Source organism: Tasmannia lanceolata, unplaced genomic scaffold (genome assembly GCF_043159265.1).
Source record: "Tasmannia lanceolata isolate RefF3 unplaced genomic scaffold, GAP_Taslan_0.1 ptg000015l, whole genome shotgun sequence".
NCBI classification, from domain to species: Eukaryota; Viridiplantae; Streptophyta; class Magnoliopsida; order Canellales; family Winteraceae; genus Tasmannia; species Tasmannia lanceolata.
Window position 1 is genome coordinate 1769841 of NW_027518692.1, and position 144179 is coordinate 1914019.

The 144179-nt window shown below is 42.6% G+C and overlaps 2 protein-coding genes and 1 pseudogene across 4 annotated transcripts; 1 reads left to right on the forward strand and 2 right to left on the reverse strand.

Annotated features, from left to right (window-relative positions):
- Nucleotides 1-19653: 19653 nt before the first annotated feature.
- LOC143846587 (protein TRANSPARENT TESTA 9 pseudogene) lies at nucleotides 19654-21744 on the reverse strand (annotated as a pseudogene).
- Nucleotides 21745-31839: 10095 nt separating this feature from the next.
- Nucleotides 31840-33774, forward strand: LOC143846603 (uncharacterized). The gene is made up of 2 exons (XM_077355081.1): nucleotides 31840-32164; nucleotides 33188-33774. Exons 1-2 carry the CDS (start codon nucleotides 31840-31842, stop codon nucleotides 33772-33774), a joined length of 912 nt encoding a protein of 303 aa, XP_077211196.1.
- Nucleotides 33775-34987: 1213 nt separating this feature from the next.
- LOC143846465 (uncharacterized) lies at nucleotides 34988-96090 on the reverse strand. Of its 3 annotated transcripts, XM_077354897.1 has the most exons (6): nucleotides 95935-96090; nucleotides 95720-95851; nucleotides 36724-36985; nucleotides 36506-36596; nucleotides 35436-35502; nucleotides 34988-35350 (listed from the first exon to the last, which is right to left on the reverse strand). In XM_077354897.1, exons 2-6 carry the CDS (start codon nucleotides 95792-95794, stop codon nucleotides 35297-35299), a joined length of 549 nt encoding a protein of 182 aa, XP_077211012.1. In that variant the 5' UTR covers nucleotides 95795-95851; nucleotides 95935-96090; the 3' UTR covers nucleotides 34988-35296. The 3 variants fall into 3 exon arrangements, with proteins under 3 accessions (XP_077211012.1, XP_077211013.1, XP_077211015.1); XM_077354898.1 differs by lacking the exon at nucleotides 95935-96090 and having other exon boundaries at nucleotides 36724-36980; nucleotides 95720-95856; XM_077354900.1 differs by lacking the exons at nucleotides 34988-35350; nucleotides 35436-35502; nucleotides 36506-36596; nucleotides 36724-36985; nucleotides 95935-96090 and adding exons at nucleotides 69130-69701; nucleotides 69787-69917; nucleotides 70083-70226 and having other exon boundaries at nucleotides 95720-95846.
- Between the last annotated feature and the right edge of the window lie 48089 nt (nucleotides 96091-144179).

Genomic DNA, 144179 nt, shown 5'->3' on the forward strand with positions numbered 1-144179 from the left:
GAGCAAGATTTTGGAGGAAACCTCCCCTTTCTTCTTTTTTTGTTGGGGGCCCGGGCCTGCGTGCCTTTTTGTTTTTGCTCACTTCTCTTTGTAGGCCCGTGGGCCAGAATAAAGTAGTTTATGAATGGTTCTTTTTTCGGTTTTTTACGACTTGCCTCTTATGTTTGCTTTCCCGCCCCATCCGAGCCCTTTCCGCGATGCTTGGCATTTTTTCGTCTGGCGGCATTGTGTGTCGGGCCCTAGTGACTTCCTCTGAGCCTTTCTTGGCCGTACGCGGTATTTCCCATCTTGCGGATTCGTATGCCGGCCTCTTGTGACGGGGTCTGAATCTTTTGCTATCGCATGTCGCCTTTTCCATCCCGTGGATTTGTATGTCGGGCCCTTGTCAAGGGTCCTGAGCCCTTTGCCATCGTACGTGGCCTTTTCCATCTGGTGGATTTGTATGCCGGCCCCTTGTGACGGGGTCTGAATCTTCTGCTATCGCACGTCGCCTTTTCCATCCCGTGCATTTGTATGCCGGGCCCTTGTGAAGGGTCCCGAGCCTTTTGCCATCGTACGTGGGGAGGATTTAGGGATGGCTTGCTGGGGAAGTCACTTAGCGGTAGGGGTAGCGACGTCTTTTCAGCATGGCGCTTCGACTTTTGGCGGTTCCCTTGAGTTTCCCAATCGGCGCCACGTGTGCGCGTCCCATCGGATTAGAAAGGAAGGGAGATCAATCGACGCGTGACGAAACCCTAGCCCTTTTTAAAGCCTTTTTGGGGATTTCATTCTTTGTCTTATTTCTTCGTCTTCCTCGGGTGAAACGGGTTTTCTTCCGCGGCAATTTTTCTGCGTATTGCTCTTCACCAACCTTCTTCCGGTGAGTTCTGTGTCTTTTATTTCATTCGACATTTGATAGTTTACGATGTTTGTCGCGACTGTTCCTCAGAGTCCCTCTTGTGAGTCGGTAGAAGTAGTGGAGAGGGCTCCTTCAAGAAAAAGGAGGCGGTTGTTTGTGGAGGGAGGGGGCAGCGACTCTCGAGACGTGCAGCAGCCTACGGAGTTGAAAGATAGCTCCGGGGCTTCTGGGTCATCGGTGGGGGCCGCTCCTTTGAAATCTCCTGCTCGAGTTTCTTCTGCTCGTGAGGCAGAGATTAGGGACATCCGGTCTGGTGCCGTTATTCGTCCCGGTCAAGTGACGTGTTTCAGGAACACCTTGGGAGAAGGGGTGGCGGAGAAGGTTAGGAGGGAGTTTCACATTCCCGATGGTTACGGGATTAGGGTTCCATCCTTTGTAGAGGGTGTGTGAAGGTACCACGGAGGAAGAGGTAGCTTTCTACGTGGAGGCTTTTCGGGCGGGGGTTAGGTTCCCGCTCTTGGGCGCTATAGTAGAGGCCCTTGAGTTTTACCGAGTGGCCCCCTCCCAACTGGCGCCTAATAGTTGGCGCACTCTCTTGGCCTTTGTGGCCAAGGCGGGTCTTTACAAGGTTCAGCCTACCCTTCCGCTGCTACGGGCCTGCGTTGCCCTTAGCCCGTTGGTGAAGAGGGAGGACAGCTGGTTATATCTGACCCAGCGCCCTCAGGTGAAAATTGCGGCGAACTTGCCTTCTTCCATCAAAAAGTGGAAGGAGGAGTATGTGTTCATCACTCCTCCATCGGACGTTGACTGGGACTTTCCTTGCTCTTGGAGGCGCTCCGTTGAGTGGCGAAGGAAGTCCCTCCCCGACGAGTCTGATTACAGCAAATTTGACTTGGGGAAGCTCGCCTCTAGGGAGGCTATTGATGTTTCCGAGTTTAGATGGGAAAGGGGCCTGAAGAGGCTCGGTTTGCTGAGAGCTGTGGAGAGGAGGGCCCGCTGTATGGGCGAGGGAACGGGGGAGAGTTCCGCCAGCTATCGCGGTGAGTCCCCCTTTTTTTTTCCTTTTTTTTGTTGTTGTTTCCCTTTGTTCTGAGCGGTTGTTGTTCTCCTGTTTTTGGCAGGAGGTATGTCTTCTTCCGGTGACGCTGGTAAGGGGAAGGGGGTTGCGGCAGCGACGAAGGGTCCGGCGAGCCGCAAGAAGATCCCTTCTGATTTTATGGCCGCGGCCAGGCTGGGCCGGTCGCAAGCGAGGCTTCCGGCATCCGTGCCTTCCAGCCCCTCTGGTCGAGCGGTCGGAGAAAAGAGGGGGCTAGGTCTTCTCCTCCGGAGTCGGAGCCTTCCGCCAAGAGGGTTGTCCCTTTAGGCGCTCGACATGGGGATGCTGGTGGTGCGGCGCATCCTCCTGCCTTCTCGGAGGACGTGCCAAGTCGGATGGAGGGGGCGGTTATGACCAAGCTTCTTCTGGAGCGTGTGGAGCTTCCGTCGCAGTGCTTCCAGGTGCGAGGAGAGCTGTTTAAACCTGACTGGAAGATTGGCGTTGAGGATAGCGTTCTCGTGAATCCCCAGGTTGGGGTGGAGCTAGGGGTGACAACCACTCTTCCTGGCGACGAGGCTGAGTTGGAGGGCTTCGATCGTAGGGCCCTGGGGGCTCACTACTTTCAATCAACATCTTGCGTAAGTACCGGGTGGCCGGTTTTTCTGATTGTACTTTTCTCTCTTTGTTTTTTTTTTTGAGATCGTACGTTGGAAATTTTCTGATGGCTTGCTTTTGCAGTCCCAAAGCTATGCCAGGAGGATGGTGCAGTGCCTGCTCGAGGATGAGGCTGAGATAGGTGCTTTTCGGGAGTAAACCGGCCTTTGATGATACTATTGCTCGGGCGGAGAAACCGGCCTTTGATGATACTATTGCTCGACTTCGGGAAGACCTTGGAAGGGAGAAGCCGTGCGGCGGACAAATTGGCGGTGGCTCGACGAACGCATGCCAGGGAACTGGCGAAGGCGCGGGAGGAATGGTACGACTCTGAGGAGTTTCTCAAGGCCGCGGCCGCGTTCAGCGTGGACATTGAGATAGACGCATTTGCTGAATTTCGGCGGCGTGTCCGCGAGGTCGATCCTTCCTTCCCCCTTGACAAGCTGATTAATGAGGCTGAGGGAGGCGCTCCGGAGGGTCTTTCTCCGGTACCGGTGGAAGTACCGGGGTCGGCCGAGGAGGAGGTGGGTGCCTTGGTAGATCCTGTAGTTGCCGAGACTTCTGAGGGGGCTCAGTAATGTTCGGATGCCTCGGGAAGTTTGCTCTCTCTTTTTTTTGGTCTTATTGACGTATTTGGTCTGTAATAACATTTGAACTATCTTTCTTTCCTTTATATATGATCTACGGCGAGCTCTTTGAGCTTTCGGTATTGCTCTTCGGGCTATTTGAGTTATGATCTTTGTTGGCGAGGGTACTCCTAGTGCACCCCGTAGGGCATCTTTTTTTTTATGGAAGGACTATCTTCCCCTCGAGTGATCAGTTCGTGGTTAATGGGTCCCGCCTGCCCTTAAATGGGAGGTATTTTTTTTCATGGGGAGCGTTTTAGGATATTCTCAGGGGGATCGGCCCCGATGCTACCTCTGTCTCACTCCCTGTCTTTTTTTTTTCATGGGGAGCGTTTTAGGGTATCTTTGGGGGGGGGGGGGGGGGGGGCGATGGTACCTCTGTCTCACTCCCTGTCTTCTTTCGGGTCCCTTATTTATCATGGGCCGGAAAGTGGAGATGCATATGGCTTAGGTAGAAACGCTATTCCATTGATTTGTTAAGGAGGAAAATACATCTTTGCTTCTAAAAACACAAAAGAGAAACAAACAAAACACTCATCATACTTTTAAAGGAAAACACGGAACTTACCCCATCTTTTTACTGATAAAACTCTCGCAGGTTGTCCATGCTCCGACTTCGAGGGACTGGGGTCCCGAGGCGTTCTAGTTGGTAGGCCCCGGGGCGGAGTGCCCGAACGACCTTGTATGGTCTTTCCCATTTAGGTGCGAGTTTTCCGGGGTTGCAGGGGTCCGATACCTCCGCCCGTCGTAGTACTAGGTCTCCGGGCTTTATCGAGCGCTTTTTTACTCGGGCGTTGTAGTACCGTGCCACTCTTTGCTGGTAGGAGGCGGTTCGGAGGAGGGCCTGCTCTCTTTTTTCGAGCACGAGATCGAGAGTGTTCCGGAGGAGTTCGGAATTTCCCTGTTCGTCATAATTCTCCGTGCGAAAGCTGGAGAGGCCGATTTCTAGCGGAATGACCACTTCGGCCCCGAAGGTTAAGCTAAAAGGGGATTCTCCAGTCGCGGTCCGCGGCGTCGTTCAATAGGCCCAGAGGACGCTAGGGAGCGCCTCTACCCAGTTTTTCCCGGCTTCTCCCAATCGCTTCTTGAGGCTCTGAAGCAAGATTTTGTTAGTTACCTCTACCTGCCCGTTGGCCTGCGGGTGTGCTACGGAGGCGAAACGGTGTTCGATGCTTAGGTTATCGCAGAATCTGCTGAATTCAGCACTTGCGAACTGGGGACCGTTGTCCGTCACAAGTGTCTTTGGAATGCCGAAATGGCAGACCACGTCGTGATAAAAGAACTTCTCCGTCGCTTTCGAATTGGGTTTTGCCACGGCTTTGACCTCGACCCATTTGGTGAAGTAGTCGATGGCGACGTACAACATTGTATGCCCCTCGGGGGCTTTTGGGAAGGGTCCGAGTAGATCCATGCCCCACATGGCGAAAGGCAGGGGCCCTGCCATCGCGGTGTATGGTGTGGCCGGTTGGCGGGGGGTGGTCGCGTACCTTTGGCATGGGCTGCATTTTTTGACGAACTCCTTGGCGTCCCTGAGGATCGTAGGCCAGAAGTAGCCGTGCCTCACGATTTTCTGAGCCAGAGTCCTGCCGCCTCCGTGGTCTCCGCAGATTCCTTCATGTACTTCTCGTAGCGCGTACTCTGATTCGGAGGGCACCAGGCATCGGAGATACGGCCATGTGTATGACCGTTTGTAGAGCCTGGGCCCGTGGACCACGTAGTGGGCGGCTCTTGCGGTTAGGCGCCGGGCTTCCAGCTTATCTGTGAGCAGTATCCCGTCTTTCAGGTATCACATGATGGGGTCCATCCAGTTTGGTCCAGGTGGAATCTCCAAAACTTGCACCTCGTCGATGCTGGGGTGGGGCAGTATTTCTGTGAGCACTGTGCCGAAGTCATGGGTCTCTTCGGCGGTCACTTTCGACAATGCATCCACTCGATTGTTCATGTCTCGCGGTACCTGGAGGATCTCTATCTCTCCCATTCCCTGCAGCGTTTCTTTTACCTTCTGGAGGTATCTCTTCATTCTGAAGCCCTTGGTTTCGTATATTCCGTTCACTTGGTTGACGACGAGCTGGGAGTCGCTATGGACTTTTAACTTTCCCGCGCTGAGCTCCGTGGCTAGACTTAGCCCTGCCAGTAAGGCTTCTATTTGGCCTCGTTGTTGGAGGCTTTGAAATCTAGCCGGAGGGCGTATTCCAGCATGAATCCTTCTGGGCCGCGGAGGACCACTCCCGCCCCGTGCCCTATTTTGCCTGCTGAGCCGTCAACGTGCAGGGTCCAGTGAATCTCGTCGCTCTGTTCCGCTGAGCTTGGCGCCATGTCTTCGCGAGCCGTCTGTTCGGTGGGGCGCTCGTTATTTTCCATTGTTGCTGCTTCTGCTGCCGGGGCCGTAGATTCCACTATAAAGTCAGCAAGGGCTTGGGATTTAATAGCCGGCCTCGATCGGACCTGTATGACGAATTCTCCCAACTCGACGGCCCAACTTACCATCCTGCCCGAGGTCTCTGGTTTTTGGAGAATTTTCCTCAGGGGTTGGTTGGTCGGTCAAAAGCACAATGGGGTGGGCCTGGAAGTAGGGGCGGAGCTTCCGGGCGGCGCTAACGACTGCAAGGGCGAATTTCTCTATGTTTAGGTACCGGACCTCCGCACCGTGGAGAGTCTTGCTCACGTAGTACACCGGGTGCTCCTTCTTGTCGCTTTGCTTGGCCAACACCGCACTCACTGCCGTGGGGCTGATGGCCAGATACAAAAATAGTTCTTCCCCCGGCTCGGGTTTGGCGAGTACAGGTGGTGTCTGAAGGTATTGCTTCAAGGTGTCGAAGGCTTCTTGGCAGGCCGGGGTCCATTCGAATTCTCGTATATTTTTTAGTTGTTTGAAGAAGGGCTGGCATTTTTCTGCCGACTTGGGCATGAATCGACCGAGGGCGGTGATTCGCCCTACGAGCCTCTGTACTTCTACCGCCGTCGTAGGGGGCTCCATGTCTAGGATGGCCTGGATCTTTTCGGGGTTGGCCTCGATCCCTCTCTGGCTAACCATCAACCCTAAGAACTTTCCGGAAGTTACTCCGAAGGCGCATTTGGCAGGGTTCTGCTTCATCCGGGCTCGCCACAGGGTGTTGAAAGTTTCCTGAAGGTCGGAGATGTGCTTGGAGGCTTCCAGACTTTTCACCAGCATGTCGTCTACATACACTTCTATATTCCTTCCGATTTGCGCCCGAAATAGCTTATTTACGAGCCGCTGGTAGGTGGCGCCCGCATTTTTTAACCCGAAGGGCATAACGGTGTAACAGTAGACGCCCTGATCGGTAATGAACGCTGTTTTTGGGATGTCTGGCTCGTGCATTTTCACCTGATTGTAACCCGAGAATACATCCAAGAAGGTGAGGGGTTCGTGTCCGGATGTGGCGTCGATGAGTTGGTCTATGCGCGGGAGGGGGTAGGGGTCCTTTGGGCAGGCCCGGTTTAGATCTGTGAAGTCTGTACAGGTCCGCCAGCCTCCACTAGCTTTTTTGACCATGACGACGTTAGACAGCCACTTGGGGTACCGGATTTCTCTGATGAACCCGGCTTGTAGCAGCTTCTCCGCTTCGGCCTTTATGTGAGTTTGACGTTCTACCGCGAAGTTCCTCTTTTTCTGTCGGACGGGTTTAAGGGCTGGGTTCACGTTTAACTTGTGAACGGCCAACTCCTTGGGTATCCCGGGCATGTCCTTGGCGGACCATGCGAACATGTCTTTGTTCTCTGAGGAATTTGATCATCTGGCTTCGCAGGGGGCCTTTCAGTAGGGAACTGATCCGGACTTGTCTCTCCGGCTGATCTTGGGCTATGGGGATGGAGTCTAGCTCCTCGGCGGGGTCTCCTCTGATTGTGCGGGCCCGCTGCCAGGGATCTTCACTACCGATCTTGAAGTATTCGGCCGGGGCGTGGGTCCCTCTCAGGCTTGCTGCGTAGCACTGGCGTGCTATCATTTGCTGTCCCCGGACCTCCCCTACTCCGGTCGGAGTGGGGAATTTCATCTTGAGGTGGGGGGTGGAGACTACTGCTCTCAAATTTCTTAGAGCGGGGCGCCCAATAATGGCGCTGTAAGTGAAAGGTATATCCAGGACCATGAAGGTGGTCAGGATGGTCTTTTGGAGGGGGTACGTCCCGAAAGTCACGGGTAAGTCGATTTTGCCATTGACCCGTACGGATGCCCCGGAGAACCCGTAGATGGAATACTCTGCGGGTCCCAGCCTCTCTTGGCCCAGTTTCATTTCTTCGAAGGTTCCGAGGTGCAATACGTTGACGGAGCTTCCCGTGTCGACCAGAATCTTTCCTATGTCGAAGTTGGCGACGACTAGCCTGACGACCAGTGCGTCGTCATGTGGGACCTGTAGCCCGTCGAGGTCTTCGTTGGAAAAAGTGATGATCTGGTCTTGTCGGGGTGGATCCGTTCGGGCCTTTTTGGAAGGCATATCTATGGAGAACACCCGCTCTGCGTATGCCCGCCGACCAGCTGTTGTCGGCCCTCCCGCTGCCGGTCCTCCCGCGATGATATTGATTTTTCCTATGATGGTAGGAGGCTATTCGCGGGCCTGCGGTTGTTCGGGGGGCTCGTCTTTTCGGGACCGCTGGTGGCGGTGTGCGTCGTGCCTGCTGCGGGATCGGTGCCGGCTATGCCAGGAGCGATGCCTGCTCGGGGATCGGTGCCGGCTAGTGGATCGGCGACGGCCACTGGACCGGCGCCTATCGGGTGACCGAGGCCTGCCTCTGGGCTCGTCGGGTGGATGCTGGACCTCGCGCGAACTTTTGCCAGGGCTCCTGAGATATTGATTTAAGTGTCCTTCTTCGGCCAGCTTTTCCAGCTGGAGGCGGAGGTGGAAGCAATGGTCAGTTTCGTGGCCGTGGTCCCCGTGGAATTCACAGAACTTTTTGGCGGACCGCTTCTTTGGGTCTGTGGCCATTCGCTTGGGGGGGTCAGGAGACCCTGATCTCTGATGGCTAGTAGGACATGGGAGAGGGGAACCTTTAGTGGGGCGCTTCCCAGTCTTTCGAAGACGGGGATGGGGTTCCGGCTCGCCTGTTTCTCCTCGGCCCTCGGCCTCAGGATCCTTCGGCCGTCGTTGTTTTTTCTTTCATCGGGGCCGGGCTGGTTCCGCTCTCGGGCGCAGGCTTCTTCTGCCCGTACGAACTTGTCAGCCTTGGATTCAAGTTCCTGTAGGTCCCGTGGCGGCTTGAGGGTGAGATGCAGCTTGAGATTCGGATCGGTGGTGGCATGCTTTAGTGTGGCGACCGCTATTTGGACGTCCATGTTAGAAAGTTGGGCCAATTCGGCGTTGAATTTTAACATGAAGTCTCTTAGGGTCTCGTTTCTTCCCTGCCGGAGGGCTAAGAGGGCGTCCGCTGGATCATGGCGGAGGCGGTTGTTGGTGAACCTTGCGCTGAACTTCCTCCCGAATTTGGGGAAGGATGCGATGGAGTCGGGCTCCAATCTCATGTACCAGTCGTTAGCAGTTTTTCTTAACAGGGAGGCAAAGGCTCTGCACATGAATCCGTCCGACGCGCCGCGGAGCGTCATTACCCTTTTGAAGGTTTGGAGGAACTCGAGGGGGTCCGTGCTTCCATCGTACAGACCGAAGCGGGAGAGGTCTATGCCTGCTTCTGCTGGGGTTTTTAAGACCTCCGAGGTGAATGGGGATGCCGTTTCCCTCTCCCATTCGTCGAGGATGCCGTGGGCGTAGGGCTTTTTCATTTCCAGTTTTACCTCTCAGATTTGCCTCTGCAGGTCGGCTATCGGATCCGTGCTGGGCGGTTGCGCTGAGGTTGCTACTTCTTCCGCCCGTGCCTGGGGCAGTTCCTGGAAATGGGCAGCCTGAACAGGGGGAGCGCGGCTTAGCGTAGCCTGCCTCCCGCTGTCTTGCTGGTGTCCCCTTGCTGCGGGGGGCAAGGGGCTATTCGCCGAGGGAGATGGCGTTCAGCGAGTCGGTGCTCGCTTTTGCCGGGGATGACGCTCCCCAGGCTTTTCCTCGTCGCCTTCGTCATAGGCTTCCGTCTGGTTCTGCGTTGTCAGGGGCCTCCCTGGAGCCGGAGGATTCGGCGGGGGCAAGCGTTGGAGTAGTTCTCGACGGAGTTTGTTGAACATTTCCATGGTGGGGACCATCTATGGTGTGCTGGAGGAGGGCTGGTGTCAGCCCGAGAGCGGTGAGTTGGGCTCCCGGGAGCTTGAGGTGTGGGTTTGTGCGCGTTGAGCCTGGCTCCTGGTCATTACCCTTATTTCTTGCTGTTGGGTGTGGTTTCTCATCGCCATAAGGCGTTCAGTACTCGACGAGTCCCACGGATGGCGCCAATATGATGGCGTCTGAATCCGGGTCTGCGATCGCGCGGTTGGTAGAGGGCCTCTGCGAGGTCTGCAATCACAAACAAAGGGGGTCAGGGGGTCCGGGGTGCGTCCCGGACGACCACTTCGACACCCAAGTCAGATCCTTCTACCAATCAATATAAAGGACAGTGAGAAGAGGAAGGGGTTTGATCAGGGTTACCAGGACCAAAACGCGGGTTCTTTTCGGGGTGGGAATGAGTGGGTCGGAGGGGACTAGCAGGGAGAGTAGGATCAAGTTCCTAATCTCCTTTGTTGTTGCCTCGCCTCTTTTTCCGGTTGTTTTTGTGGAGCTGAGAATGGGGGAAACCTTTTCCGAGAATGTGCGGATCCCTTCCTTCTTTCCGTCCCTCCTTTTTAAAGAGAGGCGGGCGGGCCTTTTTATCATTATGGAAAGAAAACCATCCTTTGCGAGATTGAGCCGTTCCCCTGCTTCGCCGGCGCGCGTGGCCTTGCCGGGTGTTTCCTTCCATAACTTGTGATGATGAGGCCTGGACGGCGGGGAAACGACACGTGTTGTGACCGTATGGTGTTGCCATTTTCCCACACCTTTCTTCATGATGATATGTGCTTTATTTGTGCATGGACGACACGTGGCGATATCTGGGGCGACGCTGTATTTGTGTCCCATCACAACCCAATTATCATCATAGCCCACTAAATGAACAGTTTAGATCATCCAAAAGGGGATAACCGAATCACCTTTCTACCCATCTTGACACAGTTTTAAGCTTCATGAAAATGACTTAAAGTACAACCCATTTACATTACCACCCAACAAGTGAACGATTCAGATTAGCCATTAGAAATCATATTTTTTTTATGCAACCTGTGGACCATCAAAATGGACGGTTTGGATTATCTTATGGTGTTGAGTTCAGCTTTTGGTAATAAAATGGCCTACCAACGGTTCCTGTTAGATAGAACGGGGGCAAATTAGGAATATATTTTTTTCCTTCTAAAAGCATGATGTCACGTATGATGTGGCTTTTGGGAAGCCAAACATGCCTATTCGGTCAAAAAGTGGGGGCTACCATAATATTTTTGGAAAGTAAACTTTATTTTTTAGAAAGGGAATTTGTCCATTGCTTGGCTGAAACAAGAAAGACCTATTAATATTTAGAAATTGCCATCCATGCAAAGTGAAAAAGAAAATCGTCCATCAATCTAAATATGGAGAGGTGTCTATTATTGTCAAAGAAGTGTGGAGTTTTGATAATTAAATGGAAGCATGGCTGCTATTATCAATTGGGTTCAAGTAGGTTGAAAAAGGTGGACGAACTCCCATAAGCAATAATTCTTTAGATGGCTAGAGTTGCTAATTTTCTGATGTCCAAAAAGATGTTCGGCTGAGATTTTGAAAGCAAACAGGCAGGTAAGGCTTGTTGTTACTTGCTATTCAATTTTTTTGGGGAAACACACGCAAGCAAGTCTTTCTATAATGGTTTCCAAGTTCTAAAGAAAGACAATTCGGTCATTGGAAAAAAGGGAAACTCGGTAAACCTCCCAGAGAATATAAACACAGCCATCATCCTCTTATGGGGAAACTGTTGGTGAGCTTAAGCGCAGCAAACTTATGGTGCGCTTAAGCTCCCCAATCACATGGGTCCCACATTTTCTGTGGTGATCCAAACCATTCATTTGCAAGGCCTTATGATAGATAGGGGGTGTACCAAAAATCAGCTCCATAGGATCATCCTAACCCCTCCATTTGTGGAGGACAAAAAATGGGCAGATTTGTGTCTGTCCATTTTTGTCCTTCACAAATGGAGGGGTTAGGATGATCCTATGGAGCTGATTTTTGGTCCACCCCCCATCTATGTAAGGGACTTTCAAATGAATGCTTTGGATCATCCTAACAAAGTGGGCCCCCATGTGATTGGGCGCTTAAGCTCACCATAAGTTTGGTGAGCTTAAGCGCACCAACAGTTTCCTCATATATATATATATATATATTTATTTATTTATTTATTTATTTATTTTTTTATTTTTTTATTTTATTTTATTATTATTTTTTATTTTAATTTTTTATTATTACTTGTCCTTTTTCCTTCTAAATTTTTCGCTCATTGCTCTCTTGCTCTCCCTTAATTTCACTCAATTCTATATTATTCGTGCTCTCTTTCAATTGGTGGAGATCTGATCCAACCGTCTAAAATTCAATATAAGGGTGACATCAAAGGTTGAAGGAGGATAAGGAATCAACCGTTGCTTGAGGAGAAGAAAAAAAGACTAAGTTTTTCTTAGTTTTGCTCTTTATTTCAATTCTAATTTGATGTACTTTTGTTTCACACTAGTTAAAGAAGAGTTATTTTTGTCTTCTTTTTCCCTTTTCTAAGTTCTTTAATGACAATTTTCTTCTCTATCTTCTCTATTTTTGCTTCTTTCCCCTTCTCTATGTGTAACTAAACCCAACCTACTTAGGGTTTAGATGAAACCATGGAGAGGAAGAAAGGTTTTTGATTAAATTCAATGGAGTAAAAAAATAACATATGTAAGGATTTGTAATTGTTGGATCTCAATCACTCATGCCATTGGCTTTCCTCTTTCGTATGAGTAATTGCCGATAAACAAATATAATTTCTTATATAATCTATAAAATTGGGTCGTATGTTTGATCAATCACTCATGGGCAATGACATCCATAGATCTTATTCCCCATTGACCGGATTTATCAAATACACTATCCAATACAAAAATTTGTTTAATTGATTATCCAATCCAAACCCATGGTGGATTCTAACCTTAAGTAATATTTTAATTTGAATTAAGGTTTCAATTAGAGTTCTAATTACTTTTGCAATCAATCTACAATTTAGTTTAGAGTAGTTTTTCAAATCCAATTTTCCAATTAATATAGGCTTTAGATTTTAGTTTTCTAATTAGGTTAGAAATTAATAGATTCCTTTATTGGTTCACCTTGCCTAAATATAAAGGTTAAATTGCTAATCGTTTCTTTATTGTTTTCGATCCTTGTCTATTTAGTTTATAAATTTAAATATATTGTTGGATCCGAGGTTGTAGTCCACGGAATTCCTGAGTCCATTCTAGGCAACAATATATCATAATTTTATTTTCTAAGTAGTATAAGGATAGAAATCACAATAAGCTCTTCCCTGAATTCGACCCCTACTTACACGATATGTGCACGTGCGGTTATTTAATATAACAATCAGCTTTGCACTAAACTCAAAATCTAGAAAAATTAGTGATCATGATAAGAAGATGTTGTCATTAAATTCAAAAGCTATGATTCCACTTTCTCGCTCTTTACCATATGACATGTTTGAAAACATTTCATCTTGCAAAAATGCCAAAGAAATCTAGACTACACTTGAAAAGAACTATAAAGAAAACATTTGTCTAATGGCATAGAAAATGATTTTGATGATGATTTACATGAATTCACTAATGATGAATTGTTAATTGCATGTGAAAAACTTCATAAAAAGTTGGATCTTCAAATATCAAAAAATAAAACCATGAAAAATTCTTTGCAATGCAAAATAAGAGACTTTAATATTTTAAAGAAATAATATGATTCACTTGCCTCCTCTAATGAAAGTATAATCTTGGAAAATAAATTTCTTAGTGATAAAGTAGAAAAACTTTTGTTGGAACATAAGAAATGTACACAAGAAGAAAAAGAAGAAATAATTAAAGTTTCATCATCTCTTGAATTAAATAACCTTAAAATGGAAATTAATGATTTACAAATCAAGAATGAGAAACTTATGTTAGAAAATCACAATCTACAAGAAAAGTCAAAACATACTTGTCATCATAAGCATTCTTGTAGATCATCATGTTCATCGGGTCCATCTACCTACGCATCTATATCTTGTAATTATTGTAGTAGATATGGACATTAAAAATCTAGATGTAGATTTAGATTTGTAAAAAGTAGTAAGCTTGTTTGCGTTAAAAATAACATAACATGTGTAACAAACTTGCTTGGACCAAGATGATTTGGGTTCCAAAACCCTCAACATGAGTATATCATGCTTATCTTAGATTTAGGGGTATGTGCTTTAATTTGAAAATCTTTTAAAAAATATAGTATAGATACGATGAGCTTATCTTTGATCGATTCCCATGTATCTATATGTATATGAGCTTAATTGATGAATATCTTTTTGAAATACCGAGAATGCCGAGGGACGAATCCCCCTACATCCTTTAGATCTCCACATGTGAAGGAGAACTCTACCAAGGAACTCTCGAAATGGTGCCCTCACAGCATGAGTGGCGATATATGAGATACCTCTTGATTCGGAGACAGAGCCTGGAATCAAGACGTACGTAAAAATACTAAAAAGTCGTCATCCTTGGATAGGCCATGGAACAAAAATCTACTATGTGCAATTGATAAATCCAGAGATAATTGGTTCTGTGCTTAGTTACGAGCAAGGAAGGTGTTAGGCACCCCCACTCGCCCAAGCGCACTCGGTCTCCTATGCCATTTTTAATAAATTTGAAGAATTTTGGGTACAAATCATATAAATGGGAACAAAATATCCCTGAGAAGACGTTTACCTAAGCATGCATTACCCAGGGATGGGCAAATAAAACAAACAAGTCCTAAGTCATCATATCTAATCCTAACTCATCACATCTAAGAAAACAGCAAACAACCACATGCAGACCTACAACTACGCAGATAATGACAGATAAGACGGATAAGTAAATGCTACAGCTAAGCATGTGAATAAGCAAGTGAAACTGCACAAGAGATGTATCTAAAGAGTAAACACTCATGATAAAGAAGTAAACACACTAACATGCACCTCACTACGTAGAAGATAATGCTAAGCAGTAAACAACCAAAGCAATAGAATAAACACACTAGCATGCGAGCCTATGCAAGAGATAATACTAAGAAAATAATAATCAATCACATACTAGAAAAGTAAGCAAGCTAAAAGTAACACAGAAGAAACCAAAGACAAACACGCAATGAGCTAAAAGATGTAAGAAAAGAAAAGAATCGAAAAATCAACGGTACGAGAGGACCAAAAATGCCAGGGAAAAGAAAATGGGACATACAATAGGCTCAGGGAGCGATTCTAAAGGAATCAAGCCTAATGATCCTGATCCGCTAAAGATCGGACAAGTCTCGTGGTCGTCATAGCCTATCGTTGGGCTCAGCGAGGACAATCCCTGTGAAGGGGCCACGCTACGTCGTCACTCATCCCAAAACGATATAAAACGTCGGAAAACCGATGAAAATCGGAAAACCACGATCAAAATTGAAAATGGAATGAAAAGAGGGCTCCGAGTGACCTGGCCATCACCATCCTTGCACATTTTTAGTTTTAGTAGTTTTTTAGTTTTTCGTTTTGAAAGGTTTAAAAAAAATTATTTAAAAGGTTTGGAAAAGATTATTGGAAAAAAAAAGTCTCCAAAGTTTTATCTGAAAGGTTTGAAAAAGGGTTTTTAAATGTTTGAAAGATTTTTTGATGTTTAAATGATTTTCGAAAGGGTTTAAATGATTTTATTGAAAAGTTTCACGAGACTTGGGATGAAGATCCCAAGCTGCCTACGTACCTCGTGAAAGAGGATTAAGCCAACGTAGTTTGAAAACAGCTTTCTCGAAAAATATTTTTAGTGTTTTTTTTAAGTTTTTCATTATTTTTATATTTTTGTCGTTTTGTATTTTTATGTTTTTTATCCCTTTTGATTGAAGAGGGGTTTTGGCTCAAGAGATCGCCGCTCGGTATTGGCTTAAACCCAAGGAAATGTCCCTATAATGGATAGAATCCTGAAGCTCTAATGAAGATCCCAGAAATAGGAGGAAGCCCTCGAAATAGGAAATGAAACCTAAGTATCGGCCTGAAACTCAAAGATGAGACAAAGAGAAAAGACAAGGAGGGCTCGAGTAGCTTCATATAGCCTTTGAATGCTACGAAGCATGAAATTAGAAAGATAACAAAGCATGAGATTTTTAAATTTTCTGACTCATGATGTAATGGAGAGAGATATAAAACTAAAGAGGCTATAGAAAAGCATGCATTGGGGCTAAAATGAAGCAACATCTGGAGATTACCAAGACCATGGAGAGTTAAAATGAAAACAGACCCAAGTTATGTGGAAATGAGAACAAAGGGATGAGAAATTTAGAGAGTAGCAATCCTACAAGTCCAAAATGAAACAGAGCAAGGGAAGCTAGCTGAATTTCTTGCTTACAACCCAATTGTACCATGACATTCCCAAGAAAATAAATGAAACAAAAGTGCTGGACCATTCTAGAACCTAATAAAGATCAATCCTTCCATTGGAACCCTATGTACCGAATATGAGATAATCAATGCAAACTAAACTTTGACATGTAATTGTTTCATTGAAGCATTAACAACCCAGACCTACCAATTCTCTATTCAAGTTATCATATCTGTTAGGCCTAAAATCGGTAACAAATACGGCAGTGACGTAAGAGTTGGGCTGGAGGACCCGAGGAGCTGAAGTGAAGGAGCTAAGCCCTGCACAAGGGCAAACAAGGTCAGAAGACCAACCCGGAGTCGTTGTTCCAGACGGGCCCTTCGACACTCAAGTCAGTACAAGCAGGAGTGCAGAGCCAAATTTTAAGAGTGGTAGCTTAGAAGTCATTACCCCTTGCTTTGAGCCTTGAGAGGCCTTTTATAGAGGGAGACCTGAGGTGGTTGGATTACCTACCCCAGGACAGGTGTCGGCCCTTTTGTGGGTTTAGGTTTACCTACTCTTAGGTAATTACCGGATTGCCCCTGGGCCGATGCTGGATTTGTGGTGGGCCCTTCTGGGGCCACGTGTCGACAGGTAATTAGTTGTTGTTTTTCATACCCCATCAGTTGCCCCCCAGTTCTCCAAGTCACGGTAGAACGAGCCGATGTTTGGGACGGCTCGATGAAATGAAGTAAGAGATCCGGCTGCGACTGACCAGGAATTGAGGTGTAAAATCTGCCCGGCCTGAGACGGGCAGAAATGAGGAGTGTAAAATCTGTTCGGCCTGGGACGGGCAGAAATGAGGAGTGTAAAATCTTTCAGGCCAAGCCGTCTGTCCGGCCTGAGATGGGCAGAAATTTGAAGTGAAATCTGTCCGGCTAAGCCTTCTGGGCGGCCTGGGATGGGCAGAAACTTGGAGTGAAATCTATCCGGCTAAGACGTCTGTCTGGCTAAGCCTTCTGTCCGGCCTGGGGAATCTGTCCGGAAAATCTGTCTGCAAAGTTTTATCTGAAAGATTTGAAAAAGGGTTTTTAAATGTTTGAAAGATTTTTTTATGTTTAAATGATTTTCGGAAGGGTTTAAATGATTTTATTGAAAAGTTTCACTAAACTTGGGATGAAGATCCCAAGCTGCCTACGTACCTCGTGAAAGAGGATTAAGCCAACGTAGTTTGAAAACAGCTTTCTCGAAAAATATTTTTAGTGTTTTTTTTTAAGTTTTTCATTATTTTTAGATTTTTGTTGTTTTGTATTTTTATATTTTTTATCCCTTTTGATTGAAGAGGGGTTTTGGCTCAAGAGATCGCCGCTCGCTATTGGCTTAAACCTAAGGAAATGTCCCTATAATGGATAGAATCCTGAAGCTCTAATGAAGATCCCAGAAATAGGAGGAAGCCCTCGAAATAGGAAATGAAACCTAAGTATCGGCCTGAAACTCGAAGATGAGACAGAGAAAAGACAAGGAGGGCTCGAGTAGCTTCATATAGCCTTTGAATGCTACGATGCATGAAATTAGAAAGATAACAAAGCATGAGATTGTGGACCCCGATCCGAGGATGATGAGGAAACGAGTCCCTACATCCTCTGGATCATCCACATGAAAGAGAGCTCTTCCAAGGAACTCTCAAAACGGATGCCACCCTCATAGCATAGCACGAATGGCGATATAAAAAGAAAGAGATATGTCTCGATCCGGAGCAAAGGCTCGAAACCAAGACATACCTAAAATAAACTCAGAGTCGTCATCCATGGATAAGCCATGGAACCCCAAAATCAAATCCTCTGTGCAATGGATAACCAGAAATATATATGGGTTCGTGCCTGATTACGAATGGAGAAGGTCTGAAGAGCACCCCCAATTCGTCCGAGTGCAAGCACTTGGTCTCTTATGCCATTTTCATTAACTCAAAAAAAGTTTGGGTAAAAATCATGTGAAATGGGAACAAATATCCCCGAGTGAACGTCTACCTAGTCATGCATGACTCGGGGATGAAATAATAAGCACACATAAAGTAAGATAAAAGATGTGTCACCTAATGACAACTAGGTTGTGAGTGACATGCCTAACTGGTGTCTAAGTTCTAGTGGACATACACATACAAGCTACAGCTAAAGGTATAGGATCAGTACAAGAAAGTAAGAAAACATAACAAAACACACAACGTAACAAATCCTAAGACTCTAAACGATTTAGCCCGAGTCCTCGGATGGTCTGATATTCATCCAAAGAAGCCTACGTATCCCCGCCTCCGCAAGAATCAGAAGAACGTAGTTCTTCGCGCCTATTCTAAGCTATGATGCCTAAGACACCTAGACCTCTATCCTAGACTCGATCTAAAAGATCGGACTAGTTATTAAAGTTTCTTGTACGATTATTTAAATTCCAGTGAATGGTGGATTTTAGGACACCCTATATGCCCTAACTAAATGCAGATTAGCCCTAAGCTAATGCAGGTGGTTCCTACAACCTATGTGTAACTAGGCTGTGTTTCCTAAGAAAAATAAAGGGTGGACTAACGTATCTTACTCTAGTCATCACTCGGCAATGTGAATCGCCGACTGACCGGACGGAGGCGCTCCTATAACTCTAGGACAGACCCCTAACTCTAGAACAAACACACAACAAACAAATAATCAAACAACCTATCAAAAAGAAACCCCTAATTCTAGAACTCTCTATCTAGGAAATGTTAAAACAAGGTTTTAAAGAAAAAGGGTTAAAGCATTTATTTACAAAGTTTGGCTGGACTTGGGATATAAATCCCAAGCTGCACTACGTACCTCGTGGAAGAGGATCAAGCCAACGTAGTTCGAAACGAACTCTCCTAACTGCCACTAAAAGCAAACACTCCAAATGATTTAATGGTTTTAATGTTTTTCAAATGTTTTTGATAATTTTAAAGTTTTCAAAGTTTTTGAGTTTCAAATTTCAAATTTTTGGGATTTTAAAGCTTTTCCAATACTCTGGACCTTTAAATGCTTTCAATCTTAAAGGGAATACGCAAGCACAACCACAAACTAGGGCAAAGCCCTAAAGCTAAAGGGGAAACCCCGAACAAGCAACTAGCGTCTCAAAGAGACAAACCACAACAAGAAAGTTAGTGTCCCAAGAACAGAGAAAACAATCTAAGATCCCAAGCAGGGAAGGCTCTATATGACTGAGTTAGTCTCTAACAAAGAAGAGCTACGACAACACTAAGGAGAAACTCTTAATTAATAACACTATCAAAAGCGAAGGTAAATGAGTCAAAGACTCTCTAATAATACCACCTGAAGGACGAGTGAGTCGACGACTCTCTAACAATGCCATCCAAAGGACGAGTGAGTCAACGACTCTCTAAAAAAAAAATCACTAAAGAAGACAAATGAGCCAAAGGCTCTCTAATACTACGACTTAAAGGAGGAATGAGTCAAAGACTCTCTAAAAGGAGCTGCTCTAATATAAGGCTGGGTAACCCTTCTAAAAATAGAAACCCTCTAAATGAGACAATGCTTGTCTCCAAATAGGGGCTCTATAAATGAGGCAAGGCATGCCTCCTATGGGTACACTATCTGTCAAAATCAAGGCAACCTCCCTGAGGGTAGGCTCTAAATGAGGCTTGTCTCCAAAGGAGCATGGCCCAATGAGACATAGCATGTCTCCTAGTAGGGGTCTGATTTCTATCGGTGTCTAAAAGACTAGTAAAGTCTACTATACAAAGGAGAGGAGCTCTACTTTGACTGAGCAAGTTTCATAAGGATGGGCTTGGGCTAACCCCTTCATCACCCTTGCATTACAATGACAAGGGAATCTAATGCCTAAAGGGAATATCTAAAAGACTTGGAAAGTCTCCTAAAGTGAAGAAAGAGAAGGGGACGTAGGACTTGAGCAAGTCCCCCTAAATATGGGCTTGGGTTGACACCTTCATCGCCTATGAAGTGACTATTATTTTACTGCTTGCCCGTTGGGCTTAGAAAGAATGCGTTGATGCTGTGGAAGAAAACTCCAAAAGTAAATGAGGAGAATGCACAGGTCGGTCGAGGTCGAGCAGAGGCTTTAGTATTCTCTCCACCTCATTACTTTGTAGATGCATCTCCTCGAGAATCATAGACTCCGCAGGCTTACAAGATTGCTTGTACCTGAAAGCAAGAGTCCATCTCCCATCAACCAGGGCTTTCGCCTTTACTCTTCTGAAGGTGTCAGACTTTGTAGGGTTCATGAAGGGTAAAGTTGATGGACGGATACGTTTATGTAACCGTCTTGAATGTTTATCATCTATTCTGGGATTGGAGCCAGCTAAGGGTGCCCAACACGAACAACTCCGAACTATTGCCGTAGGAGTAATTCTTCTGCAAGAAGAACCCACCCAGATGTTCCCCTTGAAATTGCTAAAAAAACAAAAATGTCGCTCTTTCCCTCTCTCAAATGCTATTCTTCAAGGCAAGGGAGATCTACTTTACTATCATGTGCATTCTTTCACCAGCAGCAAAAGATGATTCAACTTCTGAAGAGAAAGTTCTTGATGAAAAGAGTATGTCCTTTGGTTCTTTCTTAGGAGATGAAGCTTCTATTATTCTTTTGCAGTTCTTCCATTTATCTACAAGAACTGTTACAAGGAGATCAGACCAGCTTCCTCTTATTTCCTCAAGAAGGCCATTAGTACTGCTCCCGTACAAATCTCTTAGTTAAATTCTTCCTCACTATAGTGGATGCAGCTGGCAGAAAGCCAACTACCATCCCACAATGTCTCTGCAGATATATTTGACCTACAGAAAAGGCTGACCAATGCATCGAGCACCTAGTGTCTATGTATTTGAGGAATTGTCCTTGGTTCCCTCAAAGGACATAACAAGCCATATTGATCCTGTGCAGATATCTATCAAGTTCACTACTGATACCCTCTCTAGAGAAGCTATTTTCTGGTGAAAATAGCTGCTCTCCACCTGAGCCTTCTCCCACCAAAGCTGTCAGCAATAGCTTCTTATGTTGTTTTCTCTAGGGAAGAATTCCAAGTGCATTTAGCATTGAGTCATCCAGTTCTTTTGCTTGCAACAAAGTAGCCAGCACAGTAAAAGAACCCAAAACTCGTATGTCATCTCCACTAACAATATAGGACAACAACACATCCCTCAAAGCCAAATGAGCATCACAATGATTATGTTGCACGGAAAAATCATTTGATGTATGAATCAGAGAAGAAGAATTTGGTACTGCAACATTTAAACTTGTTGTGCCTGCCTGAGCACCAAGAGCATTGTGGTCCGGATGCTGGTGAAAAAGCTACTGGATGTTGATCTTGGAGTGATAGAAATGATATCAAATTGAAGTAAATAGGTTGAAATGGAACCCTAGAATGTAAGGGTATTACAAGAAGGTTTCATTATCTGTGATGCAACTAAAAAAGGCTACCGCAAAATGGTGAAGCTCCTGGAGCTGCAGAGGGTTCCGAAGAAGCTAACCAATTCTTTTCTTCCTTACTCTCTCTACTGACCTATTCCACATACAAGTTGTGTAAAATGAAAGTCCAACATTCATTGGATCCACATAGAAGATGAACAAGAATCATGTAGATGACAAAGCATGGTTGTACTGATACTTACCCCAAAAGAACTAAAGAAATGGGTTGCATACAAAGAGCAATCTTTCAACCAAAGAAATCAACATACAGTGGGTTCACATAATTTGATATTTCAATAAAGCAGATCCACATTATTGGACTCTCAAAACAACTGACTCACATCCCTAATGATCCGACAAATTAAATTCACATTGTTCGGTGATTAATAGACAAAAAGTTCACACCATTGGATACACACAGTCCTCTCAAATTGTTTGGTGAGTTAGCTACTCATTTGCTGAATTTCTAACTTTTTTTTTTCTCAAAATACAAAAAAAAAATATAGAATTCATTTTTATCCTCTCTTTAGAATAAAAAAAAAAATGCAAACCTTTTCCCACAAAACATAGTAGCTCAAAGAAAAAATTCATGATCTCTTGTAGACACATACCTCGAAACCATGAGACGAAATTTACTCAGATTGCTACTGATATCAAAATTCATGATTCTATATTTAAGTAACAACACAAATCGAACTCTATTACTCCAAATACATGCATATTCCAGGTGATTAAATCATAAAATCAAAGATAGTCAAAAGAAATGAAAATCCTCGAATAGAGTAGGAAGAAAATAAGCACTCACAAATGAGCCAAATGAGGGAAAATGGCGTGCCTTTCCTTCTTGCTATTTCTTTCAATTTTGAAGAAAGTTGCAGACAATCATTTGATCTCGATCAAATTGGAGCTTCAATGATTTAGACCTGAAGTTTCTCGGTCACGATTCGAACAAGTTATCAAGGCATTGACCGGCTGGAGTTCAAATCCACCAGAGAAGACAACTTGGCCGGAAGAATTGGCCTGAGAAGACAAGTATTTCGGCTGGCCGGAGCTCCGATGAGCCTGTCGGAGAAGAAGATGAGGAACAAGTTGTCTTCTCTGGTGGATTTGAACTCCAGCCGGTCAATGCCTTGATAACTTGTGGAGGCTAAGGGTAGAAGATGGGATGAGAGTGAAATCGAAGTAGGTTTAGGAGGCGAAAATGGTGAAGATGGCAATAGTTGGTTGTGGTGTTGAAGATCGTGGTGGAGCTGGACAGAGGAGGAGAAGGTGGCTAGCAATGGAGGGTTTTGGTGGCTGGATTGGTCGGTGGGAAGTGGGTGAAGGAATGAAGTGGGTTTGGTCAGAATTAATGGGGTTGGCCGGTGGCGAGGAGATGTGGGTGTTGACCGGAGTTGCAGAGAAATGGGAGGTGGGTTTGGGGGTAAAGATGAGGGTTGAAATGGTGGGGAAGAAAATGATGATGGGGGTTGCTGGTCTCGGAAAAAGGTGGCTGGCCGGATTTCCGGTTGGAGGTTGGCCGGCCGGAGTGGAGATGAAGATGGAGTAGATGGGCTTGATTTCTGCAAAGGGAGTGGAGATGAAGATGGAGTAGATGGTGATGGCTAGAGGTGGGTTTGGTAGAAGCAAAAGAAGGAGAAGAAGAAGAAGATGCTGTTGAGTGGTGGTGGGAGATGGGTCCGGCCGGAGTTGATGCCGGAGAAGAAGGCCGGCCAAAATCTCTCTCCCTCTCTCTCTCTGCTTCTCTGTTTTTCTCTCTTGCAAATGAGATTTTTTTTCTTACCTTTTTTTTTTTTTTCAGAAAACCCTATTTCGCTGGGATATAAAAGGGGAAACGAAATATCTAACCCCCCCTCCTTCCATGGACCGCCAACCTTAGTGCAATCCCTGATAACCTTTAACCTGTAGGGGGGCCCAAGCAAAAAACAGGGGAAAATATTTTTGAGAAAATATCTTCTCCTCCCTTTTGATCCTAGCCCTTCAAATCAGCTTTTTGTTTAAGGGCTGGGATCAAAGGAAGCCTAACCACCTAGGAAGCTTCCAAAGATTCTCCCCTAACTAATTTTGTTACACACTAATCCGTATACCCCCTATATTTCCCTGGACAACCCATTACGAAAAATTTGAATTGGTTTTTCAGGTTCCAGCGCACCCCTGTTTCTAGCTAAATCGCCACCCTTATTCCTACACTACGCTACACCACAAACGTCGTCCGTTTGCTAGGCAAACATCGACGGATTCGAACGAAATTTTAAGGGAACTTTAGTGGGACTCTATCCTACCTTAGGAACAATTGGGGGCGCTAAAACACTAGTTTGATAGGATTTCTATCCTAATGACTCTATTAGGGTTCGGTCAAAATGGGGTGTCTACAGAGATTTTTAAAATTTCTGACTCATGATGTAATGGAGAGACATATAAAACTAAAGAGGCTATAGAAAAGCATGCATTGGGGCTGAAATGAAGCAACATTTGGAGATTACCAAGACCATGGAGAGTTAAAATGAAAACAGACCCAAGTTATGTGGAAATGAGAACAAAGGGATGAGAAATTTAGAGAGTAGCAATCCTACAAGTCCAAAATGAAACAGAGCAAGGGAAGCTAGCTGAATTTCTTGCTTACAACCCAATTGTACCATGACATTCCCAAGAAAATAAATGAAACAAAAATGCTGGACCATTCTAGAACCTAATAAAGATCAATCCTTCCATTGGAACCCTATGTACCGAATATGAGATAACCAATGCAAACTAAACTTTGACATGTAATTGTTTCATTGAAGCATTAATAACCCAGACCTACCAATTCTCTATTCAAGTTATCATATCTGTTAGGCCTAAAATCGGTAATAGATACGGCAGTGACGTAAGAGCTGGGCTGGAGGACCCGAGGAGCTGAAGTGAAGGAGCTAAGCCCTGCACAAGGGCAAACGAGGTCAGAAGACCAACCCAGAGTCGTTGTTCCAGACGGGCCCTTCGACACTCAAGTCAGTACGAGCAGAGCCAAATTTTAAGAGTGGTAGCTTAGAAGTCATTACCCCTTGCTTTGAGCCTTGAGAGGCCTTTTATAGAGGGAGACCTGGGGTGGTTGAATTACCTACCCCAGAACAGGTGTCGGCCCTTTTGTGGGTTTAGGTTTACCTACTCTTAGGTAATTACCGGATTGCCCCTGGGCCGATGCTGGATTTGTGGTGGGCCCTTATGGGGCCACGTGTCGACAGGTAATTAGTTGTTGTTTTTCATACCCCATCAGTTGCCCCCCAGTTCTCCAAGTCACGGTAGAACGAGCCGATGTTCGGGACGGCTCGATGAAATGAAGTAAGAGATCCGGCTGGGACTGACCAGGATTTGAGGTGTAAAATCTGTCTGGCCTGAGACGGGCAGAATTGAGGAGTGTAAAATCTGTCCGGCCTGGGATGGGCAGAAATGAGGAGTGTAAAATCTGTTCGGCCAAGCCGTCTGTCTGGCCTGAGATGGGCAGCAATTTGAAGTGAAATTTGTCCGGCTAAGCCTTCTGGGCGGCCTGGGATGGGCAGAAACTTGGAGTGAAATCTGTCCGGCTAAGACGTTTGTATGGCTAAGCCTTCTGTCCGGCCTGGGGAATCTGTCCTGAAAATTTGTCCGGCTAAGCCGTCTGTCCAGCCTGAGGAATCTGTCCGGAAAATCTGTTCGGCTAAGCCGTCTGTCCAGCCTGGGAAATCTGTCCGGCTAAGCCGTCTGTCCGGCCTGGGGAATCTGTCCGAAAAATCTGTCCGGCTACGCCGTCTATCCGGAAAATCTGTCCAGCTAAGCCATCTGTCCGGCCTGGGAAATCTGTTCGGCTAAGCCGTCTGTCCGACCTGGGGAATCTGTCCGGAAAATCTGTCTGGCCAAGTCCTGTCCGGCTTGGGCCGGACTGATTTTTGTCGTCTAGCGGACGTGTCATATTCTGTCTGGTTAAGCCTTTTAGGCGGCTTGGGACGGGCAAAAACTTGGAGTGAAATCTGTCCGGCCAAGCCTTCTGGGCAGCCTGGGATGGGCAGAAACATGGAGTGAAATCTGTCCGGCCAAGCCTTCTGTCAGGCCTGGGGAATCTGTCTGGAAAATCTATCTGGCTAAGCATTCTGTCCGGCCTGGGAAATCTGTTCGGCTAAGCCGTCTGTCCGGCCAAGTCCTGTCCGGCTTGGGCCAGACTGTCCGGCTTGGGCCGGACTGATTTTTGTCGTCTTGCGGACGCGTCATATCCTATCCGGCTTGGACCGGACTGATTTTTGTCGTCTTGCGGAAGCGTCATATCCTGTCTGGCTTGAGCCGGACTGATTTTTGTCGTCTTGCGGACGCGTCATATCCTGTCCGGCTTGGGCCGGTCTGATTTTTGTCGTCTTGCGGACGCGCCATATCCTGTCTGGCTTGGGCCGGACTGATTTTTGCCGTCTTGCGGACGCATCATATCCTGTCCGGCTTGGGCCGGACTGATTTTTGGGACGGGCACAGTCACTTGGAGATTTTCCGCAACCGCATTTATTAGCGTCGTTGCTTCGGAGTGTGTGCCCTTCATTAATGAGGGACACGTGGCACCATCCGGTTCACGGATGCGGACCGCCTTCAGTCTTAAGGCTATAAAATGAGGTTTCACCTTTCATTTTTTCACTTTTACTTTCACTTTTCGCTCTGCCTTCTCTGCCTGTTCGGCTCTACTAGCCCGTGGTCGCTGTCGTCCGCAAGCTTAAGAGCTATCCTCCTCAGGCCGGTAATCTTCTTTTCAGATCGTACATATTTGATTTCTCTTTCAGTGTCATCGATGTCCAGTAGTGCTTCGAGTTCTGAGTCCGGTTCCAGGTCCTCTTCAGGAGAGTCCACATCTTCTAGTAGTTCATAGTCTAGTTCGTCGGAGAGGACCCAAGTTAATCTGACCAGGACTCCCGACCCCTATATGGCGAGTCCTGATGTTAGTGTAGAGGTCGTAGATAGTGGGGACGAGGTAATTTTGGATCTGAATAACACCCCGCCCCCAACGAATAGTTACTTCCGGGCAGAAATGAGTGCGGGTAGTGACGCCGCCGAGGTGTCCACCACATTCCTACCGGGCCGAGCCGTCAAGGTTACTGCCAGGGCTCGGATGGATGCCGATCCCAAATATAACACCCAGGCTCTTTATGAGGAGAGTATCCTTGATGAGTCCAGACTAGGGGACATTAGGGATAGATATTGTGTTTCCCAAAGGTTCAGGCTGAGGGCTGCGATGGAGGGAGATAGGGCTTGCAACGACAGCACCGACATCTGTATATATGACGAGTCGCTAAGACCCAGACTCAGGTTCCCTTTGCACCCTTTTTTCATCGCGGTCCTTCGATACTACGGCCTGGCCCCGGCCCAAGTTGTGCCGAACTCGTGGAGGACGTTATTGGTTTCATATACCTCGTCCAGGGCCGGCTCCAAAGGAACTTGTCCGTACCGCTGTTTCGGATGTGTGCGCACCTGAAGAGGCATAAGGACGGAGGTTGGATTTACATCAGCCAACGCCCTGAGGTGAAAATGATTACCAGCATTCCCTCCTCCATACATCTATGGAAGAACCGGTTCTTCTACGTCGAGGACGGCGAGCCCACTGAGCCCTGGCCGGTTCCTTTAAAGTGGGACACCCCAGATACACTTGCGTTGAGCCGCAAGCCGCTCTTGGAGGGCGAGGATGTGAGAACGTTCACCCTAGTCTATGAGGAGTTACGCCGGGAGGGCCACATTCACTGTGCGGACTTCTCTAAGGAGGAGGTTTCGGTCGAGCTCGGCATCAGTACAGCGACCCCAGCACGTATGTGGCTAGTCTTGCTTTTGAGTCTTCTTTTTTCTTCCTTTTTGGCAGTTCACTGTATTCATTTTGTAATGGCCCTTGGAGGCCCTACCTTTTGTAATGGCCGGCGGAGGCCCTACTCTTTTTTTATGAATATAAGTTGCATTTCGCCGTCCACTGTTTCCGCTCATGTCTGCCTTTGGCTAAATATTGATTAACTCAACCCTGTGGGCCAGTAATACTTGTAAAACAATTCGTTTCCGACCAGAACGGTACTTCGAGCAGGCATCCAAGTTTTTGTTGACCCCGGTCTTTGTAGAGACAAACCGGGGTGAACCAAGCAGTGAGTACCCACATTCTGGTGAACTGGGTTTCCGAGCAGGTTTGGTTTTTCTGCGCGGGCCCGTTCCCGACCAGGAGTGCGCTCCCGGTCTTTGTGGAGACGAGCCGGGGCGAACCAAGCAGCGAGTACCCAAGTTTTAGTGAACTGGGTTTCTGAGATGGTTTGGTTTTTCTGCGCGGGTTCGTTCCTGACCAGGAGTGCGCTCCCGGTCTTTGTGGAGACGAGCCAGGGCGAACCAAGCAGCGAGTACCCAAGTTTTAGTGAATTGGGTTTCCGAGCAAGGTTGGTTTTTCTGCGCGGGCCCGTTCCCGACCAGGAGTGCGCTCTCGGTCTTTGTGGAGACGAGCCGGGGCGAACCAAGCAGCGAGTACCCAAGTTTTAGTGAACTGGGTTTCCGAGCAAGTTTGGTTTTTCTTCGCAGGCCCATTCCCGACCAGGAGTGCGCTCACGGTCTTTGTGGAGACGAGCCGGGGCGAACCAAGCAGCGAGTACCCAAGTTTTAGTGAATTGGGTTTCTGAGATGGTTTGGTTTTTGTGCGCGGGCCCGTTTCCGACCAGGAGTGCGCTCCCAGTCTTTGTGGAGATGAGCCGGGGCAAACCAAGCAGCGGCATGATCTGAGGAACTCGGAACTTTGGAAAGAAGCAGTAGCCTTTTTTCATTATCCACACAAGCGTAACTACAATGGCATCCGCTTTTGTGTCGGGCGGCAGGCGATTGATAGTATTTTCTGAGGTCTTCGGCGGGTTCAGTCACCTGGGCTTCGTCTCTCAGATCAAGTAGCTCAATCGGCAACGATTCCGATGCATTTTTGCCTTTGAGTGCCATGGCATAGCACTCCCTGGACTGTGGTTGATCTCCTCTAACGTCACCCACGCCGTTTGGTGTTATAAACTTCATCTTCTGGTGATATGCTGAGGCTACGGCGCGGATGAGGTTCTGGCCGGGTCGTCCCAAGATAGCGTTGTAGACCGAGGTGGCCCTCACTACCAAGAAGTTGACCATCGCGAAGGCTTGACAGGGCGGCTCCCCGACGATGACTGAGAGTTCAATCTGCCCTTCTACTTTCACGATCTCTCCCGAGAAACCGAACAGGTCGGAGTTTGCTGGCCTCAACCGGTCGTCTCCTATCATCATTTGCTTAAAAGCATGATAGTATAGGATATCGGCTGAACTTCCGTTGTCGACAAGGATTTTCTTCAGCTCCCAGTTTGCGACGAGCATGGTTATGACCAGTGCGTCGTCGTGAGGTAGTATCAAGTTGTCGAGATCTGCATCTAAAAAGGCAATTTCGTTCTCCGTCTTCATCTTTTTGCCGCACGTGTGCACGGCATTGACTCGGCGTGCGTAGGCTTTTCGAGCGGCAGATGATGTGCCCCCAGTGGCTGGTCGTGGACTGGATGGCGGGGGAGATTGATCCCGCGCAGGGGACGGCTGTGACCGTCGAGGGCTCTGGCCCTGGAGACTCTTCTCCGTGCGCTCTCTTCTGTGGCCGTCATCTTTGACATACTTTTTCAAATATCTCCGACTAATCAGCAGCTCAATTTCTTCCTTGAGCTGCCAGCACTCGTCTGTGTCGTGCCCGTGGTCCCTGTGGAACCGACAATACTTCGACTTGTCTCTCTTATTTCCCTTGGAGATCATTCTGGTCGGCCACCTTACGAATTCTTCTCCTCTGATTGCGGCCAGTATGTGTCTACGGGAGGTGTTGAGAGGGGTAAAGTTTTCTTCCCTCCTCTGGGGGGACCTCTCTCTTTTGGGGGCCTTATCATCCCTACGCTGCTTGGTAGGGTTCTTTTCTTCGGAGGTTCTCCTCCGGTTTGAGTCTAAGGCCGCTAGAGTCTCCTCCACGGATATATATTCCTCGGCCCCTGCCATCAGATCCGCCAGTGAGTGCGGGTTCTGGCGAGCAACTGATCGGCGAAAATCGTTGGATTTGGCGCCTGTGAGGAGCGCATTCATGGCTGCTGATGGATCCAAATTCGGTACTTGGAGAGCCTCTCTGTTGAAGCGGCTGACGAATGTTTTCAGAGGTTCGTTATCCTCCTGCTGCAAGGCCATCAGGGATGTTGTTTTCCTTGGCCTTCGGCTGCTCATGAAATGGCAGACCAGATCGTCCCCAAAGTTTTCAAAGTTGCTGATGGAGTTTGCTTGATCCTTGTGTACACTACCCGGGCCGCGCCCGTCAGTGTGGTCGAGAATGCTCTGCAGAGGAATCCGTCAGAGGTGCCGTGGAGGAGCATCATAGTCCTGAACGTCTCCAGGTGGTCCACAGGATCGGTGGTTCCGTCATATTGCGGAACCGTCGGCATTTTGAACCCTCTGGGTGCTGGTGCGTTCATAACATTATCGGTGAACGGAGGTTTACTTGAGTACGTCTTCACAGTGGGGCAGCCTTGATCATTTCCCAGCTCTTCTATACGGTGGTCTATCTCTTCTATCCTCCGTAACATTGGGTCAGCCCTCCGGTCTGCTCGGCCCAACGACTTATTTTTCTCTACTGAGGGGCTCGCGGCGGAGCCAGAGTGACTTTCCGGACTCCTTCGATGATGCCGGGATTTTCCCCGCGGTGCTCGGTCTTCCTTGGCTAGGTGCTTCTGCGCGGAGCTAGATTGTGACCTCTGGCGATTCGCGGCGCTCGGTCCCCCAACAACATAAATGGATAGTTCAAATCGAGCTGGTAAGCTTTTTAAAGAGGACCGCCGATTCGCGGTAGACTGTGTAGGTCAACAGCGCTGTAAGCCAGAAGGCTATCGATCACCAATGTTTTGATTGTAACCAACCCCATATTGATTGATTATGCCGATGTTGTTTACCTATAAGATGAACAGGGTTAATACATTGAAGGCAAGCAAGACGACGTGGACATTACAAGAGACCTTTGGAACCTTGATGCACACAATTTGAAGGTCGATTGAAGCCAACAAGAAGATTGAAGACTCAAGAAGCCCAGAAGAGAAGATGTTTCTCATGAAGTTCAGATTGTAAAGTCTCTCTTGGATGTTTGAGTGTATTTGGCACTTAGGGAGGTTTAAAATGAACTTAGACATCTCAAGGAATCACACTCCCTATAATAGACCTAAAGCCCGTAGTAAATTTCCTCAAGAAATTTAATTTTAAGTATCCAGAGGAATTATGGACATCCGGGGTTCTGGCGGACGTCCGTCTGCAACTCGAAGAGTTAAAACTAGATAACTGAGGAAATTACGGACGTCCGGAAAATTTGCGGACGTCCGTCTGAAACTTGAGATTTCAAAAAAAAATAACTGAGGAAATTGCGGTCGTCCGGGAAATTTGGGAACGTCCGTCTGAAACCTGAAAGGTTCGATAAAAACAATTGACAATATGGCGGTCGTCCGGGATATTGCAGACGTCCGTGATCGATCGTTGGGGCGCGCTTTGAATTTCAAATGGCTATTTTTACCGGTCGTCCGGACTTCGTCCGTGACACGTTTAAAAGCCAAAAATTAGGGTTTTGCTTCTCTTGCTATATAAGCTACACTTTGAGAACCTTAAAATGACTCTCTTGTGTTCTAAGAAACCCTAGCCACCATTTTCATGCCATAACTCTCACCTACTATTTTCATTGCCATTACATGTGAGAATAACCTCCATTAATCTCCTCTTTGTGCCATTACATTCATTCTCTCAAGAGAGACTTCTTAAGGTATATTTTTGGGTGAGACAAGAGTCATTATTGAGCTATTACCTTTGTATTTGCCTGTTGAAGAGGCTTGTGAGCAATTTACTTTCTTTCTATCATTGTAAAAGAAGGGTTGTGACCCTTGGAGAGTTTAAAGACTCGAAGAGTTTAAAGACTCGATGCTTGGAAGGAGCCCTTGGACCTGGGCATGGTGTGGTGTCCAAATAGTAGAGAATCCCAATGACAACAAACTTGGAAGAGTGGAGTAGGTCTTTTGAGAAGACCGAACCACTATAAATCTTGGTGTTCTTGTGGTGTGCCTTCTACTCTCTCTCTCTCTCTCTCTCTCTCTCTCTCTCATCTTCTGACTCCATTGGTAATATCTCAACCTTTTTACTTTACAAGTACTTGCTAGATAATTTCAAGGTATTTAGAAGAGACATTTAAAATGAGGGTTTCAAAATAATAAATTTTTATAATAACTAATTCACCCCCCCCCCCCCCTTTACGTTGCCTAGTCTATTTTCACTTGGTATCAAAGCTTGGACTCTTAACACAGGATTTGATCTCTCAAAATCTTACAAGAGTAAAAGATCATGGCAACCTCCAACGGAAATGTCGAAGAACAACCCGTAACTAGACCACCTTATTTCAATGGTTCAAACTATGGTTATTTGAAAACTAGACTGACTTTCTTTCTTCAACACATGACTATGAGATGTGGGAACTAATTGAAGATGGATATATCCATCCCACAACCGATAGAAGTGAGTGGTCGGCCGCTTAAAAGAAGAGAGACGCCTTAAACGCCAAAGGAGTAAACACAATTTTTTGTGCATTATCTCCCGAGGAGTTCAATCGAGTCTCTACTTGCAAAACGGCCAAAGAAATTTAGACCACCTTCGAAACTACTCACGAGGAACCACTCAATTGAAAAAGACCAAGATAAATCTTCTTGTTAGTGATTTCGAAGCTTTCAAAATGAAAAATGATGAATCTATTTCCAAAATGTATACCTGCCTCACTAACATTGTCAATGAGTTGGAAGGATTAGGTAATGTCTACACAAATGAAGAGATCGTGAACAAGCTGCTTCGATCAATTCCCGCTTCTTGGGATCCGAATATCACTGCTATTGAAGAAGCAAAGAATCTCGGCACCATCCTACTAGAAGAACTTGTCGGGTCTCTCATCACCCACGAGATGAAGATGAAAAAGAGAGCGGATCAACAAGGTCAAAAGGACGACACAAAGAAGAAAGGTGTCGACTTCAAAGCCAAAGTGGATAGTGAAAGCGAGAGCGAAGGAGAGAAATTTCAAAACCTAGGAGAAGGTCTTGCTCTCCTCACAAAGAAATTCTACCACTTTTCAAGAACAAAGAAAGGAGGATTCAAGAAGGACAAGCCATCATGAAAAGAGAAAGACAGAAAAGAAGATGATCCTCCAAGTTGCTATAAATGCAAGAAAGTCGAACACATCCGACCTAATTGCCCTCTAAACAAACAAGAGGACAATGCAAGAAGAAAGAAGGAAAAGAACAAGAGTTTCGGCGCAACTTGATTGCTTATCCGCAAGTGAGTCAAGCGAAGAAGAAGATCCCAATGTGTGCTTTATGGCGCTTGAATCCCATGAGGAAGAGGTATATATCGAACCCCCTAACTCCGAAAGTGAATTAATTGAAAATGAAAATGATATTGACAAACCCTTTACATATAATGAATTCTTTGATGCTTGTGAAAAGTTTCAAGAAGGCCTCCTTCTTGAAGTTTCAAGGACCAAGAACCTAAAGAGTTCACTCGAGAAAATCACAAAAGAGTTTGGAATTGTAACAAGGGAACGAGATCTTCTCGCCTATAAAAACAATTCTTTGAATCAAAGAATTGATAACCTTGTTTTGAAAAATAAAGAATTGAAAGAAGAAAATGAAAAGATATATGAAGATATTGAAAAACTTCATCTTAAAAATAAAGAATTGAAACAACATAATGATAAGCTCCGACTAAAGTTTTCATGTGAAAAATCTAAACTTGATGAAATTCTTGAGAAGAACTTTTCTAATGAAATGACCGGTTTGGGATACCAAAAATTCCAAGAGGAAAAGTCTCACAAGAACAAGTCCATACAACCACATAGACAAAGGAAGACTCCAAAGTCATATACAAAATTCGTTCATTCTTGTCATTATTGTGGAAAAAGTGGACACTACAAGTATGCTTGTAGAATGAGAAGAGAAACAAATGTAAAGTATATATGGGTAAGAAAAGATAAATTGTATAATACTAACATTGAAGGACCCAAGAGAACTTGGGTATCTAAATCTAGAACATGAAATTTGCCTTGTAGACTTGTTTGACAGGGAACGTCAACACCGACAAATGGTACTTGGATAGCGGGTGCTCGAGACACATGACCGGAGACCCCTCCAAGTTCTCATCAATCACTATGGGAAATCAAGGTAAGGTCACCTTCGGCGACGACAAGAAAGAAAAGATCATCGGTGAAGGTACAATTACTTTTAAAGATATTACTATATCCAATGTTTTGCTTGTTGATGATTTGGCTATGAATTTGTTTAGTATAAGTCAACTTTGTGATGTTGGTAATGAGGTCACATTTAGGAATGATAAATGCATTGTTAAAGGCACACACAGTAACACAATCAGTTTCACTGCCACTAGAAATGATAATGTTTACACTCTTGCATTAGAAGAACTCACAACTCAAAATGTCAAATGTCTTTCTTCTATTGATAATAACTCATGGACTTGGCATAGAAGATTAGGACATGCACATATGAAACTTTTGTCTAAGCTTTGCAATAAAGAAAGTGTCACTGGTTTGCCTAAGCTCAAATACTCTAATGATCATGTTTTTAGAGCTTGTCAAAAAGGAAAACAAGCCAAAGACTCTTTTAAACCCAAAACCATTGTGTCTTACTACTAGACCTCTACAACTTCTTCATATGGATCTCTTTGGTTCTATAAAAACTTGTAGCGCCGGTGGGAAGAAATATGCGTATGTTGTTGTTGATGATTTCTCTTAGATATACATGGGTGATTTTTTGAGTAGTAAAGATGAGACTTTTCAAATATTTTTCAAATTATGTAATAAAGCCCAAAATGAAAAAGGAATCTCTATCACATCTGTAAGAAGTGATCATGGAACCGAATTTGAAAATATTTATTTTGAAAACTATTGCTCAAATCATGGAATTGATCATAATCTCTCTACACCTAGAACTCCCCAACAAAACAGTGTAGTGGAGAGGAAGAATAGAGTGCTTCAAGAGATGGCAAGAACTATGTTGAATGACTATAGCACTCCTAGACATTTCTGGGCTGAAGCTGTTAATATGGCATGCTATGTCATTAACAGAGTCCTTATAAGACCAAAAACTCTTAAGACTCCATACGAACTTTGGAAAGGAAGAAAACCTAATATAAGCCATTTTAAAGTCTTTGGTTGTAAATGCCATATTCTAAATATCAAAGATAATCTTCACAAATTTGATCCAAAGTCGGATGATGGAATTTTTCTTAGTTACTCTAAACGGAGCAAAGCATATAGAGTATATAACAAGAGAACCTTAACTGTTGAATAAGCAATTCATGTAAAAGTTGATGAATCTCAAGACACTAAATCAACAATTAATTATGAAGAAGAAGAAGAAACCCTAAACAACAAAGGAAAAACGTTTAGGAAAAACATATATAACTATTATATTTCATTCATGAAATAAAATTATCCCTATCCACTTCTCCCAGAAGAACTTGATACAATGCTTTCCTACTCATTGAACTGCTAATCGCATCCAATGTCTGGATCTGATCTATCCGTCCATTCCAAGGTCTCTCTATCTCCTATCTACTAGTTCTTATTTGATCTAATATTTCATCAACTCGCTTGTAGGTCTTGTTGCAGAGAAATAATAAATAAAGGGAAACGATATTAGCACAATCATATTTTGATATTTTCACAAACCATCTTGTCTTTTAGTGTTTAAAGAGCAATCAAACGGTTATTACATTTCCCAAAAACCTCTCACGAGCCTATTAAAGAAAAGACAGCTGGGTTTGTGCAAATATCAAAATATGGTTGTGCTGATAACATTTCAATAAATAAAACCATCTCACAATCTACTTACGAATAACAAGGGTAAAAAATGTTCAGAAAAGCTGAAAAGAAACATACGCCCTAAGAAAATGAGAGAAAATATGAAAAGGAGCACTAGAAGGTGAGTCTACAACGCTGCCGTTTCTCTATAATATTTAAATTGAGTGCAGTGGAAATGTTCATGGCCCTGTGAAGAGAGAAGCTCATGAAAGTAATGTGAATATTACAACTCACATGGAAGCCCTTCGGTCTATTCAACACCGAAAGCTTAGCTTGTGCTGAATGAGGCCAACAGTTACAATAATGATTATGATTCCAACTAATGAGCAACTCCTCGGACAGAGTTTTTCAGCTAATCATACATCCCTTCCTGTTCCCAAATATCCACAAGAAAATCTACCATTTCCTGCAAAATCCGATGTGCAGTCACCAATTATAATGACATTTTAAGAATAGGAAGCTAACTTTAATACAAAGAAAGAAAGCCTTACAGAGAGAGGAATTGGCTGATGGAAGGGTTTGTTGGTCCCAAGTAAGCTGTCGTATGATGCATTCCAGCTGCACCAAGAAGATTCTCAGCCAAGAAATGATAAGTAATCACCAACACAAAATATAGGAAGAAAATGACAGGTAGTAACCTACTTGAAAATAATGCATTAAGCTCAGAAATCAACTTTTTTTTGCACATATATGAAACCCTTGGTTTACAGAAACTCGGAGATTGAACTCTAGCACAGTCAAGCTATATTGACTTGCCAATACCCTCATGTATCGAGTGGTAGAGGGCATTCCTTGCGAGCGAGGACTCAGGCTCTAGTGAATTTGACTAGACCAGAGAGTACGGAGTCCATAGTTCCATACTCTGCTTTCATAAAATTTGCTACACATATTGCTATTTCGGCCATGATATACTCACAAAACATACAGGTTGATTTCCAAGTGGAGTTCAGGTTCTAACATTGATATCCAAGTGGGTTCTCAATAACACTTGTAAAGAAATGGGGTTGAAGTTGAGACTAAAGTTGAAAATTTTACAGATGATTAACAATGAACCTACACATCCAACTACCACAAGATGAGTGACAAAGTTGAATTTCAACCCAATGTTCTCAAAAATTCAAACTAAACTATGAAATCAGGCGTTCAGCTACCAAGCTCTCTGGGTTGGCTTAATAACACTACTGGCAGATCTAAAGTAAATGTTTTGAGTTGATCAACTAGGTAATTGAAGCCCCAAAGTGCCCAAATAAACCGAGTCTACTCAGCTGACTTGTTATCCAACAAGCTATGAATTCAATTGAACTGGTCAAGGGCATGCCAATGGGAAAATCGACATACACCAGCACACAGCAACAGGATAATGCTGAAACATTTTTCTATTGGATATTCTACCACCACAGAAGTCTTTTAAACCATCAGAGGTATTCATGCTCAAATATGGATTCGTCCTATAAGCTAAGGGATGGAAACCGAGGCTTTGGCTTCCACAAAAGAAATATATCCAACTGTCTCTCCTTCATACACTAAGTAATTCCCAATAAAAAAAGAGAAAGTGTCATACCTTAATTTGGGTTCTTTAACCTGCTGTGTGTGGCTCTCTGACCGTCTATTTCCAATCCACTGCTGCCTAGTTTGATTCCAGAGGAGAAGACCTGCAGTCAAGACTATGTCATACTAAAAATCTCAAAAAAAAAAAAAAAAAAAAACACAAACAATAAGGAGTAGAGATGGCAACAAAATCAACACCATCTCAGGCCTAAAAAAAAACTTTATACTTACCATGATTCACGAATTCAGGAGGGTTGCTTGTGCTAGCTACTCCGCTATGGGGGTCTAGGGCTTGGTTTGATGTGCTAATTGATGAGATACTTCGCTGAGACTGAATTCCACTGTTATCCATTTCATATGTGCTGGTGCTCCAAAAATCCTCTGATATACTAGTTTTTTTCACAGACCGGCCTTGAATTTTCAGACCCTTTGACGGCTCATCCACAGCGATAATTGGAGTGGACTTAGTACAGCATCCAAGACAACCTCTGCTCTGTTGCAAATCAGGTTTAACCACATAAACGATTAGTACCAGTGTCCTTACACCTAATCACGTTGTCACAACTGCTATTATTAGTGATCCACCAAAAGACCATTATTTGCACGCCACAGAAGAATTAAAGATGCCTCTCGGTTGGCTTGTCAACTCAATCACAACTAAATAGAAATATATGCAACAAAACTACATACTTCTCAAGTTACATCACCAGCAAACAATAGCATGCCACAATTCTATTACAAAAGGTAAATCACAGGACTGCAATTCTTTTAATACTTGCTTGCTTGCTAGGTAAACCAGAGACAGGGTATGTACCAACCATAGTTACCGAACACTTCCAAGTTCGGTGGGAAGCTCGCTTCCACAATGGCTCGCTTTGGAAGCTAAATTCTGCTTCCCAATTTAGGAAAGTCACCCTACTTACATTCTTCCGATTGATTAAGACAGCTTTCTATTTAGGTGATTACTTTTTTCCCTAAAAGAGTGTTTTGCCCTTCTTATAATACTAGAGTGAATTTAGAACTTTTTCCCCTCTTATAAATACCAAAGGAGTGTATTTAGACCTTAAGAAATTAATCTTAAGTTTCAAATAAAACTTAAGTGGATCTTTTTCCAAAAAATAACATTAATACATGTAAATCTATAATTCCCTAATACATGTGATTCTAATCGTGAAGTCTTCTTTACTACATGTAATCCTGGCCTACATTAAACCTTACTAAATATATCCTCATCAATTAATATATGCTTTTTGGTTCATATCCATAGGGTTATTACATGCTTCAGGTTCACTTCCGATGACGCTTCCCACCCATTTCCTCTACTCTTTTTTCGCTTCCTGTATTTTTTTCTTTTTTAGAACCCTCTCTTCCTACTTCTGCTTCTCACACTCACTTCACACTCCTGCGACTATGGTATCAACCAATTTTTTAGAAAGCAGAGGCATGAGTCAAAAAGGTATTGGAGTCGTTAGAAACCTGAAGCATCTAAAAATATAATACAATCTAGGTTCTAGAATCATTACTGAACTTAGAGAGATTACAACCCCCCCCCCCAAAAAAAAAAGAACGAAAGAAAAAAACTCCCCAATCTAAATTGCTGACTTGTTAGAGAAAGGGGGAGTTGTCTAGAGATTCTATTGGGTCACAATTGCATACTAAAAAATTCATCATCACAAAAGCAAAAATTTCCCATAATGGTTTAACATTGAAAACCGTGATATGCATTGTCATGCATGTTTGATAATTCAGTACATACCACATTTCTCATGTAATTCATATAAATAATTATACATAATACATACACTAGATTTCACATGCAATTTACAAAAATATAATTATCTAACGCATACCGGTATACTACTAATACAATTACGGTTTCGGTTTTGCTATGTGTTTCGGTATGTGTTTTGGTGGGGATAGAAATGGAAATGTTTCGATCGTTTCATGTCAGTTTCGATGGAAATTTAATACTATAACTGAATCCTTCCTTTTCAACATAAACCTAATGAAGAGAAACAAATTTTGACACCACAAAGCGACCGCCATGCACACGAGCCCTTACCACATTACCTAAGTATCTCACTACCTACGCTCATATTTTCCTATAAGAAGTCTTCCCCACAGAGCAACTCTTTCCTCCCCAAACCTCCAATATAACTTATCCAAAAGAAAACTAACCTAAACTATAACCCATTTTTTTATAAGGAGAAAGATAATAAATCTGCCCCATATACTTCACAATTAGTAAACTCCTCTGAGTCCTCTCTCTCTCTCTCTCTCTCTCTCACCAAAATTTTATTTTTTCTCCCAAAATGAATAAAACTACCCTCCCTTTTGGTAAACTCCTCTAAAGTCCCCTCTCTTACCAGTGGCTTAATTTTTCTCCCAAAACCCGCTTCCCCACTAGAGCTCGATGCCAGTCGACCACATTCCAAGTGAAATTATAGAAAATCCTTACATACTTTAATCTTCTCATTCATGGAAAGAAGGTCAGAAGTGTATGCTATAATAGATCCTCATATTCTTCTTTAATATTCCCATTCGATAGGAAGATTAGAAGTTTATGCTATGAAAGACGACGGCGTAAGTCGGCCGCTTAAAAAAGCCTATGTCGTTGGGACTTACTAGAACTAAAAGTAGGCGGGTGGAGCTTCCATGATTAGAAAGGGTTTGTATTTTCCAATTTTAGGGAGAAGTGGAGATTGAGGCTAAGGTTGTAGCCCCCAAGGAATAAATCTTTTTCATGAAGGTGGAGATTAGAAAAGAGGATGTAAGCTCAAGGGTTCCCATGGGCTCAATCATTCACCTTACCTTCTTGTTTTGATGCTAGCAAACCTAAATTGATTAGTCTTTATGGACTAATGTGTTGCTTTGAAGTGTTGTGGCTCATACAGAAATTTCATATGTCATATCGCCATTACACAACTCAACACACAACACATGGCTTGAGGATCAACACGCTAATGGAACAAGAAGCTTGTACACACATGGAAGACATCATCATTGGAAGATGTTCGAGTCCAGAGCTCAAGTCAAGGATCCCAAGTTGCCTACCAAGTGCCAATAGAAGCTTGGAGTTGAACTAGCATTGGTGGCCTTCTCATGCAACATTGAAGATGCCCAAGAGATGGAGGAAGCCACATGATTCGAAGAAAGTTGAAGAGTTCACTCGCAAGTCGAAGATGTCCAAGGTAGTGCAAAGGAGCCGATACATTCCAAGAAGACTCAACGGTATCATTTTTAGATTGTATTTGGAGTCCTCTTGATTTAATGTGTTTGCACTTTCAAAGGTTTTCAAAATGGTTTTCATAACAACTTTAACATCTTTGAAAACTATCTACACACTCCCCAAAACATGTTTGAAAACCTTGGACAAAAGCCCAAAGACCATAGCCCAAAGTCCCTAAGATTTCAACTTTAAAATAGATTTTCAAACAGGTCTGGTCGACCGGGGATTCCCTGGCGACCGCGGTAAGGTTACTGGAAATCCAGCACCTTCCGAAATTTAGCGGGCCGGTCAACCGGGGAATTTCGGGCGACCGCGGAGGTGTTCCTGGAAAGTCAGGAACAATCTGTCATGGTTGGGCCGGGCGACCGCGGATAGGTTTTGAGTTTAAATTTTGAGCGGACAGGTAGCCCTCGCTGGGCGACCGCTACGGGGCCGGTCCACCGCGACGGTAAGAAATTTGAAAATTAAAAAGGGCGCCCAATAGGGGCGGGTGACCGCGGTGGCTCGGTCGACCGCGACGGTCGGGCAAACTAGCAGTTGGGGCTTGCGCAGGTTGACTTTTTCAACCCTATTTTTTACAGTTTTGCCCCCAAATGGTCATATTTTCAAATACACTATATATACATCATAAAAACCTATCTAATCAAGCCTTTGAACATTTGAGAAAGATCAAATCCCATTTTCCTTGAGCAAAAACCTTCTTATCAAAAGCAAAACCTCTTTGAACTTGCATTTGCACATTCTATCAAGAGGAACTCCATAGGCTTTACATTTTATCTTCCATGGAGTGATTGTGAGCTAAAGAGTTGTAATCTGCCTATCAAGAGGCAAGAGAGTTCTTTTATTTTTCATTTTCTTCATTGTGAGGGTCTTCTCTTCGGCCTGTTAAGAAAGGTGAAGACATTGTGAGGGTCTACTCTTAGGCCCGTTAAGAAAGGAGAAGACGTTGTAAGAGGGAGTGTCCCCTCGCAAGGCTTCGTGCATAAAGGGTTTTGTCCCCTTTGGAGATTGGAGGAGTTAGGTGTACGGCTTGGAGATTCGCCCATTGAAGAATCTCATTATTTTAGTGGAGCGCCCAAGGAGGTAAACTTGGAAGAGTGGAGTAGGTCTTGTGATAGACCGAACCACTATAAATCTTGTGCCTTGTGGATGCTTCCTTTCCTCCTCTCTCTTGCACTTGTGGTGATTGGTAATCTCTACCCTTTGCTTGCATTTATGTTTTATTAAAACAAGGGTTAAAGCATTCGAGCATAAAGTAGCATCTAAACCCTAGCTTTCATTATCTTGCTTGCTTGAACAAGGGTTAGATTAATTAGCGCTTAATTATTAAATTAATTTTAATAATCCATCTAATTAAGCCTAAAATTTTTAATTAACCAATTCACCCCCCCCTCTCCCCCCTCTTGGATTGTCACACTTGCATTTCAGAGGCGAGTGCAGAGATGGTTACTATGGGAATGCAATGGATGTCATCAATCGAACTTGACCATCAAAGCAAGCTTTAAATCCTCATGGCAGTGAGACTACATGGGATTAGAGCTAGTTTGAGCATTAAAAATAAATATGAGATCAAAATGATATTGTAAAAAAAGTTGTTCTTTAGATCAACCATATACCCCCAACAATTTCGGGATCTTTAACCAAAAGGTATAATAGACTACACAATTACTAGGTACTGGGTGATTTTGGCTTCTCTTTTGATTTGCAAGTTGTGGGTGACTTTGTTCATAGATATTTTCAATTTATATATAGGAGGGTTTGGATGACTGCCCAACACAACGTGTTTTCCGACATTTCACTTAATTAATGTGTGCGATGTTGCTGGATGGATGTCACCCAAGCTGTGGATGCCGTGCACATTAATCAGCCATCGTCATGCTCTTAGTGGGAGGAACAACAATCTAGAGAACTGTTTTTTAATAGGAACAAAGTTTATTAATCAATCCAATATCATACGACGACCCAATCAGGGTGACCAGATAACAACAAATAATCAGGACTGAACTAGAAGCATTTAAGTTCAGATCAGATACTACATCACTAATAATATAGACTACAGAGATCTATATATCCAGGCATACGATCTCTAATAATCAGATACTAGCAAAATACTCCTTAATTAGATAATTTGTCTGCCTAGCCATTTACTGCCCTTTCACGTGACAGAAGAAATCTGATGGGATATCTTTCGATATCATTGCTCTTTAAACCATCTAATAATGTTAAGAGAGTCCCCTTCAGAGAATGACACATAAAAATGGAATCAAAAGCCTCACGCCTTGTCTCAAGGCCAAAGCCTCTGCAACAGTGGAGATCCTCTCTCTCTCTCTCCAAAGGATTGACAAAGGTGAATCTCACCTCCCCACTCCCATTCTAAGAATGCCACCATTACGTGCACCACCGGGATTTCCTTTGCTCACACCATCAAAGTTCATCTTTGTGCATGCCAACGGAAGATAGCGAACACAGTTTCCAGAGAATTCTCCCTCTTGTCGACCAAGCATAAGCCTTCCACATAGCAATAAATGAGTCAACAGATTTTGGCACCAACCACCTGCACCCAAACAGGGATAAAATAAAGCTCCACATTTCAGTAGTGACTGGACAATGGATAAGGAGATGCTTCACTAACTCTTCCGCTCCCATACACAAGCAACATATAGTATGTATGTTTTGGTTCCTATTTATGGGATGATCTAGGTAAGAATTCTGTCGTGGTCTACTGTCCAACTGAAAGCAAGTACTCGTGGTGATGTCTCTGATCCCTCTTGCTTGTATTGAGATCTTACCAACACTTATTAATGGTTACCAGTCTAAACAGTGCCGAAAATAACAGTTTATGGGAGATTCACTACACTGTCTGTCGTCCCAGAATATTATCCTATTGCCACAGCCGACCTTGAATCGGATCCACCTAAAGAACTCTTAGGCAGTACTGTCAACTCCATATGCTTGACTCTCTCCCTCAGCTAGGCTCCTTAGGATCCATTTCCTCCAACCCCGTACTTCTTCATTATTACTTCTCTCCACAAACTTGATTCTTCCATTCCGAACTCCATAACCATTTGCATAAAAGAGCCTGGTTCATCTCCTAAGCCTTCTTATTCCAAATGCACCCACTAGCTTTGGTCTACACACCATATTCAAAGGTACCATGGGATTCTCTTGGGTCTTTCCTCCCCATCATTCCATAAAAATCTTTTCTAAACCCTGTCCAATCATTCCACAACACTAACGGGCACGAGAAAAGTGGTATATAGTAGATAGGAAGATTATCAAGTGCTGATTTTTATCAATGCTATTCATTCTACAAAGGCATATGATGTCAATTGTCAAATGACAAAATACTCCTGCATTTACTAACCTATCAGCCTCCCCATTGGGATCTCTTTTACGTGACAACGGTCAATTTGATGACCCTTTTAATCATTCACAAACCTCATCAAAATCATATACTAGCTTCCATGGGCATGTTTTAAATTTCGGCCAAAATATTTCTATTTCAGCAGCCACCGAAACGAAATCCACTTGGATTTGGAAAAATACCGGATTTCGCCCGAATTTTTGGGATTTTGTTAAAGTTTTTCGATTGAATTATACAAATGACAAAATACTCCTACATTTACTAACCTATCAGGCTCCCCGTTGGGATTTCTTTTACATGACAAAGGTCAATTTGATGACCCTTTTAATCATTCACAAACCTCATCAAAATCATATACTAGCTTCCATGGGCATGTGTTAAATTTCGGCCGAAATATTTCTATTTCAGCAACTACCAAAACGAAATCCACTTAGATTTGGAAAAATACCGGATTTCGCCCGAATTTTTGGGATTTTGTTAAAGTTTTTCGATTGAATTATACAAAACATGCAACTTTTCATATGGGAAGTGATATTTACGCCCCTTTTGATCACTAGGGACACCCAGCGCCAGCGTATCTGAAATACAAGGTGACAACCCAAGAGGGGGCGTGAATTGGCTAATTAAAAAATTTGGGATCTTATTTAAGTGGATTATTAAAATCATTTTACCAATTAAGCCTTAACAAATCTAACCCTTTATCAATCAATAAATATAATGTAAGATAGGGATTAGATATGACTTTATGCTTATATACTCTAACCCTTATTCAATGAAACATAAACACAAGTAAAGGGTAGAGATTACCAAACACCAGAGTGCAAAGAGAATGAGAAGAGAAAACATCCACAAGGCACAAGTTTTATAGTGGTTCGATCACAACTTAACCTACTCCACCTTTTTAATTTTTCCTCCTTGGGATTCTCCACTAAACCAATAAGATTCTTCAATGGGCGAATCTCAAAGCCGTACACCAACTTCTCCTTCAAAGGGATCACACCCTTTCTGCATGAAGCCTTGCGAGGGCAACTCCCTCTTACAATGATTCACCTTTCTTAGCGGGCCGAATCGGAGACCCTCAAACACAAATGAAGAAATAAAAGAAAACAACTCTCAATGCCTCTAGATTAGGCGGATTACAACTTTGAATAGCTCACAAACACTCCAAGGAAGATAAAATGTAAAGCCTATGGAGTACCTCTTGATAGAATGTAAAAATCCAAGTTCAAAGAGGTTTTAACCTTTCATATAAAAGTTTAGGTTCAAGAAGATAGGATTTGATCTTGCAAAAGGTAGAAAAGTTTGGATAGTGTATATCTAGGATGCACGGGTACTCTCCCGGGGCTCCCGTACCCGACACGTATGGGGTGCGGGTACATTCGGGTACGCCCGGATACGTACCCCAATTATTGTTTAAAAAGAACTCCAATTTTGTGCGTGTCGGGTGCGCACCCACGCGTACCCGACACCTCTTGCTTCTCTTATCTGGTTTAAATCCTTCCTGTGCATCTTCTCTCTCCTCTCCTGTACTTAGTATTTACATGTAAACCATTTAAGTAAATGTCCATTTACTTAAGATTTACATGTAAATAACGGAATACCCCCCATTGGATTTTTAAAAAATAGTTTCAAGACCCAAATCTAAAAGGAAAAAAAGTCAATTCTCATGTTCTAGTACAAAATCCGAAGAAAAATGGTCGGGTCAAAATTTTAACTTTCTTAACTTCCAAACGGTGGGGTATTTTCAAATTTAAAAATTCATAAAATCTATCATGTCCAAACATTATTAAATCCCAAAAGTCCGGTATAAAAAATCTCATAATTTGGTCTCTAAAAATTATTCATCTTGTCAGGCACTGGTCAACACACTGGCGACAAACGTTTTTTCTAATGAATGATGGATTGATGCCTCATGTTATGAAATATGGAACTTAAATACTTATGAAATGAAGAGTAATATTAGAATTTTCCATTTTGGTGATGCTATTGTTATTTGATAGTTCTCCAATTATTATTTTTAATTTTTATAAATATATAATAAAATATTAAAATATAATATTATATTCGGCGTACCCGAACGTACACGCACTCGGGTTTTTTTGGAAAATCACGTACCCACATACCCGTGTCGGGTCGTACCCACACCCGTGCTTCATAGGTCATACATATAGCCCACAAGGAAATATGACTGTTTGGGGGTAAAACTGTAAAATACAGGGTTGAAAAAGTCAACCTGCGCAAACCCCAACGGCTCTATTTCCATGTTGCGGCGGTCGACAAAGGCACGGCGGTCGCCCGCCCTTATCGGGCTCTCAATTTGAATTTGAAATTTGATACCAGCGCGGTCGACCGACCCTAGGGCGGTCGCCCGGAGAGGGATACCTGTTTGAAATAATTTTATGGCTCAAAAACACTATCGCGGTCTACCGGACCCATTGCGGTCGTCCGCCAAGCCCAACCTGGATTGATTTCTGGATTTTCAAAAAACATATCTGCGGTCGCCCGGCTTACCCTGGTCGACCGGCCCGATAAATTTCGAGATACCCTGTACTTCCAGGTAGCATCCCGTGGTCGCCCGGCATAGCCCGGTCTACCGGCCCTGAGTGAAATTCCATTTTTAACTTTAAAATCCAGGGGCTTTGAGCTTTGGGCTTGGGCTTAAGTCCTAGGTTTTCAAACACATATTTGGGTGTGTATGGTTTTCAAAGATATAAAAAACTTAGGTATGAAAACCATTTGAAAACCTATTAAAAGTGCATTTAAACATAAAATCAAGAGGACTCCAAATACATTCCAAAAATAAGGACCTTGGAGTCTTCTTAGAATGTCTTGGCTTCTTTGCACTTCCTTGGACTTCTTCAGCTTGAATGAACATCTTGAACTTTGTCTTGGCTCATGTGACTTGTCCTCCAATCTTCAATGCATGTTGAGGTACATGAGGTGTCACCATGGTATGTTCAATTCCAAGCTCCTTCTTGACACTTGCTAGGGTACTTGTGGGACCTTCATGTTGAGCTTCTTGACTTGATCATCTCCAAATGGTGATGACTCCAATGTAGGTGCAAGCTCTTTGTTCCTTGCTTTCTTGATCCACAAACTATGTGTTGAGTTGAGTTGTGTAATGGCGATTATAACATGAAATTCCTGCATATGACACAACACCTCAAGGCAACACATTAGTCCATAAAAGGTAATCAATTTTCTTTGCTAGCATCAAAATTAGAATGTAATGTGAATGATTCACCCATGGGAACCCTTAGGCTTACATTTTCCACCTTTTTTATGATAGCAAATAAATTTATTAGGGAAGAAAGAGATATCAAACAAATAGATGAGTATGCATTATATAATATATACAATAGAGCATAGCTCTCCATCACTATATGCACAAATATAACTAAGACTGTAAAACATATGGTGCATATACAATTTGACTACCTAATCAACTCCCAAAATTCTCCCCCTTTTGGCAACAGCAAAAAGGTAGGGATAAACAAGAGAAAGTACAAGTGGGATGTCAAGATGAAAAATAGCTTGTCTAAGCTATGTGCCTTGTATAGGATATATCATTCAAGCTCATGGAATGCTTATCAAAGAGAAAATAAAAATGAAATGCATGATAAGCCTTCTTCTTTTTTTTATCAAATAATTTGCAAGTTAAGCATAAGAATAGGGGCAATAGACCTTGTGAGCACATCACAATGATCTATAGAAGCATGAAGATATAACCATTTGGCTCTCCCCCTATGAATTTGTCATTGGCCCTAGGTGAAACCTATGTTGTAGGGCATAACATGGCAGAATGATTTGAATAGTTGGGCTTCATTTGCAATTTTTTGAAGCAGATAAGTATCTACCTGAGAAAGGATATGCTCAGATTTATAACTTAATCTTTCAAGTTCACAAATTGCATTATGTAGGGGTTTTCTTGTCATAGGGCATACAAGTTTCTTCCTGAGCATGAACATGCTCAAAGCTATAAAATAACTTTTGAGTTTAAGTTGTTTGGCCCTAGATAGTTATACATTTGCAAGTGGAAGCTCCCCCTGATTATGTGCATCAAATCTAAATGTAAAAGTTCTAAGCACATAGGCCCTAGATTTTAATCACTTTAACCATTCCACATTTGCTCCATTTAAGAGATATTCACAATTTGAACATAAATGAATGAATATTAGACAAAATATGATGACCTTGAATCTAATTCAGTCTAATCAACACATGGATACCAAAATAATGAACAACAAGGGAATACACATCCATGCAACTAAAAGATCATGTATATATATATATATAGGAAACATAAAACTCCATAGACATGGCCAACAAATGGAAGAGACACACCCTCTTCACATCATGTCAAAACATCATCAGAGATACATGAATGCTGGGAGTGAGGAACAAGAACTCATCACCACTACAAAGGATAAAATCACATAATCTCTGAATATGAAAAGGATAATGAACCATAAAGCACAATGCCCCTTTGGGCAAACATCTAAAATCATCCAAACATATGCCAAACGGGCAAATCCATCCACATCTACAAAATGAAAGCCCCTACTGGGCATAAACATCCATCAAGCATAAAACCCTTACTGGGCAACATTCATCACAACATAATAATAATAATATCCAAAAGCTCATCTAGGGCAAGAAGAAATGGAGAAGGATATCCTAGGAGCATTATAGTATACCATTTTTGGTGTACCAACTACAATCCATCTGCTATCAAAAATTGGTGAATTCATTACATCTTTAGAGCAGGCTGATCAAGGGAAGGAGTCGAGGAGTAGTGTCGAAGAGAATGGGATCTTGATATAGCCTGTAATAGCTCATCATGCTCTCTCTCTCTCTCTCTCTCTCTCTCTCTCTCTCTCTCTCTCTCTCTCTCTCTTGTTAGTGGCTAAGGTATCCATTAGTTGCGAATTATCAGTGGCCCTCTGAATATCAGCCCTAGTAAGCCGTCCTATTTCTGCGCTCATCTGGTTAATCCGTCTAACAAGATGCTCATATGATCTCTGAGGCTCAGTAGTCTGTGCTTGCTCATCTTCAGCCTGTCCCCATGGTACTCTACTAGAGCCAACTCTACTGCTACCTCCCCCTGTGGTATCTCTTACTCCCATTTGAATCAAGGTAGAAGAATCAATCACAGGATCAGGCAGTGTGAAGTAGGCCTTCATCAAATCTACTCCGTTATAATTTAGCAATTTAGTGATGAGCATCCGTAGGGTAAACCTCATTTTCCCTTCTTAACTGCTTCATCCATGAATCCTAAGACGACGGAAGTGAAAAAGTGATTTGCGGACGCCCTTTAAAAACACAGTTTTCAACCGTTGCGGTCGACCGGGCTATCGCGGTCGCCCGCCGCGACAAACTTATTTCCTCTTTATTTTGTCCAGGTTGCCTTCCGCGGTCGACCGCCACACCCCTGTTTTCAATTTCTTGATATTTTTCAAGGGATTTTATGGACAAATCGATTTTCTCCAATTTTTCTCGCTTTTATGGGATTCTAATGAACATGTAAACTCGATCCCTAGGCTATGTGAGGACATAAAAAAATTCATTTCTATTTTTCTAACATTTAAGCTCAGGAAAATGAATGGACATATATTTTCAATGTTCTTTGTGGATGTATTTTTTATGGATTTTGCTAGATAAATGTGATACTTGTTTGATCTATGTCTAGCAATATTTGACATGTTAGCTTATCTAGTTTGTGGATGTTAAGTGCACATGTGTGTTTTTACACTTAGATGGAGTTTATTAAAAGATTTTCAATAAAGCGCAACATATAGTCTAAAGAGGTAATTTCTTGTTTTCTTTATAGCCTATAAGTGATATATATATATATATATGATATGATCATGAAGCTCAATAAGCAAGGATACATTCTATTAAAAAAAACATGACTAATGATATGTATCTATGCTTAATTATAAAATGATATATCATTAAAGCACAAGTGATCTAGATACATTGAATGTAACATTGAAATAGTATCTAGATAGAATTCATATGATATAACAATTAAAGCACAACCACATATATCAATAATTTTAAACAATGAGTTGAGTGGGGGATTTTGGAACCCAAATCACTTTGGTTCCAACCAAGATCGTGTGTGGAAGTGTATCTTTTCTTATCCACACAAACTTGTTTGATTTCACAAATCTAAGCCTACACTTAGATTTGTAATGCCCTAATCTACCACAATATGAACATAAATATGAGTGGGTAGATGAGGAGCAACTAGAACCACAAAAATACACATAAGAACATGTATGTTTGTCTTTATCTTCTTATAATCTTTGGTTCTTTAAAGAGAGTTCTTTATTTATTAATTCAAACTCATTCATTTGATTCTTTAGATGATTTATTTGATGAGTAGAATTAACTTTTAAGTTTTTCTTCATTTTCACAAACAATCTTGTATTTTTCATTTAGATCATTGTTTGTGTTTTCAAGGCTTTCTTTTTCTTTTCTAAAGATAGTGCACTTTTTAATTAAGTCATCATTCTTATTAATCAAGATTTTGCTCAAATGACTTAATTTTTTATTTCTTTCCAAGCATTCATTAACTTCCAATTTCCAATTTTCAATTTGTTTTTCCAAATCGAAAATTGAATGTTTGAAAGAATTTTCCATTGCAAAAGATTTTTGTAGTCTTTTTTTGTTCAAAAACAATATTTTTATCATTTGAAGAGATACTACAATTTTTCTCATAAAAAATTTCAAGATTAGTCCAAATATCTTTTGCATTTGTACATGATGAAATTTTCTCAAAAGTATTAGGACAAAGTCCACAACATATTATAATTATAACTTTTGAATTTAATAAAAATAATTTTGCATCATTTTTTGTGCATTTTCTTGGAATAGAAAATCCCCTTTCAATGACATCTAAGATGTCAATGTCTATGGATTTGAGATAGGCAAGCATCTTTACTTTCCAAGCTCTATAATTTGATCCATCAAAAAATGGAGGAATTATAGCGGATTGGCCTAGCTCAAAATCCATTTGGATTGTCACGGATCTTTATCTCTTGTAGATTTTGAATTTAAAATTTCTTTAAGAGCCTATGCTCTGATACCAAATGAAATACAAGGTGACAACCCAAGGGGGGGTGAATTGGCTAATTAAAAAATTTGGGGCTTAATTAAGTGGATTATTAAAATCATTTTACCAATTAAGCCTTAACAAATCTAACCCTTTATCAATCAATAAATATAATGTAGGATATGGATTAGATATGACTTTATGCTTATATACTCTAACCCTTGTTCAATGAAACATAGACACAAGTAAAGGGTAGAGATTACCAAACACCAAAGTGCAAAGAGAAGGAGAAGAGAAAGCATCCACAAGTTTTATAATGTTCGGTCACAACTTGACCTACTCCACTCTTCCAAGTATTCCTCCTTGGGATTCTCCACTAAACCAATAAGATTCTTCAACGGGCAAATCTCAAAGCCGTACACCAACTTCTCCTTCAAAGGGATCACCCTTTCTGCAAGAAGTCTTGCGAGGGTAACTCCCTCTTACAATGATTCACTTTTCTTAGCGGGCCAAATCAGAGACCCTCAAACACAAATGAAGAAATAAAAGAAAAGAACTCTCAATGCCTCTAGATTAGGCTAATTACAACTTTGAATAACTCAAACAGTCCAAGGAAGATAAAATATAAAGCCTATGGAGTACCTCTTGATAGAATGTAAAAATCCAAGTTCAAAGAGGTCTTAACCTTTCATATAAAAGTTTAGGTTCAAGAAGATAGGATTTGATCTTGCAAAAGATTGTTTAGAAAGGTTTAGATAGTATATATATAGCCCCCAAGGAATATGACCGTTTGGGGGTAAAACTGTAAAATACAGGGTTTAAAAAGTCAACATGCGCAAGCCCCAACAGCTCTATTTCCATGTCGCGGCGGTCGACCGAGGCACGGCGGTCGCCCGCCCTTATCAGGCTCTCAATTTGAATTTCAAATTTCATATCAGCGAGGTCGACCGGCCCTAGGGCGGTCGCCCGGTAAGGGCTACCTGTTTGAAATAAATTTTCAGCTCAAAAACACTATCGCGGTCGACCGGACCCATTGCGGTCGTCCGCCAAGCCAACCTGGATTGATTTCTGAATTTCTAGAAAACATAACCGCGGTCGACCGGCCTGATAAATTTCGAGATGCCCTGGACTTCCAGGTAGCATCCCGCGGTCGCCCGGCATAGCCTGGTCGACCGGCCGTGAGTGAAATTCCATTTTTAACTTTAAAATCCAGGGGCTTTGGGCTTTGATCTTGGGCTTAAGTCTTAGGTTTTCAAACACATATTTGGCTGTGTGTATGGTTTTCAAAGATAAAAAAAACTTAGGTATGAAAACGTATTGAAAGTGCATTTAAACATAAAATCAAGAGGACTAGAAATACATTCTAAAAATAAGGACTTTGAGTCTTCTTCGAATGTCTTGGCTCCTTTGCACTTCCTTGGACTTCAACTTGAATGAACATCTTGAACTTTGTCTTGGCTCATGTGACTTGTCCTCTGATCTTCAATGCATGTTGAGGTACATGAGGTGTCACCATGGTATGTTCAATTCCAAGCTCCTTCTTGACACTTGCTGGGGAACTTGTGGGATCTTCATGTTGAGCTTCTTGACTTGATCATCTCCAAATGGTGATGATGCCAATGTAGGTGCAAGCTCTTTGTTCCTAGCTTTCTTGATCCACAAGCTATGTGTTGAGTTGAGTTGTGTAATGGCGATTATGACATGAAATTCCTATATATGACACAACACCTCAAGGCAACACATTAGTCCATAAAAGCTAATCAATTTTGTTTGCTAGCATCAAAACAAGAAGGTAAGGTGAATGATTAACCCATGGAAACCCTTGGGCTTACAGTATCAATGACTAAAGGGGGGCTAATGTACTTGACGTCAGAAAAATCCAGTGGGTTTGATTGCCCCGTACACTGGCGCTGGGTGTCCCTTGTGATCAAAAGGGGCGTAAATATCACTTCCCAAAAATAGCAAAGTTTCTGTCGAAATGTCGACATTTAAATAAATAAAAAAATGACAGAAATCAACCCCACTCGTAAGAAAAGAGAAGAATAACGAGATTCCTTTAAGATTTTTCTAAAAACAATAAAAAAATAAAAAGGAAAACTAATGGTGAAGTATCTTACCTGGATTTCAACCATGATTTCGTACCGAAATGTTTCCACTTTCCATGATTTTGCAAGATTTCAGTCGACATTTCGTACCAAAACCGAAATGTTCCCATTTTGTTGATGACTGAAACCAAAACCGACATTTAAAACCTTATCCATGTGTAACCCTGCCATTCAAACATTATCTAATTACATTTGGAGAATCACCTTCAACATATGAATCACCCATTAAAAAGGCGATCAATAGTCTAACTCCCCACCCCAAGATAATGTTTTTGCCTCAATTGAATTCCTTTCTCCCAACGGGCCAGCAAAGGTGAGCCTAACCTCAACATTCCCATCTATTATGATGCCTTTAATTCCTGCTCTTATTGGAATCCCCTTGCTTGCTCTATCAAAGTTCATCTTTTATACTCCACAATCGAGGGATTTCCCTTAGGCATTGGTTTAAGCTTAGGGAGGAAACTCTTCAAATAATAATTCCACTTTCTTAGAATCATTGAAGCTTGCACGCCTTACACGCCTTGAAAAAATCCATCGTTACAACCCACTCCATCTCTCTACCAGTCAACTTCTTGTGTCATAGTATTTGTAATCTTTCTTCCAAAAGTCCCTGTGTCCCTTACAACTAAATCGTCCACCGTGTGGATGTAGACACAGCTTCCCCAACTTTCTTCCTCTTGTTGACCAACCCAAGGCCTTCTATGAATAAAAGGAATCAATCAATACTGGCATAACCCATTGATGGTCGAACATAGAGAATGGACAGAATCGGTCGAACATAGAGAACGGACGGTATCGGTTCCCCCTCTTCTCCTCTTAAATCTCTCCAACTCTCTTTTCTAAAATAGTAAAAGAACAAAATGAGCGCTGGAGGTCACACATCCTAGCATTATTCATAAAAAATTTCAAGAGCAACCTTGTGACTATTACCTTGAAAAGCGCACGTGCACCTTACAAATGTCTAAAAGATGATGTTGAATGGAATACGTACATGGATTCGCATCATTATACATTAATGGACTTCAAGCTTATCTCTTAACCAAGGTTTCAGGTTTCGGCTTTGGTATGCATTTTAAGTCATGACAGACAACATATGGAATTTTTTAATGGAAATTACATAAAATCACAAATACATATGGAAACATATGCAAATGATGGACATGGAAGATGAAACTTCAGGGAGTGCTAAAATAAGAACAAATACACACTCAAAAACAATAACATTATAAAAAAACAACCCATAATAATTTAACAAAATCAAACACCAAGTGACATGAGTTGTCGCACATATCTAACAATTCAGTGCAAACCATATTTCACTTCTAATTCATATAAATATTTATAAGTAATACACACCACATTTCACATGCATTTCATATAAATATAATTATGTGACACATGATGATACAGTATACCACTAATATAGTAATTTAAAAAGAAATTTTTCTTTTAAAAATAAATTTTAAATTTGATAAAAAATTATGACAAATATAGAAAAAATGATAAATTATAACATAAATTTTATGTACGACAAAGCATGACTAGATCTGCAAATCTTGATTTTGTTAGTTTTCCTAAATGTTTAATGATTTTTTAATTAATAATTATAATAATATAAAGTAGAGTATTTAACATTACAATATTATGAATTGTGTTATTTATATAATTTTTTATATTTAATTTTTTTTTAGGTTTTTTGCATAGTATTTATTATTTTCTAATATTTTTACAAGAAATTAATTGTTTTCTCTATTTTTAAATAAAATATACAAATTTCTAGTATTTCATCATGGGTCATCTTAAATTTCAATCAAATGCATATGTTTGCCATGTTTTGTGATTTTATAAGATTTTCATCAAAATTTACACCTGAAACATACATTTCGAAGTTCTAACCGAAATAATGTAATGCATACCATAGTTGCCAGAGTGGGAAGCGAGTACGAGAAGCAATGAGTGAAACGAAAGCACGAAGCGGGGGGTTTAGAAAAGAGAAACTGCGGGAAGCAAGAAGCTCTAACGAAAGTAAAGAGAAAATGTGTGCGAAGGTCATTGAAAGTCAACATGAGGCATGTAGGAAACTTATTGGGAGAGTAAGTAAATAGAAAGAGTAGGATTGTAGTAGGTTAGGGAGGAACGGTTAATATAGATAAGGATTACAATTAGAAAAGAAGAATTCATGACTACTTAGAATTACACATTTTAGGAATTTACAATTTCACATGTATTATTCATGTATATTGTTAGAAGTAATGTAATAGTCTTAAGGGCATAGTGGTCATTTTGTATGTTCTCCCTTTATATAAATACATTAGTAAGGGGAGCTCCCACTCACAACTCTTTTCTCCTATATTCTTCTTTTCTTCAACCTCTAACATGGTATCAGAGCCCTAGGGTTACCCTAGGAATCCATTGAGGACCATCGTCCTCCTTCCCTCCATTCAACCCTAAAATCCTAACCTAAACGGAACCCCAACCCTAACCTCACCAGCCGTCTCCCTCTTCTGTCTCCACGCTCCTCCCTTGCCACCATCTCGCACCCAACCCGCCGCCTCCCACCACCCCATCTCCCACTCCACCCCCTCCTCCCCCCTCCATGGCACCCCCTACCTTCCACACCCCCCCCCCCCCCGCGGGTCCCACCTAGGCTCTTCCCGACCCCCCACCCACGCCCGTAAAACCCACCCAAGTTTATTCCCTCGCCTCCCCTCCCTCCGTAACCCCCCACCCACGCCCATAAAACCCATCCCGACCCTCCTCTCCCTCCGTAACCCCCCACCCACCCCCGTAAAACCCATCCCGACCCTCCAACCCCTCTGTAACCCCTCCTCCTACCTTTTCCCACCCCCCCCCCCCCCAATCTCCTCCGTACAGACCATCCCTCCATTTCTGGACCCCAAACCCCTTCGAAAACCCCATTTCCAGCCCCCTTTGCCCCTTCTCACACTCTCCCCTCCCCTAATCTCTATATTCCCCCCTTCTTTTAGTCTTTTCTCCTTGTTTCTCTAAGCCTTTTTCTCTCTTCTCCCAGTTCTCTCTGAGTTTTCCCCCTTATCATGGTCTAAATATATCCTTTTACCTCTCCCAGTCTCCGCGGCTCCGATTTTCGTGCGATCTTCCATGTCTCGGGTTTTCTCTTACCTTCCCTCGAAGCCGCGCTCTCTATCTTGGACCCGTTGAGTAGTCCTTTGCCATAGTTCTTTGTGGAGTTGTCTATTCTTCTCTCTTTATGGATTCTCCAGTCATTGAGGATCCCTCTCTTGGACAGACTTCTACTAGTCCCATTCCTCCACCTCCTATGGCCTCTTCCTCTAGTCGTTCTTCCTCGAGGGAGGTTTCATTCCCTCCAATGACTACTGTACCATTGGATGGGTCCAATTATGTCAATTGGAAGGTCGTTGTCGAAACTTACCTCATTGCTAGACGTAAGATCTATATCATCTGTCGGGCCCCTCCTGCTACTACTAATTCCTCCTATGAGAAGTGGGAGGAGGATGATGCTCTTGTCCGCACTCTCTTATGGCAGAGCATGACCTCTTAGATTTGTGGCACCATGATGCATCTTCCGACGACCAAGAGCATTTGGGATGAGGCTGCAGTTCTCTTTTCTGGGGGTGGGCAATCTTGCTCACATTTGTTCCACCTATTCCCAGTGGATGCATCTCAGGCGTGGTGACGCACGTCTTTCAGCGTACTACTGCCAGTTTGTCTCCCACTGTCAGCAGTGGATGTTCTCATGCCTCTCATGACAGACTTAGCCGTTGATGCCCAGCAGAGGGACCAGCTTCGTGTAGTACACTTTCTAGAGACATTGAGTCCTGAGTTCCTTCCTCTCAGACAGCAGATTTTTGGCTCTGAGACTATGCCCTCCCTCCATGAGGTCTATTTACGAGCTCAGCAGTGCATAGTTGGCTCGTCTCTGCCCACTCTGTCTTTTGATGGCTCTGCGACGGAGGCTTATAGTTTTGGCGATCAATCCTCCCGCGGGGGAGACAACTTTGGACGAGGTCATAGACGTGGTGGCCGTGATTTTGGACGAGATTCTTCTGGTGGACGGAGTACTAGTGGCCGTACTCGCCCTTATTGTTCGCATTGCCGTCGGGAGGGACATTCTCTGGAGACATGCTATGTTCTTCATCCTAAGAGTCGTCCGCCATCTGCTCCCCATTTTGGCCAATCAGCACATCTCTCTACCACAGACACATCAGACTCTATGCCTTCTTCCTCTTCTGAGCCAAGCCCTGCAGCACCCCCTAATGGTTTCTTTCTTTCTCGCGCCAACTACGATAAGTTCCAGCGCCTCAGACTGACTAGTCACCCTCCGAGTGACAGGTTTGCGCAGCCAGGTAGCTCTCCTGCTTCTCTTCTCACTAGCTCGACCTCCTGGATCATTGATTCTGGAGCGTCGAACCCTTCGTTCTTTTCGTCCTCTTTCCTCTCAGTTTATTACCCTTGCTGATGGGAGTACTACTCCCATCTCTAGTATTGGTACCACCTCTCCCTGTCCTGGTCTTACTCTATCCTCTGTCTTATGTATTCCAAAATCTCCTTTTAGCTTACTTTCAGTTAGTCAGCTTACTAAACATCTTAATTGTTCTGTTTTATTTTATCCGTCTTATTGTTTATTTCAGGATCTTTTGACCGAGAGGACGATTGGCTCGGGCCGTGAGGTGGATGGAATCTACCGTCTGGACAGTGGCCCTTCTAGCACCATTTTGCATAGTTCCATCGATGCCTATCGATGGTCTGCCGTCTTGGCCATCCATGTCTTGAGCATATAAACCGCACTTCTATTATTTCTTCTCCTGTTCCGTCATTTCAGTGCAAGGCCTGTGAATTGGGAAAACACCATCGTGTGTCCTTTCCGTCTAGGCTTGTTAGTAGGGCCTCGCACCCTTTTGATGTAGTGCACTCTGATGTATGGGGTCCCGCGAGGACTACCTCTATTTTTGTTTATAGATATTTTGTTGTCTTTATTGATGATTTTTCCCGCATGACTTGGATTTATTTGCTTAAAGATAGATCTGAAGTTTTCTCCACTTTTCGCCTTTTTCATGCTGAAGTTACAAATCAGTTTCAATGTACCCTCAAATGTTTGCGCACTGATAACGCTTAGGAATATTTCTCCAAATCCAATGGCTTTCAGGAATTTCTTTCCACTCGTGGCATTGTCCACCAATCTTCATGCCCTCACACCTCCCAACAAAATGGTGTAGCTGAAAGGAAGCTGCGCTCTTTACTTGATGGGGCCCGTACTCTGCTTATTCAGATGCGGGTCCCCAAATCTTATTGGGGCGATGCTATCCTTACCGCCTGCTACCTAGCCAACAGGCTTCCTTCTTCGGTCATTGCTGGCTTGTCTCCCTTTGCCATCTTGTGTCCTCATCATGACCCTTTCCCTTTCACCCCTAGGGTCTTTGGTTGCCTGTGCTTTGTCCACCACCTTGGTCCAGGCTTCAATAAATTGAACCCTCGGGCTGAGCGATGCATCTTTCTTGGGTACTCCCGAACTCAGAAAGATTATCGTTGTTATAGTCCTCGCTTGCGTCAGTCCTTTGTGTCTGCCGATGTCACCTTTTCAAGTCCACCTCTTACTTTGACACTTCTCATGCGGACCGTCCTGACGTTCCTGATTTGGATATTCCTTTACCTCGTGTAGTCCTTCCGGATCCTCTTCTCCTCCTTTGCAGGTTGATGAGACAACCCCTGTGTGTGAGCCCTCTTCCTCGGTACCAACTCCTACAGCTGCCCCTCCAATTACTCGGAGACATATCAGCGCAGACCCAAGTCTGGAGCTCCTCCTCCTCAGCCTATGCCATCTCCTTCTCAGCCAGAGATCACGCCTTCTTGCTCTCAGGTACCTATTCTTCCTTCTCCTACAGTTACTCCAGATTCTCCAATTACTTCTCGTACTCATTCTCACAGTACTGCTCATCCCATCTCCTCTGTTATTCCCTATGACTCTTACCCCTCTGTTTAGAGGTGTCTCCTCTTTGTCTTCTGTCTCTTTGCCGCAGTCTTTGCCAGCTGCTCTTGACCATCAGGGTTGGTGGGCGGCTATGGACCTCAAGATGGAGGCCCTTCAGGCCAATCATACCTGGGATTTGGTTCCACTTTCTCCTAGGGCTCGACCAGTGGGTTGCCGCTGGGTTTATGCAGTGAAATACTTACCTGACGGCACGGTTGAGTGCCTTAAGGCGCGATTGGTTGCCAAAGGTTACACACAAACCTTTGGAGTTGATTATAATAACGCATTCTCTCCTGTCGCCAAGATTCCTTCAGTTCGTGTTCTCATCTCTCTTGCCATCAACCACGGATGGCAACTGCACCAATTAGATGTCAAGAATGCCTTCCTACATGGTGATCATACTGAGGTGTATATGGAGCAACCTCCTAGGTATGTTTAGGACTGTCAATCGGGATGGGCAAGCTCGAAGCCCACCCGTTCGGCCCACTAAAAGCTCGCACATAATTAAAATGAGAACAAGCCAAACCAAGCTTGGTCAAAAGTTGAAGCCCGAACTCTAATTTGGGATGAGCTTGATCAAGGGTCGTCCAGTTCGTTATATAGGCCCGTGCCCGATAATATATTTACTATATAATTTTTCAGGATTTTTTATGCCCTTAAAAATAAGGGTAGATATTAATTAAATAGAGAAAATGGTTTATGTGCATCTCATCTGCATAGATAAATTATCTGTGCATGGGTTCAAACTAGAAAACTATTGGTTCTCAATGTGGGCCCCTCTGCAACAGAAAGGAATCGTAATGTTTTAAAAATACCAGTCGAGCCCCTCCACTTTATGCTCTGGAAATTTAAAATTCCAGTCGGGTCCTCCAAAGATTAGACAGGCCCGTACTGTTTTGCAGAGAAGCAGCAGAAAGAAGAGATGGAGAAAGTTAGGATTTACAAATGAGGGTTTCTTTGCAAGGGTTTTCTCCATCTTCAACCTTCGTTGCTCCATCTTCTTCCAATATCAGGTGCGTAAACCAGTTTCTCCATCTTCTTCTACTTTTCTTTATCATTTTTTTGAAGAAGAAACCCTCGTTCCTTTTCGTTTATTTTTCTTTTCCTTTTTTTTTTAAAGATAAGCGAAGTAACAATTCTTTCAGATGATTTTCTTCAGGAAAATATAGGTTGATTCTCTTTGCAACCCTCGTTGATTCTCGTAGAAACCCTACATTAGTTTCCTATTTCTCATTATGAAGCCCTACTTATTTATTTTTTGAAAGAACAAACCCTCATTAACTTGGTAAAAATAAGTGTTGTGGGGTTTTGATTTCTTTCTTTAATCAGTTTTGTGGGGGGTTTTGATTTCTTTCTTTAATCAGTCTTGTGGAGGGGTTTGATTTCTTTCTTTAACTAGGTAAAAATCAGTGTTGTGGGTTTTTTTTTTTTTTTTGAAAGAACAAAGCATATGTTGTTGTGGGGTTTTGAAAGAACAAACCATAATAAATTAAAAAACAATCACAGAGGCATACCCTTTAAGACAAAACAAAGAATTTGCAAGAGAATAAATCAGCCAAATCTCATCCTCATACTGGAATTGCAAAGACATTCATGCATTTGATCATAAACACAACATTTAACTATTGCTTGGCCATTAAAGTCTTTACGTATCCATGATAGAATGATAGTTTAAAACAACATAAACTGAAAAAATAGAAATTTTTTATGTACACCTTTTAAGTTCCGAATTTGGGGAGTAGATGTATCACTGAATTTAATTTTATTCTTCGAGCTTAAAAGTTGATAATCAGACATTTCTTTTCCTTGTTTAGATGACAGACACAAACATCGAAGATGTTGTGATTGTTGATGTTACTCCCCCAGATTCTACTCCCCCCAATGATCCAGAATCAAATACGGGTGAAAAGCGAAAAAGGGAAGTGAAGCATGGCTGCATTTCACAAAGCTCGAGAAGAAGAAGGGAGATAAGGATCAATGCAGGTGCAACTATTGTAAGAAACTATTTTCTTGTCCAGCTAAAGGTGGAACAACCCATCTTCTCCGTCGCATAGATGACAATAATTGTCCAATCTACAAGAAAGGGAATGGAGAGAAATCACAAACCCTTTTGAATTATGCAAAGGATAGTGAAACCAAAGCTGGTAATCTTGTCCCATGGAAATTTGATCAAGACCGTAGTAGGAATGATCTCATTGAACTCATCATCATCAAGGAGTTGCCTTTTAATTTCATTGATGATCCTACATTTCGGAAGTTCATTTCAGGTATATATCCGAAGTAGAAGTTTGTCTCACGAAACACCATGAAGAGTGATTGCATGAAAAGGTATCAAAAGGAGCGGAACATTTTGAAGGAGATTTTTGGAAATACAAGTGCACGAGTAAGCTTAACAAGAGACACATGGACTTCTAGTCAGGACTTACCATATATGGCACTTACTACTCATTTCATTGATGATGGGTGGATGTTGCATAAAAAAATTATCAACTTTGTCATGATTCCAGTCAAGGCATCTGGGGAGAATATGGCAGACATAATCATTAGTTGTATGTTGGAGTGGAATGTTGACAAGATTTGCACTATTACAATGGATAATGCTAGCAGTAATGATGTTCTCACACGATCTCTTTCAGACCATTATTCTCCTAGAGGGTTGTTGTTATTTAAAGGCAGTGCCATTCAAGTGCGTTGTTGGGGTCATATCCTGAATTTAATTGTCCAAGAGGGGCTGGATGAGATAAAGGATTCGATTCTGAGGGTTCGCAATGCTGTGTGAAGGCCTCCCCCAAAAGGAAAGTTGAGTTTCTTCAATATGCTAATCAAGAACGTGTTCCTCGGAGCAAGATGTTGGTTTTAGATGTTTCCACGAGGTGGAATTCAACATATAGATAAAGGATCCACCCACTTCAGACAATTGGGAAAGGGCTGAGATTGTTCATCTTTTCTTGGAATCCTTTTATGTTGCCACAAACATATTTTCAGGAACTAAATATTGTACCTCAAATCTGTTCTTCCGGGAAGTATAAAGGATTCTTATGTTATTGCGTGAGACTTCTAATGACTTTAGCTCCCTGCTTGGAACGATGGCGTTCAATATGCTTAGGAAATTTAAGAAGTATTGGGTGGAAAAAGAACCAAATATCCTACTTTCTGTTGCTGCTGTCCTTGACCCAAGATTCAAGCTCAAATACTTGCTCTTTTGCTATCAAAAGATATAAGAGGCGCCATTGGTTTCAGGGTTGATGGATCGTGTGGAAGAAGTGCTTCGTGAACTATTTAACGACTATTTGGCTTCTTATGAGGTTTCTTGTCGCACAGAAGTAGCTTCAAGTAGTAGGAACAGGGATAATTATGGTATCACAACAAATACAAGCATGTCATCTATTAAGAAAAGAACAGATTTCATGGAGGATTTTTATAAACTCAGTGAGGAAGATAATTCGACGTAGAACAAGACTGAGTTAGAAGTATACTTAGAGGAGAAACTCCACCCTATTAAAAATTCTAAGGAGGATGACTTCGATGTTTTGCAATGGTGGAAGGGTAATTCTAGCAAGTTTCCGATATTATCTGGGATGCAACGTGATATTTTAGCCATTCCCGTGTCTTCTGTTGCTTCAGAGAGTGCATTTAGCACCGGGGGTCGAGTCATAAATAAGTTTCGTAGTTCATTGCTTCCGTCAACAGTGGAAGCATTAATTTGTGCTCAAGATTGGATTAAAGGTGCCCCCCTTCAAACAGAATATGAAGATGAAGTGGATTATGACTTTATTGGTAAGTGCAGTGGTTTTTTAAAAACAAATCAATTATCGTATATTTTTTTTAAATATAACATTTGTGTTTGATTTTTTTCCCACAGCTCTTACCGTATCAAAAAACTGAGGGGATACAAGTTTTTATTTAAACTCTTAATATTTTGGGGTTACAGTTATTAAGTTGGCACATACAGGTAAGTTTTAGTCAATGGGACTATTTAATTTATGTAGTATCTTAATACTTTGTTGTGTTGTAGATATTAATATAATTATGTTTGGATTTTAATGATATGTTCTACTGATGCAGATACAGAAATTCCTCTTGTGGTGAACACGAAGAGGGGTTGGCAGGAGATTATCTTCCACAAGATAGGGGCAGCTTCTTGGTTTTGGAATTTTGAATATTAAATTTTCAATTTTGTCATGCTAAATTTTAGACTTATCTTATGTTTAGACTGCTTTTGACTGGTGGATTGCTTCAATTTAAATGATGATTGGTTCAACATCCATTACCAGTATTGTGTATACCTCATTCTCTGTTACTCTTTATGATATTAAATGGTTTTCTAGTTCAACACTTAAACAGGAATACGTTCAACAGGTTTTTTTTGGATGGAATGTTCAACAGGTTTTTGGTTGTCAACTTGTTTTTGAGCTGGTACCTGGTCTCCTTACTCTGTGCTTGCCTTATAGTCTTTTCTCGTGCAGAAAATAAGAGGTGATGGGCAAGCCCGAACTCGGCTCGAAGCCCCTTGTGGAGTTTGGGCTGAGTTTGGGCAAGCAAATTGTCTAATTTAGTCAGGCCCGAACTCAGCTCGTAGCCCGTTGTATAGACATGGGCTGAGCTTGAGCACCTCAGGCCCGCCCAAGCTCGGCCCGATTGACAGTCCTAAGTATGTTGCTCAGGGGGAGATGTCATCCTCAATATGTCGATTGAGGAAATCTATATATGGTCTCAAGCAGTCTCCCAGAGCTTGGTTTGGACGGTTTAGTGATGCTATCATGCGTTTTGGCATGAAACAATGTGCAGTGGATCACTCCGTTTTCACTTATCATTCTATTGCTGGTTGTGTGCTATTGATAGTATATGTTGATGACATTATCATTACATGCAGTGATTCAGTGGGGATACAAAAGCTAGAGACCACCTTACAGAAAGAATTTTCAACCAAAGACCTGGGTCGTCTTAGGTATTTTCTTGGCATTGAGGTTGTGTATTCTGCTAGAGGCATCTCCCTCTCACAGAGGAAATATGTGCTGGACCTTCTTGAAGAGACAGGTCATCTCGGAGTGAAACCTATTTCTGTTCCCATGGACCCAAATGGGAAACTCTTTCCAGAAGAAGGAGACTTATAAGAGGACCCTGGCAGATACAGGAGACTAGTGGGTAAGCTCATATATCTCACAGTCACTCGTCCAGATATCTCATTTGCGATTGGTGTTGTCAGCCAACATATGAGCTCTCCACGTACTTCACACTGGGCAGCAGTGATTCATATTCTTCGCTACTTGAAAGGAGTGCTAGGTAAAGGTCTCCTATTCAAGAAGCAAGGGCATATCAAGGTGGAAGGCTTTTATGATGCAGATTAGGCAGGATCTCCTGCAGATAGACGATCCACCACGGGATATTGCACCTTTGTTGGAGGCAATTTAGTGTTATTGGAGAGTAAGAAATAAGACAGTCTCCAAGTCCAATGCCGAAGCAAAGTACCGAGCCATGTCACATACTAGTGAGCTTATTTGGTTGCATTCTCTCCTATCAAAGATTGGTTTTCCTCCATCCTCTCCAGCTCAGCTTTATTGTAATAATAAAGCTGCAATTTATATAGCCACCAACCCTGTCTTTCATGAGAGAACCAAGCATATAGAGGTTGATTGCCACCTCATTCGCCACAGAATACATAGAGGCGAGATTCACGTTTCCTTCACTCAATCCATGGACCAGCTTGCAGATGTTTTCACTAAGCCCTTAAGTAATGCAAAATTGAATGAAAATTGTAACAAGCTTGGATTGTATAATATATACATTCCAGCTTGAGGGGGAGTGTTAGAAGTAATGTAATTGCCTCAAGGGCATAGCGCTCATTTTGTATGTTCTCCCTTTATATAAATACATTAGTGAGGGGGAGCTCCCACTCACAACTCTTTCCTCCTATCTTCTTCTTCTCCTCACCCTCTAATAAGGATGTCAATTTTGGCTCGGGCTCGGAAGCTCGCTCGAGCTAGGCTCGAATCCTTAACGAGCCGAGCCAGCTGGCCAGGCTCGTTAAGGCTCGTTAAGGATTTAATATATTTAAATATATATATTATATATTAATATATACACTGAAAGGGTTGTCCAGGGAGTGAAAGGGGGAGGCAAAATATGTCACTTTTTTTTGGAACCCCATTTGTTACTTGGACCACCCCCCGTGGTGTAAAAAGAGTAGTCAAATTATACTAGATAGGGTTGTCCAGGGAAGATGAGGGGTGTGAATATATCATTGCCTTAATATATCCCGACCTTGGTAAGGCTCGCGAGCCTGGCCGAGCTTGACCGAGACAAGCCAAGCTCGAGCCTGGTTCAAGCCCGAGCCGAGCTCTTAAGCTTAACGAGCCGAGCCGACCTAGGCCAAGCTCGGCTCGGCTCGTTTACACCCCTACCCTCTAACATATATTTAATGTTAAGTTTTTAGAAAGAGATCCACATAATTTGAAACTAAGATCAGCTTTCAACTTGTAAATGCATTTTTTTAAATACGCTTCTTCAACAGTATCAAAAGGAACAAAAATATTCAAAAGGAACAAAAATATTCATTTAGGAAGAAATAATCACCTAAATAGGAAGCGTAGTCTTAATTAAGAGGAAACATATGGGAAGCGAGTGTGGGAGCCGGTTTTTTCCCACGAGCGTGAGGCAGTAGGGGATCACCACATCGGGTTCTCTGGGAGTGTTAATTGATCTGCGTTTCTTGCGAACTCGGGACCGGGGTCCTAATTTCGCAAGAAAGAAAAACTCAGAGGTGCCACCTAGGTTAGGGCCTAGGACCCATGCCTGTTCTTCCGATGAAAAGGGGAGTATTACCCGAATTTCATTGGGAGAACACTAACCAAAGGGGTTCTTTTTGCTCTGGGCCTAGAACCTTATAATTTTGCTTTGTTTGTTAAGGCATGGTCCTTACAAATATCTGGGTAAGGGTTATGGTTACAATCTGGGAAGGTGTTAGGCACCCCTCTTGCCCAGATGAATCAGGTCTCTTGACTTAGTTTGGCATTTTTGAAGAATTTTAATCAGGATAACTTATCCTTTTTATCCTTTATTCAGATTACACTTAATTCCAGGATGTAAATGAAATGAATTTACAAAAGACTGAAGATAACGGTAGTTATCTTGATTGAGATCGTATGTTGCTGTATGAATCCCGAAAGATCTCGCAACCGATCACAATCAGATAAACTTAAATAAAACGGAAAAGACAGTGCGGAAAGTAAAAGAAAGGTAGGGATTTATATCATATGTTCTGAGGGCAATTTGAGCCAGAGATCTTATAATATCACCACCTCGTACCTCACTTTGTAAAGGAAATTACAAAAAGTTGGGAAATAAATGTAAATTTACCAGAATCTGAAGAGAAATTGGCAGCGTAACTGCGCTATTCTGAAAGGGGGACTCCGAAGTTGCCGAGAAGTCGGCGGCGTAACGGCGCTATTCTGACAAAGGGGCTCCGAAGTTGCAGAGAAATCGGCGATGTAAAGGCGCTATTTTGGAAAGGGACACCTGAGTTGCCGAGATTTCGGCAGAACAACGGCGCTATTATCTAAAAATAGCTTGTGGTTCTGCGAAATTCGACAGAACAACGGCGTTATTTGAAGGATGTCGCTCCGAACCTTCGGAATTTTGGCAGAATGCCGACGCTCAGTATGAGCTACCTAAGGATTTTGCTACTTTCTCTCTTCTAAAGTAAATAAACTACGGTTTTCTGAAAATTCAGAGGGGTTCTTTAAACTGGAAAAGCCAAAAGGGCGTGAAAACAAGGGTTTATCTCACACACTAAGGGAGGAGAGAGAGAGAGAGAGAGAGAGAGAATTCAACTTAACCATCTCTTACCCCACCTATTTATAGTCTCTGTTTTTTTTTGCGGGGGGGGGGGGGGGGGGGGGGTAAATGGTGGTAATTGGTGGTAATTTCGACCAAATTTCGCAGGGGTGAAATTTGGAGTTACCTATATGACATCATCTGGGTGACATCATATTTCGGTTGACGCGAAGTTCTGTCCCTTGTGTTTCGTCGAAAAATGTGTTTTTTCATCTTTTATCGGTGAGTTTCGAATGTCCGTAACTTCTCCAATTGAATTCCGAATCACACGCATTCAGATCCATTGGATTCCTCGTTCTGGGGGTTTCCAACTTTTGGGTAAAAACGAATTTTTCTGACTCAAAGTTAACTTCCCGATTGAAATGCCGTGTGAAAACAAGCTTACTGGTTTATGCCGTAAAAGGCGGGTGTTGTGTAAAGACAGGCTTTTGGGTTGCCGAAAAGGCGGGTGTTGTGTAAAAACAGGCTTTCGGGTTGTATCTCTGGGATAAAATTGTTTTCGAAAAAGTGTTTTCTTCCGAAAATAACCTAAAGAGAGATTGAGAGAAACCGAACTGGTGCTTTGGGACTCGTCATAAGGTTCTTCCTCGTGACACCTATCATTAGTACCACGTTGACAAAATTGGGTGTTTGCTGATGCCCCTCTTTGGTAGAGGGTGCAAGCACCTGAATGTCAAAGAAAGGAGACAACAAAATTTTGTCACTGGGGACTAATGATAGGTTTTGTTGAGGTCAAAAACAGTTATTGTGATGTGGCAGTTCAAGAAAAGCGAACCTGGCTGGGATATGATCGAATTTTGGAGTGGATGTTGATCTGATCGTCTGATAGAGAGGGTCCTACGCTCAGATGAGTCCTGCACAAGGTTGCACCCTCTCAGAAGGCCAACCTGGGGTATAGTCCCCGGGCGGTCCCTTCGACACTCAAGTCAGTATTGGGCACCAAAAAGGGGAAACCAAAGCTAAGAATGGTGATTCATTTGGGATTCCCATTTTTGTGCCCAATACTGCCTTGAGTGTCGAAGGGCCCGCCCGGGGACTATACCCCGGGTTGGCCTTCTGAGAGGGTGCTACCTTGTGCAGGACTCATCTGAGCGCAGGACCGTCTCTATCAGGCGATCAGATCAACATCCACTCCAATATCCAATCATATCCCAGCCAGGATCGCTTTTCTTGGACTGCTACATCACAATAACTGTTTTTTACCACAACAGTTTGGCGCCATTCGTAGGACCCGAACGAAAAGCTATCCCCAATCTCCCACATGGCAGGCAGGAAAAGCAACCGCACGGGTTCAGGTAGAGGTGCAGGATCGGGACAAGGTGCCCACTCCCAGCAACCATCTAGAGACCCTCCACCTTCTAAGGTTCCTCCAAAGAGCAGACGCCTAGCTTCGCAGATCGTAGCTGAAGTTCATCTAAAGGATCAAGGACTAGAAGAGTAGCGATCGGCCACGCCCGTTGTGCAGCTCCCAGTGGAGCAGTTCAATCACATGATGCACCAAGTGGCCGATCTAACTAAGTCGAGATCCTCACTAATCCTCCTCCTGGGCGGCCACTGTCCCTAGAGCCACACATGCAAAAGGAGGGAGTATCTCACAGGCGCGAAGAGTCGCGCGACTGTCTCAGATCTCACCCGCGCTCGTCCAGTCGATATTCCCATCACAGTCGCGATTGGTCTCCTTCGATGAGTCAAAACAGACGTCGAGAATGATCTCCATCACCAAGTTGCGATTGCCATCGAGATCGGTAAACCGACAGCAAGGCCCAAAGAATATCGTATAGGACTGGAAAGCACGAAGAGCGGAAGAGAAGATCCAAGAATCGATCAGACTCTGCTTCTAGTCCTCTACAAGAACATAAAAGGCAGAAGGAAAGAAAAGAAGACAAAAAGGGTGAGCACATGAAGCGCAAACTTGAAGAAATTGATCATCGAATTGAAGAGCTAGCCAAAGGCCGAAGAATCCTGATCTCGAAGTCTTCAACAGCAAGGCTCCATTTACAGAAGCCGATATACTACGTCAGCAAAGTGCCGCATGAAGCAGAGACAAGGTACAATCGAATGGAGAAGTTGGCATATGCTCCAGTAATGGCAGCAAGGAAGCTAAGACCATACTTCCAAGCACACACAATCAAAGTACTGACCGACCAACCGCTAAGGCAGATTCTACACAAACCTGACACGTCCGAACGACTCGTCAGGAGATCGGTAGAATTTAGTGAGTTTGACATTAGATACTAACCTCGGCCGGCAATAAAGGCTCAAATCCTTGCTGACTTCGTGGTAGAGTGTACTCAGCCCAAGCAATCGGAGGAGAAGCAGGAAAATTCACAGCAGCCCCCAGGTGGGGATAATACAACTACACCTGGGGAACAGGAGCGTGTGAACGATGCGGAGAGCTCACAACAACCTCCGACTGGGGATAATACAACTACTCTCGGGGGGCAAGAGCATGAGAAACAAGCACTGAACCTCGAAGGACCCAATGATCCAAGCGAAGCCAGTCAGCCAGTACCGACTTCAAGAAAATAAATCTGAATAGTCCAATTCGGATGAGTGAAAACCGATCACTTGCAAATATTCCTGAAAGCCGGAGGACAAACTCGGGTTGGGATAAAAAGGCATGATGATGGGTTAAGCTTCCAAAACGATAAAATATGGAAAGAGCATTCCACGTAGCCAAAAAACCAATCACTTGCCAACCTCCCGAAAACCAAAGGACAACCTCAGGTTGGGAGAGATAAAGGCATGACGATAGGTTAGGCAAATAGAAAACCCGAGTTTCTAAACTCAGGTCGAACCAAAAAACCTAACCTGGTCGTCCATCCGAATTGTAGGAACTACCTGGGAGGGATGCCAAAGACCGAGTTAGGTGGAATAGAAAAAGTTATGAACCCCGAAAAAAGGTAGGGGAAATCTAACAGCTACTGGCTCTCAAAAAGTCGGCCCAGGAGTCTTAATCCAATCAACCTTAGCTTATCAAAGCACAGTTGGTCCAATTAGGACCACCCCCTACAATCAGACAAAATTGCTTCACTAACCATCAAAGCAAGAAAAACTACAAGTACAACAACAGAGCAATGAAATTGCCAAGCATGAGAAAGTTCTGTATTTACCAAGTACGAAGTAGTAAAACATCCACCACACAAAGAGTAGCAAGACTACTTAAAAGGAAAAGCAGTCTAAATCCTATCCAAAGAGTATTTATACAACCCATGAATGGCCTACAAGGACTAAGAACAAAATGAAATGCAGCACCACCAGAAAAGAAAATAAACAAACAAAGCCTAAGGAGCCAGAGCCTCCTGATCATCAACAACCAGAGTAGGACTCTGATGATGACCTTGACCGACCTCCTCCGCAACAGGAGCATCCACCGGATCAGCAGAAGAATTGGTGAACAGGCTCTCCCAAGTAATATCCTCAAAGTCAAAACCAACGCTGGGATATTTCTTCAGGATAAGGCCTTTGCATGCATCAAAAGCCTCGGCATAAGCATTAGAAATGAGGTCATCACACTCATCCGTGCTTTTCATCGACAGGCTTCTTCTTATCAGCTAGATTCTCTAAAGCTTGATCATCCAAAGCCCTCCGGATCTTCTCATCCTAGGCATTCTTCAAGCGTTTGTTCTCCTCGTCCTGTAGCAGCTCAACTGCAAACACAGGCAGTAGATAAGAAGATAATCAGAACTACGAAGGCAGCACACAACCAATTGAAGAGAAAATGAGAAAGGTCACCTGGTAAATAGATGCAAAGCTAGACCCAAAGGCCGTCTCAGGTACTTCTTTCTCAATGCGCACAGCATCCTTCTCCAGCACAACCTTCCTAAGGAGTTCTCGAGCAACGTCCGGATTGGCAAACGCAGTATCTGTTCAGAGAAAGGATCAGTCGGGGCAAAACACCTTGTCCTTATTAATAGGCGGGACAGTGGAAGCCAAACGCTTTGCCCCAGTCCCGGCTCCAGCACCTGATCCTTTAACTTCTTCAGGATGAGTCTCCTTATAACGCTGCACTAAAGAAGAAAGAGACTTACCAGCTGTGGTAGACCTGACCCCTTTTTCCTTCTCCTGAGTCGAACGTTCAGAGAGTCCTTCTGGCTCCTTCCTTTTCTGAGCATGGCCTGCTTTGCCCTCCATCACTTGCTTCACCATTTCAGCCTTCTTCGCAGCTTCCATCACTGGGAATAAGGCAAAGAACAAAGAAATAACAAAGCAATCAGCGAATGAGATATGACCAATAAAGGCAAAAGAATAACAAAGGCATGAATTCTAATCACAAGCAGGCCTAAGACACCTACTGGCTGGGGTTGCAGAACTAACTCCAAGTGCTAACAAAGCCTCCTCACTATCATAGTCCTTACTGTAGAATATTGGCCCATCCTTCCGAAGATGTGCCACAAGAGCCTCAAAGGTTGCCAGGTCACCACCCAACAACTCAGGCTTCTCACTCATTAACTTCGTATCTATTGGTATCCATACCAAGGGAACCTCCCACCTCTCACCTGGGTTAGGATCGTCAAGGCTCACATAGAAGAACCTATTCTTCCAACCATGGGTCAAAGACGGCAAACCGACTATGAACTTCATATCCACACGCTGGCTAAAGTAAACCCAGCTATCAGAACGATTCCTAGTGAGATGACAACACTTGCGGAACACATCCAATGTAGGATCACTTTCCAACTTCTTCTTCATTATGTACATGAAGCCAACTATCGTCCTCCATGAGTTCGGGACTACTTGAGATGGAGCTAGCCCGCCACGAAAGGATGAATGGGAAACCTAAACCCGGCCCTAAGGGAATCCTCGTAGATACACAAATCTGCATTGTCGTTGGGAGCGCGATCGCCTGCTTTCACCGGTGGCAAGCTGAACCGCCCAGGGATACAGAACCTGTCTCTAATAAAGTCTAACTTGGGCTCCACCAGCATACTGGATTCTTTAAGAGCCGCCTTGTGATGTTTTACTTCAACATCCATTTGTACCTCCGCAATAACATTTACAATCCTATCCAACATGGACGAACTGGAAGCCCCCTGTACACGACTTCTCAATTCTACATCGGAATCACGATCCACTCCCTCATCAGAAGGAGATGCTAACGGATCAGGAACCGCACCTAAATTTAAGATGGGATCGTCATCAACAATGGCTACCTCCTCATCGCTATCAACTGCATAAGGACCGGGAATCCTCCTTCGAGGACTCTGACCAGCCATGGCCTGGCCGCTAAGACCCTTAGAGGTAGATCTAGTCCTCTCAGAAGAGCTACTTCCGGAATCACTACTGGAAGAAGAAGAAGCCTCTCCCGAAGACGAACCAGATCTAGACTCGACTCGGGTACTAGAACTACTACTGCTACCAGACATGAACGGAAAAATCATAAATGGAATGAACGAACAATGAAGGAGAGATTACCGAACATAAAGTTGAAATCCCCGAACTCAAGGGGAACAAACACAGCCTATACGACCAGAGAGAAGGGAGCAGGAGAGGGGGCAAGAGGAAGTCAGAAATGAAAATGGAAGAAAAAGTCATCTCCTTTTATAGATGACCCAAAAGCTAGCGACCCTTCGCATTCCCTAATGCCACATTGACACGTCTCACAAAGCCAGACGCCATTAATGGTTGGCTCGGTTCACTAGGAATCACGCCGTTTCGCCTCCCTCATGCAGAAAAAGACAAAAACTACTAAGAAAAGTAGTTTGTCTGGATCCCTTCGAAGAAAATCTGATCGTCGTAGGCCGATCCCAATATGGGGCAAAGCCACAAAACGACAAGAATCTGATCGTCGTTGGCCGATCCCAATATAGGGCAAAGCCACAAAACAACAAGAATCTAATCGTCGTTGGCCGATCCCATATGGGGCAAAGCCACAAAACGACAAAATCCGGGATCGTCCAGAGTCGATCCGGATATGGCGCAAAGCCAGAAAATACAAAATCTAGGATCGTCCAACGCCGATCTGAATATGGCGCAACGCCGTTAAAAATAAGATCCAAGATCCAAGATCATCCAGAACCGATCCGGATATGGCACAAAGCCAGAAAAGACAAAATCTGGATCGTCTGAGGCCGATCCGGATTTGACACAAAGCTAGAAAATACAAAATCCAAGATCGCCCAGGGCCGATCCGGATATGGCGCAAAGCCAGAAAAGACAAAATCTGGATCATTTGAGGCCGATCCGGATATAGCGCAAGACCAGAAAAGACAAAATCTGGACCGTCTGAAACCGATCTGAATCTGGCGAAGAACCAAAAAAGACGACCCAAATACGGCCCTAAGAGAGTAGATGAAAATTCTCCTCATACATGGGTGAGACGTACCAAACCCGTTAGGCGAAATAAAAATCGGCCAAAAAACCACTCAGACTTTGTGGGATAAGGAAGTTGGCTCAAAATTGGGGAGTGATGGTTGGGTGCAAAAGGCTACTCATCCCCCTTTCTTAATCAAAATCCAATATGTGGCATGCCCAAAAAAGTTGGATTAAAGATCGTATTTTGCCGATCTAAATATAGCGTCCACCCAAGAAAATTGGAATTTAGGATCATATATTACCGATCCAAATATGGCGCACGCCTAAAAAATTGAAATTTAATATTTTGCCGATCCAAATATGACGTGCCCCCTAAAAGTTGGGATCATATATTGCCGATCCAATATGTCGCGCGCCCAAAAAATTTTGGAATAGTTCCAAGATATGATGTAGATTGTATATTGCCGATCCCGATATAAGGCGCGCCTAAAAAATAGGATTGGGATAGCATGGTGCCGATCCCAACATGGTGCCACGTCATAAAAATTACGTTTTAGGATCGTACATACTCAACATGGCTTTAATGCCCAAAAAGCCAAAATTTTAAGGAAAGTATGAATCTGATCTTAACATAGCATGTATGCAAAATTCGGAATTTGGGAGTTACACCCAAAAATTTTGTATGCCTAATAAAGTTGGAACCGATCCAAATAATTATACGCCTAAAAAATGGGGAATCATACCCAAAAGATAATGCCCCTAAAAAATCCGAATAGGAGATCATTCCAAACATGGCACCGCACCATTAAAACTAAACACTTGGATCGGCTAATGCCGATCCCAATATAGGGCGCACATTCTAAAAAATTGGAATGTTAGGTCGGCTAATGCCGACACGCATCCTAAAAAATTGAAATGTTGGGTTGGCTAATGCCGACACGCATCCTAAAAAATTGGAATGTTGGGTCAGCTAATGCCGACACGAATCCTAAAAATTTGAAATTTTGGATCGGCTAATGCCGATCCCAATATAATGCGCGCGTCCTAAAAAATTGGGATTTTGGATCGGCTAATACCGATCCCAATATAACGTGCAGGTCCAAAAAAAAAAAGAAATTCGGATCGTATACTACCGATCTCAATATAGTCCGCGCCCAAAAGATTGGAATTTCGGATCATATATTGCCGATCGCAATATAAGCGCGCGTCTAAAAAGTTAGGATTTGGATCATATAATGATGATCCTAATATATCGCATGCCCAAAAGATTGGAATTTTGGATCGTACATTGCCGATCCCAATATGACTTCAAAGCTATGATCGGCCTTAGCCGATCACAAAATAAGGCAAATAATCAAATTACGATCGGGGACACTTAATCAGATTGGATCGAAATCGGGCCTCACCAATACAAATCAGATCATCCAAGATCGATCTAGATGCTGAACAAAGCCGGAAAATGATAAAAATAGCCTTAAAGGCCGATACTCCGACTTCCCCAGGCCATAAATATGGCTTAAGGAACTGGGGGGCATCTGATGGGGACCTAGAATCGATCAACCAATCATGAACTGACACGTGTCCTCTGGCAGTATACCCTAATTACCCCCGCTACAAGGGAATAATTAAGAGCCTAATCCTAGAAGATAAAGGAAACATTCACTCTCCACCCAATCACAGGGCGACACCTGTCTAAAGGGTAAAGAGGTAAATCGACTATAACCACCTGCTATAAATAGCCACTAAAGGCTCAAAGGTAAAGGAGGGAATCCCAAATGAATCACCATTCCTAGCCTTGATTTCCCCTTTTTTGGTGCCCAATACTGACTTGAGTGTCGAAGGGCCCGCCCGGGGACTATACCCCGGGTTGGCCTTTTGACCGGGTGCTACCTTGTGCAGGACTCATCTGGGCACAGAACCTCTCCTTCTAGACGAACAGATCGACATTCATCCCAGCATTCCATCATACCCCAATCAGGTTTGCTTTTCTTGGGCTGCCAAATCACATTAACTGTTTTTTACCACAACAGATTTGCAAGACTCACATCAGATCCTAAGGCGTACAGCCCTCACCGGGGAATCTTATTGTCAGGTCATCGAGTGGAAACCTCTAGCCGACGATTTTTTGGGGTTTTGAAAATGCGACTGCCAGAATGAGTTTTGGGAGAACGTCGTTTCTAACAGCCGGGAGGGAGGGTCATCGGAAGTCGGGTTTAGAGCCTGACTTGGGGAGGGACCTCGAGGGATGTCGTTCTGACATCCAGTGCGGACACTGATAACAGAAATGCCGAAATGGCACCTTGCCATTGGTATGACGGATCGTACGCGAGATTATGATTTAAATGGAGCAGATGCATGCCCGTCATTTGCTCTTTGGCCTGGGTAAGCAATTTGATGTGATGTGACACTGTGTTTTAACAGTATTTGATTTTGAAAAGATGTTTCTTCGATATCTAGAGTTGATTGGTCTTAAGGGTTAGCCAGAAGATTAGCGTTTGTACGGATACACACACTTACAAAGGCTATTGATTTTGAAGAGTTACCGCGTACAAACGGACTTACTCGGGTTTGGAGGGTTACCGCGTACAAACGGACTTACCCTAATTTGGAGGGTTATCGCGTAGAAACGGACTTACCCTGAAGAACTACGGTGTGATAACGGGTTTGCTCTAAACTGATACCGTATGATAACGGGTTACATAGATTTGGAGGCTTACCGCCTAGAAACGGACTTACCCTGAAGAGCTACTGTTTGAGAACGGGTTTCCTCTGATTTGATACCGTGTAATAACGGGTTTACTTTGATTTGGAGGGTTACCGCGTAGAAACGGACTTACCCTGAAGAGCTACCGTGTGATAACGGGTTTGCTCTAATTTGAATGTCTAAGCAGGCTTCCATAGTTTGAAAGCCTCTAGGCAGGTGCTCTCAGGGAGACTTTGGTTGTTCAGGATGCCTCAGGAGACTCACTCTGATTGGGATGCCTCAGAGGACTCACTCTGGTTTTTGAATGACTTTGCTGGGGATTGGTTACCCTATATTGGAGAATCTGGGAACATACGTCCTTTGTTAAGGACTGGGTACGAACGACTCTCTGAGGATATGAAGTGTTTGTGATGATAGGATCTACGACAACGTGTCGTCTCGACCCTGGTGGGGAAGACTGTAAGAGCTAACGCAGCTAGCAAGGTTTCTTGATCGCCTTAAATTGGCTTAGAGTCAATCGAAATTGATTCTGATGGAGGGGATCCGACTATGCCGGGGGAGTCAATGTTATACCGACAAAATGAAGAATTGATTCTAAAGGGGATGGTAAACATCCGCCAACAGTGTCAGAATTTGTCGTGTTCGACCGAGTTTTGACAAATCCGTTGGCAGCCGGACTGCACAAGCAAGGGTTCTCATTCAGGGAACACCTGAAAGACATTTGTATGCCTTGATTCTACTAGGGAGAAGGACTTTGGCATTTGATTTTGCGAGAGATAAACCAGGGTTTATCAATCTTTGGGGTGCATGTCACGACGGTGAGGACTCTCTTGAGAGTCTCTAAGTGACCTTGTACTTAATGGAGAGTACATTGGGCTCTGCTGGAGAGGCTTCGAATGGCAGTAAATTGCCTTGGAATAGTTCCATTGGTGAGTGAATGTTCATACACTCAGGTGGGGAGAAGTTGAGGAAACCTCGTGCCTTAGATTAACTTTGACACGATGGGAGACTCCTTTGGAGTGATTGGGCTCTGTCGGGGATGATGTAGGAGGTATTGGATTACCTCCAAGGATCTTTGGAAAAGCTTCTTCGAAAGGCATTGGTTGCCTTGAGAATGCTTTATACAGACTCAGCGAGAATAGATTTACCAATCTTTGGTATTCGAAGACTTTGGATAATCTGGTCCTGTGGGGATGTGACTAAACAAATATGCTCGGAAGCTTCGAAAATAGCTCAAAAGAGTTGATTGATTCATCGTTGAAAGATTTTGGGAATCCACGGACGAAACAACAGTGAAACGGGGGGACAAAACTAGGGGTATATTCCTCCAATTTCGCAAGAAACTAGCTTGATTTCGCACCCTGGTTGCCCAGCTGATTGAGGCTCTCAGATAACGAGTCGAGGATCTCTGCACTGGAGCGGGCTCAACAAGATGATGGCCAGATCATTCTAGGACTTCAGCAGGAGAATGAGGCCTTGAGACAGGGGCCGAGGACACAGGAGGATCCTTCAGCCAAACAGGTATGAAAGTTTATTTATGTTCCTGAATTGAATTGAAATTCTGCACATATGCTTTGATATATCTTTGATATTCTACGATACTTTTAGGTAGAGATGACACGCCGACGAGAAATATGTTGCTGCGGCTGAGGATCTAGAGGTTGAGGACACTACCTCCCTGACCGTCAGAGAGGCAAGAGGCCGATGAGAGAGAACGTCCCTCCGGCGAAGAGGGTGAGGATCGGGACAGGTCCTGGAGGCATGTTTGCCCCCCATCCTTCAGAGACAGACATCGATTCTGCCGACAGGATAGCTACTGCTGCTAGAGTGGACCCAGACTCGGTCCGAGAGCTCCTTGACATTGGGTTGATGATGACGCTAGGCTCGCTAGAGCGCTTTTTAGATGAGATTCCCGTTGGAGAATCTCGAGAGCCAGGGGAGTCCTCAGTCTCCCAGCCAAGAGCAGATTCGTCGCCTGCCCCAGATGTAGTCCAGGATCCTCGGGAGCAAGGGTCCGACAGACCCTCCGGCTGAGCAGTGATATTTTATTTTTCTTTTTCGCTCTCCCAGTTGGGGATGAGATGTATTTTTGGATTGATCAGACATTCATTTGATATATGGATCAGTTTTTGTTTGTTTGTTTTTATCTGCATTCTGTTTGTGTTGTGTTCGAAAGAAAGTGTATTTTGTATAAATAGCTGCCCATTCTAGGCGGATATTTATACAAAATGCCCCTAGTTTAGTTCTTTGAAATTGTTTTTGAGCATTTTGCATTATTAGCAAAGGCTAATAATGCAAAATGCCCCTTGCATGGTTTCTTTTAATGACTTAATCATGCATTTTGTGTTATTGGTCATATTTCTATGACAAATAATACAAAATGCCCCTAGTACATTTATTCCCATAGACAAGAGAAAGTTAATACAAGGTAAGAAACAAGAGTAGCAATTTCATTGCAATGAAAGGAAGGCCCATTCTGAGCGTCTTTGATTGTGAAGTTATACCTTCTGAACATTCTTGTCCTGTACACGAAGTACTGAGCTGAATCTTGGTTCTTCGAAATAGAAGAGAAACCCGCTGTATTTTCCTTCAACGTATGATTACCTTTGCTAGGTAACGATTTAGCTGGGGAAATAAGCGTATTCTTTTCTGAATTTCCGTGTATGGAGGAAAGGAAGGAGACTCAATTTTACTGAAACAAATGCTTTTTGATTTATTTTTATTAAGTCGAACCCTAGATAGATGAGTTTGAATGTATCTGTTCACGGACAGTGTTCCCTGCCCCTGATTTTTGAATCATGGTCCAAATACCCTTTAGATTGTTTGGAGTATTAAAGCATTTTGTTTCACATCAAAGAGTGCTTTGCTTGATATTTTCAAAGGCTTGTCTTGCCAACAATTAAGCTGTCCTTTGCGGATTTTCAACTTAATGGACCATTTGTACCCTGAGTTTTGGTAGAAACATGTTTCAGGTTTTTTGTTCCTACAGGCACAATGACCCTAACTTTTGCCTAAGTCGCCCTTTCAAATTTTCGACCTAGCGGATCTTCAGATCTTCTTGTTTTGGACATTGGGAAGACTTGCTTGTGAAGTCTTTGAAGATTTCTGGAGATTCTTATAAAAGGTTTGTTGGTTTTGCCAACGGTGACCGAGCCTGAGATAATCAAGTTGCCTACGTACCCCAAGAAAAGGTTGGGATCAGGTCGCGTAGTTCGAGACTTTCTGCGGGAAAACTAATTAAGTAATTTGGCTTTGCCAAATGGGACCGAACCAGAAGTGATCAGGTTGCCTACGTGCCCCAAAGAAGGATTGGATCAGGTCTGCGTAGTTCGAGGTTTTTCTGTGGGGAAAAGATGATCGAAATAGAGGGAAGTGAATGACTTCCTGTTGGCTATGCCAAAAGGGACCGAACCTAAAGTGATCAGACTGCCTACGTATCCCAAAGAAGGATTGGGATCAGGTCCACGTAGTTCGAGGCTTTGAAGGTTTCTTCAAAAAGGTTTTGAATTTTGTTGGTGAGTCATTTTAGGCTCTGATCGGCACAAGGGGGCCTTCGATGTTTAGGAGTAATATCTTTTTATTTGATCGAGGTTGGTAAGTTTGGAAATTCTATGTCCATTTTGGTCAAGAAATCTGACGGCTTTTCCGGACAGGATTTCATCAACGATGTAGGGGCCAGACCAGTTAGGTCTAAACTTTCCCCTTGGATCGAAGATAGAAGCTCGGCATTCTCTAAGCACCATATCCCTCTCTCTGGAAATTCATGGCTCAGCTCTGTATCTTCAGTATGTGCATTAGCTAATTGTTCTACGACAACTTTGCCTCTGACAGACTTTTGAGTAACGTTCATGATGTCAAATTCTGACAACAACAGGATCCAATAGATGGTTCTGCTGACCAGGGTTGGTTTCTCGAACAGATATTTCAGTGGATTCATTCGAGATATGAGAAGGATTTTCTGTGATAGCAAATAGTGGATAAGCCTTTCAATGGCCCATACTAATGCTAAACAGGTTCTCTCCAATAGAGTGTAATTCAGCTTGTATTCCAACATTTTCTTGCTGAAATAGTATACTGGCATTTTTGTTTTTGTTTCAGGATCTTCCTTTGCAAACATACATCCAAGAGCTGTGTCTGTTGTTGAAAGAGGAATGGTCGTCAGGCGACTGCTGGTGATAACACCGAGGGAGATGACAAACATTCTTTGATTTTTTTCAAAAGCTTGCTGACATTCGGGGTTCCACTACTCGGAAGCATTTTTCTTTAGAAGCTTCAAAATCAGCTCGCATGTACTAGTAAGCTGAGTTATGAAACGGCTTAAGTACTGAACTTTTTCCAAGAATCCTCTGATTTCTTTTTCTGTTTGTGGAGACGGCATCTCCTGAATTGCCTTGACTTTGGCAGGGTCTACCTCGATTCCTTTGTTGCTAACCAGGAAGCCTAGCAACTTTCCAGAGATAACTTCGAAAACGCACTTATTTGGGTTAAGCCGGGCTTGTATTTTGTGGTCATTTCGAAGAATCTTCTCAGAGTTTGAATATGATCTGATCAAGAATTGGCTTTAACAATCATGTCATCAACATATACCTCTACTTCCTTGTGGATCAAGTCATGTAAGAAGGTAATTACAGCCCTTTGATAAGTTGCACCAGCATTCTTGATACCGAATGGCATCACCCTGTAGCAGTAGGTTCCCCATTGTGTAGTAAACATTGTCTTGGTCTTGTCTTCTGGAGCCATCTTTATCTGATTGTATCCAGAAAAACCATCCATGAATGAGAGTAAGGCATGATCTACTGTGTTATCGACCAGAATGTTGATGTTAGGCAAAGGAAAGTCATCCTTCAGACAGGGTTTGTTCAAATCTCTGAAATCGACGCAACACCGTACTCTTCCATCCTTCTTAGGTACTGGGACGATGTTCGCCAACTACTCGGGATATGTGACAACCTCTAGAAAACCTGCTTTTAGTTTATTGACTACTTCATCTTTGATCTTGAGGACCCATTCAGGTTTCATCCTTCTGAGTTTCTGCTTCTTCGCCTTAGCTTCTGGGTAGAGAGGGATATGGTGCTGGACAATTTCCTCACTTAATCCTAGCATGTCTTTGTAAGACCAGGCAAAGACTTCTTTGAATTCTTTTAACAATTTGATTAATTCTGCACGCTCTTCAGGGATAAGGTTTTGCCAATCTTTATCTCCTGAAGCAGGGATTCAGTGCATATGTTAATAGTTTCAAACTCATCTTCTAATGGTTTTGCTCGACGTTGCTCCCCTCGTTTGATTAAATTTTTAATCTCGAGGGAAGTTTCGTCTGAATCCTCATCTGAGGAGGGTTGTTCGATATTATTTAAAGCATTGGTTTCAAAAGAATAGAGAGATAAAGGCAAGTACAGAGAAAGTTCTTTGATTGATTTATAAGATACATCAGAAGAACTGACTGACGCGTCTTGTTCAAGCTCGGTTACATTTGACGCTCTTTCAAAAGATGAATTAGAATCGGAAAAGGAGTCTGACTCAGAGGACGAGAAGTTTGTATCCGAAAGGATAGCTGTAGTAATGAGTGGGACAAAGGTATCTGAATAGTTGGAGAGTGCTGAATTGCCAGCATCAGTAATCATACTCTGAGGGGAGAACATCGGAATGGATTCCCTGATCATACAAACTGTCAAAGGAGCTTCTTGGAACATTGATCGCATCAACAACGGTTCTAGGTAATCTGCCCAATCAAATTTCAAAGTCTCTGCACGTCTATACTGCTTTCTCCACCAAATGTCATCTTCTTCACCTGGCCAACCCGTAGCAAAGAAGATCTGAAACCCAGGAACCCTCTCTCCAGTGATAGGAGGAAGTGTGGACCACACTGGGAAACCATAGTAAGGGAAGTCTTCCCCTTCCCTGCAAAATTGACCATTGAGGGCCAGCTTGATTTCTGGCATCGGCATGACCTCTCCAGCTTCTCTGTATAACCTGCTTCGGGTTATACTTCGATACATGTCGTGTTCCTCCTGATGCGTGTTGTGGTAACCCAGACCAGTTGTACCAACATTAAAAGGAAAATGCAGATCGTCGAACTGAACTACTCCTTTGCTGATATCGTCCTAATCCCATTCCTGGGACGTATCCATTGATCTTAAGCATTGTGGATACAACAGGGTTGATATCGTGCGGGAGTGGATCTAATTCCTTCTTGGCTTGTTCCCAGCTGATCGTGGTAACATCAAGATGAAAACCATTGAGATAGACACCGTCTCCTACTGACTTTCCATTAGGATCTGGCAGAATGGCGTCAAAGTGAGATGTCTGCCTGAGTCTTGCTGACCTGCCTGATGATGTTTTAGATCTTCCTAATCCACCTCTGTGCTAACAACCTTCTGTTTGACAGCGTCGATCTGCTCGTCTGATCTGAGTTCTGGGGGTTTGCAGTTCCTACCACCCCTAGTGAGATGTCCTCTATCTCTGAAGTTCCAGGATCACTGATTCTGCAATCTTCCAATGAAAGGACGAACGGAGTTTCGTTTAGTCCAGCCCCTTCTAGGTCTAGAATATAAGGTTCTTCGTCGTAGACTGCACAGATGGAAAGAGGATAGGATTCTTCTTCCCCAACTTCTCATATATAATTGTTGTTATCAGTACCCCACGGATAGGGTTCGATAGTACAAATTAAGGACGATAAGTCGTTTAGCGGAGGTTCGGTAAAGATGGCATTTGAAGTGGACGAAGATGGGTTATGATTTGGAAGAGGGTTGGTGTTAATATTTAGCCTAGACGGGAGAATGAACTGCTTCTTTTCAAGAAGGTCTTAAATAGCATGTTTCAAAGCGAGACATCTATCCGTTTGGTGTCCTCTACCTTGATGGTACTCACAATATTCTCTGTTGTTCCAGCTTTTCAGCAGAGCATTGGGAGGTGGACGGGGTGCAAGTAGAAATAACTTCTTCGCTTGGAGAAGTAATTTCATGATGGAAGTAGGTTTACCTGGTAAGGGAGTGAATTCCCTGGGCTTATTTATAATGGCAGGTCCCGGGGGTGCATTTTTCTGTTGCCGAACGACTGGAGTTTCAGAGTTTCTGGAACTGACTTTGTTTCGTTAACTTCTTTGGATACGAGAGGCTTATTGAACTGGGTATTTTAAGAATCGGAGGGGGCTTTGCTCAGCCATCCACGGGCTAAAGAATCCTCAATTTTGTTACCGGTATCGATGAAGTGTTTGAGGCTGGTGAAGCTTTGAATGGCCATGGGACGCTGGAAGGACAAGGTCAGGTTCTACTGCATCATGTCGATCTGCTCTTCCTCAGTGGGCCGCTTAAGCATTTGAGATGTGTTATGAGGCCAACGCTTTACAAAATCGGAGAAGGCTTCCACGGGTTCTTGTCTGGTAGTCTGAAGATCTCGAAGAGAAGTTTCAGTGCCGTCTTCGTAAGAAAACTGCTTGATGAACTCATTCATAATCCATTCCCAACCCATAGTCAGTAACTCAGGCAAACTAAGAAGTCATTTCTGTGCCACACTTTTCAGAGACACCTGGAAGACGAGGGCTAACTGATCTGGGGACAGACCCTGTGATCACAACATACTTTCGAATGCTGTGAGATGATTACGAAAAACAACCAGTTCCATTATATTTACTGATGTCAGGCCATTTGAAGCTGGCAGGGAGCTGCACATCTGGAAACAACGAGATGTCTCGGAAAGAGAGTCCTAATGACCCCTGAACCTTGATAACTTTGAGGTCTTGGCTAACCTTGACAAACTTGTCCTCCCACTGTTTCAGAATCTGGGCAAAGGGATGGTTGTCATCTGCATATTGTTCTCCCAAGAACAGGTCTGGAGGTTGAGCTGTAGACTGGTTAGTGGGCTGAACTGGTATGGTTTCCTGAACAAGACGAATAGGTTGTTGAGGTATAGTAGGTGCCATAGTAGCCTGAGGAGGTGATCTCAACGCGGCATTTTCTTCTGAGAGTTGACGGAGACTCTGAGTGAGTTCAGCTACTGCCTGTTGCAGCTCTTGGATAACTTGGGACTGGTCCGTAGGTTCTGCCATGATGGCAAGGAGAGTTGTAGGACTAGACGGTTCTAAAATTTCTACCGAAGGAGTAGGAATTGAAGAACTAGGTAGATCCAAGATTCTTTCTAAACGAGAGCTGGTACGGGACCAGGCTTTTGATTTCCTAGGTGCAATGGTTTCAAGTGTATGAACTTTCTACCTGCAGATGGGAATATACACTAGTTTTAGAACCTTTCCATGCAAGGAGAAAAGTGTCTATGCAAACAATTGGAAGATTACAAACAAAATCTTTATTTTATTTATATGTCTGACCAATTTTTACAATTTGTACAACAAGGCCTGTGCTAGCCTGACTTCTAACAACATTTTTACAAGGTTTTGCAAAAAAGGAAAGAAAACTTAGGCTGACAGTTATGAGCCGAGAGGAAGGTAGCAGGGAGCTATATAGCTTCTGAAGGCTCTTCATCTGAAGGGATGTGCGAGAGGAGTGCCGAGTAGTAATCTGGATGTAGCCTGTCTTCACAAGGAACATAGATATTGAGCATGGCGATTACTCCGCAATTTTCCCATGCTGAATACTGAGTCCTGGCTATGCTTGCACTGAATTCTTCAGGTGGATAGAAACGAGAGAGGTTCCCACGGTCGTTGCTTTCCTCCGAATTGACGCATGATCCGGTGAGGAATGTAGAAAGATGTGTTCTCTAAACCAAGGATACAAACATATTCGGTATTGGCAGTATTTATGGTAAAAGAATCAGGACCTGGAATCCTCCAAGAGATGTCATAACCTGCACGGGTTCCCAACCAGTTATACCACTCAGGTACACTATCGAAGTGAACTTGTTGTCTCCATGACAAAGTTTGAAATGCAAGGGATCGTCCGGGAACGAGGGATTGTTATGCGAAGCTTTAGACACAACCAAATCTAAAGAAGGGTTGGACATCCTGTGAAAGGGAGATGAGGGTATTGAGAGACGCTATCTAACCCTTTGAAAGTTTCAGCAAGTATGGTTGGTATTGGGTTGGCATCTAATGACAACTGGTCCACAACACTGAGCAAGGCGAGAGAAGCCATGTCAGATTCCTGACATAGAAGGTACTTAGCATATACACAGAATATATATGCCTCATGACGACGCTGTTGAAATATCAAGTCTTCTAAGTCTCCCTCTGGAGCATAGGCATCGATGAGCCTATCTAGGAAAACACCATCTGATGACATAAAGCCTTCTGGGTCTTGTCCTAGCATACAAAGTAGCCGAAGACACATGAATTTGTTGATTCCAAACCTAATTCCTGGGCGAATGATAGGTCTGTTTTGTAAGTATTGTAACAAAGTACAACATTCTTCGAAAGTGGGACACACTTCCTGAAGACCAAAGCGAAAGACGTGATACTGGGGATCCCAGCATTTGGTTGCTGCTTTGCGGAGGTTCCAATCTATTGGGATAGAATCATACGAGGGAAAGGTTTGTTCATGTTGAGTGAGATGGCTAAACCATAAGAAGCTCTTTGACTCACCATAACTTCGAATCCATTCGGACATCATTTCTGCAGACATGGTCAGTTCCATACATAAGATAACAAGGAAATTTTCAAACAAACAAAAGATAAGTACAATACCTATGCACATATTTTTATTTATTCACATTTCCTTTTTTCTTTTACACGGAGGCCTGTAGTAGGCTATATACAAAACAAAAGCGAAAGAAGAAAAGAAAATGGTGTTCTCTGTCTTCCATGTAGGTTGGATCAGCGACCGAGAGTAAACATCCTGCCAGCGACTTCTCTCTGCAAGGCGAGGTAATAGTCGGGTGACACCTCGTCTCCTCGAGCTGCAGCGATGTGAGGATAGGGATGGTGTTTCTCTTTTTCCATTTGGAGGCAACTTTATTTGTCGTCCACTAGGTGAATCCTACTGGAAGAGAGAATTGACAAAGGGGGCGACAAACTTCCTGTTTGGCCCCATACTGGCGCATGATACAATCTGGAATATAGAAAGAAGTTTTCTCTAAGGCTAGAATTTTGACATGGCTGGATTTATGGGTTGTTAGGGCAACAGATGCATAACCATCTAACTTCCAGAATATGTCTCCTGAAGAGCGGATACCTAACCAAGCAATCCACTCAAACTCGGTATCGAAACGCTGGCCAAAAGCCCAAAAGTTAAAGTTAAAAATGGAGAAATTTATCAGGGACCTAGGAATAAGAACACCAAGTTTAAGAGTAAGCCATATATCCAAAAAATGGGAGATCCTGAAAAGGGGAGACTCGAATCTGCAGAAACCACATCTAGACCATTAAGGGTTTCCCCTAAAATAGTAGAAACAGGATTGGCTCCATCTGGGATTTGATCAACGAGGCTAAGGATGCTAGGAGAAGCTATCTCAGAGTTTTGAGCAGTAAGGTACTCGGCACATACACAAAACAAAAGGGCGTTATATCGGTGCATCTGATAGATGGAATCTTCCAAATCTCCATCTGGGGAGAAGGCACGGAGAACGAAATTGGTTAACACGCCGTCATTGTTTTGAAATGTGGAAGGTTCAAAATAATTCCAGCAAAATAATTGCTGGACAAACGCTCGATAACGACCCGTGATCGTAGGAGTGATCATGGGCCCTTCAGATGATACGCTTAATAAAGCACAAAATTCCTCATAAGTTGGATATATTTCTTCTGTGCCAAAATGGAAGACATGATACTGAGGGTCTCAAAACGTAACTGCTGGCCTAAGAAAATTCATGTCTACCACGATCGTGGGCAAGAGAGGGATGGAGTTTTCATTGGGATCTATCATCCATCCGACGTGATTAAGACTTTCTAGAGAGTAAACCCGCTGCATCCATTCAATCAAATCGTCTGGGTCCATGATCTACCAATACGGAAGACAGAGAACAAAAATACGGTAAAACAACTGTAAAATGCTTAGTAAAACATTTGTTTTTGTATTTTTTGTTTTGCTTTTTTTTGTAATTTTTACCAATTTAAGACGGATCCTGGGCTAATGAGGGGTTGAGAGCAAGGTATGCCCCTGTGGCCTGTGAACTGGGAGGATACCCCTAGAAAGATTGAATTTGATCGGGGTTTAGATAAAGATCTAACCCTGATTTCGAGATGACAACTGGACAAAGGTCCGACACTTTGGTTATGACAAAGGTTGAGGCGGGCATATCTTCTCGTGAGAGGATATATACATTCGAACGGAGTCCTGGCGCTTTGACCATGAAAAAGTAGTCGGGATAGGTTTGTCTTCAAAAGTGAAGACAACATGACTTGAGTATGACTCCTGAGTTGTGACCGTGACTTTGGCCAGAAAAGGGCTATCTTCCCAGGGGAATATAAAGACAATTTGGGCAGAGTTTTGCCACTGCTTTGACCATAACGGACAATCGGGATGAGTCCAACCTTTCGAAAAGACTGACTTGATTTGAGCAAAGCTCGGGTACTGTGACCATAACAATGGTCATGACAAGACTATCTTCGTACAAGAAGATGGGTTTATTTTGGCAGAGCTCTCACGCTTTTGACCATAACAGAGGTCTGGGAAGGTCTATCTCTGTGTGGAGAGATAAATTCAGAAAAGGTTGCGACCGGGATGGTCAGGACAAGTTTATAGAAGGGACAGACTTATGCGGGCGGAGCTTCGCCGTCTTGACCATAACGATAGTCGGGACAGGTTTAGACCTAATAAGCAATAGAGCCTGATGAGGCTGTGACCAGGACGGGTGGGACATTCTTTATTTTGAAAGACAAAATTATTTGAGCAGAGCTCCGCCGCTTTGACCATAACCATGGTCAGGACGGGTCTGAACTCTTTGAAAAGCAAGAGCCGAAAAGGCTGTGACCGGGTTGGTCAGGAGGAACAAGACTATCTTCACACGAGAAGACGGATTTATTTGGGCAGAGCTTCGCTGGTTTGACCATAATGATGGTCAGGATGGAACATGAATGAGGGGTTAGGATTCAAAGAGAAGTAATAACCTTTATTTCTGAAAGATGAGACCAGAATGTGGGTCTTTTGGTTAAGCGTGATAACCGCAAGACGGACATTTCTCCAGGGTACAATGGTTGCTCATCCAAGGAATGTGATAATATGAGTTTGCAAACACGACTCTGAACAAAACAAAAGGTTTAGAAATAACCTCTACTTTTGGGTAGAAATGAGCTGCGACCATTTGCGCATCGGGTTAGGGTAATGACATTCCTAGCAAGAATTAAGGCAACCCGGGGACACCTTTCTAGACTCGCTCAACATGCCCTAAGTGGGCCAAAGGTTTAGTGTATTCCTATTTTGAGAGTACGATCACATCTTTCGAGAGCAACTGGTTTTGGCTTTACCTAACTCTAAGCTCAACATGCTCTATGCGGGCATGGTATACATCTATGTGCGTATGCTGGGCTTATGCATTGTGATGAAGGCTTGAAGGTCCCTCTCGTCGAAGTAATCAAACAACCCTTGTCAGGTGGTCCCCAGCGCGGCGGGAAGTTCAATACATCATCGTTTTAACGTCACCACAAGGGTGACGTGCAAAGAGGTGGTGCTTTCACATCAAATGGACGCGTGACAAACAGCAATACGGGTAATGACATCCCAAACGCCACCCATCCGTTCTAAGTGCTAGTCACTCCTGAGGGTAATAGGTATGCAAAATATGGTATGTGCAGTGTTTGTATTAAATAAATAGGTAATCCTAGGTGCCTCCAGGGACATGATCGCATAATTTGGTGGCAATTTTGAGCATTGGCTCTTACAATCCCTGCAGAACAAGCATATGGTACTGGAAAGTAAATCTAACACTTGTTTTATTTCGCTCGTTAGGAACGTCCGCAACTTGCGAAGTGTTCGCAACTTGCGAGTGCTCCTGAAAGCTACATCGGGTTAAGGATAACCCTAATAAAGGACAAAAAAGCCATGTTATTTGGTTAAATTATTTGAAAATGTCAAGTTAAGTCAATATAGAGCTATAACCTTTTTTCTTATTCTTAATAACAAGTTTGCTGAAGGAAAAAACTCTGTATCCCCAGCAGGGTCGTCAGTCTGTGGGAGTCGGTTTTTTCCTGCCCGCGTGAGGCGGCAGGGGATCACCACATCGGGTTCTCTGGGAGTGTTAGTTGATCAGCGTTTCTTGCGAACTCGGGACCGGGGTCCTAACTTCGTAAGAAAGAGAAACTCAGAGTCGCCACCTAGGTTAGGGCCTAGGACCCATGCCTGTTCTTCCGATGAAAAGGGGGAGTATTACCCGAATTTCATTGGGAGAACAGTAACCAAAGGGGTTCTTTTTGCTTTGGGCCTAGAACCTTGTAATGTTGCTCTGTTTGTTAAGACGTGGTCCTTACAGATATCTGGGTAAGGGTTATAGTTACAATCGGGGAAGGTGTTAGGCACCCCTCTTGCCCAGATGAATCCGGTCTCTTGACTTAGTTTGGCATTTTTGAAGAATTTTAATCAGGATAACTTATACTTTTTATCCTTTATTCAGATTACTCTTAATTTCAGGATGTAAATAAAATGAATTTACAAAAAGAAAAGACTGAAGATAAGCGGTAGTTATCCTGATTGAGATCGTATGTTGTTGTATGAGTCCCGAAAGATCTCGCAACAGATCACAATCAGGTTAACTTAAATCAAACGGAAAAGACAGTGCGACAAATAAAAGAAAGGTAGAGGGATTTATATCATAAGTTCTGAGGGCAATGTGGCCGGAGATTTTATAATGTCACTCCCCCGTACCTTTACTTTATAAAGGAAATTACAGAAAGCTGGAAAATAAATGTAAATTTACCAGAATCTGAAGAGAAATTGGCAGCGTAACTGCTCTATTCTGAAAAGGAGACTCCGAAGTTGTCGAGAAGTCGGCGGCGTAACAACGCTATTCTGACAAAGGGGCTCCGAAATTGCAGAGAAATCGGCAACATAACGTCGCTATTTTGGAAAGGGGCTCTGAAGTTGCAAAGATTTCGGCAGAACGGCGCTATTATCGAAAAATAGCTCGGGTTCTGCGAAATTCAACAGAACAACGGCGCTATTTGAAGGATGTCGCTCCGAACCTTCGGAATTTCGGCAGAATGCTGACGCCCAGTGTGAGCTACCTAAGGGTTTCGCTACTTTCTCTCTTCTAAAGTAAAGAAACTAGGGTTTTCTGAAAATTCAGAGGGGTTCTTTGAACTGGAAAAGCCAAAAGGGGGTGAAAACAAGGGTTTATCTCACACACAAAGGGAGGAGAGAGAGAGAGAATTCATCTTAACCATCTGTAACCCCCCTCCCCCTTTATAGTTTTTTGGGGGGATAAATGGTGGTAATTTCGACCAAATTTCGTAGGGGGCGAATTTTGGTGTCACCCAGATGAAATCATCTGGGTGACACCATATTTCGGTTGGCGCGAAGTTCCGTCCCTTGTGTTGCATCAAAAAATATGATTTTTCGTCTTTTATCGGTGAGTTTCGAACGTCCATAACTTCCCCGATTGAATTTCGAATCACACGCGGTCAGATCCATTGGATTCCTCATTCTGAAGAGTTTCCAATGAATCTAATATTGCTTGCTTTCGGGAAACGAAGTGTCTTTTGGGTAAAAACGAATCTTTATGATTCAAAGTTAACTTCCCGATTGAAATGCCGTGTGAAAACGGGCTTTTCGGTTTATGCCGTAAAAGGCAGGTGCTGTGTAAAGACCGCCTTTTGGGTTACCAAAAAGGCGGGTGCTGTGTAAAAACAGGCTTTCATGTTGTATCTCCGAGATAAAATTGTTTCCGAAAAAGTGTTTTCTTCCGAAAATAGCCTCAAGAGAGATTGAGAGAAACTGAACTGGTGCTCTGGGACTCGTTATAAGGTTCTTCCTCGTGACACCTATCATTAGTACCACCTTGACAAAATTGGGTATCAACAGAGCGCTTCCCCTAAATTTGGAAAGTGAGAAGAACTTAGCTTCCGAAGCGAGTATCCTGGTAAGCGAGCTTCCCACACTACAAGGAAGTTTCAGGTAACTATGATGCATATGCTTACACCTTTGGTTTCAATGCGTTCCAGTTTCTGTGTGGACAAAAAAAATTTGATCATTTTTAGTGAAAATTAAAAACCATGCCCTTAACTAGTTGGAATTCAAGCCATGTCTTCGGAATTTGGCATCTTGAATAACTCATGTTCGTCAATAGCTAGCATGGTAATGGGTGACATCACAATTGTTTCCTGACAAATTACATGTTCATTTATAAGTGACTAAAGTGGGGATACCATGCCGATAACTCCTCTGTTCAAGAAGTTCAAACGCTTATTAAAAGAAGGGGTGAACTATAATAGGCAAAGATTATTGATTCTCAGGTTGTAGAAGCTAACCAAGTTTATCACTTTTCAGGAAGCCAAAGATCACCAAAACTATCCCATTATCAGGTATGAACAATGACTTTCGAAAAGCAACCAATATTTAGGCTGAGGATTATTCTCAGGTTGTAATTTTTTACCACGACTCATTAGTTTTCTAGTTTAGAAATAACACTGTTGAGAGTGAGTTCACAGTCACTGTTAACCCGAATTTGTTCACAAGCTGAGAACGACTTTCGGTCAAGAGCTTATTACAAGATTTACATCAAGAGATCATAGTGTTTATCTCTCATTTCAGATCTGATTTCCTTCTTTTAAATGGCAGTCCATTATATTTGCTCTGCTTTGCTTCATAGCAGCATGTTGTAACTTATAGGACACAATTCTATCCCAAGAATTACCAGAAACTGCTGCTAACTCAGTTATGAATTTCAATTTGATTCTTTGCAATATAGAAAAGTTAGAACCGTAGAACCTAGATGTTCCCGTGAAGACTGAAACAAGAACTAGAGAAGTAGACTCCCAGGTCTGATCTCAAATCCAGCTCTAGCCGAGAGCTCCACACAAAGTTGTAACAGCCACCAATAATGCGAATTCTATGAAGTCTGAGCTTCGTTTTAGTTGAACTGATATACAGCTAAAGGAATTAAGAATTGTGATCCAGATCTGATTGATATCATCCAGATCGGAATCTTTTCACAATCACAAATCAAACCGAGGATACTATGGATCTGCAGGAACAAACCGAGGATACTATGGATCTGCAGGAACAAACCGAGAATCCAACAGATTCTTTTTCCATGAATTTCAACTGCTGAAGTTACAATCTGTTGTTTCAATGCAATTCACTGTACTTCCGGATAACACATCTAAAACTTCATCTATGACCTCTTAAAGACAGAAAGACTTGAACATAGGAGGCAGCCGAACACAGCAATGACTGACAGCACAATTCAGTAGCAGATTTCCACTACGACACTCCTCCCAGAACTGGAATTTTCTTAGAAATTTTGATCGATCTGATCATTCTCGGCTAGAATCTTGCAGCAGCAAACCGAGTACAGGATCAATCTGAAATTGACCAAATGCCACAGAGAAGAAACTTATTGTTTGTAGCAGAATTCTGCAACACACATATTCACTAATTTCATTTCCACTAGCTGAGAAGAAAAGCTAACCAACCAGATCTGAAATATGGGGATCTAATTTAAAAACATGAAAAAAGTTCCAGAGCTACTTTCTGCAAATTGTAGGGCCCAATAAGAGGCATATTTGCCCATCAGGATTTATTTCCATATTATTTAGTTTCTAGGACTCTTATTTCCATGTTATTTAGTTTCTAGGATTTTATTTTCATGTTTTTAGTTTTAGGGCTTTTATTTTCCATGGAATTTATTTGCTTATATATAGGCTTCATGTACTAGAGTTTTTTAAGTTTTGATGAATAAAGATTGATGGAGATTCTCTCCTCTACAGATTTCTCTTCTCCCCTAATTTCTTCTTCTTCTTCCCCTATTCTTCTTCTATTCTTCTCCGTCTCTTCTATTCTTCTTCTTCTTCGTCCTCTCTCTCTCCTCTATTCTTCCTCTATTCTTCGTCCTCTCTCTCCTCTATGCTTCCTCTTCTCCTCTTCTCTTCGACTTGAAACCTTTAACTCATCGGAATTATCAAGTAATGCCATTAGGTAGGAATGTGGATAGGGAACGACTTGCAAACCAAGTCGGCGGACTGCATAACTAGCAACTATGTTCTCGCAGCTACATGAGTCAACAATCACCTCGCATAGCAGCCCATTAATGGTACATCTAGTGGTAAATATGTTGTGACGAAGAAATACCTCTTCTCGTTGCTTTGGAGTCAAGTAGAGTCGTTGTGTCACTAGACTTTGACCAATCTCATCTGCTTCCAACAAATAGGTTTTTTCGACTTCAGTGCACAAGTCATTCTCTTCTTGGCCTTCATCATCATCAACTGGATGTGTCATCTTGCACATATAATTGCTACCTTTGCTTTGAACATCCCCTCAAGTAATGGCCACTAACACGGCACCCACGACACTTGATCGGTGGTCTAGGTGTTGAAATTTGTCCTTGCGTGCATTGACTTGCTTGTAATCGAGTGAATGGCCTATTAGGATATGGGGCAGCAGTATGAGCGTAGCTTGAGGCTTTGTGGGGATGGAAGGAGTGGAAAACAATTAGCTTCAGCTGGTCTGAAGCAATCCCATAGGCGGCGGATGACAGCACTATATGGTACTCTCCTTTGTGATTCCTCAATCAACAATATCTTATAGAATGCTAATAAAACAGTATAGAACTCATCCACTTATAAAGCCGAAAAAATAGAAGGTTTTACGCCACTGCTCTTGATTCTCCTTCAAACGTTTCCATGCAACCAACTTATAGAATTCATCTCTGTATTGAGATACGATCATGGTTTTAAATTTCAGTCGAAATGAAATGAAATGAAATGGCCGAAATATTTTGATTTCAGCTGCCACCAAAAAGAGAAAATTACAAGATTTTGCCCAAAATTTAGGAATTCTCCTTTACTCTTTTGAAATGATTTCTCCCCGAAATTCATCACAAAGCATCTATATTTGAAGTATCATCAAAGATCGAAAAGAGATCTAAGTCATGAGATCACATCTAAGATCAAATCTCAAGATCTAGATCCACAACTCCTAGCCAAGGTTTAAAATTTCGGTTTCGGTATCAGTTTCGGCCATAGCCAAAACCGAAATTTTTGCCGAAATACAGAAATTTCGACCGAAATTTGGTAAAAAAAACAATTTCGTATTTCAGCAAAAACTGAAAATTCAAAAAAAAATACAAAATGCCAAAATTTCGGCCCGAAATTTCCGAAATCTAGGCCGACACCGAAATGTGTACTTTCAGTGCCGGCACCAGCCGAAGTCCGAAATTTCGGTTTTTGGTCAAAATTTAAAACCATATGCTCCTAGCACTACACAAACTTTTGTCAGATTTGATAGAGCTCATGGTTTGAGCCATAACTTCCATTCTACTAGGAGTTTTTCGGTGATTCCACTTCCGTTTGATTGCTTACATTTTGTGCTATAAGATCCTCAAGGAGATCAGAACATAGCAGATCTTGACAGAACCTTCACTCAATTTCTGTTGAAGTGCTGAATTTTGTTCTTGGCAGCCTCTTAAAGTGCACATTTTGGTGCCTAGATCTGAAACAATTCTGAAGATCTTTGAGTATTCCTTAACCTTTGAACAATAGATCTTTACAAGATCCCATCAAACTTTTAGCTAGAAGTGCTCAAACAAACCAACAATTCCAGTCGTGTGGACTGTTCATGATTGTGCACACTAGGAAGGCTCACGGTTGGAGGTTGTTCTCCAATAAGACAACATAGTTTTCGTCTGAAACTTCTTCTGAGGTTGTCTGAAATCATAATAAGAACATTAAGGAAGATTTCCTTTGGAAATTCCTGTATTTTGTAGCCAAAGTAAACCTACCCGAGACCTATCGTGCACTTGAAAACTAGTCCTAGTGCATTGGTGAAACTAGATTACCTATGGATCTAAAGAGTTGCTTGTTTTCTCCCTCTTGTCAAGTGCTTATCGTCACTATTCCCATCGGAAGCTCGCCTCTCCCACATCAGGGGCAAATTTTTATTTTATTTTAATAGCAATAGACTTTATTGATCAGCCCCATAATTACAGCAGACAAGGGCCCGATTGAGATGATCGAGCCATAAAACACAAGCTGACACAATGGGAAACAAAAACAGTTGCGAGTAAATATAAAACTTGTAAGTAGTGTTATGGTCTTCCTACTCAGGCATATGATCTCTAATGATCAGGTTAGGACAAAGGACAAAATACTCCTTCATTTGCTAACCTATCAGCCTACCAGTTGGCATCTCTTTTCACGTGACAGAAGTGAATTTGTAATCTCAAGAACGTCTTCAAAAAACATTATCTAGCTTCCTTGGGTAACTTTGCCCCTCTCTACACCACCTAATTACATTGAAATAATAACCTTCACCATTAAAAATAAAATAAAATAAAAAATAAAAATTACCTTCAACATATAAATGCTCACTTAAGCCATTCAGAAAAAATGCTCACTTAAAAAAGGGATCAACAGTCTAACTCCCTACCAAAGGAGCAATTCTTCTGTCGCAATGGAATTCCTTTCTCCCACCGTGCTAGTAAAGGTGAGCCTAACCTCACCATTCCCATTTCTTATGATACCTCTTATTCCTTCTCGTCCTGGATTCCCCATGCTTGCTCTATCAAAGTTCGTCAATATACTTCTCAATGGGGAAGGTTTCCACCTAGGGACTATTTTAAACACAGGGAGCACACTCATCAAATTATAACTTCACTTTCTCCCAATCATTGAAGCTGCAGGCCCTGAAAACAAGCTATCACTACAGCCCACTCCATCGCTCGACCAATCGTCTTTTTTTAGTGTCAATAGTATTTGTAATATATCTTTAAAAAGCATGCTTGTTCCTTTCCAACCAGATCATCCACAGCGTGGCTGTTAGACACAGCTTCCAAATGTTATTCCTCTCGTCAAACAAGCTGAAACCTTCCATGCTGCAATAGAGGAATCAATCATTTTTGGTATCGCTCATTGACAGTCAAACATAGAGCAAACACTGAGGAAAGAAATCGCAACAAATATTTGATTCTTTCTTACACTGATGGCAGAACTCCATCTGTCCTTGAATTTCGCCATGGACATGTGTTTTTGTTACATACCCAAGATTAGCTGGAAGATCTTCATGATTTCCTTAGTAGTAGTTTTCCTTATTTCTTGCTATAGCTAGGATATTCCCCTTATTATTAGTTTTCTTTTATTTTTATCTTGTTTCCTAAGTATCCTTTAGGATTTGGGAAGTTTGGATTGTTTCCTTACTAGTAGAAATGCTAATTCTATAAGTATGTAATCTCTTTCTTTTTAACGTATGAATTGAAAAGCAAGGACTGTTTTAGGAGATTTGACCATCTCGAATAGGCCTACATTGTTTCTTTCTCTCTTATTGTTACTTTTATCCAACGGGTCGTATCAGTTTTACGGCATGAAAATAAACTAACCCAAACTGTAATAAGGAATTAAACGACTTATCACAAAACCACCTCTTCCCCATCACAAAAAATCCGTCCAGGAATCAAAAACTAAATCTCAAGGGAATAAGCGTCTTGGCCATCAAGGAAGGTATGGAACAAAGAAAAATGCTACAAATCTTTGCTGTCATGTTCTATTAGCTTACAGAAGAAGCAAAACAAGATTCCGATTCAAGTCATATAGCGACTTAAACGATATGAACAAATAGATACCCTAAAAAACCTTTAAAAAGAATCTCTTTTAGCTATGAGATCTGAAATCGACATACTTACCCCATACATGCGAGAATCTGAGAGATCCAAGCTGAAATTGATCTGCCGAGTAGCATCTAATCCCAAACTCAGCATCAATTAACAGATCTCTGCATTGAGACATCGAATCCAGGAACGAAAGATCTAGAAGCCCTGCAATTGGAAGAAAACACGACAAATCTCAGCTGGCCAAAAACTTGGAAGAATCATGAAAGACTAGATTTGGAAGGTTTTACCAGTGGAACATTTTCCTTTTTCTCCTATCCCTCCTTCCTTCCCAAAATCGATGGTTCCACAAATCGAAGGCCTTTTTTTTTTTTTCTCTCTCTCTCTCTCGCTGTTCCTTCTTCTCCGGTAATTATCCCAAAAAAAGAAAACGAGAGGAGAGAGAGAGAGAGAGAGACGTGTGCGCCTGTAGTCCAGTTTTTTTAAAAGAGTACGATGGGGCCCACCTTTTAGGATGATCCAAGCAGTTCATTTGATGGGCCACAACAGGAATAGGCCGCACCTTGTAAATCATCTCAATAGGATGATCCTAGCCCTCTGATCTGAAAAGGGACGGTACATTATAGAAAATACTACAGATCGCAGGGATAAGATCCTGTGGAGATGATTTACGGGATATTGCTTATATACATTGTAGCCGATCAAATGAATGGTTTGGATCATCCTAAGAAGTGGGCCTCAATGTATTTTCTGAAAAATACTGGACTTCACGCTCAAAAATTACATAAAATCTCATAATAATAATCCCACGTGAGAAATGTAATAAGGAATTAAACAAACATTCCCAAAAAATTGGTTTTGTAGTTCGGTCTAGCAATGCAAGTCCTCGTCGATTCCCATTTCCACGGCCAATAACTGTATGACTTCTCTTTTGAAATATATTCTTCCCCTTATATTCGCTTGGCCACCCCTTTTGCGTATTTATGAATTATGAATACTCTTTTTCACACTTCGAATGAGGAGGCCGGGAGAATAAAAGGGGATGAATATATCATTTCCCAAATAAAATGGTCAGTAGTCAGCTAGAACATAACCATGTAAGGGACCACTAGAAAAATGTTTGAAGTCCCGAGAACCAAAAAATTTCTGGCATCGCACAAAACCCAAAGCTCGAAAAAAAAATCCCAAGAGCCAAAATAGTCCCGCACGAAATCCGAGGAACCAAAATAACCAAAAGAAGAACTTTTTTCTTCCCAACAGTTCAAGCAACCAAACAAAGCATGGGATTTTTATTTTACCGGGATTTTTTTTTCCCACCATAGTCCGGTCAACCAAACATGGGATTTTTATTTTACCGGGATACTTCCAGGGAGTTTTTTCCCACCAATCTCCCATGAAGTTTTTTGTTCCACAAAAGTCCCAAGAACCAAAATAATTCTGGCATCCATACCGTGTGGTTACTGGGTCCCATGGTTTTGACTTAATGAGATAAAATTTGAGAACGACTTGATGGGATAAAAATGTGGTAACCGTAGGATTGTGCCACGTGTCCCATGATTATTTAAAGGAAACATGAAAAAGAGACATACATACACAATAATACATAGAAAAATAGAGAGTATTCTCTCCTATCTCCAGGACATGAAACAAAAACTCGAGAAAGGATTACTTCATAGAAGAACAACTTTGATTATCCAACAAGCTCGGTTCTGCTACAGAAAAGGAAGAGGAAAGGTGCTTGACACGTACATTCTCCTTCTCCTAGACCGTACACTCGTCTTCAATTACTCGATACCCAGAAAGAACCCGTAGATGAGCTTGGTAACTCGGTTATCCTCGCCATTATCTTGTTGATTTATTTATCTCGTTGAGTTGGAATCTGACTTGAGTGTCGAAGTGGTTGTCCAGGACCAAGCCCGGACCTCTTGACCCATTTATCTGTGGTTGTAGATTTGCAACGGAGATTCTCTACCAGTCGCACGGTCACGGATGCGGATTTTGGCATCATCAGATTGGCACCATCCGTGGGACTCTTTTTTACTTGAACACTTTTGGCAATGAGAAACTGTCACCCTCAGCAAGATAATGGAGTGGTAACTAGGAGTCAACCTCATCGTTAGCCAGAAAATGTTTCTATTTCTAAGAATCAAGCAAGCACCGCAAGCCTCGGAGCAAAGTTTACCCGTCCTCAGTGCCCCTCAAATGGTCCCCACTATGGGTGTAGCAAGAAGAAATCTTATTTTCAGGTATCTTTATCATATGTTTTTCCTTTCAGCTTTAAAATAGCTTCAATTAGTTTTGGCTCTGTTCGTTGCTTGCTTTGATCATTTGTGATATTAATGATCTCCTATTCTCAAGCTTGTATGATTCAACATAGGTAATATGCTATATTTTCATGAGTCCTGGTGGACGAGCCCTTAGATCTAATTGTGTTTCAAATTCTAAATTTCATTCAAAAGACCGTGATATTCGAATCTGATGGAATCTGTAAATTGTCATGTTGTTTGCTCTCTCTTGTCAAAGTTTCTTTTCAAGGTAATCTGTTGATAAAGTGTGATCGGTTGCATTAGTAGGGTCTTTGTTTTATTAAAACTTTTCATTTGATGGCAATCTTAGATTAGTAGATGAGCAATACAAGCCGGTAAGCATGTTAGTATACAGTTTCGATATTAATTCTTTGCAATGACTATGCTTCTTTTGCTTGTATGAGTGTTACCATGACTCAATAATGGCATTTCAGTTGGCTCTCTTCTTTCGATTTGAGAAAATATTTGAGAATGATGTGGATAATGTAACATTTTTGAATGATGATAAACATGTTATAAGCAATATAAGGTTAAGATTGAATGATATCGATCTTAACATTTTTGTAAGCCGAAGGGTTCTCCCAAGGGCTCCTCATACTTTCACTCATGTTTTGATGATTAACAAACACAAATTGATTAGGTTACTAGGACTAATAAGTGGCCTTGAGTGTTGTGTTGGAACAAGAAAAGGACAGTATATTACATTACACAACACAATGAATGACTTGGAGATCCATATGGACACTACATGAAGCAACTCAATCTTGATGAGAGCAAGCTCAAAATGTCATTTGATGGAAGATTCTGCCAGATGGAGTGAATAATCGAAGATCCCAACCAAGTCATGGACCAAACAGAACACATTGAAGATCATGTTCAAGAGAAGACTCAAGAGTTGGCAAATCCGATTATAGGTTGTATCTCTAACACTCTTGATGTTTTCTCTATCAAGGCACACCCTCTTGGACCCCCCAAAAGTATTTTTTTATTTCCAAGAGAGAACCCAAAAAGATTGCAAAAGAAACCCAAAAAAATAAATGAAAAACACAGTTTTTGCAATCGGCGGCCGACCGACCCTACACCCCGGTCGACCGGCCCTTTTAAGAAGAGAAATATAAACTGGTCAGAAAGCATTTGACGGGCGACCGACCCGGTCGACCACGACACCTCCGGTCGACTGAGATAAGGTCAAATCATTTTGAACATCTGACCAGTAGGCCCTCGTCGGGCGACCGCGATAGGCTCGTTCGACCGAGGCGATAAAAAATTTGAAAATATAAAAGAGCGCTCGATGAGGCGCGGGCGACTGCGACACCCTGGCGACCGCCCCTCTCTGGAAAACTAGCCGTTGGGTTTCCTGCACTGTTCTAAAAAGGACTCAGTTTTTACGGTTTTGCCCTCTAACGGCTATATCCTTTCAAAGGCTATAAAAAGGAGATCTAAGCTCCATTTTAACTTTATGAAAATATTTTGAAATAGCCTAATACCCACAAATCTATTTGGTATCATTTTTTGGTATCAAACCTCTCCCCAAACACTTGTGCCTTTATTTTGATTTCATCCAAAGTGTTAGATTTAGGATTTTCTTACTTATCTTTGAGAAAGAGTTTGTACTGAGCTTTATTGTGCTATTTGCCTACTTAGAGGCTTTAGAGAGCTTAAACTTATACTATTCTTCATTGTATTCGCAAAGAGAACTGGTTCCTTTGAGGCGGCTTGCAAAAAGGGTTCTTCTTCTTAGAGGTGTTCTTACTAAGAGGAGCAATTACCTTGGAGGTGGTTTGCAAAGAGATGGTGTTCCTTGGAGGCAGTTTGTACAAAGGGGTTTGTCCCTTGAAGGAATTTGTTGTAAAGCCCGAAGATTCGGCGTGTGGAATCTCATTTTAGTGAAGGTAAATCCCAGGGAAAGACTAAGTACTTGGGTAGTGGAGTAGGTCCGTTTGTGACCGAACCACTCTAAATGATTGCGTCGTCTCCTATCTTCTTCCTCCTTCTTGTGGTGAATGGTATAATCTAAATCCTATTTTCTATTATTGTTGTTAATTGAACAAGGGTTGGATTTACAATTGATATTTGTGAATATTAACTATTAACTTTAAAAGTGTACTTAACTAATGCAACATCATAATAATACAATTCACCCCCCTCTTGTGTTGCCTATTGGGATTTTAATTTTCTTCTGAATAGTTAAGTAAATGAAAAAGAAACAGTAGAGTGAGCTAAAGTAGTTAAGTAAATGAAAAAGAAACAGTAGAGTGAGCTAGAACTTTAGCCCATGGGTTTAGTTTTGATGCATCTATCTCTTCTACTAACTTTATTCTCTAGTTAGGCCTCTTTGAGTTGCATCTTTTTCTCAACATAATGTTCTTTCTTGCTTGGTATGATAAATACTCTTGACCTTGAATATCTTGATTTGGTGTTGGTATTGCTAAATTCTGATGATACGCCGAGTCTACCCTTCAATGTTATACTTTCTTTATGAACTAACCAGATTCCTGAGTCGTCTTGTTATTTATATGAATTCTCAAGGTCTGGACTCAAATTGGATATATTTTGTTAGCCTATTCTTTGGACAAATACTTGGTACTTGATGAAAATACCTTACAACTTGGGGAAGATGTGAATAGAATTTTGTTTTAAATGAGATCTAATAGACTCAGATTCTGTCCCATGCATGATCTTAATTTAGCCTTTTATTTCAAGTTATGCTATTGTGGTGAGAATCAAGAGGGTATTTGGATTCTGGCCGTTAGTTTCAATCTTATCCAAAATTTTGTTCCCTAATTTCTCATAGGATAAACTTGACTATTCAATCGGATTTTGTATCTTGTAGATTACCATAATATTTTGTATTCTGGTTCCATCAGTGTTTTGCAATTTGCCTCCTTTAGGTTTTCAGAATTATCTCTGCCATTTGCAACCTGTTTCACGTCTTCAGAATTTCTCTCTACATGTTCATTTTTAGGATCCTCTATAGGTCTGGGATTCCACTGATTTAGGGATTATCTTTTGGGATTATTTTGTATGAACTTCAGAATCGTTTTCGATTTTTAGGATTCCATCAATTTGATGAGCATTTCTTCGGGTTCTGGTGATAACGGAATGTTTCTTGAGCCAACCTCATCCCTTACTGTCCTAGAGTTTCACATGTAAGGGATTTCTCCATCTTTAGAGTAACTCTTCTCACATCCTTTTGGATCATTTTCTAGGATTCTGTCCATTAGTCTAGGATTTTGTCCATTAGTCTAGGATTCTATCCTGTAGTCTTGGATTCCGTCCATTAGTATATGAATTTGTCCTCCTCCCAAGGGCAATGATAAGGTCACTCGGAGTCCACCCCATTGTTTCTTTCCCTGAAACTTGCCTAGTCTCTTTGCTATCCCATTCCTTCCCTTCCTTTTGTGAGACTGACTTAGTCTTTTTGAGATCATTTTCTATTCATGCTTCATCTCGAGGATGATGATGGGGATACTTGGAGCCCATCCCTTCTTTCATCCCCTTGTTTTTTTTCGAGACTTGCTTAGTCTCATTGATGTTTCCCTCTTATCTTTGTTAGAGACTGACTAAGTCTTTTTGAGATCTCTTTCTTCGTATCGGGGCGATGATGAGGATACTTGGAGACCATCCATTCCTTTCTCCTTCCTTTCCGAGACTTGTTAGCAACAGTGGTGTTTCTCTCTTATCTTCATTTGAGACTGACTAAGTCTTTTCAAGATCATTTCCATTCATCATCAAGGGCGTTGATGAGGATACTTGGAGCCCGTCATTATCTCTCCTCTTACCTTTAAAGACTTGCTCAGTCTTGTTGACATCTTGTTGAGACTTCTTCTTGGGATCATTACATCATTTAGGGACTCATTCATTTGTTTTCAGGATTTCTCTTAGTTTCGGGTATTCTGTCCTTCAGTGTCGACATTCCACTAGACTGTGGAGTATGGAGTGTCTCTTGTATGTTCCCTTTAGTTGAAAGGATGAAAACACATAAAAATTACAAAAAATACATAAAAAATGCTAAAAAATAATAAAAACTTAAAAAACACTAAAAATATTTTTCGAAAAAGTTGTTTCCAAACTACGGTGGCTTGATTCCTTTCCACAGGATACGTAGGCAATTTGGGTTCACCCAAGTCCAGTCAAACCTTTCAAAAATAATAAAACGGTTTTCAAAAATTAAAGGAAAAACATTTTTCAACCAAAAACAAAAAGAAAAGGCTTTTTTCCCGTGGTCGACGTCACAATGAGATTGACATATATTGATTTCATTGGACCTAGGCAATAGTTCATGATGATTGCCCTCTCTAGCCTATCATGCCTTTACCCTTTTTCTTTTGCTTACTATTTCTTTATTGATTCTTTGATTGCTAACATGTCTATTGCTTGCACATTTAGATGTTCATCTCTAGCTTGTGATAAATTACTGTGATTTTGCATAGCTTTGCTTAGATCACATGCTTATTCATGCTTAGTTGTAGTATTGCTTGCTTATTATCTCATTATCATTATCACTTGTTTAGATATTTGATCACTTATCTACTTAGCTGTTGCATATGACTATTTCTTGGTTTTCCTATTATATCTGCTTATATGTAGCATATGATTGTTTACTGCTTTTCTTATTATATCTGCTTAGTTATAGTAGAGACAGGTATTAGGGTCATACAATGTTGGAGTTGAGCTAGTCTATCCCGCCTCCCCATGAGAGATGTGAGGATTATTGATTTATTCTATATATCTAGTCTGTATATTTGGGAGGGGGAGATGGCGGACTCTAGTGTTCCTTCCATTGTTGGGTGAAACTGATATCAACCCTCCTTAGGATGTGGATGTGTTTTTTCTTTCTTTGTGGTCGTGATTGCTCAACCTCGAGCTATGTATGATGTAGATGTTAGAGTTGGTGCCCTAAAACCAAGTATATTTCTCATGTTAATCAATAAAAGTTTCTTTTCATGAAAAATTATGAGTACTAAAAGTTAAATATGTGTGATATATTACTTATCATTGATACATATTTGTCCTTAGGTAGCAAAGTAGGAAACCCATGCTCATAGATCACAGATTCTAGGGAGCTAGGAGATATGAGCTTCCGGTTCTTTGCAGACCTTAGTAGTTCCTAGTTGGGGTTGAGGTTGGACACCTCTTCCTGTATACAACTAGCATCTATCTTGCCTACATGCACGAGATGTGGAGTGACTTATCTCAATCACTTGAATAGTGGACACTAAGCAAGATAGAATGGGTAAGACAATAAGATTGCGTACTGAACAGGATCACATTATAATGGCTTGTGAACAGGAGATAATTGAGCTATTTTACCAGACAAGACCCTTTACATGTCCTTTGAGCTGAGGGGTCATATTGGTCTGTTGGCGAGTCTCTTATTTTTGGTCTATCTAACCATGATTCTCTTGGAGTCACAAGAGGCTCTTACTGGAGTGTTGGACAAACATTCAAGGTCAATAGTGATACCCGACATGGAATTCTCCACCTATTACGGTTTTGGTCAGAGTAGTAGGCTGTTAGCCCAAGGGTTCCCAATGGGTTCATTCAATCACCTTGCTTTGTTGATTAATAAACGCAAATTGATTAGTCTTTTATGGACTAATTATTTGCCTTGAGTATTGTGCTATGGACAGAAAATTCACAGGTTAATCCATGATAGCACCAACACACACAGATGGCCTATGCTTGAAGATGAACCAAACAAAGGACAAATGATCTAGAGCATACTCAGACAAACCATACCTTGGAGGATCAACCAAGGAGAAGCTCAACACAATCATCTCAAAGCATTGAACAAACAAAGGAAGATCAATGAAGGCCAAAGCTTGTGGATCAACAACTGTGGGCCCACACAAGTTTTGAACATATTTTATCTTTTATCCATTCACCAAGTTTTTAGGGATAAAAATGAAGTGAACTTTGGAATCAATTTTGGTAGGCCCACAATAGAGCTAGCTGAACTTCTCCCCGTTTTGCAACCCACGATTTTAAACTTACATGGATAAATTTGTGTAGAGTTTTGCAAACCTAAGTCATCTTCCAACTCACTTTCTAGAAACCACTTTTGATTTAAGGCTAGGATGAACCCAATTGTCTTTGATTCTTGATCTTGTGGCTTTAAGAAGAGTCTTTTTCAAAGTAGGAACCTGGTAGATAAACCCAAGGTGGGCCCCATGGGTTGGATAAATTTAACTTGGGCTATTCCTTTGATTTGAAATTCAAAATTTTTAAAGAAAGTAGGGGCCCACTCCAATTTGACCGAACTCTTATTGAATTGGAATTTGAATTTTTTTAATGGTGGGCCCCACTAAATATTAATCGAATCCTCTTGTAATTCTTTTAGCGTTTCAAATAATGGTAGGCCCCACTTAATGATCTAAACTGTTCATGTGCCAGCCCCAATATGTCGGTTGCACACCCTTAAACTATTCCCATAGGCTGATATGAACCGTTCACTTTGACGGGCCATGGCGTAAATTGGCTTCGTTCCCAAAATGGCCTCCGTGAGATGAGATGATCCTAACTGTCCATTGAATGGGTTGTAGCATACATTGGCCGCGCTCCGCAACCCATTGCCATAGAATGAACCGAATAGTCCATTGGATGGGCTACAATCTACATGGCTTGTACCCCGTAAATCATCTTTATAGTGTGATCCAAATCGTCCATTTAAATGGGTTGCCACATATATTGGACATACCCCGCAACTCGCCACGATAGGATGATTCGAACTGTCCATTGATGGGCAGCTGCACAAATGGGTCACACTCCCCTAATTATTTCCATAGGATGATCTATTCGTTCAATTGATGGGGCTACAAAACAAACTAATAGCGCAATCCAAGCCTTTCAATTTATGGATCTCAACATGGGAAAAAATTCACATTGCAATAAAACACCTTGGTTTCCTTACTTCAGTGTAACTCTAAAAGATGATTTGAATGTGTCCCACTCTATATTGGACAAATTTAGGAGTCTTAAGGAAGTAAAGCAATGATAAACCCTTTTAATAAGCCCCTCCATTATTAACCGAACACCCATGAAAGGAAAATCAAATAAAAAATGATAATGGGCCCTACGAATGTTCGAACATTTAATACGACAGGCCCCATTCCAATTTGGCCGAATAGTAAGAAAATATGGTGACATGCCCACCACCTGAACACACGATGAGTCCCACATGTGGAATGATTTTAGTTGTTGGATCCAAACAGCACCAAAATTCATATTTTCCTTAAAAACAACAGATGGGGCGACCTGCTTGACCCAAATTCAATTGAAATGATAATGTGGGTCCGTCAAATTAGCTCAAACTTCTCTATCTTGGATCTTTGTGAACAATTTCTCTCAACATTAGATGGAAATGATCAAACTACCCTTAAATTAGAAAAACCAATAGAAAAACACTAATTTCCTTATTGATTAGAGCGAAGCAAAATGGGGGTGTCAACAATTTCATTTAAGCACACCCTACAAGATAAATAATCAAGTCTTGGTTTTAGATACCCAAACCTTTTTGGGTCCATCTATGTTAGTTTCACAAGACTTGTCCTTTCTTACCCAAACATGGTAAGATGATCTTCTAAATCTACATGCATAGTTGAAATGTTCCACAATAATGACATGTAGGAATGAAGATGCTTGAGCTAGCATAATTATGAACATGAAAATAGCTAGCATATGAAGCTTTTCGATAATTTTTAGTTAATTTTTTCATGGTAGGTTTTTCTATATCACTATCATTTTTACTACCATTATTAATATCACTATCAAGGAAAGAATTTAAAATTTGGCTTACATTATGTTGGGACGGATCACTTGCCATGTAGCATACGAAGTTGGACTTCTAATCCTCACTTGAGTTGCTTTTGGATGAGTCACTTAAGCCATCCCAATTTGCGCTAAAGCTCTTCTTTTTCTTGTCATCTTTCCTTTTTCTTCTATCCTTGTCCTTCTTAAGATAAGGGCACTCTGGGCGAATGTGTCCGGCTTTCCCACATTCATGGTATTGGACGGGATCATCATCTTCTTCTCTACTTGGGGTGCTTCTTCTAGTATATTTTTTCTTCTGGTTCAATCTCCCACGCTTGTTCATCTTCTTGGTGAGGAGATCCAATTCTTCGGCCAAGTCTTCAAGACTTGTCTCTTGGTCACTCTCATCTTCCTCACTTTCAACCTTTGCCTTGCAGGCCACTCCTTTCTTCCTTGTTTCTTCCTTCTTGCTTTGTCTTTTTCCTTCCCTCTTCTTCATCTTCATCTCATGGGTAGTGAGGTTTCCCATGAGGTCATCAAGTCTAAGGGTATCCAAATTTTTAGATTGCTCGATCGCCGTAATGGTTGGATCCCAATTGTCCGAGAAGCATCGAAGAAGCCTTTGGACCAACTCATAATTTGTATAAGTCTTTCCTAATGCACTCAACTCATTAACAATGTTAGTGAAACGAGTAAACATATCGGAAATAGACTCATGTTTATACATTTCAACAGATTCAAAGTCACTAATTAACATATTAACTTTGGATTTCTTAACTTGAGTTGTCCCTTCATGGGTTGTCTCAAGTGTGGTCCAAATTTCTCTTGCCGTTTTACAATTTGAGACTCTATTGAATTCTTTGGGAGATAGTGTACAAAATAGTTGTGTCACTCCCTTGGCATCCAATGAAGCCTTCTTTTTATCCGCGGCACTCCAATTCTTCCTCTCCATGGTAGGTTCAACATGTCCTTCTTCAATTAGTTCCCACATATCAAAATCTATGGATTTAAGATAAAAAGACATTTTAATTTTTCAATATCCATAGTTTAGTCCATTAAAGTATGGGGGTCTATTTGAAGATTGAACTTCAGCGTACCTGGAGAGACTTAACAACAAAGGGTTGGTTGCCGTGGATCTTTCTCTTGTAGATTTTTGGATTAAAAATCTATATAAGAGCCTTTAGCTCTGATACCAAGTGAAATCCCAAAGGCAATCCAAGAGAGGGGGGTGAATTGGGCCTAATTAAAAACCTCTGCAATTTGTAATTTGGTTAAACCCTAGAAATTAGAAGTGTAACTAGCCCTTGTTCTTCTTGCTTCAAGTGTTGATCTGAATGTAACCTGTCTAAATCACAACACTAGCAAGAACATTAGCAACATATAATCAATTTGAGTTTGTAGATCATCAAAACATAGGTAGGGTTGAACCCTTGGGCTTACAGCAACACATGTGATGAAATTGGAAAGAGAGAGAAATAAAAGAAAGAATGAACAAACACAACTGGAAACTTGGGAACCACATGGGGCAACCAAGGATTGATTGGGCAGAAAGCAATCCCCTTGGGGGACACCCCATGTGGGTTTCCATATGTGGGGTTGCTTGCTTCCTAATTGGAGCTTCCAATTGTAGCTAGTTTCCATAGTTTTAGGGATTTCTCTAGAAACTTTGGATTGTGCATATGAAAATTAAAAACTATATAAATACAAAACATATTGCTGGAGTTTTTAGAGCTCTTCCATAATTTCATGTGCTGGAAATTGGTAGAGACACCCCAAAGTCTTTCTCTTCTTCTTCTCCTTCAATTCGATCAATTAGTTTTGTCTTTTCTAGGTCAATGATAAACATCCAACCAAGCTCCATTTATCTAAATACATATTTTCTTATTATAATATGATGTAGATCAGATTATAAAGTGAACAAAGAGTTGTACACAAGATACTTTACGCAACAGAAGGAATCCATCGATTCAACTTGCGGTTTCGCGTCGATTAGATTGCCGGTGAATTTTCGAGGAGTAGATCAAGCGGATGAGTTTTTTTCGATATAAAGGTATTTATATTTGTGTTTATTAAATCACCATAAAATCAATTACTCCCTAGGAATCCTGGGTTAGAGCAAAAGTTTTGTTCTGCACGGTTTATTCTTCCACTACATGTAGCGATTTTACTCGAGGTTTTTACAACCAATCTAACATAGAATCTTATCTTTGTAGAAAAATAAATGTTGATTTGAATGAAATCTCTTACTTTCCTTTGTTCAGTTGTCATTTCTTACATGTATTCCAATCCAGTTATCAATGAAATGTGCTCATGATTGCTCTTGTCTCAATCTGTACAGAATATTTTATCCAATTACTATTGATTTTAATCTAGTGTTTATATTTCCATTCATGAGTCTAAGTAGAGCAAATAACCATCGCTCCTAAAAAAGTCGTTGTACCTAAGTTAGCGTGGTCTAGACAATCTTCTACGTCTAGACTCAGTCGCCTTTCTGATTCACCTATTTCCCCCACATTGCTTTCACCTACTTCACCCAATCCAGACCAAATGGCTGAGTCTGCTGATAACTGTAAACACCCTCATTTTGCTACACTTTAACCAACAATAACCTAATATGTTGATCTGTGGAATTTTACTGGTAAAATATGCATCCTCACATTCCCTGAAAAATAGAATGATAAAGAGATGTACCTAGTAAGATGATTAGATCCGAAAAATTGAAAAAAATACCCTGATTGGTGACTTTAGAGTGTTAAATTCATGTAAGAGTTCCTCTATCATGGATTTATATGTTTTAGGTCATTAATATCTCAATCTAACATTACAGATCATCAATCGGGACAACCCGGGCTCTGATTCTATTCCGAGACCCGATTTACAGATCGAGGGCAGATCTTGACCTAGGTGTCTTTCTTTACCAAGAATTTGAGATCATTTAGTAAAAGTAATATCAATCAAGGTTCATCTCAAGTTCGGATTAAATATCGAGTCACTTTAATTAAGCAAAAACCCAGTGAAAAGTTACGAATCAAGGCGGGATAAGCAAGATCCGTCGAAATCATCCTATTTAATCATCGATATCAAAAATTTATAATGTCTCAACTATTATCGATATCATGGTTTAATAGTTTTAACCGTTGGCCCAAAGTTGATCGAATCAGTTGGTTCGTTTGGACCACCGATTTGCTCGATCTTTGGAAAAATGATATACCGACGGATATCGGGGACTCACATTGGTCGAAAATTCTGAAAATAGTATTTCTATGGCAATATTAGGCTTAAATGAAAGAGGAAAAATCAACGATTCCAACGGTGAAGGAATTATCGAAATCGGACTTCAAAATCTCCTGAAAAACTGCATTTTTTGATTTTCACATTCAAAATATTTGAAAAATCTTCTACAAAGATTCTAGGAGATTTGGAGGCATAATCTCGTCTATTCTTTCGATATCCTGAATATTACAAGCAATCTAAGCCATCCAAGCTGTTGCCATTCTCAACAAAGGCAACCAATTTGGACGTTTCCCTTGTCTTGAAATTTGCTTCCCAATCCACAAAGATTCAAAGGACAAGTGGTGTCATCCTGGACCTTGAATTGTTCCTAAATCTTTAGTGCTTGATCCTGGCCGCATAAGTGCTTGCCATTTGAACATGGCCATGGCTAAAATGGAAAATGCCAAAGAAGAGGGAGAATATTCTAGAAAAATTCGATCTTGGCCATTCTTTCCCCTTCCTTTTTCCATCACTCAATCAGCACCCTACACCTCTAGGACCTAAAGATGGCAACTCAAGCTCCTCCTTCCCCTATAAATACCCCTTCATTGCTCCATCCCAGGACGACTGAATACTCCAAGAGCCCATGATTTTTCTCTTCTCCTTCTCAAATTCGTGCAACCCTCTTTTCCTCTCTCTCTCTCTCTCTCTCCCTCCATAAGCAAACCTCCATACCCCCAACCTTTCGGACATGTTGCCAAAGCCCAAAACCCGATGTTCATAACTTCAAAATCCCAAAACCCACTTGTGAAAGGTTATAGAGCTATGAAACTCATATTTCTAAAATCCCAAAGACAGTGCAATAGTCAAATGGCCATGTGTCTCAAATTCTAACCTATGCATTGTGTACATATGATGGTTGTTCCTGCAAATAAATTCCACATACATCAAATTCATACCTTAAGCCGCACCCCTCACCCACACCTTAAACCCAACCCCAACCCACACCGTATGCCGCACCCCCAAAGCTGTTGGAAAAAATTGAGGATACTGTTGTTGTTAGAAAACAAAAACTTGTTGCTTCAAGGCGTGATATCACTTTCCTTAAGACAAGATTCGCCCCCACTAGAAGTGTGCAAAGGGGATCCGCGAATTGCCTCCAAGATACAATGAAGCCTAGTAGGGAAGCCCTACTAATGTTTGATGACGCGTAGCACTAGCGGAATCAAACCCGAAATGCCCTTCCGAAATTTCTTAGAGAAATTTCTAGATAATATTTCTGCAGAAAAACAATATCTAGAACAGTAAACAAAAGAAAAACAATATGTAGAAATACTTGGGGATTTTTTAGGAGTGTAGAAGAGAGTGTAAAGTCTGTCAGAATTGCCAATTCATTTTCCTATTTGAAATGACCGAATTCTGCACATTTTGTAGACCACCTGGTGTCTTTTCAGTGTGAAAACACCTCTACAGGGCACCTTTCCAGAATGTTTGAAATCTGACCGTTAGATCACACCCATTGATATTGAACGGTCCTGATCGATCCTAGAGGTGACTGTTGGTTTGAGTAAAACCTCTCTCCAACCCAGTCATCGTTAGATCAACCATCTATGGTGTGGATCGCACCCCCTTGGCAGTTGACCGTTGTGGGAAGGGACACAACCCATTTGATCACACTCTTTCACCGTTGGAGTTATGGGCCCGTTGGGCTAACCATTAGGCCCGAACCGAAGCCCAACCGAACCATTCGGCTTGATGGGCCTACGAAGCATTTGACCCACGCATCCGACCGGTCCACCTTCATCTTGATCCAACGGTGCAGATCAAATCTGGAAAAATTAAAGTCTTCAATCGCTCATCGCGACGTTGCGTACGTGCAAAGTGCGCCTAAAAAAGCGCCAATAAAGTGCCACTATGCGCCCTATAACCCATTGCCCACGCTGCGCGCGCGCACACGGTCCAACCATGGGTTCAACCCAATGTGCAATCAAACAAGTAATAGAAAAGTGTAGTGCTTTATAAGCCCTTCTCTTTCTTTTCTCTCATCCGGTACGGGACTATCTTTTCAACTACACTTCTACATCCTTTTGTAAAAGCAAATCTTCCCAAGAAAATATTTTCTTTTTCCCAAACGCTTTTGATAAAACATTTTTCAAAACACTAAAACATGCAAAATACATGATTTTGAAAATCTAAAATCACTAACAATCCCCCACCATTTTCAAAATCAAAGAAAAATTTCTCATCAGGCTTGGAAGTCTTATGCATAAATGAACGTATCTCTCGATTTGAACCTTCACTTAGTGAGGACACATCAAAGTTAACTAGAATTGCATAGTAGACGTATCTTTGAACTAGCTATTCTAATTGGTTAACCGGATACGTCTCACACATAAGATTTCACCTCTTTGGGCAATTTCTAAAACCGACACATGTACTGGCTTGTGTCTATATCTTGGTTTCATGAGCGCTCTAGAGACTAGCTAGGTCTCATAGGAAGCGGCACCACTCCCACACTCGCATAGGTAGGCTTATCAAGAGTGCCCCTGTAACTAAAACACTCCAACACTATGTTATAAGCCTATTAAGAGTTTAAATACTCAGCCTTCTCCTTTTAAACATTACAGGTACCAAGCACTTTACCTTGGGATGGCAAATAATACAGATTATAGTGCTTGCAATCACTCCATATGATTTACTTGGACTCATTGAACTCAAGACTTGATGTTTATTTAAGTGTTGAGTTGAGGTTCCATCATTGGTGACTATTGGTTAATGGCTTTAACCCCATCCCTAATGATGTTTTACACATCAGATCTCTTGCAAGAGCTTTAGTGAATGGATCAGCCAAGTTTTGGCTCGATCTCACAAAATCAATAGTTAGTACTCCATTAGTAAGTAACTCTCTTATAGTACTATGTCTAAGTCTTATATGTCTGAACTTACCATTATAAACATGATTATATGCCCTTGATAGTGTGGCCTGACTATCACAATGGACATAAATCGATGGCATTGGTTTAGACCATAACGGAATTTCCAATAACAAATTCCGAAGCCATTCCGCCTCTTTACAGCATGCTGCCAGAGCTATAAACTCTGCTTCCATAGTTGAAGTTGTTATGCATGTCTGTTTCTTAGAGGCCCAGGAGACTGCTCCCCCACCAAGGGTGAAAATCCACCCACTGGTTGAAAAATGGTCTATACGCTCAGTTATCCAACTAGCATCAGAGTATCCTTCTATTACAGTTGGATATCCACTATAACATAAACCGTAGTCTATAGTTTTCTTTAAATATTTTAAAACTCTATAGACTGAATTCCAATGAGAAAAACTAGGATTACTGGTAAACCTACTAAGTTTACCTACAGCAAATGCTATGTCTGGCCTAGTACAAGTCATAGCATACATAAGACTACCAATTGAGAAATAGTCCTGCCAGTATTAAGATACAACTTTATATTTGGGTCAAAAGGTGTTGAAATGGGTGAACATTCAAAATAGTTAAACTTTTTGAGAACTTTCTCAATATAATATGATTGTGTTAGAATAAGACCATTATCCTGTCTTATGATTCTAATACCCAAAATCACATCAGCTTCACCCATATCTTTCATATCAAAGTTTTGAGAAAGAAATGATTTAGTACTTTGAATGCTTTCAATATCGGTACTAAAAATTAACATGTCATCAACATATAAACAAATAACAACACCTTTGCCACCCTTAAATCTACTATATATACATTTATCTGACTCATGTATCTTATAACCATTTGACACTAAGACTTTATCAAATCTTTCATGCCATTGTTTAGGGGCTTGCTTAAGCCCATACAAAGATTTGATAAGCTTACATACTTTATGCTCTTGGCCTGGCAGAATAAATCCCTCAGGTTGTTCCATATACACTTCTTCATCAAGTTCACCATTTAAGAATGCGGTTTTAACATCCATCTGGTGAATGTGAAGTTTGTATATGGAAGCAAGGGCAATCAACACTCTAATGGTAGAAATCCTAGCAACTGGTGCATATGTGTCAAAGTAATCAATACCGGGTTTTTGAGTAAACCCTTTGGCAACTAATCTTGCCTTAAACTTTTCTATGGTCCCATCTACTTTGATCTTCTTCTTGAAGATCCATTTACATCCTATAGGTTTAGACCCAGGTGGTATATCAACCAAAATCCAAGTTTTATTACCCATGATAGAATCCATTTTATCATTAATTGCTTCTTTCCAAAAAGTAGCATCTTGTGACTTTATGGCTTCTCCATAGGTTTGAGGGTCACTTTCTATGCTTAAGTTTAACAAGACAGAACCTTGGAGTTTTTCTCTTGTCCCTTCTAGGTAGGTTACAAAGTCAGGGCCAAAACTCCTATCCCTTCTATCTCTTGAACTTCTTCTTATTTTACTAGGTTGTACACTAGGTTCACCAACTTCTGTTTGTGATTCTAAAGGATGATTTACAGAAGTTGTAGGTTCAATTTCTTTAGGAATTGAAGTGAACCTATTTTCATAGAAAAAGGCATCTCTAGACTCAATTATGGTATTGACATCTATGAAATCATTAGGTTCTATAACTAAGAACCTATAGGCCTTACTGTGACTAGCATATCCTAAAAAGATACACTCAATACCCTTTTCACCTAATTTCCTTTACTTAGGTTTAGGGACTTTAACTATAGATCTACAATCCCAAACTTTAAGGTAAGTTAAGTTTGGTTTTCTTTTCTTCCACAATTCATAAGGGGTTATATTAGATTTCTTACTAGGTACCCTATTCAAAATGTGACAGGCCGTAAGTAAGGCTTCACCCCAAAAACTCTTATTTAAACCAGAATTAACAAGCATAGCATTAATCATTTCTGTAAGTGTCCTATTCTTCCTTTCTGCTACACCATTTTGTTGTGGTGTATATGGGACAAAAGTTTCATGGAGTATGCCTACTGATTCACAGAAATGAGGAAAGTGATATTCACCACCTCTATCTGATCTGAGACATTTAATGCTTGTTATACATTGGTTTTCGACTTCAGTTTTATAAATCTTAAATTTTTCTAAAACCTCATCTTTTTGACTAAGTAGATAAACATAATAGTACTTAGAATAATCATCAATAAATGTAACAAAGTACTTTTTACCTCCCTTTGTGGGAACACTATGTATGTCACATACATCACTATGTATTAAATCTAACAAGTTAGAAGTTCTATCTACTTTAGGGAATGACTTAGTGATTATCTTGGTTTGCATGCATATTTTACATCTATCTACTAAGTCATTTTCATATTTAGGAATTAAGGTTAACTTAACCATATCATTCATTTTCCTAGTATTTACATGTCCTAAACGATTATGCCATAAAGATAAAGAAGAATCCAAAATATAAGCAAAGACATTCATTTTATTGATATTAAGTTTGAACATCCCTTCATACATATATCCCTTCCCAACAAAAGTACCCCCTAGAAAGAATGAACTTGTCAGATTCAAATATAAGTTTGAAGCCATTCTTGTTGAGAATGCTTCCAGACACTAAATTCTTTCTAACTTCTGGTACATGGTAGACATCGGTTAGAGTGAGTCGCTTGCCGGATGTGAACTGAAGTTCCACCTTGCCCTTCCCTTTGACTTCTGCTGTCGACGAATTTCTCATGTATAACACACTTCCATCTTCAACTGTTTCATAAGTTGAAAACTGGTTCTTGTCTTTACAGACATGCATCGTCGCACCAGAGTCAATCCACCAATCATTGCCATCTTCAAGCATATTTGCCTCTGAAATCATGGCGACAAACTTTTCTTTGTCTGTTGGTGCACCCGACTTCTTATCCTTAAGAAGTCGGGACTCACTCTTGTAATGGCCTGGTTTGCCACAGTTGAAACAAGCACCCTTTCTTTTCTTATTCTTATTAGTCTTCTTTTCAGGGTGTTTGTTTATCTTCCAATTGCCTTTTCCTTGTTGGTTCGAATTCTTGACATTTTCCACCAAATGGATCTTAGAGGATACAGTTTCATCTTCTTTCTTGTCTCTGATTCTTGACTCTTCCTCAATCCTGAGGCATTGAGCCAAGTCTTCAATAGACATTTCCTCTTTCTTGTGTTTTAGACTTTTTCTAAAGTCTTTCCAAGTTGGTGGAAGTTTGTCAATAATTGAAGGGACAATGAAGGAATCATTAAGAAGGATGCCTTGCAAATGAATTTGACTAATTACATGTTGTATTTCATGTAATTGATCAATAACAGACTTATAATCTACCATTTTAAAATTTAAAAATCGACTCACAGTGAATTTCTTGCTACTAGCATCTTCCGCCAAGTATTTGGCTTCAAGTGCATTCCAGATTTCACTTGCTGATCCCATGCCTTGATATATGTCAAATAGTGTATCTGACATAGCATTTAGGATGTGCCCTTTGCAAATGTAGTCATCCTGTTCCCACATCATCCTTGCACGAGCCTCCGCCAAAGTTTCATTTTCATTTGCTGCCGGCTTTAGAGTAGTGAGAACCCGGACCACTTTGTGTGATGTCAAAATGAAGTGCAACTTCTTCTGCCAGCGCTTGAAATTTCCTTTGTCGAAACATTCGAGTTTGACAAAGTCTTGGGTCATTTGACGAACTGAATAAAGTGCCATTGAAACAACAGTAGATAATCTTGTCTTAAGATTGTTGGAAAAAATTAAGGATAGTGTTGTTGATAGAAAACAGAAACTTGTTGCTTCAAGGCGTGATATCATTTTCCTTAAGACAAGATTCGCCCCCACTAGAAGTGTGCAAAGGGGATCCGCGAATTGCCTCCAAGATACAATGAAGCCTAGTAGGGAAGCCCTACTAATATTTGATGACGCGTAGCACTAGCGGAATCAAACCCGAAATGCCCTTCCGAAATTTCAAGCCTTAGAGAAATTTCTAGATAATGTTTCTGCAGAAAAACAGTATCTAGAATAGTAAACAAAAGAAAAACAGTATGTAGAAATACTTGGGGATTTTGTAGGAGTGTAGAAGAGAGTGTAAAGTCTGTCAGAATTGCCAATTCATTTTCCTATTTGAAATGACCGAATTCTGCACATTTTGTAGACCACCTGGTGTCTTTTCAGTGTGAAAAACACCTCTACAGGGCACCTTTCCAGAATGTTTGAAATCTGACCGTTAGATCGCACCCATTGATATTGAACGGTCCTGATCAATCCTAGAGGTGACTGTTGGTTTGAGTAAAACCTCTCTCCAACCCAGTCATCGTTAGATCAACCATCTATGGTGTGGATCGCACCCCCTTGGCAGTTGACCGTTGTGGGAAGGGACACAACCCATTTGATCACACTCTTTGACCATTGGAGTTATGGGCCCGTTGGGCCGACCATTAGGTCCGAACCGAAGCCCAACCGAACCATTTGGCTTGATGGGCCTACGAACCATTTGACCCACGCATCTGACCGGTCCACCTTCATCTTGATCCAACGGTGCAGATCAAATCTGAAAAAATTAAAGGCTCCAATCGCTCATCGCGACGTTGCGTACGTGCAAAGTGCGCCTAAAAAAGCGCCACAATGCGCACTATGCGCCCTATAGCCCATTGGCCACGCCGCGCGCGCGCGTGCGCGTATGCGAACGGTGCGTTGCACCGTCCCGCGGGTCCAACCATGGGTTCAACCCAATGTGCAATCAAACAAGTAATAGAAAAGTGTAGTGCTTTATAAGCCCTTCTCTTTCTTTTCTTTCATCCGGTACGGGACTATCTTTTCAACTACACTTCTATATCCTTTTGTAAAAGCAAATCTTTCCAAGAAAACATTTTCTTTTTCTCAAACGCTTTTGATAAAACATTTTCCAAAACACTAAAACATGCAAAATACATGATTTTGAAAATCCAAAATCACTAACAAAAGCCACACCCTAAGACTGCACCCCTAGGCTGCACCCCTAACCCGCACCTGTAAACCGCACCCCAACTCGAGTTAGCCAAACCGAATCCAAAACCTCTTAGGGTCCTGTCCCCATTCCACTATGCTTCAGGGTCCCACATCCAACCCAATAGCCCCCTCGGCTTAGATTAAATCCCAACCCCACGCAATCTCCATCGTCCAATCCCATAACCATCACATGCCTGTAGCTATAACCTCATAGCTAACTTCAGCCACCTCATTCACCCATGGCATAAATCCCAAATGTTACATCCCATGGCCCATGTTCTCATCCCATTCATACCATCAGCCCATCCATAGCACCATCCCACCTAACCATGTACCGTCAGCCCTCTTATCATTTAAATCATACCCCATGTCTCCCACCCATAACCAAACAGCACATGCACTCCTTCATTAATGTCACATCCCTGTAGCAACCAATTCGAATATGCGCCCTACCCCCATGGCCATAAGCCACCAAACTTGCCATCCGAGTGGTCTCGGCCAACAACTGGCCTATGGTTATCAACCCAACCCCAACGCCTACCCCATCAGACTATGCAATGTCTATTAATCCCATCATCCCCCATCCTCTATATCCATAGCCGAACAACAATCTACATCCAATTATCTATTCCCACCTCCACGTCTATTACCTACCCATTAATTCCATCAGAACACATCCACACTCATGACCATTAATCCTAATATCCACACCCATATCCATACATCCATAATTCACATGCCCCCACCCATTAATTCTAGCACTGCACCCCACCCGACCCTATCCAAACCCAAGCAAACCAAACTGAAATATTCAAGTACACCGTGTGATTCCCCAAATTACATGTGCTGTGCACATTTAACCACCAAAAATCCCAATTGAATCCAACCGGTCTAATCCCTACTCAACCCGAGTCACACACATCCAACCCCGACTCACCCCGGTTCAACCCGAACCACGCCTAGCCAATCCCAACTCGGTCTTACCCAAGCCGCACCCAAGCTGAGTCTAACCCGAGCCGCACCCAACCAGATCCAAGTTACACCAAACCCAAACCCAATCCCTCAACCAAGCCAATCCAATCCAACCCGAGCTATCCCGGACTCAACCCGGTCCAGCCCAAGCCAACCAGAACCAACCCGCTTCAGCCCCAACCCAACCCGGTTCAACCCAGACTCGGAACCCGATCTCAACCCCAACCGAGCAGCCCTCATCCCCATCCCATGTTCCACAGCCATATATTTCACAGCCACATAGCCTATCCCCATCCTGTAGTATGTTATCCATAGTCCTAATCAGCCTCACCTCGCCCACTACCTTGGTCCAATCCAAGTTAACCCGGTTCAGCCCGTCTAATCCGGACCCAATCCAAGTCAGCCCGGTCCAATTCTGACCCAATCCGAGTCATCCCTGTTCAACCCGGACTCAATTTGAACCAACCCAGTTCAACCCAACCCAGCCCAGACCAGCCCCTCAAACTCGATTCAACCCACCCGGTCCAAGGTTAACCCAACCCCGAACTCGGATTTGCAGCTCACACCCCACCACCACATGATCATCATAACATGCCATAGTCATCTACCTACAGCCCTATCTCTCATCCAATGACCCAACACCAGTCCATGTACTTCATCAAACCCATGCAGCACCCTTGAAATTCGTATACCAATTCATGATACATACGCTCTCCCCCTCCATCCTCAACAGTAAATCATCTAACTACAGGTCCATTACCCCATCCCCATGGTCGTAGACCTATTACCCCTATACCCATAGTAAGTATCCCATCTCACCGCCGAAAAAGAATTAAACCCAACCCAAACTATTTCAACTGGACCTAATTAGTCCAGCACAGCCAAACCATATGGGTTTCACCCCTAACCGAGCTTAGGCTGACATCAAACATGCTTGGATTCATCCCAACCGAACTGAAGTTGGAAATCAAATCATGGGATGTTAATCATGCATGTAATGAGCACAATCAACGCCATCCCAACAGAACTATTTCCACCCAAACCCATTCGGGTTCGATGTACCCAGGTCCAGCCCAAGCTAATCCGAGTCAACCCCCATCCAACCCGAGTCAACCTATCAACCCAGCCCACGTTCGACTCAGCTCAACCCGAGCCAACCAAGGTCTAACCCGAACCTAACCTGACTCAATTCAACCCAACCCAACCCAACCCAAAGTTGGACACACTTTGACCCATATTTTAGTTGAACCATTGCCCAAATCCCATTGGTCGAGCCTTAGTTGAACAACCCTGTACCTATGCCATGCCCATCCATATTTTCCATACTCACATCAGAACTCACATCCCCTTTTACATCTATATTTTACATATCCCACATCTCATATCCCAGCCACACACAGTCCATACACCCTTACATTCTCACCATCAATGCCATATACCAAAGTCATATCCCACCCATACCCAAATATTCATTCGGCCATCACAATTAGCCTCATCCTCCATCAAACCAATCACTTACCTCATCCTCAAAATCTTGTACCCCATGATTGCATAATCATATACCCTCTCTGTACACAAGTCAGCACCTAGCAATGCATACACCCAACGCTCCCCACTTGTGCAAGCTCGTCACGCACCCGACCCATCTGAACCCAATTCGCACAATCCGAGTCAACCCAAATCGGAAGCGTCCGGTCCAACCCAACTCGCCTAATGGATTCAACTAACCCAGACCAACTCGATCCAAACCGAGTTACCTTCAAGTTAACTGAGTCACCCTTTCCTCAACTAGACCAACTCACATGTCTAACTCACCCAAGTTACATCCTTATGACTCCAGTCGAGTTGTATCCCTAGTCCTAAACCCGAGCTGTGCCCACTCCAACCGAGTCATAGCCCTTTTCCAAATCCACACTCCTCCAATGCAACTACGTGTGGCTTGATCCCCACCATGGGGTACGTAGGCAACGTGGCACTCCCAAGTTCAGTCGCACCCTTCTCCATCCTTCTCGTTCCCCTACACCCTTCCTCATCTCTTTCATTCCCCTTTTCACCCTTTCCTTTTCCCTAAACCCTTTTGTATGCTAGATGTTTCTTTTTATATTCTAGTCGCATGAGTAATTGCATGTTTAGATTTCTTTGTTTGATAATTGTTCTCATCCTATGCTAGAAATAATATGTTGCTTGCTTGTTATGCATAGAATTCGCATGCTAGGTTATTTGTTTCTGTTAGAATAATTGTTTGTATGCTTAGTTATTTGTGCTGTTGAAACTCTAAAAGAATTCGAAAATCTAAAAGAACCTAAGAACTCACATCATTGGAAAATCACTACTCCAAAATCTTAAATTCCAAGAACATAAATACCTTAGGTTCTAAAACTTAGAAATTTCACTCTAGGTTTCACAATAGAACTTTTAGAGCCCAAACTTCACAAGAATACTAAAAATGCAACTTAGGTCCATTGCATTAGATCTAGGTTCATATAGCGTAGGTCACTTCACCTCAAATCAATTAATCAAATTCAAGTCAAGTCAAATCTCATCAATCTCAAAACAATCACATAGGCACATAGGCATGTAGTTGCATGTAGGATGCACTCCTGGTCCGCATGAGTCTAAACTGTGAACGGCTAAACAATTAGAATGCACTTAGGTTAATAAAATTCACATTCACCCCCTTAGTTAAACCTAAATAATTAAAGCTTTTAAAGGTTAGGCAAGGTCGGTGCTGTACACTTCGTGCGGTTCACCTTCCGACCTCGTAACCAGGTAACTTACCCAGAACTCAAAACGTAGACCAAATTAACAGAGTTAATCATGGGTCCTAGATCCCTAATCTAGGTGGCGACTCTGGTTAGTTGCTTCTTTCGTGAAGTTAGGACTTTTATCCTAAATTTATGAAAAAAGCAACCATATTCAAATCCAATGGACAAATGCGCTATCATCATCATAAAAACACACACCCTCGTAGGCCACCACCTCCGGGCCGGATCCACAGACTAGCGACTCTGGTGGGGATTGATTACCTAACTTTATAACTTTTAAAAGCTTTAGTCATTTAGGTTATAATTAAATGGGATAAATGTGAAACAAAACACACAAAAAAAATTCAAAAACTCAAAAATTCAAAAAAAAGAAGCCAAAAAAGAACAAAAAAGATGTTGTGTGCTTACTTGAATGAAAATAAAAAGTGAGAACAATGAGCCATCACCCAAACCTTCAAAAAATTTAATTAAAGGACTTAAGGGCATTAGATGCGAATCCCCCAATTGCACACACTTACATCACTTGCATCTACACCCTTGCATATTACATTCACACACGTCCTATTTAGGAACTCAGAGTGTTATCTAGCATGGTTGACTGGGAGGTCATGGTCCGGTGCCTCTGTGTTAGAGAAGCATTCCACCCTTAGCCTAGTACCTTTATGGTGCATAAACGGATCTGTTGGTTCATGTATTGCTACTCTGGACACCGGTAGAGTATATCGAACACGGATTCGTGCCAAGGGAACTTTTGGCCTTACCCCTAGATTACCCCACACTTGCATATAGCACGGACATGCGTACATCACGTGTGTGAGCTTAGATTATGATACCTTATCCATTTGTGTCTAGATTAGGCCGTAGTTCATCTTCCAATGACTACGATCAGTTTTAAGTGCACGAACAAAGTCGTAAACTAAACCTCTTGGTTCCACTAGATTAGGAGTTAGGAATTGCGCCCTCCAAGTAAATCACGAAAAGAAAATGCCTTTGAGGCTGGGATAATAATCTCGTTAGTCTTAGATCTAGAAATACCATCTCTCATTGATCAACGATTCATTGATCATGGGTTGATATCCTTTAGATTAGGGTTCCCTTTCAAGTACTTATCTCAAAACCCTAGCTTAGGATTTCATCTCCCCTTAAACTAGGGGCATCTTCTTCGAGTGCATCCTTAAAACCCCTAAAATGTGTTTCCCTTCAAGGGGCATCCCCTCTTAGGTTCATGCATCACCCATCCGTTGGTCACATTCTTTCAATTTTTAAATAAATAAGACCTTCTTTTTCAATGAAAAATTTATCAGTCTCAAATGTGTGTGGGAACTTAGTCCTTCTAGCCAATGCATGTTTTCAATCAAGAACACTACTGTGTCTAAACTTCCAATCTTTTCTTTATCAGGAGTTCTTTTATTCACCATTGATCATCCGAAAGCAACTTGGACCCGAGTTTCCAATCGTCTTGTGAGAATTTCACCTCCTCTCTCACTGTCGCCTCAATGTCTGAACCAACCGAAAACACTCAGCCTCCTCGCATTGATGATATGTTGGTCGAACTCACCCGTCAGATGAGCCTACTTCGCGAAGAAAATAATATCATGAAGGCTCAGTGGGACCAAAAATTTGGTACTCCCGCTTCAAAAGAAAAATCTATAGCAACAACATCTGAGGTTCTCCCTCAACCCAAGTTGTCTCCTCTCACCATTGAAGATCAAGAGCAATATGTTCAGGAAAATTGTACTCCAATTCCTTCTCCAGAAGAGAAACCCCTTGCTGAGAAATTTGAACTGTTGCTTCAAGAAGTCAAGGACATCAAGAACCGAGAGTCAAGCAATTTCAATCCTGATGACTTGACTTTGTTTCCGAATGTCCGTCTCCCTCCAAACTTCCAGATTCCAGACTTCGATAAATACATTGGTACAGGTTGTCCTACTGCACATTTACAAATGTTCATCATTCGGCTACAGTCCCAAGGGTTGAATTCAGAGCAGATGGCTCAGTTGTTCCCCATTTCCTTGACTGACACTGCACGCAAATGGTATCTGAGTTTGGATAAAACAAAGGTCAGAACTTGGAATGAGATTACTGAACAATTCATCAAGCAGTTTACTTATGATGACAGATCTGAGGTGACTATCCATGATCTAAAGGCAACTAAACAGGAGCCCAATGAGACATTTGCTACTTTTGTAAAAAGGTGGAGGAAGCTTGCTACTTCCATGATGGATCGCCCAACTGAGAAGGAACAATGCAAGATCATGTTAAACAATTTGACCCCAACAATGCTTCAGCATATGTCGCTCCAGTATTGCCCAACTTTGATCTCTTCATTAATGTTGGAATTCAGATCGAAGATGATGGGACACAAATACGGCGTTGCCCTTAGACATCGCCACGTGTCGTCCATGCACCAATAAAGCCTTACCATCATAAAGAAAGGCATGGGGAAATAGCAAGACCACACGATCACAACGCGTGTCGCTCTCTCGCCTTCCAGGCGCCATCATCACAAGTTATGGAAGGAAATATCCGGCAAAGCCACGCAGGCCGGCGGAGCAGGGGAACGGCCCAATCCTGCAAAGGAAGGTTTTCTCTCCAAAATGATGAAAAGGCCCGCGTGCCTCCCTTTAAAAGGGGAAGGAAGGGAAGAAGAAAAGGGGCTGGGAAACCTGAACCACATCTTTTGAAAGATATCCTTTTTTCAGCTCCCGCATAACAACCGGAAAAAGAGGCGAGGCAGCAACAGAGGAGACTGGGAACTTAATCCTACTCTCCCTGCTAGTCCCCTCCGACCCACTCATCCACACACCCAGAAAAGAACCCGCGCCTTGGTCCTGGTAAGAAAACGCGAAGCGTTCTCTTGGTTTCCCAACCTGTTGCTTCTAAAGGCTGCCCTCTCTCGGCTGGATGTTGGTCCAGCCCTCTTCTCGCTGTCCTTTATATTGATTGGTCGAAGGATCTGACTTGGGTGTCGAAGTGGTCGTCCGGGACCCACCCCGGACCCCCTGACCCCTTTGTTTGTGATTGCAGACTCCGCGGAGGCCCTCTACCGACCGCGCGATCGCAGACCCGGATTCAGACGCCATCATATTGGCGCCATTCATGGGACTCGTCGAGTACTGAAAGCCTTAAGGCGATGAGAAACCACACCCAACAACAAGAAATAGGGGTAATGACCAGGAGCGAGGCTCAACGCGCACAAACCCACACCTCAAGCTTCCCGGAGCCCAACTCATCGCTCTCGAGCCGACACCAGCCCTCCTCCAGCACACCGCAGATGGTCCCCACCATGGAAATGTTCAACGAACTCCGCCGAGAACTACTCCAATGCTTGCCTTCGCCTGACCCTCCGGCCCCGGGGAGGCCCCTGACAACGCAGGACCAGACGGAAGCCTATGACGAAGGTGACGAGGAACAGCCAGGGGAGCGCCATCCCCGGCGAAAGCAAGCACCGACTCGCCGGACGCTGTCCCCATCGGCGAATAGCCCCTTGCCCCCCACAGGTAGGGGACACCAGCGAGATGACGGCAAGCAAGCCACGCTAAGCCGCGCTCCCCCTGCCCGGACCGCTCGTTTCCAGGAGCCGCCCCTGGCTCGGGCGGAGGAGGTAGCAACCTCAGCGCAACCCCCTAGTATGGATCCGATGGCCGACCTGCAAAGGCAAATCCGAGAAGTAAAACTGGAAATAAAAAAGCCCTACGCCCACGGCATCCTCGACGAATGGGGGAGGGAAACAACATCCCCGTTCACCTCGGACGTCTTAAAAACCCCAGTAGAAGCAGGGATAGACCTCTCCCATTTCGATCTGTACGACGGAAGCACAGACCCCCTTGAGTTCCTCCAAACTTTCAAAAGGGTAATGACGCTCCGGGGCACGTCGGACGAATTTATGTGTAGAGCCTTCGCCTCCCTGTTAAGAAAAACTGCTAATGACTGGTACATGAGACTGGAGCCTGACTCCATCGCATCCTTCCATGAATTCGGAAGGAAATTCAGCACGAGGTTCGCCAACAACCGCCTCCGCCACGATCCCGCGGACGCCCTCCTGGCCCTCCGGCAAGGAAGAAATGAGACCCTAAGAGACTTCATGTTAAAATTCAACGCCGAATTGGCCCAGCTTTCTAACATGGATGTCCAAATAGCGGTCGCAACACTAAAGCATGCCACCATCGACTCGAATCTCAAGCTGCATCTTACCCTCAAGCCACCCCGGGACCTGCAGGAACTTGAATCAAAGGCTGACAAGTTCGTACGAGCAAAAAAAGCCTGCGCCAGAGAACAGAGCCAGGCCGGCCCCGATGAAAGAAAAAGAAACGACGGCCGAAGGATATGAGGCCACAGGCCGAGGAAAAACAGGCGAGCCGGAACGCCGTCCCCGTCTTCGAAAGACTGGGAAGCGCCCCACTAAAGGTTCCCCTCTCCCATGTCCTACTAGCTATCAGAGATCAGGGCCTCTTGACCCCCCCAAGAGAATGGCCACGGACCCAAAGAAGCGGTCCGCCAAAAAGTTCTGCGAATTCCACGGGGACCACGGCCACGAAACTGACCATTGTTTCCACCTCCGCCTCCAGCTGGAAAAGCTGGCTGAGGAAGGGCACCTAAATCAATATCTCAGGAGCCCTAGCAAAAACTCGCGCGAGGTCCAACATCCGCCCGACGAGCCCAGAGGCAGGCGTCAGTCACACAGTAGGCGTCGGTCCAGCAGCCGTCGCCGATCCACAAGCCGACACCGATCCCCGAGCTGGCATCGCTCCCGAAGCAGACGCCGATCCCACAGCAGACACGACACACGCCGCCACCAGCGCCCCAGGAAAGAAGAGCCCCTGTAGACACCCCCATTTTGCTCTGCTTTAATCAACAAAGAAGTTAGTGTTCTTGTTATCAGTCTTTTTCAGTGTTTTCCATTCCCGTGTCCGCTCCTCTTGTTTTCTCGATCTTTTCGGTTATTTCTGTCATGTTTCGCATTATCCCGCTAAGTGTTGAGAAAGGTTATTCACGAGAATCCGAGCAAGAGAGAATTTGGACCCATTCGGTGGGCCCGCATTGAGCATTTATTGAAACTTGGACCCGTCGGTGGGCCCGCATTAAACATTTGCTTAAATTTGGACCAACCAGGGGGCCCGCATATGGTTTTAATAAAAAATGAGTGTTGAGCCTACTCCGATCTAATGCATAAAGATGTCCATCAAGGGAGCTGTCAAGATCTCAGAGATGTCATTTTAGCAACCAATGTTTGTTGTGACCATCAAGTTGAACTATTCGGATAATCCTCAGAAATGATTTTTTAGGCACAGCTTTATAAATTAATGGTTTGGATCATCCCATGGGGTGATATTTGGAGGATACAAGTTATCCATGCCATGGCCTGTCAAAGTGAACGGTTCAGATCAGTCTTTGGGAATAGTTCGAGGGGGTGCAGTCCTATTCTAGTCCAACAGTCAACGGTCAAGATTGTCAAGTGGCCCCATCAAATGGACAGTTTAGATCATCCTATTGAGAGAGTTCACGGGGCATGACCAATTCAAATTGTGGTTAATCAATTAAGCGGCTGAGATCATCCCGTGGAAGCAATTTAGGAGGCGCGGCCAATTTACATTGTGACCCTCCAAATGGACGGTACCCTATAAAAATGGTTTCGAGGCACCACCCATTCAGGTTGTGGCCAATGAACTAGACGGTTTGGATCATCCTATGAAAATAATTGGCGGGGCATAGCCAATTCACACTGTAACCTACCAATTGGGCGGTTTAGATCGTACATGGAAATGATTTTCGAAGCACAACCTATCCCGGCAAGTGGATGGTTTTGATCACCCAACGAAGTGGGCATACAAGTACTTTTAAAAGAAAAATACAGGATGGAGCAACTTATATCATAGAATGATCCGAACCATCTAGTTTGCGTCCCCATCTTTTAATCATTAAACAAGGTGGGACCCCACCCATATTTGCCAAAAACTGTATAACCGGCACCGTTGGATGATCCTAACCATCCATTTGATGGGAAAAAGTCCCAACCGACCCTCTCTCTCCTCCTACCGAACGTATTCTTTTATTTTGGAAGTCTCTCTTATTTTTATAAGACAGCTCATGGTGGAAACTCTCGGATTCTAAAAAAAAAAAAGGGATTTTTAATGGCAATATACTCAGCCATTATTGGGAATCTGCAGATAGTTTTGGCAACTCTCTCTATAATTAGAGCAATTGCCATCCCATTAAGGAGGACAACCGAACTCTCCATAAAGAGGAGGAGTTTCTATAAAAAAGAAAAAGAAAAAGAAAAAGGTAAGGATGGATTCAAAGAAGGGAGTTACGGTGGCTCTCAGCTAAAAGAGGGAGGAGAACAGCAGCGCCAAGGGAGGTCTGGTTTTTTGAAAAAAAAAAGGAGAAGGAGAACAGCAGCGTGAGAGAGGTCGGTTTTTTTTCATCTCCCCTCTCTCTCTGTTTTCACGATCCCCCCACCACCCTCTACATCTCCCTCAACCTCTCACCACCCTCTACATCTCCCTCAACCCCTCACTCCTCTCTCATCCCCACTAACAGCAGCCTATAAAAAAAAAACACAAACGAAACAAAAAAACGTGAAAAAACAGAGTATTGAATACTCTGTTTTTCTTTCTTTTTTGTTATTCCTCTCTTGGCATCTCTCTCTCTCTCTCTCTCTCTCTCTAAACCTCTCGTTCTGTTCTTCACCACCCTCTCTGTTTTTTTTCACACCACTCTCCCACACTCTCTACCGTTCTGTCACTCTCCATCCCTCTCTTGGCCTCTCTCTGTCACTCTCCATCCCTCTCTTGGCATCTCTCTCTCACTCTCTCTCACTTTCTCTCTCGGCCTCTCTCTCATTCTCCATCAATCTCTCTCTCGGCAGCAAAGGAAAAATAAGGAAAAAGCAAAGAAATAAAGAGAAAGAAAGGAGGTCAGATCGCACGTCGGCGGAATTTTCGGATTTTTCGGCTCTCGGATTCGGCGAGGATCTCGACTACAGGTAGGTACACGATTCTCAGATTTTTCCAGGATTGTTTGGTATTTTTTATGTATTTTGCATGATTTTTAAGTATTTAATTGAATTTAATTCAATATTATATGTGTGAGCTAAAAATCATGATCTGCATGAGTGTTTCAATTTCGTTTCGTCCCGAAATTTAATACAATGTTCTACTTAAATAGACTAAAATAACCATCGGATCGGATCGGACATTGGATTAAGGGATTTCAAAAATTTGAGTGAAGAATAGAATTTTATTTAAAATAATGGTTGAGTAATTGCGAAATTCGAAAAAATAGCCATCTCAGGATGATTTATTTTTTGAAAATTTAAAATTTTCTTGTGTTCATCACGTCAGAACAAGTTAAAAGGACGTTTTCCGGAGTCGTAATTTTCTCGAAAATCATGTTTTAAAAATAGAAAACTCTTCAAAAATATCTTTTCGACGAAGAAAAATAAAATATATACTAAATGAATTCCAAAATTAATGAAATTTTGTGAGAAACATATATGATACTCGTACATTCTACCATGAATTTTTGAGAATTTTAGAATCTGTTTGGTATATTATTGTATGCTTTCTTTGAAAATTGTCAGATTTTGGGAGAATTTTTACTGACATCAGATCACAGATAAAATTCTCAAAATTTTTACTGTAGTCTTATGTTCGATATTTCTTATTATTGTATGCTTTGAATCTTGTTTCATATGGGATGTAGTGTTAATTCATAATCTAGGCTGAAACTTGAAAAATCCGAAATGGATAATAAATAGTTTCTAAAATTCATGAAAATCTCACAGCATGCTATATTTACTCATATCTTATTTCTGTAGAAATTTTATTGAATTTAGATTTCTATTTCTAGTAGTTTCTGTGTTATTTTTGCAATCTGGTCAATTAATTGTTAAATCAAAATTAAATATGAACTTAATGTAAAAATCTGTAACAATCTTCCAGTAACTTACATTTCATCATATCTTGCTGCTGTAGAAGTTTCAACTCATTTCGAATTCATTTGCAACAGTTTCACTTGTAAAATCACTCATATGTTTAAAATTGATAAAATTCATTGAAAATCTGAAATTAATTGAAAATCATCTGAAAATCTCTAAAGAACCTTAAAAATTTGTTACATATTAACTCCTTAATCCATTGAAACAGAAATCTTAGGATCTTTAGATTTCCCTGGAAAAATGGCTAGTGCATCCATAATCGTATCCCAATTGCAACCAATCTTTGACAATTTGAATATTTAAGCTATAGCATGTTGTTGGCTCCGAGGTTACTGTCCACGGAAATCCTGAGATATGCCAGGCAATAAGGTGCTATAACCTAAGTATTAAATTGCACAAGGAAAGAGTGCACGATTCCCTCCCTTGGATGCCATTCGAGGCCGGAATTGGTGAACCCTAGAACCATTGGTAATCCTTAAATGTCTAGAAACCGAAATTCCTGAAATCTGAAATTCATTAATTTCAAGAACTGAAATCGATTCATCTCGTGTCTCTCGGAACCATTGGATTATGGTTTCCGTCATAAGAACTATTAGAGCCAAATTTAGGAACACTGGTGTCAGGTCGTGTCCTAGGTTTTAAGGAGTCTTAGGTTTTAGGGAGTCCTAGAGTTAGGAGTCCAGCCTCATCACGTACGTTTGCTATGGATAGCAACCGTGGCGTAGATCTAGTTACACTAGTCACCATATCTTTCCCTAAGACAAGCCTAGTAAACTAGGATGTAGGCTAACCTGCATTAGTCTAAGGAACAACTTGCATTTAGATAAGAATCATATAACATCTTAGATGAAATCCTAGGATAATAAAATCCTCCACTTGAATTAAATAACTCCTCTTAAAACTGTTGAAACAGTCAAATCAGTCTAGATCGGTGTCTTAGTTGAGTTAGGCATAAGTAGCTTAGCTTAGGTGCACCGAACTACGTCGACTCTGATCCCAGTGAGGCTTGGGTACGTAGGCAGCTTGGATGTCTGATGGCATGCCAACCGCGAGTCGGCACTACAACAAATTGTGGTGTTTTGTATATTAATTTTCTTGTAAATGCTTAATCAAATCACTTAGGATTTTTCATGAGATTAGATGAGATTAGAATTTTAGGAGAACTCTCACTTAGATGGAATTCAAACAAATAAAGTAATCAAGATACACACTTAGGATCTACATTGAAATTAGATTTTAGGATGCATGTCACTTAGTTCGCACATTAACAGAGAGTTGAATGAGCCATTTAAAATAAATTTAAAAGAGTTAGCTTTTGGAATCGAAGACCGATTATCGGGCAGGAAATGGTGCATGTGGTGGATAACTCCCCATACCTTCCATTCTTGTAACCAGGTAGCGAGTCTAGATTTATGGTTAATTACGAGTCCTAGATCTCACATCTAGGTGGCGACTGTGTCAGTCTCTTTTGTGTGGAATTCGGATTGCCTTAGTGATCCCAAGTTCACATAAAAGATGAATTAAAATCAATCATAAAATGCACACGCCAATTGCGTGGGTACGAGAGACCAAGAGAGTCCGTGGCGGCTCGCGCCCCACCCCTCTCGCAGGATCGGGTCCCACAGCCCCCCGAACAACCGCAGGCCCGCGAACAACCGCCTACCATTATAGAAAAAATCAATATCATCACGGGCGGGCCGGCGGCGGGAGGGCCGACGACAGCCGGTCGGCGGGCGTATGCAGAGCGAGTGTTCTCCATGGAAATGCCTTCCAAAAAGGCTCGCATGGATCCTCTCCATGAAGACCAGATTATCACTTTCTCCCACGAAGACCTCGACGGACTACAAGTCCTGCACGACGATGCACTGGTTGTCAGGCTAGTCGTCGCCAACTTCGACTTAGGGAAGATTCTGGTTGACACAGGAAGCTCCGTCAATGTATTGCACCTCGGAACCTTCGAAGAAATGAAACTTGGCAAAGAGAGGCTTGGACCCGCAGAATATTCCATCTACGGGTTCTCTGGGGCGTCGGTACGGGTCAATGGCAAAATCGACTTACCCGTGACCTTTGGGACGTACCCCCTCCAAAAGACCATCCTGACCACCTTCATGGTTGTGGATATACCTTTCACTTACAGCGCCATCATAGGGCGCCCCGCCCTAAGAGACTTGGGAGCAGTAGTCTCCACCCCCCACCTCAAGATGAAATTCCCCACTCCAACCGGAGTAGGGGAGGTCCGGGGCCAGCAGATGATAGCACGCCAGTGCTATGCAGCGAGCCTAAGAGGAACCAACGCCCCAGCCGAAAACTTCACGATCGGTAGTGAAGACCCCTGGCAACGGGCCCGGACGATCAGAGGAGAGCCCGCCGAGGAGCTAGACTCCATCCCCATAGCCCAAGATCAGCCGGAGAGACAAGTCCGGATCAGTTCCCTGCTGAAAGGCACTCTGCGAGACCAAATGATCGACTTCCTCAGAGCCAACAAAGACATGTTCGCATGGTCCGCCAAGGACATGCCCGGGATACCCAAGGAGTTGGCCGTTCACAAGTTAAACGTGAACCCAACCCTTAAACCCGTCCGGCAGAAAAAGAGAAACTTCGCGGTAGAAGGCCAAACTCACATAAAAGCCGAAGTGGAGAAACTACTACAAGCCGGGTTTATCAGAAAAATCCGGTACCCCGAGTGGCTATCAAATGTCGTCATGGTCAAAAAAGCTAGTGGAGGCTGGCGGGCCTGTATAGACTTCACAGACCTAAACCGGGCCTGCCCAAAGGACCCCTACCCCCTCCGCGCATAGACCAACTCATCGACGCCACATCCGAGCATGAACTCCTCACCTTCTTGGATGCCTTCTCGGGCTACAATCAGGTGAAGCTGCACGAACCAGACATCCCAAAAACAGCGTTCATTACCGATCAGGGCGTCTACTGTTACACCGTCATGCCCTTCGGGTTAAAAAACGCGGGCGCTACCTACCAGCGGCTCGTAAACAAGCTCTTCCGGGCACAAATCGGAAGGAATGTGGACGTATATGTCGACGACATGTTGGTAAAAAGTTTGGAAGCCTCAAAACACATCTCCGACCTTCAGGAAACTTTCAACACCCTGCGACGAGCCCGGATGAAGCTGAACCCCGCAAAATGCACCTTCGGGGTAACTTCCGGAAAGTTCTTAAGGTTCATGGTTAGCCAGAGAGGGATTGAGGCCAACCCCGAAAAGATCCAGGCCATCCTAGACATGGAGCCCACGACAACAGCGGTAGAAGTACAGAGGCTCGCAGGGCGAATCTCGTGCTCGAGAAAAGAGAGCAAGCCCTCCTCCGTACCGCCTCCTACCAGCAAAGGGTGGCGCGATACTATAACGCCTGAGTAAAAAAGCGCACAGTAAAGCCCGGAGATCTGGTATTACGACGAGCGGAGGTATCCAACCCTCGCAACACCGGGAAGCTCGCACCTAAATGGGAAGGACCCTACAGGGTCGTTCGTGCTCTCCGCCCCGGGGCCTACCAGCTAGAGCGCCTCGATGAGACCCCAGTCCCTTGAAGTTGGAGCATGGAGAACCTCCGAGAATTTTACCAGTACAAAGATAGGGTAAGTTCCGTGTTTTTCTTTTAAAGTATGACGAGTGTTTTCTTTGTTTCCTTTTTGTGTTTTCTAGAAGCAAAGATGTGTTTTCCTCTTTACTAATCAATGGAATAACGTTTCTACCTGAGCCATACACATCTCCACTTTCCGGCCCATGATAAATAAGGGACCCGAAAGAAGACAGGGAGCGAGACAGAGGTAGCATCGGGGCCGCCCCCCCGAAGATACCCTAAAACGCTCCCCATGAGAAAAGACAGAGAATGAGACAGAGGTAGCATCGAGGCCGATCCCCCCGAGAATACCCTAAAACGCTCCCCATGAAAAAAAGACCTCCCCTTTAAGGGCAGGCGGGACCCATTAACCCCGAACTGATCACTCGAGGGGAAGATAGTCCTTCCACAAACAAGACGCCCCACGGGGTGCACTAGGATTACTCTCGCTAGCCAAGATTACAACTTAATGGCCCGAAGAGAAGTACCAAAAGCTCAAAGAGCCCACGGCGCATGATATAAAAAGAAGAAAAAAATATACACATTTGAGTTCAAATGTTATTACAAACCCAGCGCGGAAACCACAAAAAAGGGGGGGGGAAGAATAAAATCCAAAAGGCATCCAGGCGTCACCGAGTCCCCTCAGAGGTCTCCGTGACTGCAGGAACTTCCGAGGCAACCGCCTGATCCCCGACCGGCTCCGGTGCTTCCACTAGTGCCAACAAAAGATCCCCTGGAACGCTTCCCTCAGCCTCGTGCATCAGCTTGTCGAGAGGGAAGAAAGGATCGACCTCGCGAACACGCCGCCGGCATTCAACAAAAGCATCTATCTCAATATCCACGGTGAACGCGGCCGCGGCCTTAAGAAACTCCTCGGAGTCGCGCCACTCCTCCCGCGCCTTCGACAACTCCTTGGCGTGCTTTCGTCGAGCCACCACCAATTTATCCTCCGCACGGCTTCTCCCATTCACGGTTGTTCGGAGGTCCGCCCGAAGTTGAGCAACCGTATCTTCAAGCGCCACCTTTTCCGCTTGGGCCTTCTCCAAGTCCTCGCTCAGCTTCCGGACTTGCTCCTTGAAAGCACCTATCTCAGACTCGTCCTCAAGCAGGTACTGCACCATCTTCCTGGCATAACTTTGAGACTGCAAAAAGCAAACCATCAGAAAATTTCCAACTTGCGGTCTCAAAAACAACAAAAAGAGAAAAGCACAAGCAGAAAAACCGGCCACCCGGTACTTACGCAAGATATCGACTGAAAATACTGAGCCCCCAGGGCCCTACGATTGAAGCCCTCTAACTCAGCCTCGTCGCCAGGAAGGGCGGTTGTCATCCCTAGCTCCACCCCAACTCGGGGATTCGCAAGGACACCATCCTCGATGCCAATCTTCCAGTCAGGTTTAAACAGCTCTCCCCGCACTTGGAAGCACTGCGAAGGAAGCTCCACCCGCTCCAGAAGAAGCTTGGTCATAACCGCCCCCTCCATCCGACTTAGCACGTCCTCCGTAAAGGCAGGAGGACGCGCCGCACGGCCAGCAACCCCCTGTCCAGCGCTAGAAGGGACAACCCTCTTAGCGGGAGGCTCCAACTCTCGGCGAGGAGACATGGTTGTCCCCTTTTCTCCAATCAATCGACCAGAAGAGCTAGATGGCGCGGATGCGGGAAGCCTAGCCTGCGACCGGCCCAACCTAGCCGCGGCCATAAAATCGGAGGGGATCTTCCTACGGCTCACCAGACCCTTCGTCGCCGCCGCGACCCCCTTCCCTCTGCCAGCATCACCAGAAGAAGACATACCTGCCGCCAAAAACAGAAGAACAACAAACACTCAGAAAAAAAATATGCTCAAGGCGCATATGGACAACCCAGGGAAAAAGGCTCACCACGATGGCTGGCGGAACTCTCCCCCGTTCCCTCGCCCATACAGCGGGCCCTCCTCTCCATAGCTCCCAGCAAACCGAGCCTCTTCAGACCCCTGTCCCATCTAAACCCGGAAACATCGATAGCCTCTCCAGAGGCGAGCTTCCCCAAGTCAAACTTGCTGCAATCAGACTCGTCGGGGAGGGACTTCCTTCGCCACTCAACGGAGCGCCTCCAAGAACGAGGAAAGCCCCAACCAGCGTCCGATGGAGGAATGATGAACAGATACTCCTCCTTCCACTTCTTAATGGAAGAAGGCAAGTTCGCCGCAATTTTCACCTGAGGACGCTGGGTCAAATATAACAAGCTGTCCTCCCCCTTCACCAACAGGCTAAGGGCAACGCAACCCCGGAGCAGAGCGAGGGTAGGCTGAATCTGGAAAAGACCCATCTTGGCCACAAAGGCCGAAAGAGTGCGCCAACTATTGGGCGACAGTTGGGAGGGGGCCACCCGGTAAAACTCGAGGGCCTCCACTATAATACCCAGGAGCGGAAACCTAATGCCCGCCCGGAAAGCCTCCATGTAGAAAGCTACCTCTTCCTCCGTGATACCCTCACACACCCCTTCTGCAAAGGAAGGAACCCTAATCCCCATATCATCGGGAATGTGAAACTCCCTCCTAATCTTCTCCACCGCCCCTTCTCCCAAAGTGCTCCTAAAACACGCCACCCTACCGGGACGGATAACGGCACCAGACCGAATGTCCCTAATCTCCGCTTCACGAGCAGAAGAAACTCAAACAAGAGATTCCGAAGGAGCGGCCCCCACCGATGATCCAGAAGCCCCGGAGCTATCTTTCAACTCCGTAGGCTGCTGTACATCTCGAGAGTCGCCGCCCCCTCCCTCTACCAACAACCGCCTCCTTTTTCTTGGCGGAGCCCTCTCCACTACTTCTACCGACTCAGAAGAGGGACTCTGAGAAATAGTTGCTACAGACATTGTAAAACAATTAAATGTCGGATGGAATAAAAAGCACAGAACTCACCAGGGCAGACGAACGAAGAAAAACCAGAAGAAGGTTGGTGAAGAGCAATACGTAGAAAAATCACCGCGGAAGAAAGCCCGCTTCACCCGAGGAAGACGAAGAAATAAGACAAAGAATCAAATCCCCAAAAAGGCTTTAAAAAGAGCTAGGGTTTCGACACGCGTGGATTGATCTCCCTTCCTCTCTAATTTGATGGGACGCGCACACGTGGCGCCGATTGGGAAATTCAAGGGAACCGCCAAAAATCGAAGCGCCATACTGAAAAGACGTCGCTACCCCTACCGCTAAGTAACTTCCCCCGCAAGCCATCCCTAAATCCTCCCCACCTAAGGGAAAAAGGAGGGTCCGGATGGAAAATACCACGTACGGTGGCGAAAGGCTCGGGACCCATCACAAGGGCCCGGGATACAAATCCACAAGATGGAAAATACCACGTACGATGGCAAAAGGCTCAGGACCCATCACAAGGGCCCGGCATACGAATCCACAAGATGGAAGATACCGCGTACGGTCAAGAAAGGCTCGGGGCACATCACAAGGGTCCGACGTACAATACCGCCAGACGAAAAAATACCAAGCACAGCGAAAAGGGCTCGGGTCGCGCGGCAAAGGCCCGGTCCTACTTCTAAAGCCCCGCTCAGGATAAATCGGCTACTCTGTAAAGGGAAAGCAAACGTAAGATACGAGTCGTAAAAAACCAAAAAAGAACCATTCATAACTATTTCCTTCTGGCCCACGGGTTTACGAAAAGGGGAGAGTGAAAACAAAAAGATAAGCGCACGCAGGCCCGGGCCCCCAAGGCCCCAACAACAAAAAAAAGGAGAGGGTTAAGGGAAAAAGCCTCCTCCAAAGTCCCGCTCACCCCACTGCCTCCAGCTTAGAGCGACTGGCCGCTGAAGGAATTTTCCGCATCAGAAAGCTCCTTATCACTATGCTCCTCCTCCGAAGAGCTCCCCCAACGCCGATTTTCAGCGTATCGGGTCTGGTCATTTAACCACCTCACCCGGTTCCTCAACAAATCATTCTCCGTGCGCAAGGCCGCTATCTCTCGATCCATGTCGATCATCCGGCTACAAATCTCCATTTCCTTACGATGGACATGAAAGAAGAATGAGCGGTGGTGATGAACAAAAGCTTCATGGGATTCCCTTTCGTAAAGGGGAGAACGAGGAGAACGCTGAGGAAGCCTGAGAGGCGGGTTCCTCTCAGAAATTCTTCGCTAAGGCCCCAACCCATGAGGGTTTGTCTCGGGACTACTGGGAGGACTCCCCTTAGTAGCAAACCTCCCCTCGCCACTTAGAGAGAGACCCTGGAAAGACGACGACATTCCCGACAAACCCGAAGAAAGGCCGAAAGGAAGCAAAGAAGGAAAAAGGAACGAAAAGGTAATCTGCATACAAAGCAGAAGAACTCGCTCCTTATAAACCCTATGGGAGACCCTTGGGTAGGGAAACGAAGAGACTTGCCCTACACGCGTCCATTTCCTATTGGGTGACCGGCCAGCACCGCGTGATGGCACCACAATTCCTCGGGAAGGAACCGCTGGACGAAACAGCATGTCCTCTCGTATCCTAAAAACTCCCATAAATGTCTTCGTCACGATATTCCTTAACCGGGTAAACAAGCCTGCTCCCTTGGACCATTCAACGGACCAAAGGTAGTGTTATGATGAGACATAAAAACGGCGCTGCTCTCAGCTCTCACCACGTGTCGCCCATGCATCCATGCAACCTTTATAAAGAAAGGTGATGGGAAACGGCAAGACCGTACGAATTCGACATGTGTCACTTCCTCGCCGTCCGGGCCTCATCGTCACAAGTCACTCCCAGGTCCTCCCCACTAATGAAGGGGAAGGGTCCGGAAGTGGGAAATCAAGCAGAGAGGTCCAACCTCAATCCCACCAGAGGAGAAATGCGCGCCCAGGCCCGGGGCCCCAGCACGAGACCACAATGCGCGAACACAACAGGCGAAGGAAATTAAATGTGCTAGGAAAAGGCTCGGAATCCCGCACACGGTTCAAGGTCAATGCCTAGTCCATGGCAAGTTATCTTTTGCTTTCCTTTTATTTAGAGTTGTGAATCCTGAGAATGTTCAGGATAGGTCGTCAGATGTAATAGCCTTTTCTTTAAATAAAATTTCAGTTCCAAAAGTTCATTGGTGTCTGTTTCTTAAGTATGCTTCTGATCTTAAAATAAGACTCCATCCTCAAATGAGGACAAAAATGACGAAACTCCACTTGAGTTACAGTGATTACTTGAACAAGAGGAGGAGCGCCAGTCCCAGCCTTTCAAAGATGAAATTGAAGTGGTAAACATTGGCACTGAAACTTTGATTCAGTGAATGCCGATTAAAAGTACATTACCCTCTGAAGAGTGTGAAGAATTGATAAACTTATTTCAAGAATAAGAAGATTGTCTAGAAAAGCTACAACCGATACCAGGGGCAAGACATAGATAGGAAGCTCAAGAGAATGAAGAAAGTGAGAGACATATGCTATACAAGAGGCATAGAGCGGAAACAACTTTCATATTTCCAATCAATGACCTTGGCTCTCAAATTCATAACATGAAGCCAACAAATTCAAGATAAGAAGTTCAAGAGCAAGCATTGAAAAGTGATCGTCAGATATCAAGAGTTACAAATTCATAGATGGAAGATGTCAAAGAACAAGTTTCGCTCTATGAAAGTCGAAAGCATATATTAGAATCTTGAAAGAAGAAGAGTCATTATCTCTTACCGGGAAATGCCGTCAAACTCCGTGAAAAAAAGACAAAAGAGAAAAAATAAAAATAAATAATCAGAACCAGAGGGACTCTAGTAACCTATATCGATTCTCAATCTGAACATCGGAAGGCCTCATTTGGCCGAATAAATCCCAAAATCAGAACCTAATGTCAAAGGAATACCGGTTTGCAAACCCTTCGAGCCTGAATAAAATTTTCTTGAAAACCCATCAAACTAGGGGCATCCGCTCCGAACTACGCGAGACCTGATCCCTACACTGGGGTACGTAGGCAGCTCGGTTGAACCGAGTTCGGTCGATTCAAAAAAAAAGAAAAAGAAAAAGGGGGACAAGTTCCAAAAGAAGAGAAGTCAATGATTCCAGAAAGAGAAAAAAAATCAATTAACCTTCAAACAATCTATCTTCAAACTAGGGGCATTCGCCCTGAACTACGCACAACCTGATTCCTACCCTGGGATACGTAGGCAACCTGTTCACAGGTTCGGTCGAAATCTTTGTCGAGCCTTAAGCCATTCTTTGAAAAGCTCTATCTTACCTATAAAGTCCTTCCGGTGTTCAGAACTAATGATCTAGGTCCCGAGACACAATAAGTAACAAAAAAAAATGATGATGAATAAGAAAAGAGCGGAGTTTGAAGATCTGCTAGACTGAAAACCTGAAAGGGCGGTCTGGGCAAAATTTAAGATCATTCCCCTGCTAAGTTGAAAACCCGAAAGGGCAGGCTTAGGCAAAAGCTAAGGGGATGGCCTGCTGGATCAAAAACCTAGAAAGGTGGTTCAGGCAAAAGTTAAGGCTAACACGGTCCGCCAAGTTAAAAACCCCGAGGAGGTGACTTGGTCGCGGTAAGAGAATCATTATAAGAAGGCTACATCCGGTATCAAGACTGAAGATCAACTGGAGTTCAGGCAAATGCAAGTGCATCCTCAAAACTGGGGGCATTGAAGCTAAGCAATCTTAGGGATCGTAATTAAATCCTTGAGGCATTACTGTTTTAAGGAAAAAGTCCAGTGTGTACCAATTGAAAAAAACATTCCTTGAAATGATAGACTTACCAAATAAAACGTTAACTAAGTCAAAAGCATTACTGTGTCTGTCAGTCTAGTTAGTCAATCTTTGTCATTCTATGTTCACTCCTTCAGGGCTGCTCAATCCTTTGAGTAGTGCCTTTTATATAAGTTTTCTCTTTAGAAAGAGTCAATCGTCGTTCTTATGTCCAAATGATGCAACTGTCTTGGTGAAGGAGGCCCGGCTTCGGCAGCTCCTTGCGATCGTATGAAAGAGCTCGGTAATCTAGTCAAGCAGCCTCATTTCAAAGAAGATCAACTCAGAAAAATTCAGAAGTAGAAACATCAGAAAGCTCAGCTTCCGTAAAAAGATCATACCCCAGGAAGGCACCTTAAGCTTGGAAGAGCCTCAGATGCAATGGTGGTTGAGCCAATTTCTCAGAAAAATGAACCATTAAAATTCAGAATCTCCTTCCAGTTAGTTAAATACTATCCTGGTCAAGAAATATTTATCTAAACACCTGTCAAGAGGCAAATCCCACTTTTCCATGATTATATCCAAGAGAGCCGTTGTTCTAGATTACCAATTTCAAGTATCTTGTTCAAGGTTTCAGTTATCAAAATCCCCAGAAGACAAGACCAGCAGTCTCTTTTAGAAAAATCTTGTTGAAGTTTCATAAAAGTGTTCCTAATCCATTCTTGTTAGTAATGGTTTTTCGTTCCTAAGGTTTGCCGTTTCATCATTCGTCAAAGTCCTAGTTTCCAATATCTTTGTCAGGCACGATCTATAATATCCCCGATTTCATTGAGTTCAAAAAATCAAAAATTCATCAAATCCAATCTTACGTCAAATTCAAGTTCATGAAAAATCTCTAAATTCTTCTTTGTTGAATTCATCAATCAAAGCTATCTCGTTTCTTTGAGCCCGTTTGGGAACGGTGCCTCTTTTCTCGAGTCCATTTGTGAATGGTCTCGTCTTCTCCTTGAACCCGTTTGTGAACGGTGTCTCTTTTCCTCGAGTCCATTTGTGAATGGTCTCATGTCCTCCTTGAGCCCGTTTGTGAACGGTGCCTCATTTCTCGAGTCCATTTGTGAATGGTCTCATATCCTCCTTAAGGCCGTTTGTGAACGGTGCCTCATTGTCTGAGTCCATTTGAAAATGGTCTTTTCTCTTTGAACATCATATAAATGTGATGTCTCATTCCTTGGAATTCGTATAGATATGATATTCCATTGTCCCTGAGTTATTCTTGAGCATCATATGAATATGGTGTCTCGTTTTCTGGAAATCCGTATAAGTACGTCATTTCATTCTCCCTGAGTCCATTTGAAAATGGTATTTTCTCTTTGAACATCATATAAATGTGATGTCTCATTCCTTGGAATTCGTATAAATGCGATATTCCATTGTCCCTGAGTTATCTTTGAGCATCATATGAATATGGTGTCTCGTTTTCTGGAAATCCTTATAAATACGTCATTTCATTCTCCCTGAGTCCATTTGAAAATGGTCTTTTCTCTTTGAACATCATATAAATGTGATGTCTCATTCCTTAGAATTCGTATAAATACGATATTCCATTGTCCCTGAGTTATCCTTGAGCATCATATGAATATGGTGTCTCGTTTTCTGGAAATCCGTATAAGTACGTCATTTCATTCTCCCTGAGTCCATTTGAAAATGGTCTTTTCTCTTTGAACATCATATAAATGTGATGTCTCATTCCTTGGAATTCGTATAAATGCGATATTCGATTGTCCCTAAGTTATCTTTGAGCATCATATGAATATGGTGTCTCGTTTTCTGGAAATCCGTATAAATACGTCATTTTATTCTCCCTGAGTCCATTTGAAAATGGTCTTTTCTCTTTGAACATCATATAAATGTGATGTCTCATTCCTTGGAATTCGTATAAATACGATATTCCATTGTCCCTGAGTTATCTTTGAGCATCATATGAATATGGTGTCTCGTTTTCTGGAAATCCGTATAAATACGTCATTTCATTCTCCATGTGTCCATTTGAAAGTGGTCTTTTCTCTTTAAAAATCATACGAATATGATGTCTCTTTTCCTTGGAATTCGTATAAATACGATATTCCATTATCTCTGAGTTATCTTTGAGTATCATATGAATATGGTGTCTCATTTTCCTTGGCATTCGTATAAATACGATGTTCCATTATCTCTGAGTTATCTTTGGACATCATATAAATGTGATGTCTCATTTCCGTGGAATTCGTATAAATGTGTTGATTCATTCTCTCCAGGTCCATTCGAAAATGGTCTCTTACTCTCTTGAGCACCGTACAAATACGATATCTCATTCTTCCTTAGTCTATTAAAAAATAGTCTCTTATTCTTCTTTGGGATCCATAAAAATATGGTTGTTCATTCTTTGGGAAACCATACAAAGTCGGTGTCTCATTCTGATATCTCATTCCTTGTGGGCCTGTACAAATACGAGGCCTCATTCTTGTTGAATCCATTCGAAATGATATCTAGTGTCCTTTGAATCCATATACATATGTCTCAGCTCATTCAAAAATGATGCTTCGTTTTCATTAAAAATCTTTCGAAAGTCATCCATTATTCTCTCTAAGACCATTTGAGAATGGCGTCTCATTTCCTCGGAAACCGTTCAAAAACGGTATTCCTTTTTTCCTCCGAAAATCCGTTTGAAAATGGTATCCCATTCCTTCATTGCCCGTTCGAAAACGGTGCCGCATCATAATCATCTTTTGTTCTGGATTGCAAGATTTTTGCACCTAGAATAAATCCGATTCTCTGTTATTCTAAACTGCCATCTCATGGTGTTTAGAGTAAATGATTTTGATATATGTTCAAATTCTAGAATTTCATCTAGGGTCTTGCATTATGTTAGGTTGCATTGTGTCTAGAGAGTCCTTTGTCGATCAAAGCTACGCAAAATGGCACTGTCACTTTTGCTTTGGTGTTCGATGACTATGTCATCTCTACCAAAGAGGGGCATCTGTAGACACCCCCATTTTGCTAGGCTTTAAAAAGCAAAAGATTCGGTAGTATCATCAATTTTTATATCCGTATTCAGCATTAGATTAGGCATCCATGTATTTTAGAGTAGATTTCATTTCATTATGAGAGTTTTGAAGTTGATTCGCAATCCTGAAGGTCTCTAGGGGGTTCCTTTGGCCTCTGAAAGTTCAAGTTTCCAAGCAAATGAAAAAACCTGCTATTTTTAGAATTTTCAGGGTTTCCCTCATTTTTGCCTATTTTGCACTGCAGGGGTATTTTGGTCATTCCCGATGTGTCTCGTTTGACCCCCGAGTTATATTTGAGAAATCTTGAGTGATTTTACAAATTTTTAGAAACTCATGGGGCTTCCACATTTTCATCATCTTATGGATATTTCAATCATTTCTCATATGTCCAAAACCATCTCGAGGGTACGGCTGATGGATTATGAGTAATTTCGTAAGCTTTGGGAAACCTGGTAAATTTAGATCTCTCAAGATTTTCTCTTAGTCTTGCACTTCGGGGGTATTTTAGATATTTCCAAACATATCATATTTGGTCCCTAAGTTGTGTCTAAGAAATCTTGAGTCCGTTCATAAATTTTTGAAAATCTGCTATTTTTAGAATTTCTCAGGGTTTTCCCTAGTCTTGCCAAAATTCTAGCACCTTGGGGTAATTTGGTCTTTTCCTGTGTAATTCTTTTGATCCCCGAAATATGTCTGAGAGATTATGAATGATTTCCTGAATTTTGGAAAACCTGCTAAATTTAGAATTTCTCAGGAATTTCGCTTAATTTGGAAATTTTAAGTGTTGAGGGCATTTTGGGTATTTTCAGGGGATACCAAATGATTCTGTTTAATATTGCTCACCGAAATGACCCAATTTTAAAAGTTTCTATTTTTGAAGTTTGACCACAAAGACTTTCCATTTTTAATTTTTTCCTTTAAGGGTGAACCAATCTGAGGGTATTTTGGTCGCATTTGGATGTCTAACAGTCAAGTAGGGGCATTTTGGTCCGAAAAGTTATTTCCCAAAAAAGATGGTCCGATCATGTGTGAGGGATGCACCATAAATGTCAAATGGGCTGGGTACATATATAGAATGTTGAATTTATAAAGATTTTATTGATTTTTTACGAAAAAACCTGAAACCTGTGTGAAATGGTCCATTGGGCTAAAGCCCGCAAAGATGGAGCTCATGTGGGTTCACCCATATGGGTCAACCACCATGGTGGGCGGCCCACATGGTTGACCCGCATGAGTTGAGCACCCACCTTGATGATGTCACAATGGTGACATCATATTTGTTAAAAGAAAAATAAAAAGAATAAAAAATGAAAAGAAGGAAAGAAGGAAAAGATGAATGATTGCTTAAAAAGGTTTTCTTCCAAAGAAGCAATGTGGAATGAGAATAACATGTCTTGATTGCTAAGAAATTAAGATTGGAATCAAATCCAATTTGGAAACAAGAAAGAAAGCAAGAGGGGAAAATTGGAAACAAGCTAAAAATGGAGCTCTCACATTGGAAATTGTTATTTCTCTCTTAGCCCTAACTTTTTTTTATATAAAAATCAAAGCAAACAATCCAGAAAAAGGGGAAAAAATCCAAATTCGTCCATTTTCTCTCTCCTCCAAAAAAAATAAATAAATTTCTTTTCTCCCTTGAAGTGTGATCTCTCTCTGAAGTGTTCTTCAAAAAAGGAATTCTTGAATTCCTTCTTCTTCTCCAAGGCATCATACAATCAAGAATGATTGGAGTGTTCTTGGGTCTTCTTCATCATAAAAAAGGATGCGACAAAGCATATACCTCGGATCTACGTACCCTAAAGACAAGGAGCGCGATCAACGTGGTGGAAATAAAAAAAAGCAAAGAAAGAAAGGGAAGAAAGGACGCAGGATCGAGCGTCGGCGAGATTTTTCGGAATTTTCGGCTTTTGGATTCGGCGAGGATCTCCATCACAGGTAGGTGCACTATTCTCAGATTTTTCCAGGATTATTTGGTATTCTTTATATATTTTTGCATGGTTTTTAGCATTTAATTGAATTTAATTCGATATTATATGTGTGTGCTCAAAATCATGATCTACATGAGTGTTTCAATTCCGATTCGTCCCGAAATTTAATACACTGATCTATTTAAATAGACTAAAATAACCATCGGATCAGACATTGAATCAAAGGATTTTGAAAATTTGAGTGAAGGGTGGAATTTCATTTAAAATAATGGCTGAGAAATTACAAAAGTTGAAAAAATAGCTATCTCAGGATGATTTGTTTTGTGGAATTTCAAATTTTTCTTGTGTTCATCACATCAGAACAAGGTGAAACGACATTTTCCGGAGTCGTAATTTTCTCGAAAATCGTATTTTAAAAATAGAAAACTCTTCAAAAACATCTTTTTGACGAAGAAAAATAAAATATATACTAAACAGATTGCAAAATTAATGAAATTTCGTGG

What these genes read in the sequence shown, in the direction of transcription:
- LOC143846603 (XM_077355081.1), top strand. Translation starts at nt 31,840, where the DNA reads ATGTATACCTGCCTCACTAACATTGTCAATGAGTTGGAAGGATTAGGT. An exon ending in ATTTCAAAACCTAGGAGAAG is followed by an intron (nt 32,165 to 33,187) that starts GTCTTGCTCTCC and finishes CTTGTTTGACAG; the next exon opens with GGAACGTCAACACCGACAAA.
- LOC143846465 (XM_077354897.1), bottom strand. Translation starts at nt 95,794, where the DNA reads ATGCTGAGTTTGGGATTAGATGCTACTCGGCAGATCAATTTCAGCTTG. An exon ending in CAGATTCTCGCATGTATGGG is followed by an intron (nt 36,986 to 95,719) that starts GTAAGTATGTCG and finishes GATTTGCAACAG; the next exon opens with AGCAGAGGTTGTCTTGGATG. An exon ending in TCCTGAATTCGTGAATCATG is followed by an intron (nt 36,597 to 36,723) that starts GTAAGTATAAAG and finishes TCTTGACTGCAG; the next exon opens with GTCTTCTCCTCTGGAATCAA.